The sequence below is a fragment of the Echiichthys vipera genome (genome assembly GCF_963691815.1).
Source record: "Echiichthys vipera genome assembly, chromosome: X".
Taxonomy (NCBI): Eukaryota; Metazoa; Chordata; class Actinopteri; order Perciformes; family Trachinidae; genus Echiichthys; species Echiichthys vipera.
Window position 1 is genome coordinate 12,946,991 of NC_139825.1, and position 144,179 is coordinate 13,091,169.

At 41.9% G+C, this 144,179-nt stretch overlaps 1 protein-coding gene across 1 annotated transcript; it reads right to left on the reverse strand.

Annotated features, from left to right (window-relative positions):
• Window positions 1-23,073: 23,073 nt before the first annotated feature.
• Window positions 23,074-106,294, reverse strand: ephb2b (eph receptor B2b; the record flags this gene model as incomplete). The annotated part of the gene is made up of 16 exons (XM_083939527.1): window positions 23,074-27,842; window positions 28,769-28,924; window positions 29,729-29,922; window positions 31,690-31,839; window positions 32,085-32,300; window positions 36,720-36,967; window positions 37,133-37,255; window positions 38,842-38,909; window positions 40,511-40,619; window positions 43,096-43,258; window positions 45,302-45,426; window positions 64,946-65,281; window positions 67,167-67,322; window positions 96,690-97,374; window positions 105,507-105,586; window positions 106,282-106,294. The coding sequence occupies 16 exons, from the start codon at window positions 106,292-106,294 to the stop codon at window positions 27,734-27,736; spliced, it is 2,931 nt and encodes a 976-aa protein (XP_083795653.1). The 3' UTR covers window positions 23,074-27,733.
• Between the last annotated feature and the right edge of the window lie 37,885 nt (window positions 106,295-144,179).

Genomic DNA, 144,179 nt, shown 5'->3' on the forward strand with positions numbered 1-144,179 from the left:
GGGCCAACAAGTTCCTCATCAATTTGATTATAACATGTCAGTGTTGTGTTCAAGGGGCCAAAAACATGCAACTGCAGATATGAAAAGGCAGAAAGAAATGACTAGTATTTATTTTGTAAATTACAGGTCAAATACATTTAGTAATTTATAATATATTGATATGTTTTAAAGTAAAACTGAGCCTAACTACTGTACATTAAAATTGATAGTAATAATATAATAATAATACATTTCTATATATATTTTTAGCTAAATTTAATCCAGATTTCAGAATAGCTTTTTTCTTTTCAATGAGTGGTAGCACAGTTTGAACTTAAACGTCAAGATTTACTTTGACCTACATCTTGACAGAGGTCAGCAACCTTTCCTGAAACAAAGCTCACCTCCACTAGCATCTTTTAAAACCTGAGACATTTATATAAAATCTATAAAATGAAACAGTAACTTTCAGGGGAAGCACGTTATAATGCCAAACATTTAATGATTGTTTAACTGACTCAATTAAACACAAAACAAGATGCATCATGATCAATTTGGTTTCCCATGTTGGCTAATCAGTTTGCTGGAGAAAACACTAAAATAATTTCCCACCAGGAAGTCTTCAATTGAAATGAAATGCATCACACACTCAGTGACTGTACCAGTATAACTAAGAAGTTATATATCAGAACAACAAAAGATCCAAGGTTTTCGTGGCAGTCAGTGAGTAATATCCTGGACATCATCACATGATGTCACTCATAGTCAATTAACAGTTGGGACGCTGTAACTGTCATGTTAATAATGTCCTCCAATCAATCATTAGAGGAAGTGTAGTGATAACGGCTCGTGTAATATCACATGGGAGGAGATTAAAGGTGAGCTATGACCTTTCCAGGATTGCACACGCACCCAAAAAACTGCTGAGATTGGAGGACTCACTTCACTGCGTCTTAAAATATTCCTTCAGTGTCTCAACCTGACCAGAGAGAGAAGGGCAGAGAAGACATCGCTGCTGCTGCTGACATTTATCAGCTTGCTTTCACTGATTCCTATGGGCCTCTTGTTCCTGCTTGAAGCCCAATTTCAGTTTAAATTTGTGTGTTGACAAATCGCATCAGCTCAGACAAGACAACAGCGGAAAGGCAGTGCAGTTGTCTATTTCAACTATTCAGGTAAAAATGTTCGCACAGTTTTTGCTCGCTCTCTCTAAAAGGGGGAAAATTGCAAGTTTTCCATACAGGCAGAGAGACACCTTGGAGGGGAATTGGTCCTCTGGAGCGTAACATAGGGTGACCAGTTGTCAAACACTGCCCCCCTGTGGTAAAATGAGTTGACTGTGCAGAAGGTTCTATGTTAATGCCTGTTTAAAAACCTTTAAAGCAGTTTCCCCCTTTATTACCTCTTAAGCAGCTTTACATTATCATATTACAAACGTTCCAACTCTTCACAGAAGTAAAACAAGGTTTTGTCTGAGTAAAATATTCGAATCCAAGATTAAAGGCTGCACCGTTTAACCAAATGGAAATATTCTTGATGTTTTTGGCACCTTTTTCACAGAGGTGGAATGTAACTAATCGCATTTTCTCATGTACTAATCCATTACATTGCACACAGGAATATTGTACTTTTCACTTTAGTTACCTGTTACAAATTTAGATTTTTGCACACAAAACAGGAAACCATTTTGATTGTTCAAGTCATTTTTCATGTAAAACATTTTACTGTTCCAGCTTCTCGAGTGTGATTATTTTCTAATTTTCCCTTTAATAATTGTGATAATTGTGATGTACGAGGAAAAATGTTGACAAACCACACATTGTGAGGGTGTCACTTTGGACTCTGTGTAATTGTGACACCATTTGAAGCCGTGCTAGTGGCAGCCTATCGTAGCAGCTCCAGGTACTTTGTACTTTTTACTAGGTTTTTGTCGTGTTTTTAGCGTATTTCTTATTTATTATCTGTACCCCGCGCTGTGGATACACACTGTCCACACATCAAGATGTTTATCATATGGTTTGGATATCTCTTAGTTAGCTTTTTCGTGCTTTGGTCTCTCCTGGTGACTGGAAGCCGTGCCTGCCCTACAGCCGGCATTGTTTACAGTCGCGACCAGCTGATCGCCCTGGGGCCCCAAACCCCCTTCGTCGGGGAGAGACCCACAGTACCGAAGGAACTAAGGAGGAGACGGCGAGGCTGCAGAGCAGGAGCTAAACAGAGGAGGAAGTTTAAACCCTGCATCTCGGCAGTTATTACTGGAAACGTAAGGTCCCTGGCAAATAAGATGGACGATCTGGAAGCGCTCGTCAGGACGCAGCGGGAATACAGAGAGTTTAGTATCATGTGTTTCACGGAAACGTGGCTACACGACCAGATACCGGACTCAAACGCCACCATCCCCGGCTTCCATACGGTCCGAGCCGACAGAGACTGCGAGCGGCAAGAAGAAAGGAGGAGGACTCTCCGTGCTCGTCAACAACAGGTGGTGTCACCCCGGGCACATCTCCGTGAAAGACCGGTTTTGCAGCCCGGACATCGAGCTCATTGCCATCGGACTGCGTCCTTATTATCTGCCATGGGAGTTTACCAGCGGCATTGCCATTACTGTTTACATTCCGCCGTCTGGAAATGCAGACGCAGCGTGTGACGTCATCAGCGCTGCGACCGCGGCATTACAGGTGAAACACCCCGGAGCATTAGTCATCATTACAGGTGACTTCAACCAAGTCTCTCTCTCATCCACTCTCCCAACGTTTCCCCAGTTTGTCAAATGCACAACAAGGGACAATAAAACCATAGATCTGCTGTATGCAAACGTTAAAGAGGCATACAGCTCCACTGCCCTCCCTCCCCTGGGAAGGTCAGACCACAACCTCGTCCTGCTCTCCCCATCATACACGCCTGTGGTTCAGCAGCAACCAGTGACAGTAAGAACTGTGAGGAAATGGTCTCCTGAGGCCATGGAGTCACTGCAGGGTGCTCTAGAAGCCACTGACTGGGATGCACTGTACAAACCACACGGTGAGGACATTGATGGCATTACTGATTGCGTCTCTGATTACATTGGGTTCTGCATTGACAACACCATCCCCAGTAAAGAGGTCCGCTGCTACAAACCATGGGTTACCAGCAACCTGATGGCCCTACTCAACGAGAAAAAGAGGGCCTTCAGGTCAGGGGACCGTGCAGAGCTCAAGCATGTTCAGAGAGAACTTAAACACAGTATCAGGGAGAGTAAGGAAAACTACAGGAGAAAACTGGAATGCAAACTGGAGAACAATAACACCAGGGATGTCTGGAAGGGGATGAGTGAGAACACCGGCTTCCAGAGGAGAGGAGGAGGAACAGCAGAGGGAAATGAACAACGTGCGAACGAGTTTAACCTGTTTTTTCAACAGGTTTGACCCCAGCTCCCCCAGCAGCCCCCCTGCTGTTCCTCCGAGCAACTACCTCTTCTCACAACCCCCCCACAGCTCTACACCAGCCCCACAAAACCCACCCCAACCCCCGCAGCAGACACCAGGTTCCACCACCTCCTGCCCCCCCTACCCCACCCCCCACCTCCCTGCTGGCCCCCACCACAGTCCGTCTCACACACCCCTCCCCCATGACCCTCGCACATCCCCCACTGCTATCTACAAACTTCTGCAGCAGTCACTACTCTGCACTACCTCCCACCCCCCAGTCTGGTCTCAACATCACAGCCAGCCAGGTGAGGAGAGAACTGGAGAAGCTCAGTCAGAGAAAAGCCGCCGGACCGGACCGCATCAGCCCTCGCATGCTGAAGGCCTGTGCCGGCAAGCTCTGCGAAGTTCTCCAGCACCTCTTTAACCTGAGCCTCCACCTTCAGTGAGTGCCAGTGCTCTGGAAAACATCCTGCCTTGTTCCAGTGCCCAAAAAAGGACATCCTGTGGCACTGGATGACTACAGGCCGATTGCACTGACCTCTCACATTATGAAGGTCATGGAGAGGCTGGTTATTGCACACCTCAGACCCCTAGTGTGCCCATCACAGGACCCCCTACAATTTGCATATCAGCCCCATGTTGGGGTTGATGATGCACTCATCTACCTGCTGCAGGAAGCCTACGCCTTCCTCCCTGGATAGACCCAACACAGCTGTCCGCGTCATGTTCTTCGACTTCTCCAGCGTCTTTAACACAATCCAGCCCAAGCTGCTGAAGGCCAAACTGGAGAACATGCGTGTCGATTCTGCTCTTGTCACATGAGTAAATGACTATCTGACGGGCAGGCCGCAGTATGTGAGATTACAAAACTGTGTGTCTGACCCCCTGATCAGTAACATCTGCGCCCCCCAGGGAACTGTGCTGTCGCCCTTCCTCTTCACCACCCACACTACAGATTTTAAGTACCGCACTGAGTCGTGTCATCTGCAGAAATTTTCTGATGACACGGCCATTGTGGGGCGTGTAGAGGGTGGAAGGGAGGATGAGTACAGGGACCTGGTCGGCAATTTTGTCAAGTGGTGTGAGGAGAACCACCTGCAGCTGAACGTGGCAAAGACGAAAGAGATGGTGGTGGACTTTAGGAGGAACAAGCCCCCGCCCTCTCCAGTCTGCATTGGTGGGACGGACATAAACATTGTGGACTCCTACAAGTACCTGGGTGTGGTGCTGGACAACAAACTGGAGTGGACCACAAACACACAGGCAGTCTACTAGAAGGGCCTGAGCCGGCTTTACTTCCTGAGGAGGCTCAGGTCCTTCAACATCTGCAACCGGATGTTTCAGATGTTCTATCAGTCTGTTGTCGCGAGCACCATCTTCTTCGCTGTGGTGTCCTGGGGTGCGGGCATCAAAGCAAAAGACGCGAACACACTGAATGAACTCATAAAGAAGGCAGGGTCTGTTGTTGGCTCTAAGCTTGTCACCCTGGAGGAGGTTGTGGAGCACAGGATGCTAGCAAAACTGCTGGTGATCATGGACAATGTCTCCCATCCCCTCCATAAAACCCTGGACAAGCTTCAGAGCAGCTTCAGCAGCAGACTCATCAACCCCGCTGCCTTAAGGAACGGCACAGGAAATCATTCCTACCTGCTGCCGTCAGACTTAACAATGCTGCACAACAACGCTGAGCAACGCTCAGGGAATAAACTCACACTACTCAAAGTGATCACTGACATGCACCTTATTTCACTTGCACATTAAAATCCACATAGCACATTGTAATATAGTGTTTTATCTGCGATACTGTACTTCTATCTTATTAAATTTTATTGTTGTTCATATTTTGTATTTTATATTTTATCTTATTTTTAGTACTTCTGATTGCTCTGTACCGCTGCTACGATGACCTAATTTCCCCTCGGGGATAAATAAAGTTATCTATCTATCTATCTATCTATCTATATTTCTCAATGCCATATTCTCTTTTTTTGTGTTAACTGGTGAAATAAGTAGTGGCATCTATGCATAGAAGATATGTTGTAAACAAGCTAGATTTAGTAAGAAAAAAACAGAGCAGTTGTGAAAGTATGACATGATATGATAACAGTCTGAGAGGATCATATTAGATTCAGTAGGGCATGCATGGATGGACAGTGTGTGTGTGTGTGTGTGTGTGTGTGTGTGTGTGTGTGTGTGTGTGTGTGTGTGTGTGTGTGTGTGTGTGTGTGTGTTTGTGTATGTGTGTGTGTGTGTGTGTGTGTGTGTGTGTGTGTGTGTGTGTGTCGACACACAGTGTCTCGTCATTAAACACATTTTGGACTGAAAGCCCATTCTGCAGTGACCAAACCTCTCATCAGCAGAAAGAATAAAAAGGCTAGACTTGCCTTTGCTGAGGAGCATGTTGTGTGGATAAAGGAGAACTGGTCCAAGATCCTTGGCCACACAGTAATGTCTAAATCCCAGGTCAGACCAAAGATTTCCAAAGCAACACAACTGTTTTCGAACGTCGCAGGTGAAACTTGCAGTGGTTTGAACTGACCCGTCTCGGGAATCTAGCTGGCTGATGTTGTCGCCAGCTATTCAAAAAAAATAATCCAATTTCCCCGTGTGGGATTAATAAAGTAATTCTTCTTCTTCTTCTTCTTCTTCTTCAATTGTCAAATCGCAGGCAGCTGGTTTTAGAACGTAACACACTTAGCAAAGTCCGCTGGTCAAGTCACTGACAAACTGTCAGCTGGTTGAAAATGCCACCATGGACGGAGGCTCAAAGACCGTGTGTGAGAGCGTGAGAAAAAGGGACAAAGAGGGCGAGAGAAAAAGAGAGAGAGAGAGGGTCGAGCAAGCAATACAATGAATAAGGAGAGTGAGTGCAGTAATCCAGAACAAAGCAGTGAATCAGGGAAATAAAACATTATTTTCTCTAGTGTAGCGAGTATCTCATTATCTCTGTCCTCATTTAAGTGTTCAGAAAGGTGCCCATGAATAAAATGTATTATTATTATTATTATTGAAACATTGTTTAAATCTTGTCTTCTGACGCAGTGTTTACTGTTCTCTAATTTTGCTCACTGTTTTTTTCACACAATAAAGGTTTTTGTTGAACATGCTAGGACAGCAGTGGTATAGCCACAGCGGATATTCTATCAAAGTATGGACGATAAAAAGTAACAGTATTTAAGAAAAAGATAGATATCCACTGTATATAACAAATGCTGTCACCAGGGGGTTCACTGGACAACCAGAGATAGAAATGTGTGTGACTTCCTCTCAGCTCTACTCTTACTGATCTGATGATTGTGCATTTAGAGCTTCCTCTGCAGAGAGACTTTATTCTGAGTGAACAAATATTTGTATAGATGCACAGGATGGGAAATGTAGATAAGACCCCTTAATGAAATTTATTTTAAGGTGGTGGTGAAGCTGTAAGTGGAACAGGAAACTATATGGAGTCAAGACGCAAGTGGTGATAAAATGAAGCAAATGCTGTAGACCTGGATGTGATCATTAGGGATGTTACGTTCTCAAACAATCTGGTTATTTCGAATGGCTCTTTGGTAAGAATGAAAGGAAGCTAGTTGTACTTGCCAGTTGTACTTGATAGCCGTTCTTTGTCTGTCTGACAGGGACAGCAGTAGCAGCAGCGGGCTGCAGGATGCATAGACAGCTGTTACACTGAAAACACACTAAATATTCTTCTATTGCCACTTTTTACAATCATGTGTGACAGACAGGTGTGCATGCACAAAGCCTGATCAGTATTTGCATATAATAGTAACCCCTTACCTTCAAAATAAAGTATTAACAAAAGAATGTTAAGCCACTCTTGAACGGCTCTCAGAAAGGAACCATGAAAGTCATGAATTCCATACTCATGACTCATGAGAGCCATTCTTTCCATAACAAGTGATGAATTTAGGTCAGAGAGACCTGTGACTAAAATTGACAGCCAACAGCAGCAGAGAGGAGACAGCAGCAACATAAAAATCAGATTGGTTTAACTAAAACAGTAAACACCTATAATCTGCTGATTAAGAAGAAGAGGAGGAGTAAGCGAGAGAGAACTGTAAATTAATGAAGCATAAAGGTAGTGTAGCCTGTGGAATCGGATGCAACACAGGAAAGAATTACTTCTGGGGTTCTTGTAGCCTTAGTTTTATTTGATGAACACAAATGGCTACCTTTATGACAGAGGACGTGTTCACAAAAAAGTAATTAAAGTAAAATAGCATAGAATACCATAAAATATGACAGTGGCCACGACTTCGAACAGAAAACACAATCGGTTACACACATATTCCGTAACCCCACAGGTAGTTTCAAGTCACTTAATAATTAACCAAAAACACTTACATTCAACACACTTCACTTAGCGCGATGTCGACCTTCCCGACAGATTTCACCAGTCTTCATCTCTAGACGGAATAACTTTAGTTTAAAACAACATTTCTCACAATCAAAATCACACTGCATGGCGTTACACTCGCTAGCATGTTTATGAAGTTGAACAGTATTACATCGATGACTCGCCCCCAAAATCCGTGGATATCAAAGGTATACAAAATCATCGGTTACAAATATCAACACGTACCTTTATATAAGGGTTTTATGCAGCAATATTTAACAGAATATGTCAGTTTTTTGGCTTCTTCACAAAATGGTATCATATTACCTTCTTCATGACTGAATTCTCTCCGTGGTCCACATGCAAACAACACAAAGACCATAATGCGCAGTAACAAATCCCCAGGGTAAATGCTGTCCTCTAGTGACCATATTTTAGCACTGACTGTGGCGAAACACAACCGCCTTCACAGTTTTAACATAGTTTCTAACATAAAAATGGCACTATCAAAACAGCGAATAACATATGAAATAAACTTTACATTTTTCATGTATTTAATAACCTTAGTGGAAGTAAATACATGTCTGGTTTCACCACCCAGTTACACACTCCCCTGCAGAAAGTCAACCCCCCCAGTGACTATAAAACGTGAACAGTTTCAAATACACAGGGATGTAGTGTTTGTTAAAGATCCTCCTGAGTTTCTCTGATACCCCGGCCACATACAGAATGACTATGTTGTTTCTCTTGTTTTCTTTTTCTTTTCAACCACTCTGGTTTTCTTTTTGGAAGCAGGTTCCGTTTTCACAACGGTCCAGGTCGGGTAACCACAAGTTGTGAGGGCGACTCTCAGGTGCTTGGGTTGTTCCCCTTCTGCCTGTGAGCTGGTGGGTACGTTATCAGCTCTGTGTTGCATAACTCCAAACTTGCGTTCCAGGGGGTGGTGGGAGTAAAACAGTAGATATTAATCTGTGTGAGTGGGTTTTCTGTATACCCCAATGTGGAGGCTCATGTCATTCTCCATATAGACGTCACAGTCTAAGAAAGGAAATCTGTTGTTTCTTAGACTGTGAACAAGCACACACAACACACCCACAAAATCAATCTGGGTTATGCTGTTCAATGCAATTAGGAATGCAATGATCTCTACATTGGAGAAACAAAACAAACACTGCATAAACGCATGGCCCAACAGAAGCTAACTCCTCAGGCCTGGACTCTGCTGTCCACTTACATCTCAAAGAGAAAGCCCACTCATTTGATGTCAACAATGTCCACATCCTGGACAGAGAGAGCAGATGGTTTGAAAGAGGAGTAAAGGAAGCCATCTTTGCAAAAGTAGAGAAACCATCGCTAAACAGAGGAGGAGGCCTGAGAGACCACTTATCTCCAATTTACAATGCTGCCCTTTTATCCCTTCCCAGGAGATTCAACAATCTAACCTCAAAGAACAACTGTTCACAAATGGCCTCCTGTGATTCCAACGACTGTCGATAAGACTCATTAGAGCACTAACAAAGTCGAAACCTACTTCCCACCAACGACTGTCACTCTAACGACGGTCATTGTCACAAAGCAGTCCAGTGACATCATTGGCCTTGTCTCTCATCTCATCTTCAACCGCTTATCCAGGGTCGGGTCGCGGGGGCAGCAGCTCCAGCAGGGGACCCCAAACTTCCCTTTCCCCGGCCACATTAACCAACTCTAACTGGGAGATCCCGAGGCGTTCCCAGGCCAGTGTGGAGATATTGTCTCTCCACCTAGTCTTCCCCGAGACCTCCTCCCAGCTGGACGTGCCTTGAACACCTCCCTAGGGAGGCGGCCAGAGGGCATCCTTACTAGATGCCCGAACCACCTCAACTGGCTCCTTTCAACGCAAAGGAGCAGCTGCCGGATTATTAATTAGGCCCTAATTAACACTTATTAAGGTGATTTACTAATTTAATTAATTTAATTTATTATAATACGTGTAGTTCTCCCTTCTTTCCTTACACAAACATTCATTAATAAATTAATAAATGCAACAAACAAAATACACACTAAAACCAACTAAAGCTAAACAACAAATGTGCGTGTGTGTGTGTGTGTGTGTGTGTGTGTGTGTGTGTGTGTGTGTGTGTGTGTGTGTGTGTGTGTGTGTGTGTGTGTGTGTGTGTGTGTGTGTGTGTGTGTGTGTGTGCGTGTGTGTGTGTGTGTGTGGGTCTGTGTTTTAGAGAGGGACAAGGAAAGGAAGAGGAGGGGGGCATGTGTGGGTCTGCAACCCTCTTTCAAGGTGTGAACATTTAAGTCACACAAAAGCAAGCAGGCTTAAAAAAAGTATAATCCAGGTTATGTGTGTGAGTAGTCTGTTCAGATTCAGTTATAGTTAACATAGTGTTAGTGCATGCAATAACTGTGTGGAGCATTGCCAACAAAACATCCTCAACTTAACTGAATCAACACTCACCATTAATCATCATATCAGATAAAGTCTCATAACATGCGTTAAGCCCAGTTGGTGTTTAGTTACCAGTCCATGAGATGGCAAAGATAAGTTGTGTTGCTTCGATACCAGTGTCTGGTCCTTGGGAAGGAAGCTGGTTGAAGAATGTTGGCTCTTGTCCTGGTTGTTTGCTCTTGGACGAAAGAGGGCTTGAGTCACTCTTTGTTCTACTAAGGCGATCCTTGTGACCAGCAGATGTAGGCTGGCTCAAAGACAAGACGTGATGCATTTCCTCTTCCGAGGATAGATTAGAGTTTTGATTCACTGAAGGGTTCCGAGTACTTTTCAACCATTGATCTGGCGAGTCAATACCATCAAGTGGCCATGCATGAGAGAGATAGGGCAAGGTTTCTCACAAGTTGCTGGACCACTGCATGACCTAGTCAACAAATGTTTAGGTGTAAAGAAAGCAGGAAAAGTAAGTCACAAGATTGGTGCAATCTGAACATCTGAATGTGAATCTTCTTTTCAGCAGTTAAAGGGAAAAACTTACTTCAGCTCCTATTTTGGGTTTTTCTGATTTCACACAACCCTTTGTAGTTGAGACAGATGCCAGCCAGCATGGATTAGGCGCTATGTTGTGTCAATAGCAGGGAGACGCCAAATGAGTCATAGTATATGCTAGGACTATGTTTGGTTGAGAAAAATGACCAGAATTATAGTTTAGTTAAGTTAAAGTAAAAATGGTCAGTTACTGAAAAATTCCAGGGCTACTTGCTGGTTTCAGAGTTTGTTGTCCTTGCTGACAATAACCCTCTCTGTCACCTCAAGACAGCCAAGTTAGATGCTATAGAGCAGAGGTGGGTAGCACAACTGTCTGTTTTTGAGTTTGAGGTAAAGTATCTGCCTGGTTCTAGCAACGCTGCTGCAGATGCACTCTCCATTGCGTGGCTATTTGTAACCCTGTGCGGTGTATTCTTACTAAGATGGTAAATTCCATGCTCCTGTTCAAGCCTCCCTGGCCTATCGACCACTAGAAGTAGTGTTGATTTTACAGTGTTGGAGCCAGCCCCAGATGGCTGTGAAAATGTCCTGGTTGTTACAGATGTGGAGGTTTGTGTGTCCCTGTGAACCTCCTCAACTGGCTCCTTTCAACGCAAAGGAGCAGCGGCTCTACTCTTAGTTTTTCACGGATGGCTTGACTTCTCACCCTATCTCTAAAGGAGACTCCAGCCACCCTCCTGAGAAAACCCATTTCTCAGATTTAGAGATGCTGATCCTCATCCCAGCCGTTTTACACTCAGCTGCGAACAGATCCAGTGAGTGCTGAAGGTCACTGACCGACGATGCCATCAGGACCACGTCATCTGCAAAAAGCAGAGACGAGATCCTCAGCCCACCGAACTGCATTCCCTCCCCACCACAACTACGCCTTGATATCCTGTCCATGGAAATCATAAACAGGGTTGGTGACAAAGCGCACCCCTGGCGGAGGCCAACCCCCACCGGGAACGAATCCGACTTACTGCCGAGGATCCGGACACAGCTCTCGCTTTGGGTGTACAGAGATTGAATGGCCCACAGAAGTGACCCCCTCACCCCATACTCCCGCAGCGCCTTCCGAGGGACCCGGTCATATGCCATCTCCAGATCCACAAAGCACATGTAGACTGGATGGGCATACTCCCAGGCCCCCTCCAGGATCCTTGCGAGAGTTAAGAGCTGGTCTGTTGTTCCACGTCAACAATCTGAGGTTCGACTATAGGACGAACCCTCCTTTCCAGCACCTTGGAGTAGACTTTAGCGGGGAGGCTGAGTAGTGTGATAGCCCTATAATTGGCACACATCCTCTAGTCCCCCTTTTTAAACAGGGGAACCACCACCCCAGTCTGCCACTCCCTTGGCACTGTCCCAGACTTCCAAGCAATGTTGAAGAGATGTGTCAACCAAGACAGCCCCTCCAAACCCAAAGCTTTCAGCATTTCTGGACGAATCTCATCAATCCCTGGGGCTTTGCCAATGTGGAGTTGTTTGACTACCTCAGTGACTTCCACCAGAGATACTGACAATGATTCCCTATCAGCCTCCAGCTCTGCCTCTACAAAAGAGGGCGTGTTGGTCGGATTAAGGAGTTCCTCAAAGTGCTCCTTCTACCGCCCGATTATGTCATTGTCTGAGGTCACCAGCATCCGTCCGTACTGTAAACAGCTTGGACGGTTCCCCGTTTCCCCCTCCTGAGGTGTCGAATGGTTTTCCAGAAGCACCTTGGTGCCACGCGAAAGTCCTTCTCCATGACTTCTCCAAACTCCTCCCACACCCGCTGCTATGCTTCTGACACAGCAGAGGCTGCAGCCCTTCTGGCCCGTCGGTACCTTGCAACTGCCTCAGGATTCTTCTGGCATAACATATCCCGGAAGGCCTCCTTCTTCAGTCGGACAGCTTCCCTGACCACAGGTGTCCACCACGGTGTTTCGAGGGTTACCGTCCCTTGAGGCACCTAAGACCTTGAGGCCACAGCTCACCGCTGCGGCTTCAGCAATGGAAGCTTTGAACATTGCCCACTCTGGTTCAATGCCTGCAACCTCCACAGGGATGCCAGAAAAGCTCTGTTGGAGTTGTGAGTTGTGATCTCTCGGACAGGGGCCTCCTCTAGACGTTCCAAGTTCACCTGCACTACTCGTTTGGGCTTACCTGGTCTGTCCACAATCTTCCCCCATCCTCTGACCCAACTCATCACCAGATGGTGATCAGTTGACAGCTCTGCTCCTCTCTTCACTCAAGTGTCCAAAACATACGGCCTCAGATCAGATGATACGATCACAAAATCTATCATCAACCTTTGGCCTAGGGTGCTCTGGTACCACGTACACTTATGAGCATCCTTATGTTCGAATGGTTTTAGTTATAGACAATCCGGGACTAGCACAGAAGTCTAATAACAGACGACCGCTCTGATTTAGATCAGGGAGGCCGTTCCTCCCAATCACGCCTCTCCAGGTGTTTCCATCATTGCCCACGTGGGAGTTGAAGTCTCCCAGCAGAACTATGGAGTCCCCTACTGGAGCCCCATGCAGGACTCCATTCAGGGTCTCCGAGAAGGCCGAATAGTCTGAACTTCTGTTTGGTGCATATGCACAAACAACAGTCAGAGTTTCCCCCCCTACCACCTGCAGGTGTAAGGAGGCAACCCTCTCTCCACTGGGGTGAACTCCAACACCGCGGCCCACAGCCGGGGGTTTGTGAGTATCCCCACACCCGTCTGGCGCCTCACAGCCTGGGCAACTCCAGAGAAGAATAGGGTCCAACCCCTATCCAGGAGTATGGTTTCAGAACAGAGACTGTGTGTGGAGGTTAGCCCCACCAGATCTAACTGGTAGCGCTCCACCTCCCGCACAAGCTCCTCCGCCCCTTACCTTCACTGCCACCTGTGCAGCAGCGCACCAGACCCCAGCGGTTCCTCCTGCGAGTGGTGGGCCCACAGGATGGAGAGGAGGGAGGCGCCAAGTCACTTTTTGGGGCTGTGCCCGGCCGGGCTCCGGGGCAAACCCCTCCACCAGGTGCTCGCTGGAGAGCCCTCCGTCTGGGCCTGGCTCCAGACGGGGGCCCAGGGCAGGGTCTCTCTTCCTCTTCTTCGTTTGTCTAAGAGTCTTTGTGAACCATTCTTAGTCCCGCCCCTCACCTGAGACCACTCTGCCATGGGAGACCCTACCAGGAGCACTAGGCTCCAGACAACACAGCCCTCAGATTCTCAGGGACACACAAAAGTCTCCACCACGATTAGGTGATGGTTCCCAGGGAGGTATACAAAATCATCGGTTACAAAAATTAACAGGTACCTTTATAAAAGAGTTTTATCCAGCGATATTTAACAGAATATGTCAGTGTTTTACCGTCTTTTTTACACAATGGCATCATATCACGTCTTCCTGACTGAATTATCTCCGTGGTCTACATGCAAAAAAAAAAACATAGAACCAAAGACCATAATGCACTTGCCTCAGTAACAAATCCCCAGGGTAAATGCTGCCCTCTGGTGAATACATTTTAGCACTAACTGTGGCGAAAAACACACTGTAACCGTCTTCACAGTTTTAGCATAGTTTTTAACATAGAAATGGCACTATTAAAATAAAACAACAAATAACATATCTGGAGTCCATGATACCCCTTTTCTGTATCTTTCTTTTTACCTGCCTTTTTCTTTTTAAGTTTAAGTTTTTGTTTTTCCATATGCATTTCAGTTTGGTGTCCCACTCTGCCATCATTTGTGTTATAGTTATTGTTAATGTTGTAGCTGAGATGTGCTTTTGTTTACTTGAATGTTTGTTTGTGTGTGTGTTTGTAGGTGCCATTTCTTAATTGCTATAATTAATTAATAAAATGCATTTAAGTTAACCCCTGGGTCAGTCATGATTAGCATCCTTACTTTTACATTTTTTTCTTCTTTCACAAGGTTGGCAATTTGCTAGCCATTTATTGTATTTTTACGTGAAATAAATATGAAATTTTGTTTAAGATTTATTTTTGCTATTTAACTATAACCTAGCCTGACATTGCCAGAACATATTACAAATGTGAGTTCTCATAAAATGAACCAAGAGATCTGCTGATAATGGAAAATTCTTTGAGCCTATTGAAAATCTGATTTGAAGGGGTGGACCTGTGGGCATGATTTGTAACATCGTCAATCATGGAGTTTGAGTCGCTTTCACTGTTTGATGGAGTGAAACAGAGTGGGTTGAAAATGACCAGTTTCCCTTAAGTTACCAGCTATTGTGTGCATTAACTTTGTCAGTAAGGTGCAAGTGAACGCTGATTAAGACATTCTAAGGCGACCAAAATGCCACAACTAAGTAATTAAGTCCTGAGACATTAACTCTGACAACACCCAAAAACACTGTTCACGGTTATATTAATAGTGCAGTGAACCCTCTATGTATTGCTAGGCTTCTATCCTGATCTTCATAGTTCCTCCTCATTGGGGCGGTGTCGGCATATCACGGTCTGCACCACAAGTTTTACACACACACACACACACACAAACACACACACACACACACACACACACACACACACACACACACACCCCTGTCCTGGTGGAGGGGGTGGGTTGGGCCCGTTGTGGGCCGGTGCAGGTAGGATTGTCCCGGTGGATTTTTGTGTCCCACTCCGCCCCTGTCGCGGCCTCTGCCTGACAGCGCAGCCTCTCCATGGCAATAGATGTGTTGTACCATCTGAGGGCATTGCCCCCTCTCAAATAGAGTTGGTTAGATCCATATAGCTCTAACTTTATGGTGGTGTAAAGTTTTCCAAACGTTCTTCCTGACTTCTCTCATCAAAGTCACTTCCTTTTACTGATTAGATGTGTAAATGCCCATGTACAAATATGAAATTTACCTTGTAGATTATTTCTATGTAAGTTAATTCTACTTGGACTTCAGTGGCGATCACCCAGCAGTGTCAGTAGCAGTGTCATTATTATGCTAATATCAGCCATTATAGTGTTATCAACCTGTTCGCATGTACAATAGCAAATAATATAATAATATTAAACCATTTGTATTGCCCAATATATGCCAAATCCCATCATTTTAATATATTGATTTAAAAACTCCAGTAAATCCAGTAAAATGACTCTTCATGTCTTTTATGTAGCCTCTGAGCAGCAGATAAGCCAGTCCACTGCTGAAAAGGATGATGAGGAGGCCATGACTGCACAATTAAAAAGGTAGAGAGGAGAACATGACAGAGTAAACAATATGAAGTTATTCATTTTATGTAAGATTAGATAACACCCAGCAGAAGGAAACAAGGATCTAGTTGCAGCTCTTTAGAAAATGGTCACTAAAATTAAATCACAAAATGGATCATCATTAAATTAAACCTGTGCCAGAGCCTTTTTGTGGATTACATTTAATATTTCCTCTAGCCACTCAAGCATTGAGGCTGCAGCTGGATTCACTTGCACACGTTCAGCCACGGAGGGACGTGTGACCACTGAAATCTGCTGCTGCTGTGATTGGATGGAATAAAAACCTGTTGGACCCTCAGGTCTCAGTGACACAGCGATGAATAACTGAAGTATCCTCACACACAGAGGAGGCTGACCCACTACTGCATTTCTACTTGCCTGACTTGATATTTTTGCAATATACAGTATACAGAACTTTGAGTTTTGTTTAAAATAATATGAATAAATCTCATTTGACATGTAGCTCAATGAGTGGGCCTTTAAATCTAGATACATTGACGTCTTCCTGAATCCAGATTGATTATATGTTTGAAATCTATCAACCTAATATTGTTCCTCTGTTACTCCCTACTGTAATTCAAATACTGTTATTACATCTGTGGAAGTTATTCCATATCTGAACGGAGGGTCTCAGTACATTTACTCAAGTACCATACAATTTTTATATCGTGTACTTTAGCTGAGTATTTCCATTTTTCTGCTTCTTTCTATTGACATTACTTTTATATAAAAAAAAAATAGAACTTGCTTGTATATGATTCACTATACTGTACTATACTATACTATACTATTAATCTACCTAGTTGAGTACAAAGTATATAAAATTTGCTCCACGTTGAGAAACTACAACATTAAAATGCTCCTACATGTATTTGTTAGTAATAAATGAAGAATAGTTTCATTACATTCTAGAATAGTATCATTGAAAGGAGCCATTCTGCATTGAAATTACTGTTGATAGGTTTAGTACATTTTACTGATAATACTTCTGTCCTTTTACTTCAATAACACGACAGATCGTAAAGCTTTTTGTGAATTCAAATTGAATTGCCTTGAATTGAAATTGTTGAGAGCAAAACACAAGAACCATAATGTAACAGTGTATCTCTGCCTCTAGATGGGGATCAAGATCTATTCTTTTAAAAGCATCAAGGAGACGCTCAGTTTTTGTAACGCACAACTTAAACATTGTCTGCAAAACAGAAACTTACTGAAAATTGATTTTTACACAGTGTTGGATTATTGTCATGTAGATTTTTTTTTTCAGATATACAAAGTTTTATTTCAAATAATGTTCAAAATAATACACGGATAATATAATGCCAAAATGCACTTGAGTTACATTATACTTCTACAACACTACATTTCAGAGGGAAATATTATAGTTTTTATTCCACTACATACATTTGACAGCTTACTAGTTACTTTGCAGAGTTAGAATATTAATACAAAATATAATATAACATAATAAATCATAATTTTAAAGTTTAAAGTAGCTCCATATTTACCAGCTGCAGCATTATATTCTAAATTAAATTAAAAGCCAATAATATAATTCTGAAAAGGGACCTTCTGCATGATGATTTTGTACTTCATTTTTAAATGCAGGACTGACTTAATAGTTGTTGTTTTTTTACATTATGGTAGTGCTTCTTTTACTTACACAACAAGAAACAGATTACTTCTTCAAAAACTTTAGATAAAGACAGATGCAGCCTTTTCCATTCAACTGCCTCTCGCTGAGTCTTGCCTCCATGGTTTGTACCCTCCTGCTGCTGGAGGCAGAGATGGAGCTCAGCCTAAAACCCATAAGCATTTTACTGCAAGAGGGGAAAGATATCCCCTTTGGTTCTGCCCGACACGATGTGGCATCTGTGGGTTGTGTAACTCAAGTGGAAGGGAATTAAGAAGAAAATAGGTTCAGGGACTCTAAAAGCAGTCACAGAGAGTTCATATGTCTCTCTGTATCACAGTGAAAATGTTCAATCTGCACTTTGATGTTTGTGCTCTGAGGACAGATTAGTTTGATGGTATTATAGTAGTTATCGTCTAGAAAATCTACAAATGTAACACAAATGTTACTCTTTTTATAGACAGGTTAATTGTCTTTTCACTCATGAATATTCATATTAATCAGTAATTAAAATAAGTTTCTTTGCAATTAATTGCCATTTAAATGATCCTCACATGCAGCGCAGCATGAAAGAATCAAGACACATTTCTTTGGACGTTTTTAAGGGAAAGCACTTGGCAATTATTTATCATTAACACTCATAACAAAGCTATGTTCTGTCTTTGAATAATGGCTCCTGTTTTAAAAGTTTCCTTGACAAGCCAAAACAGTATAGATCAAACATGGTTATTATTTACAACCCTGCAAAGAACAGATTAACCTCAACCTTATTTACAGTACCTGCTGGGCTGTATTGAGTCTGAGTCCAGTTAGAGTTGGAGGTAATTCTCCATACCCCAAGCCCAGATGTTCAAATTTCTTGGACGCATTAATTCATCAATCCAGTCAAAGGGTCTTTGCAGTCTGTGCTGCATTATCTACTGTCTCGTAACTCTCTTAAAATCTGGCTCCTGGGGTCGAACTTGTGAGCTTCTTGCCAATTAAGGGCAGTTGTAAGGTAAGCAGATCCATCCCTCCTGTGCCCTGCAGAATTGCTATGTCTTATTTCATTTTAATTCCTCTTTCCATCATATTTTGGGGAGCGGGACATGATGGGAAGGGCTTGTGACAGTTCTGATCCATTTGGAGGCCTTTCCACACAGCATGACCCTGCAAACTCCTCCTCAGCCATTCACTCACATTGGCTTTAATGTCCTTGTGGGTCACATACAGTTCCTCATATCACAGCCGCCATTTTGGAAACTTTGCAGTGACATCTTGTCTCCCAGACTTAAAAGTGAATTAGTACATTGCTGTAACACATTCAGACAGAACAGCAGCTACCAACCTGATGCCCGGCAAACCTGGAAATCACACACCATTCTCCACTCTAAGTATGTGCGACTATTACCAATAAGCCATACTTGTTTTTTTATAAAATGTTTAATTAGTTTTTAGAAGTTTGTATAACCGCAATAGCTTTATTGAGCTGATTAAGTCATGTTGATAATCATTTATTAATGCTTCATAAATCAAAAAAGGCCTTCGTATGGGCAGGTTTTTATTAAAAATAAACAAACCATGGTGCTAAGTGTTTATTTTTCTCCAATATAATTTTTGGGTTTTTTTGTCTTTTAGCTGCTATTTAAGGAGACCCAATCCAACAGACGATTCGACCACTTAACATATGGAAAAACAAGGGCTGCAGACCATCTGGACCATAATCCATCTATTCACAATGTATTACCGTTTCCAACTGCTCACTAGATGGTTTATTAGAAAGAAAACCCATAACTGTTCATTATTATTGAATGACTCATTTCAGGTTGTTTTGGTCCAGATGCTCAGCAGACGCTTTTCAGAAGTGTTAAAACTGATGGTAACTGAGTTATTGGTTTACCACCAATTACTGCTATTTTTAATCAAAAAGTTATATTTGATGATGTCAAAAATCATTTCCCCAGCTCTTTGTTTTAAGGATTTCTAAGTTTAATTTGCTTAAAGGGATTACACAGTTCTTCATAGGTGATGGGTGGAGATTCTTTAGTTTTTATTTAATAGATACAAAAGACATTTTGCAAATCAAGGACTGTATATGACTGTCACTGTAAAATAGCAATAATATTCAGAGTATTTTCCAGGTGGCAGTTTATCATAAATTGCGTGCTGATGATGGCACTTTTATTCAATTGTTAATAAAGCCACCCACTGTATATTGTGTGTGTATAACAAATACATCTGTGCATGACAAAATACTCATATGAGCCCTTTTTCCGTCCAGTTAGCATCAGCATAAGCTGTTTTATTCTTAAATTAATTATAAGAAATAAACAAAAAGCCATAAACCATCAGGATGCCCCTAATCACTGAGTTATCTTCATATCTATCTTCAAGAGTTTGTTCATAGCATGCTTGTTGTTGATTTTTATTCTATATTTGTTTATACTCTTCAGGCTCAAATGAGGGCTGAATGAGATGGACACAGTCAGGGGCCATAGCTAAGAATCATGGGCCGTACGCAGAGGAGATGACTGCAGGGACTGCTACGCCTCCCTCTAATCAACCATCATTCAAACCACAACAAAAAAGTCTTCGTCAAGCGGCCCACAACTAAAAGACACCTTTCATCAGATGAGATGAGTTTCTGGCTCTACCTGTAGCTGCAAAAAAAAAAACTTCCAGAAAGAACTGCTACTGTTTGACATTTAATCAGTCACATAACACTCTGTAATCTCCCCCGTACACCCTTTTCTTCCCCCTCAGAGCTCAGAGGACAAGCCTCTAGTTGGTTCCCATGCTCGGCCCCCGAGTCATCAAGGGAGGTGGGGAGGACTTAGGGGTGATCGAGACCAGAAGTAGAAAGGGTTTGGTGTGCCACCACCATCACCACCACCACTGAATACCTGATCCCCTCCTCTCCTGCTTCATGCCATAAACCTTTTAACACACGCGCCATTCTCCGTCAGGTCAGATCAAGGTCTCCAGCCTTTCACGCGTTGGCCGCTAATGAGGTTTCAAAATCTCAGCAAAAGGTGAGGGGAGTCAGACTTCCACTCAAGAAACGGAGCTGTGGAGAGACGGCAGCACTGTTTGTCAAATCACTTTTGACATAAAACCACAGAACAATGTGCAGTAGTCTGGCTCTGGGGATACACTGAGAGAAGTGATGCTCGAGGCTCACTTTTATTTAAAAAATGAGACGCTTCCATTTGCTAAGTCCAATATGTGTAATGTACACTGTGGATTAATAAAATTGAGGTATGCAATTAATTATTTACTCGAGAAATGTGTAAACTGTAGCCTGCTAAAGTACTTGTAGCATTCGTGTTCTAGCATGTGATCTAGCTGGTTGTTTTTGTGCAAAATTCAGACAGCTGTGCAGCATGTTATGTACTTACAGAGCTGCAGGAAGTATGTTTGTTTCTTCAGTAATTTTTGGGAAGCTTTAATGTGAGCTGGAAATAAAAATCCTGCTTGTCAGCTTTAAAACAAGTCCCTTTAAAAAAAATGTAATCTAAAATCTCTGAAAACATACTGTTCTGTAGGCTACACTCAATATAAAATTTGCTTTTTTGAAATTATAGGAATGCGACTAGCATATGTCACTATTCTGCGATAAAGCAACAACTACAGAAGCAGTGGAATTATTGATTTGATTATTTGCTGCCTGTACTTCATGGTTCCAGAGATGGTCACAGGTCACTTTTTGCAGTTCCAAGTCTCAAGTCTTTGAGGGCAGCAGCAAGTCCTAATCAAGTCTCTTATGGTTTTACTAAATGCTAATATAGAGTGTAACCTTATTGTATAATTACACAAGGTCCCATCTAATGACATCTTATAATCTACTGTAAATAAACAAAGTTTGCAGCTCCCTTTACTTGGAACTATTTACAGACACATCTAAAACTTCAGGATGCTTATAAAGATATTTGAAATAACTTGGACAGACCCATCTGGCTGTAGATATGCTGCATGATATATTCATAATTATGGTCGACTTTGGTAACTGCATGTTTGCTATTTTACCTTGTTCTTTGGTATATTTTTATTGTTTTATAGTCATTTATTTTGTATTGGCTGCTCATTTTGTTTGTCAGAAACGTTGTTAGTGCTGCTGCACTTGCCCAAAAGTTAACCTCTTACAAAGCTAATATTAGAAGCAAGCTAAAGTTAATAGATTATGCAGCTGAGTTTAACACAAAGACGTTGCATTCTGCGATTCTTTTCTGTAGGGTTTGAGTGTAGTTGTTAAAACCAAACAATATGACAAACCGTAATGAAACTGCAGCAGCAGACCGGGCTGAAGTTAGTTTGAAGTCAGATACTCGACGGATAGAATGGGACCATTCAGGAGTGAGTATCCGTCGAATATCCATTAAGGACTAACTTCACCCGGTCAGCAACAGCAGCAAGTGATGTGTTCGCCATGGTGTCGTCTATGGAGTGTGGCCGCTTGCGCACCAGATGCGTAAAGCTACGCATGGCGAGAGAAAATGACATTCTTCTCCTGATGTTAATGCTCCAAAAACTACATGACTAAAACTATTGTGCACAATTCCCAAATCTCGAGTCCAAGTCAAGTCTCAAGTGACATTTGTGTGCGACATAAGTGCGACTGGTGTCGGAGTTTCAATCTCGAGTCTCCATCTCTGCATGGTTCAAGGTCTCTGTCTCTGCAATTGAATGCATTAAAATATGTTATATTTAAGGCAGCTCTAACCACAGCAAATTGCATTAATTCCACTGGAGTCAAAAGCTGAGATGGCAGCTGTCACTGTCACAGTAGCATGTTTTTATCTCAGTCTGGATATGTCTCATTTAGTTTTTATCTGGAGTGATTAACTGATCTTTACCAACGTGTCAGTTACTAGGAAATGTTTATTAACAAATAATAGGGGGAAAAAAACAAGTTGGAGTAATTTAGTTTTTGAAAATTAGCATAATATCTCTTTTAACTAAGGCCAACCATGATCATCTCACCAGCAGCAGCTTTGATGCAGTATAACTCTCTTGATTAACCAAACAGAGTAAAGTTAGGCTCTAGGTTTTATTCTGTTAGCTGTTTTAGTTGCACTGCAAATTTTAAAAGATGATACATTCCTAAAGCACAATATTCTTACAGTAAAACTGTCAAAAGGGATTCCAAATAAAAGACCATAAATGTAGGCAGTTGTTACATTTAGACTATTACTAATAAAAATGTTACATTTACTTATAGTTCTGCACAAACAATAAAAAAAATCAATTACATTATCTTCAAGTAATTCAAAATGAAACTATAAAATGTATTTCAACAGCATTTCTTTTTAATAGTTGCCTTTCACATGATATCAATATGTCAGTTAGGCTCAATAACTGTAATGTACATGTTTTGTTCTATACCTATTAAAAATCTTTCAGAATACAAAACATTAGCAATGGCTACATACTGCTCATGTCTGTTAGCACAGATTACATCATCAAGACAAAAAAAAAAGTCAAAATCAATGCTGTAGAATTAAATTAAGACACTTCCTCAATACTCTTTTATAACAGATCTTATTTTTTATTGAGGAGAGTCAAGTTGGGCTTTCCATTTTTAGAAAATAAACGAATGACAATATTACAAATAATGAAATTGTTACATCATTCACAGGGTTACAGTCAATATACATTTATACAGAAATACAGGATCTCCCACATCAGTCACAGTGGTCTGAACCGGCACTGGTCTACAATGTGGGCTTTAGAGGACCAGGGAACACAAGGAGATCCCCTGCCTGTACTAGCCAAGAGCCAGATTGGTCATGGGAGGGGGTGTTCAGGGGAAGGGAGGGGACAACAGAGGGGAACACAGGGTCATGTAGGGGGAACACATGTGGCAGAGTGGTGTAGTTGTATGAAAGTTTGTCCAACAGAGAAGATACAGGCTTCTTTTGAGCAGCAGCGAGCGTTTAACCAACAGTGGCCCGCTGAAGTGTCCTAAACACTGGAGCTCTACCTGCTGCAGCATTCACAGACTATCTGCCCCTGAAAGCATCACTCCAACAAGCAACATTTGACCACCAAAGCAGTAGAGGGTGCTCTGGTGCTTCGGGCTGCATCCATTAAACAGGAGCCATTTTCCGTCTGCCACAACACAGGAGGCAGACCTCTTGCTCTGACCATGCTTTAGTTGGGCGGCATTCAAACGCAGCCCAGTTGGTATGACCTGGCACGGCCCGTGTTTATGCATACTATCATGTAACAGTAACACTCAGACTTAACGGTTTTCCTTCGTCCTTCAAGAATTGGCACATGGTGAGGGCAAGATTGAGTGGTTTTACTTTACTTCACAGATGTTTATGGGGAGAGGAGAGTATGTTTCACTGAAAGTTGCAGTCGGCAAATGTGTGAAAGCGTCACGACCACACTGAATCAATTTCCAGAGGAAAACTGTAAAGCGTTTTTTAAACTAGACCAGCTGGAGTCTGCATGTGTAGATGGCAGAATTTTGGTGTTGTGAAACTTAACAATAAAACTACATCTGAAAAGTTAAATAATACATCTTTTCTGTAAAGTGAACTGAAAAAGAAACTGCTTTGAAGAGGGAATAGGCAAGTGAATGGAACATAAAGGACTTAAATTGGACTTAAATTTCCCAGTGATCCAATATTCAATTCTGTTCTGTAAAAGCCTTTTACAATAATGGCACAGTGATTTCACTAAATATTCAGTCTGATTTCAGGGAGGCGATAAAAGAGTTAACATGTGTAACACTTACTTAAGGAATACATCCTCTGTAAAAACTGTTTTAGATCTATACATATTTTTCAACAGACATCTGGGCTTTTTTCACAACTTGGGTTTTGATGTAAAGAAAGCAGCCAGTCTGCTGTTGAACAAGAAGTCAGAACCACTTGACATATACGCACGTCAATTTATTCTCCTGCAATCGTTGCTCAGCTGGCAACTTCAACAATACGTTTCTGTTGTGCCATCAAAATCATATACATAAATACTTAGAGTGGTGCTTTCAAACACTCGACATTCAATCAAAAGGCTTTCTTAAAACTCCTTCAGATAAAATAGAAAACTACAACAACCTACCCCTCGGGAGGGTCTTAACAAAAAGTATCCTCTTAGTGGCAAAAAAAATACTAACAGTATGCAACATAAAGTCAACTTCAGCACGTTTTTATATCTAGCTATAAGCACACCTGCCGACCCTGTTAAAGGTAGTTTCTTGAAGCAAACTTCAAGGATAATTGTTTGATAAATAACTTATAGTCTTGGCAGCGTCAATGGACAAAAATCTGAATGAGCTTTAAAAGGGCTAGAGCCGAAACTCACCAGCCTTTTGTAGACTTTTAGATTAATTTCTTGAACAACATTAAACGCTTTTCCTGATGATGGAATATTTGCCGTACCACGAGAAAACGTGCAGCCACACAAATTAAAAATGATGAGCTGCTACGTATTGAGAAATGGAAAAGGAAGAAGCACGGTTAAAAAAAGCAAACTGCATGTTGGCATCAGTGGCATTTAGGTCACTTCTCATCACTTCTCACTCGCCTCTCAGCTATGAATAACAGCTCATGATTGTCCTCTTCCCAGTTTCATATTTTATAAAAGCTTCCAGGGAAATATTAATTCTGATGTGTTGCACTGCAGATGGAAATAACCAAGGGGAGGATTATGGACCAGAAAGAGAAGAAAAACCCCTTCACTCATGTCCTTGGATTTTCTGGAGAGCCAGGGATAATGGAAGGTAAAATGACAGGAGGTTTCTCACTTTCTTCACCCAGGGCTTTGGTGATAAGTCGTCTGTAGAGACGCCACACAAACTTAGGTCATGTCTGAGGATTTTCTTAAATCGAACATGGAAGCATTGTCCAGTCCCTTTTTTCCATAGAGTGGCATGCAGCATTAGGACAAGACAAAACACAACTGCCCTACTGATGAGTGTCAGTTCATCTGTTGATGCTCATAACCCGCAAAGACGAAATCAGACAACTGCTGAAAGTCGACTGTGTGGAGATCGGTGGAAGTGGCAGACAGGTGGCCGATAGGCATGTACTGCATGTGATCAAGGGGAGAGAGGGAGAATCAGTGCCTGGACAGAGCGGCTGTGATCGGGATGCGGCCACCCTGCTGTGACCAGACACATCAATTGTTCACAGCTGGACGTCCATGTCTGGCTGTCAGGTCTTGGAGCAGAGAACCTGGAGGAACTCTGCGCTGCCATATCATTAACTGGCTGTATACACAAACCCCTGTCTTCTTCACCAGCTCCAGGGAATCATCGCATGGCTAAGAACTCCATGTTTTCCCTGCATAACCCTTTACAGATGACAATGCAAACAATGATTGATAGCTCTGTACTCATGAGAGAGGCCGTACAATAAATGCATATACTTTCCATAAAATCAAATCAACACCAGTCACAGGGAAATGCTGTTTATCTACATGATTTTGTGCACCAAAATGATTAAAATTAAATTTCTAAGCCTTGATGGAAGATCCAGAGTGTTTGTTGGAGTCAAACAAAAGACTCAGTGCAGAAAAAAAACCTAAATCTAATAATAACAATTTATAATATCCATACATAAATTGCAAAAAATTAACGCATTGCATTTTTGTTTTTCAACAAATGCGTGACTGTAAAGCCTATTCAAGCCTGTCTGTGTGTGTGTGTGTGTGTGTGTGTGTGTGTGTGTGTGTGTGTGTGTGTATGTGTGTGTGTGTGTGTGTGTGACAAATAACCATGTGTGGTATCAAAATGTTCAACATAAAAGTCTTTTCAAAAAGAAAACTGGAAGAAGAAGATACACTGAATATAATGCAGCCACATAATACTCTAAAGTGTGTCAAATCCAAGCTCTTACCAAACAGAGTCCTAGTATTTGCATCAAATCAAAGCACTGTGAAATTACCCACTCACACAGCATGCGTTCAAACACAAGTACCGACAATTTAGGGATTCACTGCTTTTTTGTGCATGTGGTACGTGTGTGTGACGTGTGCACATATACACAGATAGCACTGGAGATGGAGGATGCTACTGTATGGATGTGAATGTAAAACAGTAGAACCTGTTTCTTCTTGTGTGAATCTATGAAGGTATGTTGGTTTGCTGTTATTTTTTTTCTCCACAAGCTTTTTTTTCACAAAACGAGGAAAGAAATAGATGTTGACAACAACTTAAATCCCCCCTGTGGTCAGTTCTTCTGCTCCTGAAATGATCCGTTACAACAGTTTCTGAGTCATTGTGTTATGGCAGGTCAAGTGTATCTGATATGTACAGTACAGGATCATGGTTTGGGTGCAAAAAAAGGGAAGAGTTCGATTTGGCAGGCTGTGGAAATCTCACTGTGAAAGAAAAAAAACAACAACTCTGTCTATAGTGAGAGGAAGCATGGTGAGACGGAATTCTTCATCACAAAATATCGCACACTATAGCCTTATTGAGTGTTGATTTCACTGTGTGAATTGTCTGAATGAATGTATTTTTTGACATCAGTTTATGCCAAATGTCCATTTTATGGTTTTCTTTTAATTTATTTTCTCTCCTAGGGAAACAGATGGGAGTGCACGTCTGGTCCCTCAGCTTCCACTGTGGTTTCTTTCAGAGGGCCACAGAGAACTCTGCGTTTCCTCATGATGTCCAAAATTTAGAAGAAGCAAAGACAATATCCACACCTTGTTGAGGATGTGTCCTCAACTATTTTATTATTTTTTGTTGCCCTTTTGAAGGGTAGCTTTTCTACTCAGTTCTTCTAGTGTACACACTTATATCTTCTATAAATTTCGATAAACTCCTTGCCTTTTCTCAGTTTTTCTCTTTTTTTTCTTTAAAAAATTCTTTAAAAAATTATCAGAACAAACTAACCAAAAATAAAAAAGAAAGTTCAACATCAAATTAAAATTGGTGGAAGATTGAAAAATGTGTTGCTGGTCACTTCTAACTCTTCCATGTTTCTGGCTTCCAAGATGGGTTTAGCTATGGGCCCTCTGATGCCTCATCACATGGACTTTTGTTTCCGTAACATGCCAAAGCTGATCCCAAAGATGGAGGGAGAGTCAGGGTGAGGATAAGAGGAGGAGAGAGGGAAGTGGAGAGTGGGACGGGGGATGAATGGTAGCCTGGTGGGAAGACCAGACACACTGTAACACGAAAAAACATCCACTCCATCCTCCGCACCCAGAGCCTAGCATCCCAATCGCCTTTTTTTTTACCCCTCTGCTCCGCTCAGGAGGGTCAAACCTCCACTGACTGGATCTGGTTCATCTGTGCCCGCATCATCTGGACGCTGTTGAGGATCTTCTTTTGATGGCCTGCTAACGTCACACCAACCCTCAGAATGTCACTGTGAGGATAGACAAATGTCAGGGCTACATTACTACACACACTATGAACAGTCCTGCCGAAGCAATCAATATATTTATCCATCTATACAAGGGTAGCAGAGAACAGTGGAAAAACAAACAAACAAAACAAAAAGATGACAGTTAAGTAACAGTCATGACACAGCTGCATGTTCATCCATCTTTGAGGCCAGAATGATAATATAATCACAAACAAATGTTTGGATGCCAGTTTAGTGTATTTGTCTGTTTACTGAGTCATGTGGTCAACCCCACTCATCGCATACCACCAAAACAAAAGCTAAGAATGACAAATTCACAACATTTCATTGAATCAAGAACCAATATTCATCACAGACATCATAAAAATGGAATGGAAGAAAAATGCCAAAATAAACAGCAAGTTCTTCTCTGTATCCAGGCAGTGGCATCAGCCCCAAAGAAAATAATGTTTCTTATCCCAATGAAATTCCTCTCTCCTAATTCTTAATCTTAACAGTAACCGTGCTTATTGGATTACCCATTACCATCTGTTTTGTTCAAAAACTTAAAGCTCAACATGTCTGTGGGTTAAATCTCTGTTATCCATAGACATAAATTATTTTTATCTTTTTTTTCTACGGGTGGCTAACTAACCCTAATATTAGGATGCTTCCTCTCAATCCTTCAACTAAGGTCAAAGAGAGGCCTGCTGAACACATGGTAGAGAATAAAAGTCGTTGTTATAGCTTCGAGCTATTCTACCCACTGTTCAGCCTTGCATCTGCAGTATTACGATCTGCTAATTACATGCAGCACAGCTCGCGTCTTTTATAACAGGCCAGAGGCAGAGTGCCCGCTCAGGTTTTAGGGATAAATGAGACAGTGTAAACCCGCCTCATGTGATAGTTTTCTTCATGCTAGAATGGCAGGAATCATTAGCACTTACTCCATGGTCATCTGAGACACCACATCAAATGTAGAAAAGTCAGTGCTGGCAAAATTGTCTTTGTACTGGCCCATCTTGATGGCATCCAGCCACTCATCCACAGTGCTGAAGCTGGAAAAGTCTGGGATGCTGCGGTCCAGGAGAGGGAGATGAACACTGAGGGGAACACAAGTAGGAGCCATTAAGAATTATGTATACAAAATTGCAGTTAAAATCATACACAGCCCAGACTACCTGCATGTGATTCATTTTCAAAAGGCTAGACACAACTTAAAGAATCCCACTGGTCTTATCCATGAACCAATATTTTCCAAACCGATTCCTTATAAAGTGTATTTTCCAAATGAAGTGATAGGCTTCAAGTAGCCAATATATCCTCAGTGTCTGGAAAATCTGGCCTTCGGTCCTGCATGCCACCACAAATGAAAGTACAGACGAGGATAATGGAAATCAGTAAACCCTCACTCTCAAAGGAAACTAACACCCAGAGCAGAAACGCTTCAAAATGTTTTGTTTTCAAAATTGCACAACTGCTTAAATCCAGGTTTGCCTGAAGCATTCATGGGAATGATTTGATCTATCGAACCGAAAGGCTTTAATTTACATAACCGCTTGGCGCCAGGAGAAACAAGAGACAGTGTTTGGAAAAAAAAAAGTCTACTGTGCCATGGATGGCACATTGGCAGGAGCATTCATTTCCTGTTAGGAAGAGGAAAGCCTTTACATTTAAGGAATATCAGATGCATTTTATTGTTCAAGGTGGATTGTTTCACATTTATGTGAAATGGATGCTAAAACTAAAAGCCTGTCTTGTGGGACAACTACAGAGACGAGATAAAACACACATGCAGATCCCTCACAGAGTAAAGGGCTGAGCAGGGGAATGAGAAGAACACACGTTTGACACTAGTCTGACAGACAATGTGAACAAATTTAATCAACAGCCTTCCTGCCGCTCACCCTGAAGATAATGGGGTCATGGCCTTTAACGTGTTGGGATTGCGGATCATCTTGTCGAGGTTGTTGACAATCTGACTGAACTTGGGACGGTTGTTGCGGTCCTTTTGCCAGCAGTCCAACATGAGCTGGTGCAGCGCGCTAGGACAGTCCATGGGTGGGGGCAGGCGGTAGTCCTGTTCTATGGCATTGATGACCTGCAGGGGGAGACAGAGATCTCTAAGGGTTGCTATGAGGCTCTACAAAGAGGAGATCGATTGATGCAGAGGAGAGAGTGTATGATCCAGTGGTGGAAGAAGTACTCTTTTTCTTTAGGCTACTCTAAAGTACAAAACATTCACAACTAAATGCATTCAAAGCATAAAAAGTAATCATAGTGCACAGAATAGCTCTTCTGACTGATATATTATTAATATTACATTGTTGGTAATTGTTGGTGATGTATCAATGCATTAGTGGAATTTTACTGCTGTAGCTAGGGTCACAAGAAATCAAAGGGGTCATGTAATGATTAATGTTTTAGTAAAGTAGAAAAAAACTAAGTTATGCGTTGATTTATTCAGACTTTAAGCTTTGCTTTTCTTTTGAAATATTGAACACTGTTATTCAAATGGAACCGTCTGAGAAGTTTAGAGGGTAAATGTGTCTTTGGTGGAACTGCTAACTCATTGACATCTGAAACACGACAAGACGCCCCAAATAGATTCTTTGAGATTTGACGAAAAGATGAAGGATCTTTAACAATATAGTGCTTTAATAAGTTTGTAACCTTAACCTGAAAAATATCAAGTAACTGTATCTGTCAGATAAATGTAGATGGATAAAAAAGTGCAGATTATATAAGTATTATAAGTATAAAGTAGTATAAAAAAGAAATACAAAGTAAAGAACAAGTACCTTAAATGTATATTTATGTACAGTACTTAAATATATGTACCGAGGTAGATTCCACCACCGTTACGGTCTAACTGATAAACAGTTCAGATAACAGTCATGCCTGCTGTAATGTTAATATTGGCACTGATGCGCTCTCTTCTGATGAACGTATAACAAGCTTCTGTTCCTCTCGCCATGTGGTGACATACAACTGCTGTAGTCATTACAGCAGTTGTATGCGGGTCAAAACTGTTAAATTATAGTTATTACTTAAACACATAAAAATGTATAAATACATATATTTGTGCACAAATCACCACATTAGTTCTCCATGTGAAGAGTTGTTAAACACCAGTTAGGAACATAAACCTTATTCCACTAATATTTCTGCAGGGAGTAAGCTCATCGCGGGCCAGTACAAAGTATCTAATGCTCTCTATCTCTGCAAAGCCACGTTAAAGATATATCTGGCTTGAGCCGGTGATGTTGGTCGGAGGGCACACAGAGGTGGTGCACGGGTAACGGAGTGAAACAACCCAGAGGACACTTGTGACGAGGACTCACAATCCCCTTCTCATTACCAGGGCCATTAAAGGAGCTCCATTCAGACTCAGATTAATCTCATTCATTCATGAGGACCCTGATGGAGCAGAAACACTATCTGGATGCTGCTAATAAGATAACTGTTGAGGTCCTCAGTCCCTCTTAGCACATTAGTGTTCTCACTTTCAATTTCAAACTATTTTCATTATCTCTCTCCTCATAATTTGCTCTCTCCTCTGGTACCCAGAGGGAGATAGGAAATGGAGGCTCCAGTCAAGAGCAGGAATTGTCCACCGAGCAGTGCTGTGCATTTTAAATGATGTGATTATGTCTCTGTGATGAGTGTGGGAGAATTTTCATATAAAACCCATGAGTGAAAGCCGCTGTTCAGCTGTAGGAAAGCAGGCACAATGACAAAATGTATCTCTGAGTCTGAGTCTATAATGAAACGTTTGTGTGTAGTGAGGCTTTTTTTTCAAACAATGTTTAAAGGTGAAGAATCAACAGCAATTTTAGAAATGACCATAGGCTAGTTAAATACATACATCTTGATTGGTCATGTCCCAGTAAGGCCTCTCTCCGTAGGACATGACTTCCCACATGACGATCCCGTAGCTCCACACATCACTGGCAGAGGTGAACTTCCTGTACTGGATAGCTTCAGGTGCAGTCCATCGGATAGGAATCTTCCCTCCCTGCAAACACAAAGAACACAACCTCAGCAAAGGAAGCAGCAACGAAACCCGACCGTCCCAGTTTCCTGGCTCTGGAGAGAGACACCGTTCACGGCAAACAATGCTGATGGTAATCCAAACTGGGAGGTGGATATAACAAAACCCTGGGAGTGAAGTGTGGTACAGGAATGTAACTTCTCATTCACAGTATAGGTAAAAACTGAAGAAGTGTGATGAGGGGAAGGTAAGACTTGTTTATTTCTTACCAGAGCACTAGTGTAGGTGGGGTCTGACGTATCATCCTCGAGGAAACGCGAAAGACCGAAGTCCGACACCTTACACACAAGGTTGCTGTTGACCAGGATGTTTCGGGCAGCGAGGTCGCGGTGCACATAGTTCATGTCGGCCAGGTATTTCATGCCTGAGGCAATGCCGCGTAGCATTCCAACGAGCTGGATCACAGTAAACTGCCCATCATTTTGCTGTGAAACAGACAGATATTGTGTTAGAACACATAAATGAGGAGGTGCTAGGAGGTGAAATTCTGGGTCACCTGACAATATGTGCATGCCATTTAATATTCTAAATTAAGACAAAATCACAAAAACACAGTGGACTTACTTTATTAATGTGCTGCAATAAAATCACATTTAAAACTTGATCAGAGTTAAAGGTTGATTATGTAGAATTTTTATTAAAACTATATTTTTTCAAAAAATAATACACCCACGGGGTGTTTTGAGGGGTACAGAATGAAAGCATTGCTCCATTAAATATATATATTTAGTCTGAATTAATATTTGAAAAAGATTTGACAATGACTCTGTCATATTCTGTTTCCATTGTACCAGCCAATAGCGCCCGCATTGCGGGTTGCCAGGGTTGTCTATTGTTCGGTGCAGTTACTGTAGGCTGGCACTGGGTGAAATGGAGTTTGCCAATCCTGTAGCTGCTTTGGAGCCTCAGTGTAGGGGACGTTATTTGTCCCAGCAGCTGAGTGACCCGAGACGGGCGAAAAAACAAGAGTCAATAAGGCCAAGCCATCACTCGTTGGCATGAGATTAAGGTGTTCAATGGCATTAAAATGCAATGGCTACGTTTCTTCTTGATCGGTAAGCTAACTTTCATGTTTACTTAGCTGTAACGGCTTATCAGTAAAATTCCTCGGCAATACTTCTTTTTATGGTTTGCCAGAAGGGATGGGTTCAAACAGGCTCAAACAGACTCCGGTCTCCTGTAGGCTACTGGGCTGGGTCTGACTCTATTTTTTGTTGCTGCGACTACAATCTTGAGACACTAGATGCCGATATTCGGCTCATTCTCCACCTTTAAGATAAAATATATCTAAAATGGTTGTTTCTTTTGTAAAATGTGATGATTTTCCCTCTGTTGTACAATCCATATACTGTAGGTGGCCCCCGTTAACAAAATGTGCCATTAATAATACAAAATGTTTTCAACTTCACTCCTTTCAGCCAAATCATGTTTCATTTTGACATGTTTAGTTGTAACCCAACCCATATGCTGCTAATGTAGAAAAGTATCTTTTTAGTATTAGTTTCTGTGAAGAGGCCCTGCAGGACACTAACAGCCAGGATTGTGTTGGGTTCAACTGGACTCTGCAGGGCTAAGCTAGATCTGGCTGGCTGTCTACAGCTGTTCCCCTCCATGGTTTGGTGAAGGCTTTACCCCATGCATGGGGAGCGTCTGGAGCGATTGTGCAGCTGTGCCTCCAACTGCGCATACCTGCACTCTTCCCACCACCCACCATGACGCCTGGAAAACAGAGGATTCCAGAGAATGGAGCATGGGAGCTCAGGGACGGGTGTGGACGAACGGAAAGATGATGAGAGGGGATTGGAAAGGCAGGCAAGCAGGCCTCTTAGCACAGTCATATTAACAGTCTGCATGACCGTTCCACTAGCCTATTCCACTTTCAAACACTCTGCTGCTCATTAGCCCAGCGGATGCTTCTGCTCACGTCAAGCTGCTCTTCCTTGTGTACCACAGCAATTAAGCAGAATGCATTATTCATGAAACCTTTCTCAGAAATACACATTGCAACCTTGAGTAATCTTTGTGCTGTGTTTGCATATCATTTATTGGGAAAATTCTTCCAAAGTCTTTGGGGGTCAATAACCAGGAATTTGTAGAACTGTGTCTAGTATTATTTATTTATATCAAAACAATGTTTTATATCAAGGCCAGACTTTCATTCTCTTTTTCACTGCTCATTGGTTCCAGACACTGTTCTATAGTTGTTGTTTTTTGCTTTACCCTGCAGAAAGGCAGCAGGGGGGACGATACCACAGCACACAGACTCCAGTGAGCATTTTACACAACCGCCCACCAGTCACGTCAGAGAAGACACCAACCATGTTCAGAAGCTTTGACACTGTCAGCAATTGTTGTCATAAACTGTCACCGGGAGGTGCTGTAGAGGTTCCCTGTTGTTTTGAATATAATATGCTGTCAATTATGTTTAGCAAACATCTACATACATACAAACACCCTTCACCGCAAGATCAAATTCAGAAAAGAGCTGACGCTTTGTGTCTCCGCGGTTGGAGACAGAATGCAAATAAAGACTCTGTCTGAACAGTGTGCTGACAGGAGCTTCCATTTCTTCATCTTGAGGATGGTTTTGATGTCTACTAGATGGCTTAACTAACTATCAGAGTGAGTATTGAACTGGAGGGAAATGATTAAAGAGGTACGGGCTATTTTCAGGCAATGTCATAATGAATAAAAAAATCTTCAATTACAGTAATTTACATTCAATTAAATGTTTCTTATTGACTGCATACATAATTTACTGCATATTAAACATCTAGATCCATAAAACAACAACTTTCTATGATACAGTGCTAATGCGCTATGGTGCATAACATACTTTTAACTTTAGGACACGGAATGACTTAAGTTAATTTATAATGTGGCACTCTCATCGCACTAAAGCTGGCATACTCTGTGTCACATTACATAGAGAGTTCCCATTACATCATTTGAAGTTAAACTAAAAATAAACCTTTGGCAGAGATTAAACATCCTCAATTTCCATAAATCAGAGGCCCTTTTCTGCTTGTTCCAAAAATGCAAAAGGAGAAATTAGCAAGGATGAAAGCATTCAGAAAAAGTCATATTATGGAAGAAAAAACAGTTATTATTTCACCAGCATCCAAAGACAGATGGTGAAAGGTCGTATGACATCTCATCTCATGGCCATCTTCATTTTTAAACATCTGACATCTCATTTTAAGTCTTGCAAAGTATCTGAATTATTTATGCACGTCATAAATGGGGGAGCATGGCTGGTTCTCTGCAATATCCTTCTCTGGTTATATTATGAACTTGAACTTGTGAGCTCTGCATATGTCTTGTCAAGGAGTCAGGAAAAATATGTTTGTCTCCCTTTGTATCATATACAGTGCATAATAAGCCGTGGACAAAGTGTGCAGTGAATGCAAAGCAAAAACAAGGAAAACATCAAAGAGAATCAAAAGACCTGGATTCAAACTAGCAAAGCCCTGTTATCCTGTGGTTCACGGTAATGATTGACGGATAAAATAAAAAATAAACAGAGAAAAACATTAAATAAATCAGAAATAGGGGTAAGAAGATACTCTGAGTGTTAATAGTAAAGCAGCCAAGAATACTTCTAAGGAACAAATGATTGACAAGATTCTGTGAATAATGATGTTTACTTGAAGTCAGATTACTGTGCATGAGTGTATAAACCATGCAAAATTACTTGACAAATATCTGTGTACACACAAGAGTTCCTATCTGCAAAGAGGATGTGAATCCTTGCTTGTGAGCTGTCAAGCTGGATAACTAAAGTTAAGTACTACTTTTGCTAAATGATTCAACTTTTTTTTTTTTTTATCAAAATTGCACTTTCAAAAGATTTCCATTTTTAAGTATAAATGAACATAATTATCAGTTTCTTAACAACCTGTAGCTTAAACTGAAACCTATTAATTTTACAGGCTATAATGGCAACTAACTGTCAGCTGTATTTTACTCAGCTGTATTTGATTAACGTTAATTCTGTGAGTTGGCAGAACAAAAGCAAAAAAATCTTGGCAGTTGAATAATGTGCTCTTTGCAGGGTGGAGGTGATTGTTTCTCGTCAGTCTCTGACAGCAAGCTTGTCAGTTTTCAAGTGTAAATGACAACTGACAGGCAGAGTTGTCAGAAACTCATATCAACATTTTAAAATCATCATGTAATTTTTTTTAACAATTTCATTTAAATGTATCACAATAAAAGCTCTGAATCAAGACCTCCAGGATTAAAAGCAGTGAAGCAGCTCATGTTGTCAGACTGTTAAGCTAACATTGTCGTTAGCTCAAGCAGCTATAGTGCCAAGCTGTCAACAGTATATTATTATGAATCCCACTGCTTTTTCTTTGCAAGACACACCGTGTGTAGCATTCAAGCCCTAATATTGGCCAGGCGTCCATGCTCGTCCGTTCAGGTACTATCCACGGCCTAACCAATGGCCTATCCTGACCCTAATCTGCCTATGGTACGCAGGACTCGGCTTGCTAAAAAAAAAGCAGTGGGATTCACAATAACACGTCAACAGTAGGTACAGTCAGTCTTATATTGAAACATCGTTTGAATTTGTTGAGTTTATACCACATGACCAACTATGCAACTTTTATCAGTAAATATGATGGCACTTTTTCAATATTATTAATGTCAAATAATAAAAACTAATGTAATATCATTATGCATGTGAGTCCAATCTTCCTAAGTAAGCTTGAGATTTTTCTTGGCATAAACATATCTTGTTAATATGGGAGTGACTAGGGATCGATTATCTCATTGATTCCTCTATTTTCCTCTATGAGACACAGAAATAACACAAAAAATATAAAAATGTTGTTGCTCACTCTGAGGAAGGAGTCCAGAGATCCATTCTCCATGAACTCTGTGATGATCATGACAGGACTGCTCTTGGTGACCACGCCCTCCAAGTGAATGACATTAGGATGGTCGAACTGGCCCATGATGCTGGCCTCGCTGAGGAAGTCCCGCCTTTGCTTTTCAGTGTAGCCAGACTTGAGAGTTTTTATGGCCACAAACATCTCCCTTTTACCTGGGAGCTTTAGGTTACCACTGCATACCTCTCCAAATTCTCCTGTGAAGAGGTGACATGGAAAAAAACAACGGTTCTATTAAACTCACTATGAGCGAGGAAAAGTACGCAGTTTTTGGCATCAATATATATCTCGAAATCATCTAAGACCAAATCTATTTTACAGTGTTATATTCCATTCACTTTTCAGTCAGATTTTTCCATTACCTGCACCAATGACTTGTTCAATCTTCACACAGGATATATCAATCTCCTTGGCAAATTCCCTCACAGCCTCGTTGGGGTCCTCATATGTGAACGGATCAATATAAATCTTCATTCCTGGAGTCACTTGGAAAAAAGGAAAGAGCCTCTATAATATCTGATTGTTGTGGGCAATACATTCAGGCACATTAACAATCAATTCACCTTGCATTCACACATGACTGTACAATTATGTAATTTTGTGTGGACTATTCAGGTGATGAAGCTTGAAAGATGGAGGATGGTGTGGTGTAGTTACAAATGGTGGTTATGACTAGTGCCTCATGGCTACTGTGTAAAGCTATTCAGCCAGCAAGGACAGGCTACCTCCGGTCTTCCTAGTTGTGATATGAAAGAGTAATATATATATCATCTTGTGTGAGTCATAGTACCATTAACACTCAGGAGAGAAACCTGGGCCCTATATCGGCATCGCTCAGCCCCACTCCAAGAAATAAATTGGCTCTCCTAAGCCCTGATGCCAGGTAAATTGGCTTAAGGTGGCCTTTAAGTGTTCAGGGACTTAAGTGTCCTGAGTTTTAAATCCGATTATTCAGCTCTCACCTCCACATCAGGCCTGAGGCTATTTGAATGGATACTGAACTCATGCCTGGGCTGCTGCAGAGCTAGAGGAGCATGAACACCGCCTTAAAACCTGGCACACTACGCTGAAGAAATGTGCTGCAGAGATGAACAGATGGAGAGGATCTGACCAGGCAAACCTCCCACGACTAAAACTCCACAATCTCTTCCCAAGCTGAAGCACTGTTCAACAGACCACCCTCCTGTGATGGCAAAGACCACCAAAGACAGGGGCAGAAGCCTGAAATATGACTGGTGTGAGGACAGAATGCACTCAGGACACACTGGCTTCTGCTAATGCTTGTGAAATGAAGTGAGTGTCTCACTGGCACACTTTTTACTGAATCTCAGGCTGGACTTCTTTGCACAGCATGATCGGATTAAACCGGGAAAGCTTTTACCTTTAGAGTGGAATTAACATAAAAAGATGAAGCAGGGAGGTAATTACTCAATTAAATAAACAAATTAAAATGGGATCATAAACTTGAGGTGGGAAAAGATCTTCGTTTTTCCAATCATGCGGGGGAAAGATGGATTAACTTTAATATCTTAGGCGGAGCCATGGTAAAATTACGTCTCCGCTCTTTCTCCCAGATTTATTTCTGTATTATTGTCATTTAAGCTCTCTGCTACTGTACTGTATGGAGACAGAAAATCACTGAGAAATTCCATTCATTCACAGAGTCTTTTGAATTTTTTTAACAATAGCAAATGACTCATGAGGCATTAGAATGCTAAAAGCGCGAGTTAGTTAGTTAGTTAGTTAACTATGAAATGTAATGATGCACAGAACACACACTTGAATATTGGTTTTTGATGTGGTTAAAAACAGCCTCCAAGTGAGCAGAGTCAAACAACAGGCAAGAATACTCGCAAGTGGGGGACAGGCAAGTGAAGCGGTGCTGGGGCTGTCGCCAAGGACACCGGCATGCAAGGTGGTAGCCATGGAGACAGGTGTGTGAGACTGCAGAGGCCTGAATGACAGCCATGGAGATGATTGTGTGATGTGGTAGTCATGGAGACAGGTGTGCACGGTGCTGAAGGAGGTATCAGAGGTAAATGCAGGAATATAGGAGTGGTGAATTACTCACTGTGGCCGCTGGTGTAGTGCTGCAGCTTGTCCGTATATTCTGAATCAGCCCTGTCAAAGCCCCGCCTCCTGTGGGAAAGACAAAGAACTCTAGCTCCGGTTCCAAAAGAGAGGGCACGAACACAGATCAAACAGGCCCAGGTCTACCTACACTATAGATGCACCAACTACTGTATGGAAAGCCTGTGAGAAAAGCAGCCAGCCACATTACACAAAACTGTCTTAGTTTTCCTTTCCTGTGAACTCCAGTTGGGCAGCTACATGTACTGCATTCAAGCATTTATTCAAGACTATTTTTTTGACAATATCTGTGTAAAGTTGATGCTCAAGGAAAAGGCTGAATACACACATTTACTGACAATTTCACTGTCTGTCATTGTCTGCTGGATGCTTTGAAATTTGTGGAGCAGTCAGAACTGCGTATAGACACAGTGCCGGATACGACGAGCGTGATACTGACATGAGGTCTGTGGTCAAGACACTGAGAAAGAGTTCTTAACTGGACAGGAGAATATTTAAAACAAGTACCTATTAAACAAAAACAACATAGACAAACATAGTAAACTGAAATAACATTATATAGAAGGGATGCAGTAATCCGATCGTATAGAATCAGTATTGGGGCTTATACTGACTTTAGTAAGCAGATCAGGTATTGACCAGGCATGACCAATCTGCTTTAAATGTCGTCATAAGATCGGAACGTTTTCGGCCCACTCAGTTTAGTGCCACGGCAGTCCTTTTCCTTTTTCACGCCATCTTTTTATGGTAGGAACTATTTAACACTTCACCACAGTATGTTCTTTGACTTCATTACAATTTGTCAACTACATTTTAACTGGTGAGCAGCTTGACAAGAACATATTTACTTTTTAAGTTCTGTCATAGGGCCATAACAATATATTAGAATTTTTTTTATTTCTTTGAGTGTCCAACGGTTGTCAAAAATTTCAATCACACACTCATTTTGTCCTGGCGATATTCCCAAACTATCGCACAATGCAGCGCAAAACTTGTGTCATTAAGCTGTCATTATTGAAGAAAAATATACACTGGGGGAAATCTAATAGCAGAATACATACTCAGAAATTCATCTTATGCAATTTCTTCTGTGAATCAAAACACTGAACAGGAGCTGTGCAGTTTTAATATGTGAGTGGCCCCAGTGGGAACTGAAATCTTAACCTTGGCACAGTTACAAAACCTTTGATACCCACTGAGCATGAGCACCTACAGAACTTTAACATTAATGTCAATGTTGACTTTTATATATTTTTTCTGCTCCTGAAAGACTGGAATTCATTAAGAAAATAATTTATTTGAAGCCAGATGGTTTTATCTCTATAACTCAGAGTTACAGTATGATTCGGAACCAGAATCAGGTTTGTGGGCCACGTCAGTGTGTACTGTAGAATTTGACACTGCTTTTTTGTGCTCTCAGTATATTTACACTCAGTTCTTATAGCAATTTTCAGAACATAGAAACATAATCATTCAAACTTTTATGTACATACGAGCACGTAAAAAGTTGTAAGTTGTAAACAGGAATACAGGAGTGCAAGCTAACAGACCTCATGCAACCCTTACCGTATAGAGTCCACTTACAACAGGTTTTATTATCTCACAAGCTCATTTAAAAAAAAAAAAAAACTGGAGCAGGACTGACTCACCTGTTACAGACGATGATGATGACGACCACAGCAATGAGGAAGACCAAGCCAGCAGCTGCCGAGCCAATGATGAGAGGTAGCTTCTCCTGAATACTGGTGTTGTATTCCTCTATAAAAAAAAACAAAAAAAAAAACACATACATAAACACAGTGCGCCACACACACACACACACGCACAAACACACACACACACACACACACACACACACACACACACACACACACACACACACACACACACACACACACACACACACACACACACACACACACACACACACACACACACACACACACACACACACACACACACACACACTCATACACACACACACACTCATACACACACATGCTGAAACATATGGGTAAGCATCTGAGTCCCTACACACGGAGGGAGCAATGGGTGACAGACAGACATAAGGCTGGGTGTACTGGTGAGCATCTTGGCATCTTGACTGGACCATTTTCCAAAAGCACTCTGTCTGAATGTGATCAGATGCCACGGATATGGAATCATCTGGCAGAAATCGTGTAAAATGAGGACAGATAGCATGTTTGGGTGAGACCCAGACTGATCCGGCAGCCAATAGCAGGAATCCAGCTACTGAATGGACACACAGAGGCAAAGCCATGCCCTTCTCTTGAGCACTGCAACTTAACCACAACGGACAACACAACTGTTCGGAGCTAAGCCACTGCACCTATGCCCTTCTATGTCATCAATTTACGCTTAACTTTCTGTTTCAATTCAAACAATGACCAAAACAGGTTTTCTTTGTAGCTATAGAGAACATAGTCTCAAATGAGATGATTTGAGGACTAAGAACGACAATTCCAGAACTTTCACAAGGTTTCCTTTTTTCTCTCAGTGGTTTTCCTTAAAAGCTATAGCACAACCTGAGTCTAGGTGGCGGTGATGGATCTCAACACAGGTTGCCACCCGACCAAAAAAGTGACCTCAGCACACTTAGAACAGAGTAGAACAGACAGCACAGATGGCAGAGCGTGATAGGTGGATGGATAGGGAGAACAAAAAGGTCAGAAACTGACAGATTTAATAAATAAATAAATTGCTTTGATATTCTGCTTGAAAAATGTTTTGCTAATACAAAACTAGTAGTAGTTTGCAGCAGATTGCCTCCAATTGTAAAGCCACAGAGCCTCCCTGCATAACATATATGGCTATTACTACTGTTATGTATCTCTGTATTCCTGGGGTTAGGTGTCCTTCTCCTGTGTGGTTGGGGAGGCGCTGTTTCCCTGGTGCCTTGCCCATTTTTGCTTTCCAGGTCAGGTCCCATCCAGGTGCACATGGTTTGATCTGATTACCTGGGAGAGTATTTAGGGAGAAGATTCCCTGGGCCGCGTCTCTCTCCCTCCCTGCTTGCGGTGACAACTGCCAACAGTTCTTCTTAGTTATTTCTTGTTAGTTTGCACATTCTCAATGCAACAGTCCATATCACACTCCATATAGTTAGCCACCACTTACACTGATCTTTATTTTCTTTGTAACTTAGGGCCTGCTTAATAAATATATTGAAATGGTTTAACTGTATGGTCTCCCCTTCGTTGTGGTCTGCCGTGAGCCAGGTGATCATAACACTACAGTGAGTATTAATGTGGAGTATTTGTCAACAATTGTAACTTCTATGAGGATGTATTTGATATAATTACAACTGCGTTTTACCACATTATTGTTTATTTGTTTATACACCAGCCTCCACTTATGAGTGCCCACAGTTAGAGTTCTAGTATCTAACAATAACATAAATAAACACATATATTTGCTTTTAACTACATCATAGTGTGTAACTAACAATTTATATAGTGCTATATATATATATACTAAACATTATTTATTTTAAACTAGGGCAACCAGTGTGTTCTTGCAGTAGGAAACATCTTTTTGGCACTTCCAGGTGAAAATCACTTTGAACTGGTCTACTTTTCTTAAATTATAAAACATTTTTCAGTAAATACTAAAACACTGAGCCCTAAATATCTTCAGTTAAAACAATATTTACAGTTATGGGTCAGTTCTGATATATCTTTAGTGCTGGGCTCTGTGAATGTGGCAGCATCCAGAATGTGCGCATGCATGTTCAGGCTAATGATAGCCCTGGGCACTGTTGGCTGAAGGAAATGAGATGTTCAGGTCTTAGCTCAAACATTAACCTACATGACTGATGTTTACTGAATGTTCCTTCTTCCCCCAGTTGTGTCAGTACAAAGATAAGACAGCTTCAACCGCAACCTTAAAGGGCTTATGGTGGCAAATGGCAAAAAGCTATCTTTGGCAAAAAGATAGGACATTTATGTACCATATTAAGAAAAGAAACCTTGAACACTGAAATATAAATATAAAACTATATGAAAATAATACATAGGATGTTTCCCAATTTTGAAAAAGACAAGATGAAAATTAATAATGATCTGGTTTTGAAGAACTGTTTACTCCACAACATGATTCCCTTTCATTCCCACAGCTGTCTGTATCAATGCTAGACTACATGGTGTGTTGATGAGCCATGCATGAGAGGCGATAACAGCTTTGCGTGCTTTGGGAACATTAGCTGAATTCTCACCCTCAGTCATGGTCTGGAAGTACAGTTTGCCACTGTAGCGTCCAAAGCCAGCTACGGTGCGGGCCCGGACCTGGAACACGTAGATGCTTCCTGGCTTGAGGCCACGGATGACCACTGTGTTGGTCTGGCTCCTGATAGTGGTAGCGTTATATTCCGATTGGTCCTAGGAGAAGAAAAAAAACAAGTTCAAAATGTACACGTAAGTAATTACAGTCCAATTGCAAAGGCTAACAATTATGAAATGCCACATGAATAAATTACTTTCTGGATTAAGACATAAGACTGAGGAAAAAATCGTATAACAAAGTGCTGGGCAGTGTAACCAAACATTTGTATCACATTATCTTTTAAGATTCTTGTGGTTTCATGGTATATCACTGCATTTTTTTTGTGCATTTTTTTGCATGATTATGGGTTTATAGTGGGTTATGTCTGGAGTAGCGTCTGTGTCACCACTTGTACACCGTTCGCTGTTATTGGACATATCCAGACATGTCAGGTCAGGTCTGATGCAGTTTCTGGCCTACTTGCTGCGATTTTCCTCGGCAATGTACAGCTACATGTTTAATCATTATGACTTTGATGAAAGAAAGTAGAAAAAACATTTGGGTGAACTTTAGGCTCAGCCTGAACAGCTCAGGTGGGGGTTTACATTACAACTGTATATTTAGGGGCTTTTATGGCATATTTTGGAGTTGGGAATTATGTAATTTTATTGTGAAGGACTGAAGTAGGGTCGCAGATGTGTTGACAGGAAATAGGGGAGTCTGAGTAGGGCCAAGGATAGCGCATGGCTAATTCACCGGTGTTAGCATTCTTCTACAAACTCTTGAAAGGAAAAAGTTAAATGGTTAAAACGATATCTGGTTAGAAGGGTAAAATGTTAGAAGTTAATTTTACACCATTAAATTAAACCAAAACATTACACAATCGCTTATATATGTAGGTTAAATGGAAATTTTGCCAAAAACGGCTATATAAAAACATGCAATTTGCTGATTTAATTTTGTGAATAATACAATTATTAGAATTGTACAATTATTTGTTACACATTACTGGTTCATCCAGTCCACTCAGCACTAATACAGCAGAATCAGCAAGCGTTAAATTTTAGTGTAGTTATTATTATTGTATAATTATGTATTATTGAAGCTTTAACAGGCACATTTTCAGATTAATTCTTATATGGACATCTTGTTTTGCACTATAACTGAAATATTGGTAGCAGGAATGGTACAGAAAAAAAAGTAAAACTCGTCTCAACATTTATTTTTACAAATATGCACAGTAACCACAATAGAATTAATCTGAATAATTTTCTAACACAAACAGCACCATGTTTGATAAAGCAGCAGGACTAAAAGAGGCACACATCCAGCAGCTGCAGTTAAGAAGGTAGATTTGGTGGCAGTTTCAGGTCAGGCGGCATTTCTGAGCCGTGCCTTCTGATGATCAGAGCTGTATTTCACTGCCATACTCTGCAGTCAGGTCTGAGAGCGGAGACTGAGACTCTTTTAGCTGCTCCCTTCAACCCACTGCTCTATGCACACTTCTGAGCCACAGCAGGGGCTGGGACAATTGTTTTGGCAGCTCTCTCCAGCAGTGTCAGAAAAGAGAATTAGACTAAAAAGTAGAACAGCTCAGCATGTAGACGAAAGCCCAACAAACGTTCTGTATATGTGCGTATGCACACATATACATGTGTGTGATTGTGTTTGTATGTCTGTGAATGGCTGTAAGCATTTTAAAAGATCATTGGGCACTGAATCAATGCACATTTGTGACTGACTGTTCTTTTGTGAAAGAATGCTGATTTGGTGGAGTTTGCCCCTTGAATACTATTTTTACAGCAGTCAGTGCACCATTGTTTCAACCACAAGTCTGTGCGCATCAATCCCCAGTGGCCCTACTGCAGGGCTGAGAGCGGTTTTCTTTTCCAGTGACTGACCGTGATTGTAATTGAAAGAGAATGAGCAGAAGTTCTAAGCAATGTTCAGAAGCTCTGACTATATCCCTCCTAGGATGCCCTTATGCAAATGACTGTGAGGCGATATTCTGAATTTAAATGTAGAACTAAACAAAAGGGTCCGTTTTAACCATTAGCACATAATTTATTTAGTTGGATAGGGAGAAAAGGAAATGGAACTTATGTTTATATGGATCAGTAAGGGCTTGGAGGAAGAATGTGTTGCTGCATTGCTGATACCTTTTCATAATACTGTAGCTCATAGTCCAGGATGACTCCATTAGGCTGGTCAGGCTGGGACCAGGAGAGGGTGATGCTGTTCACAGTGCGACTGACCTGGTGCATTATAGATACTGTAGATGGAGCTGTGAGGAGACAAAACAGTGTGTTAAGGATGAAGCAAATAGGTCACTACAGACTTCACAATCACGCACAGAGTGCAAGTTTTAAAGCATCTTTAATCTCACAGTCAAACAACGCGTTCTGTAAAGGTGTAGTACGTAATGCCATAAAATCTATGTAATATACTGCAGTCTCCTTTTAGAGAGTCTCACGGCTAGACATCCACTGCAGGCTGGCAAGTTACAACACTGGCTAAACCACATAAGCAGACCCACGGGACTTCCCAGTGTCAACTGTGATTTTCATGTGATTAATTTACACTTGACAAACCACTGATAACAGACCACCTTCTCCAAATAAATCACAAGACCACCATGCATTACATTCAGGAAGCCAATGTAGCCGGCCACATAAACTTAAACAAATCACAAGTCTTAAAAATCTTTTTGTGCACATTTGTCCTCCACTTTGTGATTTTGTTGGAGTTGTTTATGCATATTTACTTAGAGGACCATAGCTCTGTTTTTTAAACTTCTGTATTTTCCGCACTATAAGGAGCACCACATTATAAGGCGCACCTTCAATGAATGGCTTATTTTGAAACTTTTTTCATATATAAGGCGCACCGCATTATAAGGTGCATAGAATAGACACTACAGTCGAGGCTGGGGTTACGTTAAGGACCGCCTCTAAATTCATTGACGTTAAGTTCGCGTGCTAGCGCTGTTGCCTTCAGTCAAATAGTGATTGTACTGACACTTCTACTTGTTGCTCTCTGTTCAACAACCCACTGTTCGAGTTTGTCCTCCAACTGTAGCCATCTCGCTCTGTTCCCTCGGAAACTCTGTTTAGTTTTCTTTACTTGGTGCAGGTCATCTTGTTGCTTCTTCCACTTCTGCACTATTGATTCGTTAATGTTAAACTCTCACTCAATTCCATTCAATTCAATTTTATTTACAGTGCCAAATCATAACAAAAGTTATCTTAGGACACTTGAGGAGTAGTTGGTGACACTACTATAATGCAACTTCACAAAACAAGGTGAGAGACTGTTGACTGTGATGGTTTATCTTACAGTCAAGTTTTAAGTGTCTGCAAGTTAATTTTTAAAGCAATGAGATGAACAGAAACCAATATTCATTAGATATCTCAAACTAATGGCATGGTTCTCTAACAGTCAACAAATTACCTAAAGGTACAGTTGGACATTTAATGTAGTTTCATTAAAACTGTGGTGAATTTACTCTAAATATCCATATTACAATGCTATTTTGGGGATTAATTTAATAAGAAACCTGGCAACAATATTTTACTTATAGTTACAATATATTACCCATGTATATCCATAAGACAAGTGTTAATATCTTGAAACTCTCATTATTTAAGATCTTTTTTTTTTTTCTTTTCAAACAAACAAAACCGTTAAGATCCAATAGTGACTTGTTATGCCGTGGGTGGCCTACTTTCTTTCAAAGCCCAAAGACTTAAAACTTGCCACATTCTTTTAGTACAACCATAAGGTCAGGGGAGCTTGATCACTTCACATCCTCCAACAACCATTAGGATTAGTTCAGGGTGCCGTTGGTCAGTGTAAAGCTAAGAGAAGCAGAGGATAAAAAGCTCTGTCTGGGGAGCCTGGCAAGGCCTGCAGGCCTCCACGCCTGAGCCTGTGTGTATGTGTGAAAGGGTAGGGTGGGTTGGGAAGTCAGAGAAGGAGGGGTGCTGGGCAGGATTTATGGACACCATGGCCCACACTCATCCCCTACAGGCCGGTGCTGCAGCCCTCAGCCAGCAGCACAGTGACTCCCCTGAGTCCCAGCATTAAAGAGAGAAGTCTCTCCACCGGCACGTGTTCACTATGGAAAATCCATTGACTGGGAAATTACAACCACCACACCTGTACAATGAAGGATTCTGAGGCTGTATGTGTGTGGTTATTTATTTTATCTCATTATTTATTTATTTTTTGTTCTTGCAAATAAGTGTGTTACCAATAGTCATTCAATCTACTGTCCTAAAGCAAGGGAGGAAATTGTGTGCAAGTGACTGCAGTGAGTCAGAGCCAATGATAAAAAAGACCCTTTTATAACCTTACTCATTCTCATCAGCTAATCAGCCCTGCCTTGTGTGCCTTCTGACCCAAAGAGAAGCATCCATCTGAGACAACAAATTGTGATGTCTCATATAAACTGTGATGGTCAAGGGACTGAGCATGTCCTCATGTGCTGCTGCCAGCAAATAATTAATACATGCTCTGTATTTCATTTCAGCAAAGCACTTACTGTACCCCATGATGACCTTAGACTCTGCGGTGTACTGAACATACATCATGCCTATTTCCTGAAGCCGGAGGTAAAATAATGCATGAAGAATCCAGTCAGGACACCGGTCTCAAGAATCTCTTCCATCTCACTGTACTTAATAGTTTGTTTGCAGTCACAAGACGACAGTCTAATAAGGCAAACAGTTATTCTAAGAGGAACTCACGAGTATCCCATTACGGATGTACATATATTCAAGACTGCCACATGGCCTTTTGCTGCATAGCATTTACATTAAACACACGGCACAGCCATGCCTAGTAACCTGATACAGAGAAACAAAGGCAGCTCATGTAGTCATGTGCAGAGGATGGACACATGCCAACATGAAAAGCTGTTGGAGGAGAACACTGTGGTTTTCTTCTACTAAAGAACAACTTCCAGACAGTGGGGTCGCAGTTGCAATGTCTGTGCTCCAGAAACCTATAAGGAAAAGAGTAACAGAAAAACTGTGTTTCATTCAAATGAAGAAATTATTTTTTTGTGCAAAGTAAATACTGAGTAAAAAAAACAAAAAACATGAAGTGTTGAAACATTCGGCTTGTCGAGAAAATGGCTATCCAGCTGTGTTGTGTATTTCAAGTTAATGTAGTACATACATTTTAAGCTAAGCTGACATTCCACCAATTGACTGTGGAATGTCGTGGTACGCCAAGTCAATGTTTCACTGCAGTAAGGCCTACAGCAATGATCCACATATGAAAACCATTTTCGTACATCTAATTGATGCACTCTGAATCTACAAGTCTTCATTGTACTTCAAATCTTCAAGTGTACCTGCAATCTTTTACCCCAACCTAATCTATAATTTACAGGAATGAGAAAATACTTGGATTTCATTGTGTCAACATCATTCACTGAGTTATGCCACTAAATACAGGTTTTAGTTGTTTCAAGCCATTTTCTTTGTTGTTACAATAATTACTTTTAAATCATGTGGATTGCACCCCATTTAGGACAATTATAAATTAAAAACAAAGATGTAAGAAAGTTTCCCAGTCGTTTATATACTGGAGAACAACTAATCATAAACTATGTCAAGTCAGATACATTTCTTCAAAGTGGGGGAGCTCTACTTTCACTGCATGCCTTATTTAGAGGTTTTCTCAATGAATGCTCTATTCATGTTCTTAAAATTAATGAAGCGGTTAGAATGACAAAGACAGGGATTGTAAGCTTATGTAATTCAATTAGATGGCTGAATTGGAAAGATAAATGGAGTTGATGAATACGTCTGTAAGAGACGTTTCCCATATACCAGAGAGGAGTGAGATCGGACAGAGGAGTTGCAGCCATAATTTCTCATGTCCAAACCAAAGCTTGAGATGCATCCCTGATGATTATTAATGTTACATGCAAGGTGTTTAATTTTCCTTTCATTAGTCAGTGATCGATGCAGGATTGACTTTAACATCAGTTCAGTTATGAAAAGATTCTGTCGAAAAAGTCTGCAAGTAGCTCAGAAAGAAAAAAAAGACTTTAATGGAATGGTGGGAGTTGGTTCATTTGAAATTTTCAATGTTGTATATCACACTGCTTAATTGTTAGAGGATGGGAGGCCACAGCTGTTGTCAAAGAATTAGGTTTCAGACCTCACATCATTACCCAGCCTGGGATTTCATATGAAAGACTGTGCTTTGGAGTCTATTCCAGCATGGCGCTCTGGCCCTGGCCCAACAAACCAGAACACAAGAGCTCCGTTTCGCTCAACATCTCTAATAGATAGTTTAGTGTGATGTTTGAACACTTATTGACTTCCCTAATCACCCTAACACGAAGTTTACAGGGATATTTTCATTTCATTCAAATCCAAGCTGATTTAATGGGGCATGCTTCTGCTAACACGCAACATAAGTGGAGCTTTCATCCATCCCATTCATCTATGTCTCTTATATTTTCTTATCCTGGACTCTTTTGGTGAGCTATTCCGCTCTCTCCTTGACCATTTTCCTTGTTTAGCTGGGTTAGTTAGCTAGTTGGACTGTTAAGCCTCATCAAGTACTGCTATGGACATGATGGGCATATTCATTAAGCAAGGCTGGTGGAGTGAGACCATTGAGCATGGATGGCAGCAGAGGGGCCCCAGTCATGGGTGCCCATGTCAAAAACACCCTTATTGGACATACTTCCATGAGTAGAGGGGTCTTTAGATGTTCCAAGACCTGAAGACACAATAACCGTTAAATCAAGCCTTGCTTGAAGAAGCAGGGGTGGGAAAATTACAGCATTCAAAATAGAGGTTTTTATTTCCTGCAGCTGACTAATATTTTATGGACAGTAAAAGACAGCACTACCCCATGCTGTGATTCGTAGATGCAGCACAGAAAAAAAGGGAATAACATATGAATCATAAGCTTCTGAAAAAGTAAATGTTTACAGCCCTTTATCTGCATCTTTCTGACATCCTAATGTGTCTACAAACGTGGTTCTGATATTATTACACGTTCTGGTGCAGAGAGCAATGCTATGATTTGGGGAAGATGGGGGAGGTAACCAGAACAGGTCAGGGCTTGTAAATGCCTTTTCTTTTTTATTGTAAAAATGGTTTTCCTTACAGCGCACCCAGTCCCAAAGGGCTCAAACCAGCTGGTCCTTTACCAGGCAGCCTCCCAAACAGGCAGCCACTGCTCTGCCCTCTCTCTATGAGCGGCACATCGAGCCGTTTTAAAGGGAGAGGCCCCTATTTGCATGTACTTTTAGCATTCTGGCAGCCTGCCCTGTTTCCCCAGCTGCAAAAGATTGTGGGTTTTACCTCTATAAAGATTTTCCAGTGCAGTAAAGCTACAAAAGTGAGATTTCAGTTCATCAAACTTTAAAACATCTGCATGGGAGATGATTGGGGACTATAATACACTCATATACACACCATAAGCTAATTCTTAAATAGGCACTTCTGGGGCTTGAAGAGTTTTCAAATGCTTGCAGGGGTTAGGGTTTAAATCTATGCCAACCCGGGAAATCTGCAGACTGAGGAGATACAAACCAGATAAGTATGTATTGAGACAATACTGCAGAGGAAATAAGAGTCAATTATTTTGCAGCAACTGAGCTAACCACAACACAATCCAAAAAAGTATGGTTTCTTAAGAGGTGCTTTGGGTGGCCGGTACTGAAAACAATCATCAGTACTGGAGCCACTTTGAGCTTTGAATTATCTTTTAATAATTGAATAATACTTGTAGTTCTTTACTGAAACTGTTAACAGTTAATGATATAGGGTCTTCCATACAAAAACAAATGGTCCTTCTGTTGTTTAAGGGCTGTTAATCTGAACATCTTGGAATTTAGTAGATGGAATTTAAGCAGCCAAAGTTCTAACAAAAGACCTCCACAGTATTGAATGCTTGTTTCTTTTTTGCTTAAACTTGCACCATGATAAAAATAACACCACTACTTTATCGTTCCATCACTGACAAAGTCTGATATGGAAGAGGAGGAGGTAGGAGGTATACTTCATCCGCAGTGCTCAGGAGGCAATCAGCACTACTCCAGGTAGCAGTTCACACTCTGTACTTGGTCTTGGACCAACTGGTTGTCAAGCCAAGCCCCCATGGACTAAGCTACTGCTGCCCTATGAATAAACATCTTAGAATGTTTTCAATAATCCAAACCAAAAAACAGTTGTGATTGTCTAACATGGTGCCAAACCATGGTTCTTCAAACGTTTTTTAAAATGCAATAAACTTTGCAAATTCTAAAAAAGCCATCGTAAAGTATTAGAAAATTGACACACATATCTGCTGTGGTCCTTAAGTCTCTCGGGCGATTGGGCAAAACAGACAACGTTTGAGCTGTCTGCCACAGCAATGTGAAAGGAAGGAGCATTTTGACTGACACAGCCCTGGGGGAAACTGGATTCTGTTTAATCAGAAAGCTGCTTTTTTTTTTGCATTTAAACAACTTCCAAACCGGCATCTCCGAGGAGAAAAACTCCACAAACAACAGAATGCAATGCATGTCAATATTTTACAATGTTGGAAAGGCCAGTGTGGGCTACAGCTTTCTTTTTCTCTGATTTGGAATTAAAAGTTTTTAATAAAAACATAGAATGCTTACATTGCATCAATAATGCTGAATGGCTTTTAAAAATGGTGTTATGTGGATTGACATGATTCAGTCCATGTTATCACGACAATAGTCTTTGCAACAAAATGAACAAGTGTGGAGAATACAGTTCATGTACAAAATGATGTGTCCTGGATTCAGTAAATCTAAGTACATCTCAAATCTTCCAATGAACAGTTGGTGTGTGTTGCTCCAAAACAGACACCTAATTACATGCCCATTATTTGAGTGTTATATTAAGCATTTTAAAAATGTAGACGATAAAACATTGACAGTACCTTACATTTTTCAACATTCCCCAATGAGGAGTTCTTCAGAACAATACAGTTTCTTCTTGATCACTCGGATCTATGGATTTATGCTCATTCATAACAAACAAAACAGGAAAATGCTAGGTATCAGTCAAACCACCCCCTACTGTTGCTATGGAACAGTTTCGAACTAACAATTTCCCCAACATAAACAAGATGTGGAAGTTGCATGTAGCACGTCTGCTCCAGTTCAATTTTAATGCACTGATATGACTGAAGGCTTAATGTCTAAGTCATGCTTGAGTGGCACACAATAGGAAGGATTATAAAATATCATATCCGCTTATAAAGTTCCTGACCCCAATTTACACATGAAACCTTCGAGAGGATGATGCTGGATGCAGATCGCATGATCAGCAGTATCTATGCAAGTGAATCAAGGCTACATTAAAAAATGAGAGGCATTAGTGACATCTGAGCAGGAGCAGAGGGAAGCAGCTCGTGTTCAAACCAGAAACTCCAGACAATGACACCCCTGTTCTGCATCTGCCTTAAAAGGAATGTTTAATCTATATGTCACCACATGAACTTCAACTTCAGACTGGAGAGTTAGAACAAGAAAAAGAAAGGGAGGAGAAATGCAGATCCATTATGTTAACTGGTGAAGTTAACATTAAAGTTGATATAAAAATCAATAAAATTAAAAACCACAGTGGTGATTAGATCATGACCGCTTTTCATCACTGTCATATTATAATATATATATATTTAACTATCATTATCATCATCATGCTCTTGTAAAGAGTAAATAAATGACTGCATTAAAACACAGTCAATTATTCAGGCACTTCAGTCTACATAAAACTAATGCACTCAACAATAATTAATTGTATATTCACATTATGTTCCCTTTTACAGCCCACTGGGCCAAAAGATCGTGGCCTTTTAACCTAGATTCGTATGCAGGCTATGTGCATACTCTATTCCACTCCTCTCTGCACAGGCTTGAACCTGCAGTCACATCCTCAAGGAGGGAAGAGATTCATGTAATGTACCCAGAGAAAAAAAACACATGGCTATTGAATGATTTATGAACACGATCAATTAGTTAACTAATTCTGACAATCCATGTGCTAATTCTCTTCTGGGGAGTCATAATTAAATTCATATTGCATGCTAGGTTATTTAAAGTCATCTGAGGAACTGCATTGTGAACCCTGCAGGCTGCTTACCACACACTTTATCGCTAAGCTGATCTCACTCTGCTGCAGTGCTCATCTGAGTCTTTCTTTGAAAACAGGTTGCTCTGTATCAACAGTATGAATGCAACGTATGTATGACTGGCTGGCTGACTACCAGAGCAGCCTTGTCTCAAGGCTCTGTCAGTACTGAGCTCCAGGTGCACGCTGAGGCCTCCTGTCTGTCTGCCTGGCTGACCTACTGGCATACACCATATGCGCTCTTTTTTACACCTTCTGTCACTGTCACACAGCACGCCATGTAAAGTGGTGGTCCCTGTCTGACTCTCTGTCTCTCAAGCGTTTTAGCTTTCAGTCTCATGTATTGCTGTGACTTCATGAAAAAAGATAATAAACTTGTTGTTGATTTCCTTATCAATTTACTGGAACTGCACATACATAAGGATGTATAATAGCTACATAAAAAATAAAGCACATATGATTGCTTTTGTGCATGAACTAGCTCTATTTTTGTTCTGTTACATAGAAAGTTGTAAAGACTAAAATTACCCTGCATGTTATAAAGGCAGATAATCAACCATGTATTGCCATGAATGTGCCATTGCACTACATATTATACAGTATGTACTTTTTTTAATGGGTGACACAGTCCTAAAGTCAACAGCGTAGTAGCCACATTTGGCTGGCTGGTGCATTGACACATTCTGGCAGTCCCACCTGGCTCTGAACCATGACTTTTCACACCACAGCCCGGTGGAGCAGCAAAGACCCTGGTAGCCTGGTTACAATGGACCTGGGCAATTTGGACAGTAATTAAGTCATAAATCTTCCCCAGACCATATGAAAAGGCTACACCCGATTACGACGCACATACTCTGACTAATGTGGATCACTTCCACAACCACCCAGTTTACCTGATAAGAAACCAATTCAGTCCCTCTGCTTCTCGATAGCATTAGGAGAAGACGCTGTAGCTCACCTTCAGTTAATGAAATGCCTACACAAATATGTCCTCAGGAATATATTTTACCTGACCACTATAGAAAGCAATGGCATACACAGAGGGTATATGGAGATCTAATTAATCTGTCAAGCACTGCTGAATTATCTCACATAATACTGAAAGTTTGCATTTAGGTAGGGGATAATCTGTTTTATATGTACTGAAATTGATGATACGGCAGCTCAGCAAAAGGATAGCAAATAATAGCTAACTAATAATGTGACTGCCAGTTGAGTGTTTGTGTCTTCAGTTCCAGATTTGTCTGTATACAGTAAATGCACATTAGTTATTTTTTAATACATAAAATAACTAAAAGAGATTTAAATAGATTCTGCTGCTTTCAAACAAAAAACACGAAATAGACTGTAGCACTAACCATAATTTCCACTCCATAAACACAGGCATGGGCATGCTGATCTCGAGCTGTTTCGTCAGTTCAAACTTAGCCTTGTTCAGACTTTAGTGTTTACTAAATGTTTCACGTATGACTAAATTAAAACAGGTGACACAACCCAGACCAATAAATATTTACACTCGGAACTGGAAGGTGGGTAGAAGGTGTAACTGTTACATAAAATTACGTTAGAATACATTATCTGAACCAACTGTCAAAACTAATGTTAGCTTGCCAATAATACTTCAAACACATATTTCTCCATGTATGCAGACATAAAAATACAGGAATTGCTTTTGACCGGATGTTTTCTAGCAACCGATTTACACATTACTAAAGTATTTACTAGCTAACACATCTCCTAAGTTTTAATGATGATACCTGAACTTGGGAAGGACTTTACATTCAAATGCAGTAATGGATATAAGAATAGCTGGTGCAATGCTATCCTGAATTCAAACACCTGCTGACACGTGTGCAATATGTGTTCATAAGAATATTTACTGTTTGTGTTATGTGTTTGTCGTCCCTCTATCCAGCCATGTGTGTCAGAATGTGTGAAGAGGAAATGGCAGGATGTAGTACTGTGAAGTATATTAGGAATCATAGACTGCCACCGAGGTATAAAAAACATTTGATTAAACTTCATGGTGGTTATGTGGTTTCAGCAACAATTTTCACTTCATACAAAAATAATGAACTAAGGTCAACTAAAAGGATGTAGAGAACATGAGAAAAAGAGGACTGAAAGTGCCGGTGGTACGCTTTGGGGACCAACTCATAGGCTTTCAAGACAGCAGTTTTCACTATCACACAACTCAAACTGTCAGCTGCACTCATCACAGCATAAGCGGCCTTAACATGCACTGGAGCGACAAAGTGCGCTCCAGATTTGGCCAACCCTCAGATCAGCCACCCCAAGTACACTCCCTTTTACCAAATCCTTTTTTTTTGAAAATCTAGTTTCAACTTTTCCTTCCCATGTCTCATTCTTTCCCTTTCAGTGTAATGGGGCATTCACACCAAACGTGATATAAGCGAATTGAGCGACAACTCTACATTACAAATCACCGGCGAAATGACACGCGATTCAGGCGGAGGCGGCACAAATGTAGTGTCTAATGCGACAAGACGTGACGCAAATGAAGCATCTAGAGCAGGGGTGTCGAACTGATCTAGTAAAGGGCCGATGTGGCTGCAGGTTTTCATTCCAACCAAGCAAAAACACATCCTTTACTGGATCAGTTTGACACATGGTCTAGAGTGTCTGAAGCAACATCGCGTAGCGACAGCCAATCAGCATTGAGATTGCGGTAAGCGTCATCAAAGTTCTCCTGAGACATCCAGGGGATCACCGGGCTTACCAAAGCCACTATTGTTGCAGTCCTGTGGGGAAACCAGTCTGTTCATGTGGATATAATATAATGGATATAACTATGAACTGTGGATGACAGCGACGTGCCTTTAGGCATCTATTCTGCCGTAAATCCAGAAGAAGAAGAATAAATCCATCAGTGCAGAGTGAAGCTGAGGAGGAGACCGGGCAGCCCCTGTATAGCTACAGAGGTTAAATCACTGACAGCCTGATCTCACTACAACACGGCGGCTCTTTTAAGAGCCACACACTTCATCTGAGAGCTCATTTCTGTTCTTTTAAAAGCATTCAGACCCCTGGTTAGCACTAGCATCACTTTCCATTGTAGCACAACAGCAGAGTAGGCTGAGCCGGGGGTTAGCTTCTGTTAGCTAGCTCGGCTGCCATAGATGCAAAATAAGATCAAAAATGTGACAAATGTGACCAAGCGGCGCGTTACAAGCATCTGAAGCGATTGTATTTGAGTTATTCACGTTTGGTGTGAACGCAACATAATACACTTGTCAACCTTTCCAAAGCAAGCTTACCTTTTTTACTCTTATTGCAATTCCTCCTGCTGCTCAAAAGTAAGACCTGCATTCATCCGAGAAAGCCGAATTAAGCTCCTCAATCAAAACCACTTTAATCACCAAACATGTTTCTGAAACATCCTAAATGTCAAATAAATACACCAAAGAAAGGCCTTAAAGCTAAGTATCCCCATGATGGAGCGTCAACAAAATCTTAGATTGAGGCAATAATTATAACAACTGGGTTACACAAAGAAACCCTGGAGAGCACGGTGTCAAACATGCAGGCACATACCAAGTGGGACAAACAGTGAATCCAACAAAAAGTACAGTTTAACCATCTAACAATTCACACATGAGGCTAAACTAGCCACAAGGAGTTTTTTCCCACTAACTGCCGAGCCAAGTCTAATAAACAACTCACCCCTGGTCTTCATGCGGCTTGCAGCGAAAATGAATGCACTGTAAATCAGCAGGCTTGTTAAGCCACCTGCAAGCAGGTAACCTCAAAATCTCCTGGATTTGCTCCTGTAGAGATACTACCAAAAAGGCAAACAGATGAAACACCACTTAAACCTAACATGAAAACTCCAAACACTGTGCCTTGATGTGGCAACACTCCCTTTCTCTTCGGACCAAAACAGATAACATCCCTGAGGAGAAAACAAATTATTCTACTAATCTTTGCATGTTGCGTCTCCTAACATCTAAGCGCAGAACAAACAGACCCAACTCGCCCAAACGTGCACTAAGACCAAATCAAGTAATCAGCTGTAACAAACAAATACAAGACATACAAGGATGAAGTTGTTCATCCCTGTATGTCTTGTGCCTTGTATGAAATCTCTGATTAAACCAAATCAAACTAAATTAGGGGAACCCCTTTAACAGTTTAACAACTAAACAACTTACATAAAACCTTCTTGTTATCTTACTTCTATAACCTTACTTATAATTTAACAGATTAACTGAAACCCTGGAGTTATGTATTTTTTTTTAAGAAATGTGATCAGTATATATTTCTTTCACTGAAAACACATTCATGAACTAAATGCAGCTTTACTAAAGTGACAATTACTCCTATAATCCAGTAAATCTTTAAAATCTTATATTGTTTTTAAGACATTTTAAGGCCTTAAATTCAGATTATTGGATTTCACACATCGTAGCCTATATGGTTCTCTACGGGTGCCTCTTGCTCAGGTTGTCAGTCACTGGTGCACGTGTAAAACAAGAATGGAGCAATAGAATAAAGGAGAAAACAGTGTGCAAAGGAAGTGCTCATGGGAGTTGTAGAATCACAGTGTCACATTGCAATGAGTTCATTATTTTATGTTTATGCATTCTGGAATAACTACAATTAATAGTCTATATTCACCACCCACCAAAGTGGCTATAAAAGTGACTGTTACTGCCAAGTTCTACCCACATTTGGCGGCGCTGTTGTCAAGCCCAGCTGACATGTTTGTGTAATATGTGGATTCATTTGAATATATACCATGTGGGCTCTTTTCTTATATCTATGGTTTCTAGCCTTTTCGACCCAGCCATGGGTCTTAGACTGTGTGAAGACAAAATGGGAGGAAGTAGTACTTTGAAGTCTAAGAGGACAAAATCACATACTGCTACTCAGCAGTCAGAAACATCTGATTAAACTTCAGGGTGGGAATGTGGTTTCAGCAACAATTTTCACTTCATACAATACTAATGGATGCAGGCCAACTAAGGGGATGGAGAGAACTTGGGAAAGGAGGAGTCTGAATTGTAAAACGGTTTCAAAAGGCAAACGTGTTTACCTGCTCTCAGATATTAAAATAATATTTATAGAATATTTAGGTATGTTTCTAAGTATGCCATAAAATAAAATGTATAATGAGGTCTGTGGCCATGTGTTTCGTTTATAAGGAGGCTGCACTACTGAGAGTTCCACTTGCCAAAGAAACATAAGTTTGTTATAGTCAGACATGTTTTCCGTTTACGGAAAACATGGCTGGCGGCAGTTAGAAATCTCAACTGGGAAATTACGACCTCTGACTTGAACTGGAATACAGTGTATGTCATTTTGCCAGAAGTTTCTAAGCTGCCAAGTAATGTAGGGACTCAACGTCATATAATACCAGAGGGCCTGACAATGCACACCTGTTTATACTCAATATGACAATAATGATGACAATAAACAATATGACTGTGCCGATGATCGGCATTACCATTACAGGCAGGAAATGCATACATGATACATACTGTACATCGCCCAAAGGGGGGCGACCCCTTTAACAGTTTCTCACAAAACTAAACAACTTAAACAATCTGGCACCCGGTTACTATATTTTTATAGAGTCCAATCCTCACCCCCTGCACGCTGTGGCAAGAGGCTGACACCCAGAAATGTCCTTAAGAGAAAACACAGGCAGAGGACAGGGTCTCTGCAGATATAGGCACCATGTACTTCTAGTGGGTCATAAGTGATGACTGATTTTGCATGAGTCAATTAATATATATTTTTTTTTTAGAAATAATCCTACTCATTCTGCCGTTACCTCTCCGGGAACCATCACCTTATCGTGGTGGAGAGGTTTGTGTGTCCCTGTGAACCTGAGGGCTGTGTTGTCTGGAACCTAGTGCTCCTGGTAGGGTCTCCCATGGCAAAGTGGTCTCAGGCGAGGGGCCGGACTAAGAATGGTTCACAAAGACTCAATGGACAAACAACGAAGAGGAAGAGAGACCCTGCCCGGAGGATGCCCGGGGCCCCCGTCTGGAGCCAGGCCCAGAAGGAGGGCTCGCCGGCGAGCGACTGGTGGCCGGGTTTGCCATGGAGCCCGGCCGGGCACAGCCCGAAAAAGTGACGTGGCACCTCCCTCCTCCCCATCCTGTGGGCCCACCACTCGCAGGAGGAACCACTTGGGTCAGGTGCGCTGCTGCACGGGGGGCAGTGAAGGTGAGGGGCCTCGACGGACCAGACACGGGCAGCAGAAGCTGGCTCTTGGGACGTGGAATGTCACCTCTCTGTCGGGGAAGGAGCCGGAGCTTGTGCGGGAGGTGGAGCGCTACCAGTTAGATCTGGTGGGGCTTACCTCCACACACAGTCTCGGTTCTGGAACTGTACTCCTGGATAGGGGTTGGACACTATTCTTCTCTAGAGTTGCCCAGGTTGTGAGGCGCCGGGCGGGTGTGGGGATACTCACAAACCCCCGGCTGAGCGCCGCAGTGTTGGAGCTCACCCCGGTGGACGAGAGGGTCGCCTCCTTACGCCTGCGGGTGGTAGGGGGGAAAACTCTGACTATTGTTTGTGCATATGCACCAAACAGCAGTTCAGAGTATTCGGCCTTCTTGGAGACCCTGAATAAAGTCCTGCATGGGGCTCCGGTAGGGGACTCCATAGTTCTGCTGGGAGACATCAACGCCCACGTGGGCAATGATGGAGACACCGGGAGAGGCGTGATTGGGAGGAACGGCCTCCCTGATCTAAATCTGAGTGGTTGTCAGTTATTAGACTTCTGTGCTAGTCACGGATTATCTATAACCAACACCATGTTCGAACATAAGGATGCTCATAAGTGTACGTGGTACCAGAGCACCCTAGGCCAAAGGTCGATGATCGATTTTGTGATCGTGTCATCTGATCTGAGGCCGTATGTTTTGGACACTCGGGTGAAGAGAGGGGCAGAGCTGTCAACTGATCACCATCTGGTGATGAGTTGGATCAGAGGATGGGGGAAGATTCTGGACAGACCAGGTAAACCCAAACGAGTAGTGCGGGTGAACTGGGATCGTCTGGAGGAGGCCCCTGTCCGAGAGATCTTCAACTCACACCTCCGGCGGAGCTTTTCTGGCATCCCTGTGGAGGTTGGGGGCATTGAACCGGAGTGGGCAATGTTCAAAGCTTCCATTGCTGAAGCTGCAGCGGTGAGCTGTGGCCTCAAGGTCTTAGGTGCCTCAAGGGGTGGTAACCCTCGAACACCGTGGTGGACACCGGTGGTCAGGGAAGCTGTCCGACTGAAGAAGGAGGCCTTCCGGGATATGCTATCCCAGAAGACTCCGGAGGCAGTTGCAAGGTACCGACAGGCCAGAAGGGCGGCAGCCTCTGCTTTGTCAGAGGCGAAGCAGCGGGTGTGGGAGGAGTTCGGAGAAGCCATTGAGAAGGACTTTCGGGCGGCACCAAGGTGCTTCTGGAAAACCATTCGACATCTCAGGAGGGGGAAACGGGGAACCGTCCAAGCTGTTTACAGTAAAGACGGGACGCTGGTGACCTCAGCCGATGAGGTAATTGGGCGGTGGACGGAGCACTTTGAGGAACTCCTTCATCCAACTAACACGCCCTCTTTTGTAGAGGCAGAGCTGGAGGCTGATAGGGAATCATTGTCAATATTCCTGGCGGAAGTCACCGAGGTAGTCAAACAACTCCACAGTGGCAAAGCCCCAGGGGTTGATGAGATTCGTCCAGAAATGCTGAAAGCTTTGGGTTGGGAGGGGCTGTCTTGGTTGACACGCCTCTTCAACATTGCGTGGAAGTCTGGGACAGTGCCAAGGGAGTGGCAGACCGGGGTGGTGGTTCCTCTTTTTAAAAAGGGGGACCAGAGGGTGTGTGCCAATTACAGGGGTATCACACTACTCAGCCTCCCTGGTAAAGTCTACTCCAAGGTGCTGGAAAGGAGGGTTCGTCCTATAGTCGAACCTCAGATTGAAGAGGAACAATGCGGATTCCGTCCTGGACGTGGAACAACGGACCAGCTCTTCATTCTCGCAAGGATCCTGGAGGGGGCCTGGGAGTATGCTCATCCAGTCTACATGTGTTTTGTGGATCTGGAGAAGGCATATGATCGGGTTCCTCGGGAGATACTGTGGGAGGTGCTGCGGGAGTATGGGGTGAGGGGGTCACTTCTGTGGGCCATCCAATCTCTGTACACCCAAAGCGAGAGCTGTGTCCGGATCCTCAGGAGTAAGTCGGATTCGTTTCCGGTGGGGGTTGGCCTCCGCCAGGGGTGCGCTTTGTCACCAATCCTGTTCGTGATTTTCATGGACAGGATATCAAGGCGTAGTCGTGGTGGGGATGGGTTGCAGTTCGGTGGGCTGAGGATCTCGTCTCTGCTTTTCGCAGATGATGTGGTCCTGATGGCATCGTCGGTCAGTGACCTTCAGCACTCACTGGATCGGTTCGCAGCCGAGTGTGAAACGGCTGGGATGAGGATCAGCATCTCTAAATCTGAGGCCATGGCTCTTAGCAGGAAACCGGTGGATTGCTTACTCCAGGTAGGGAATGAGTCCTTACCCCAAGTGAAGGAGTTCAAGTACCTCGGGATCATGTTCACGAGTGAGGGGAAGATGGAGCGTGAGTTTGGCCGGAGAATCGGAGCAGCGGGGGCGGTGTTGCAGTCGCTCTTCCGCCCCGTTGTGACGAAAAGAGAGCTGAGCCGGAAGGCAAAGCTCTCGATCTACCGGTCAATCTTCGTTCCTACCCTCACCTATGGTCATGAAAGATGGGTCATGACCGAAAGAACGAGGTCGCAGGTACAAGCGGCCGAAATGGGTTTTCTCAGGAGGGTGGCTGGAGTCTCCCTTAGAGATAGGGTGAGAAGTTCAGCCATCCGTGAGGAAATCGGAGTAGAGCCGCTGCTCCTTAGCGTTGAAAGGAGCCAGTTGAGGTGGTTCGGGCATCTAGTAAGGATGCCCCCTGGGGCGTCCAGCTGGGAGGAGGCCTCGGGGAAGACCCAGGACTAGGTGGAGAGATTATATCTCCACACTGGCCTGGGAACGCCTCGGGATCCCCCAGTCAGAGCTGGTTAATGTGGCCCGGGAAAAGGAAGTTTGGGGTCCCCTGCTAAAGCTGCTGCCCCCGCGACCCGACCCCGGATAAGCGGATGAAGATGAGATGAGATGAGATGAGATTCTGCCGTTAAGCCTGCAGAGTGAGATCATTTCATCCATTTCCAAAGAAAGTTGAACTTTTCAATCAGATTTTAGTTGCAATATTCTTAAATACTGAGTTCAACATTTTCTAGATACATGTTTTAAATGCATCAATACAATAACACATTTAAATCCGCTTCTCTCTCCCCTGTAGTGTTATCATATGCCCACTGTTTGGGACACTAGTCTAAGGTCACCACCCTCTCACCTGTCAGACCTAGTTAGAGCAGTGTAACACCTATACACACATTGCCCCTTGACGAAAAGTGCCAGATTAGTCTGTCTCATTCCCTCTGCTCATTTAATGTCAAAGAGCAAAATTATTTTTAAAGACAGCTCAAAGCCAAAGTAGATGGCTTACTTGTGACTCAGTATTATAAAAAAGGGACTGGAGAGCATTTCAAAGCTTCTTCGTATTTAAGTTTTAGGGAATTAGTCATATGCTTATAAAACAGACTCAAGTACCATTCAGCATGGCATATCCTTTTGTGTGGCATTACAGTGTGTAATCAAGCGCTGCACTTTTTCAGGGCAATCACCTCCTTTATCACAGAGGATCTGTCGCCAACCACCTACAGAGTGGGAGGATAAGCCTTGTGGGTAATAGAGTGCGGTGGGTGCTTGATTGGGTATGGTGAGTCAGAGGTTTTGCTCACATCTTACACCACTCTCCTCCCCTGCTCCCACCCTTCACACCAACAAGTCATAGCTGAGGACAGTCATCCACACAAGATATGGGACACACTTGCACGCCACTTACTTTCAATTTACTGATTTATTCGTTGCTTTCGTTTAAAGCTTCAGCCTCTGGCCCAATGTGAGCTTACTAAGGGACTGATTAACATGCATACTAAATTTCAAACATTCGTTTTTTTTGTTTTTCTTCATTCAACTCATTGTCAGTATAAGAGGGAGGCACAGAACTGCCTGAGGTAATTAGGGGTGACATGATGTTTATGTAACCTCCAAGCCTCACAAACCAGGCGCAATTATGGGCTCCTGGTCCCTGTGACCCTGACCCTGTAGCGTAGCACCACAAAACTGCAATCCCGTGTCCCAGGGGTGAGCCTGGTTTTGCAGGGTGATGGGGGACGGCGGGCGGGTGGAGTGGGAGCAAGCAAGAGTTGAGTTCTTTTCACAGCTCCCTCTGACAGGAGCTCTTGCTGCCTAATCCAAAGTGACGGGTACTTCAGTGGAGAGGGCGCAGAGCCCCCCAATTTCCGCCAGGACCCCACGGCAGGGGAAGCAGAGAAGCCAAGGGTTGGGGTGGCAGACTTATTGTGGCCCACTGAGAAAGAGTGGGGCAGGGGCCTCATTACAACGCTTAACTGCACTCACAGGCCCTCATTAACCCACCACACCAGTGACTCAAATCAAAACAGACAATAAAAAGAGGTCGCCGTTTGAATAAAGACCTCCATTTTAGTGTGACTGAGTACTTTATGGAGCTCTTATACAAAAAGCTTTCCGTAAACATTGAAGTTTGCTACAGGGGGTCAATTTAAGTGTAGAAATCTCCTTAAATGTGGTCATCCAACTTGTGTGTGAGAGTATAGTTAAACAAAACCCAATATGTCAGTTGTAATAAAAGCACTGTAACACAGTGCTTTAGGTAGCTCAGTCATAGAAGACTGCCCTCAGTACAGGGGAATGGATGATGAGAGATGATAGGCATTTACGTATGTTGCTAATGGGATGCAAAGCCATGCAAAGATAAAGCCCGGCCTGTATCCCCTGCTCATCAGCGATTGGGAGAGAAAAACTTGGCATGCCAAATGATTCATTTCATAGAGACAATTAAAGAGCAAATCAATGCTGCTGCCTCTGTGAAACCAATAGAGATGTGGCCGACATCAACCGCAAGCACACAGTGGAAAACATACAAAGCTCCAATAGTTACAGAAGAGATACTGAAGGAGATTCTGAGGTATATTTCTAGGAGATCCTGCATATTAAAAAGTTACCTACCAACAAAACCTGTTTTTCATTAGAATATACTGGAATACTGTCTTCTTTAGGGGTAGCTCATACATAGTCTGCATATACCTTTATACTATGCTTAAAGTTATGTACTGTGTATATGTACGTATGTATGTTTTTTTAAATATATAACACTAGAATCAAGTAGGTGGATGAAAGTAGAGCATTGTACAGTAGATGAAGTGGAGAGATAGCACCTAGCCTGCTTGCACCTCCACAGACTGAAAAATATGGTGATGATGTCACAGTGTTAAGACCAGCGGGTCGTCACATTCTGTCACTCACATCATCAACGGCACTCTCCTTCCCATTTTAGAGCCCTTAATCTGCATACATCACCATACAGGAGAGGAAATAAAATGACTTAGTGGAGGTCTTTGCACTGTATGAAGAGGGAAAAGTGTGATGAAGAGGTACTGTACAGGGCTTAAGCGACAAAGGAGCAAAACCGAAATAGACATGGGAAAAAAATGAACGAAAAGAAAAGAGAAGAGTACATGGGGAATATAAAGTGTAGAAAAAGACAGATGGGTCCACTTACCAGCCTGGTTAGTGGTAATGTTGACTGAGGCGTACTGAGGGGAGTAGGGGCTCTGATCTGACACCCCGTTGACAGCCTGCACCTCAAACGTGTACTGTGTGTGGGCCAACAGGTCACTGATGTAGACCCGGGGTTCTGTCAGGCCCAGCTGACGGGGCAAAAACTGAACGTTGTCCCCACAGCGAGTGCAGCCTCCCCGGCCACCTCCACAACTCTTGCAGATGATGTTGAAGACTACGTCCTCGCGGCCCCCTGAATCCCGCGGCGACAGCCACTCCAGCATTACAGAAGTTTCATTCACACTGGAGATAACAGTCTGTGGAGCTGACGGGACAGCTGCAAAATACAAGAGATATTCTGTAGTTAACATGTGAGTGATTTAAACAGTACACAGAGACTTGGAAGTAAACTCTCTAATTTTGTGTGTCAATTGGTTCACTCCAAAGTTTGGTGATAATTCACTGTGGGCTCGTCAATACAAGTGTATACATACTCATAGTCACATTCTGTAGTTTTGCATTTTTTGTGAAATGTTTTGGGGGATTTTTTTTTTTTTATTTAGGAAAGAGACATGATAACAATGGTTGTTACTTGTTACTATGAGCCACGATTTCAAGGGCTCTGTACTTTTGCATGAACTACATTCCACTGCATTGTTCTAATTTTATGATGGAAGCTGTGATGTGTACTTGATGGCGTAGAGAGCATAATTACCAACTCTACTTAAATTACACAGGAGAAGAGAAAGTCCACAAGCTCACTGAGATACTATAGCTTCTTATAGATGTCTGAGCCGACTGCGTTCCAAGCTGACAGTGCCTCTTCCCCCGGGATGTCCATTTACACTCTATCATTTTCCAAGCTGGTGTCCACTTTGTCAAGTGTTTTCTTAACATCTATTCCTGACAATTTCCTCATGGAGCATTGTATAGAGTTACTGCAGTGGAGAGAAACCTTCTACTGAGACATTCTTAGCAGCTAGGCATTACAGGGTGGAAACATTCCAAATGGTGCTACATGTTGAGTGACAGGCCAAACAAACAAACAAACGAGAACTGTTTATCTTTTAAAGCCATGTGCACCTAATTATGGAAGCCGTACCTTCCAGGACTAATGAGATGAACAGCTTCACTCCGCCCACAACATCCTAAATCTGAATCGATCTCTTCTTATTTAACCTCCTTTTAATTGGCAGTAATTAACAGATCTCCAGCTCTGGAAGGAAGCCCGTTGGAGTGCCCTTCTTGGTGTCTCTCCTACATGGAAACATAACTCCTCCTTGGCATCTCCTTCCTGGGGAGGGGGACTAATATCCCCACTATTAACTGGCAGGCCGCTCTGATGGGCCCATTCTCTTGCTTTAATCAGGCCGGGCCCTGCTGCGCTTAATACGAGTGACGTGACGCTGGTTCTTTCTCATTCACAACAGCTGCTCAACTCCCACAGCCAGGCTTATGCAAATCTCCTTTGTTGGAGACCATCAAATCTTTTCCCTCCTCTCTCCCTTTCAACAGGCAGAGAGGGAGAGTGAGGAAAAAACACTACCAAAACGTTGAAAGGAGCTTTTTTTTCTCACTCACTCACGTTTTGTTTCAGTGAGACCACATTCTCTGCACTGATTCTCGGTCTTTCTCACATACACATAACCCCTCTCCATCCCTCTCAAATCGCCTTCGTTTACTTCACGCTTTATACCTCCCTCCCTCACTTTTGCTTTGGTCTATCCTTTCGTCTCTCCCACTCTCACTCAACCTCTGTGTCAGCCTCAAATTCAAATTCAAATTCAAACAGCTTCATTGGCATGACAAGAGAGAGTCTCGCCTAGGCTCATTCTCTGTGCCTGCCCCTTCACAAAGCTACCCGCCCTGGCCCAGTAACCTCTGGTCGGGCTTGGTGTACAGGCTGTGTGATATTGAGGAGGGGCAGCCGAGCCTTGTGTATTGGGTCAGATCTGGACAGCCACACTATGGGCATGTCAGCGCCGTGTTCGTGTGAAGGACAGCCATGACAGGGTTTCTCTGTTTGGAGTTACACAAACTACCACTGTCCTTTGATCCCTGGGCTCTTCTGCTTGCGTGTGTGAAATGTGTATGTGTCAAAGACTTCATATTTATGATCAAAGACTTTGTGGGTACGTATTCATGATATTTTACTTTGTGTGTTTGTGTGGAGTGCAAGTTTATGTTCACATATAGTAACATCAGTACTATACAGTACGTACTTGTGCATGGCATCTGGAGAGGATCTGAGTCGGTGCGGTAGTATCCGTTGCGGCAAACACAGTTGATGGCACCTTCACTGGTGGTACGGCTGTTTATGGGACACTGCATACAGGGTTCATCTTTTTGAGTCGGCTTGAAAAACCCAGATGGACAGGCTGAAAGAAAGAGGAGTATGCATGTCAGAATTTAGAATAAATAAAAAAAGAAAGCACATAGAATGTAAATTCATTTTATTTGTTTCAAAAACATTCACAATGTGACAACAACAGGACAATTGAGCCTATAATACAACTAATACAACTTTTATCAACTATCTAGAAAAGAAAAGAAACAATATTCTTTCCATTATTTATTATTCCTGCCATATTGCTTTACTTCAGATATTTGATTACAACTTGCATTACAAGAGAAGAATCGAGTGACCATTATTCAAAACAACCCTAAAAGCATGGACCATGAGTCAAACATACAATACACATCAGCATAAACTGACATATAAATACACACAGTGAAGCCCTGCATGTGAGGCAATTCTCTGCAGATATGAAAACATGGCAACATGTTGTACGTTTCGTTTGAATTATTCACCATGCTCTAGTTGCCTGAGAATCTTGGAAGTGCCCTGCTTTCTGTTAAGAGCCCTTTTAAGGGCCTCTTGGTGGAAACCTGAGAGGAAACTTACATTCATGATAGAGATGATGGCAAACTCACACACAATTCTGTATTTGTGCATCTTCCTGTGTGTGGGTGAATGTGGTGACTGTTTGTATGTTCCCCGTCATAGCAGTATTAAACAAACTTAGCTGTCTGTGAAATACCTTTATCCTCTCCTAAGTCACATACCGCCCAAACCTCCGCTGCTAAAAAAAAAAGCCTGTTTTTCAGCACCTACGCCATGTTAAGAGCTTTTTATTCTATCTTACGCCAAAGCAGCTACGGTTTTGCTTGAGGTAATCCAGCTCCCACCTGCCCCACCGATAAAGGAGAAAATACAGAGGTGTTGAGAAAGATGTGTTGGAAAACAGTTACATGAAAAATTCACACACGGGTATCTGGAGTTAAAACACCTCAGGTCTGGCAGTGCTGTTGTTTTGTTGAGTAACAGTATAAAAATCATAATAATGCATTGAGTCAGATGAAAGAAAACAAAATAAATCTTCTTTTCCTTCAGTTTACATATGATTGTTTTTCTTAAACTTTTCTATTATTTCTAAGTTAAAGCTGGGAGGTTCATATGAATATTTTAAGGCTACAAGCCCCCTCTCACTTCCTCCCATACACACATTTTCTGTATATTTCTAAAAACATACTAAAACATGACTGCAGTTTTCTACAAGTAATAAAAATACAGACACCATTTAATTATGAGGCTGTACAGGCAATTACAACTCAACTGTAGCATCTGGAATATGGAAACATCTGCAGCTGCAACTCTCATTTAAAAGCAAATCGGTAGAATTAGTCTGTGTCCAATCCCAATGTTTATATTAGACAGACACATCACTGTACTCAGAGAACCTATAGGCCAGGGATTAATGTTCTATTTCCCCCTTGTAACTCAATGTATATTACTCAATGCCATCACCCTCTAAATCTGGCTTTTACAGTGAATAAAAAAAAGATTGCAGACACATGTTAAGAACAAAACGCAATGCACCGATATGATTCTGCAGGTCTGTTTGTCATACAGACATGTTTAAAGTTGTTCAGTAAGATGGACTGAACCATATTGCTTGAAGGTGGGCATGGTAAAAACTGCTTTTATTAAATGGACATTATGTAAAGATCCGTTGACTCCAGCACACTAAAAAGATGAGCATTTTAGTAAATGTGTGATTTGAAAAGCGTACACGTTTTAAATGTTCCGTCTATTCATGCAAAACACAGAAGTATACCTTAAATATATAAATAATTGTTTTATCTTTACTACATTATCACAAATGTCAGTGGCAGAAAAAGTTATTCCAAAAAAAAAAGTTATGTTAAAGTAATGTTAAAGATCTCCTCATGGAGTATTAGCTTTACATGTTTCTCTTCTTCCATGATGGGAAAAAGGTTGTGGCTATAGAGCGAAACATGATGCCTGGACATTGACACTGCCATTCAACAGGGTCTGAGAAGGAGGCCCAGGCAACCACTAAGCAGGGGATTGGGATCGTACCTCTGCAGCACAGTGAGGTCTATGGGAGTGCAGAGCACCCAGGGGTAACACCAAAGGAAACAGAATAAAGAGGTAGTGCAGCGGGGAAGGAGAGAGGAGAAGTGTAGAGATAGGAACAAAGAGAGGGGAGTGGAGAGGTGGGGAATGGCTGTGTTTTGAATTTTTTCAGCCAAGGAATCTAGCATGTTAGTTTGCCTACAGCAAATGTATTTTCTGCAACAGTGTGCAGACTGTGCATAACAATCAGAACAATGACTTTAAAATCTGCATGGGGAAGAAAATGAATGAATGAAATTGATTAGCGCTTATAAAGCCCCATGATGCCTTGCTACCACAATGGCTGTATTTAAATATGCTGTGATAATTGCTGGATGGCACACTGGTGGGTAATGCAAATTTTTCACTAAACCACACCTACTGCAAGTGTGTTCCATTCTGTGTTAAAGTTATTCAAGGAATTCTTATATGTATGTTTTTATATGCATTATGTATGTTTTAGAAAACCTTACCTATACCTTCTGAAAAATCCAAGTAATATACTGTTATATACTAAGTTAAAAAAAAGAAAAAATGGCATTGTGTGATTGTGTGACAAAGCTCTCTCATCTGATTCTTCAGATAGTTTAAACAATCCATGAGCAAGTATTTGTTGAAACCATCCTATCCAGTTCAGGAGGACTCAGTATTATATGTCTTGGCATGCCTCTGTCGCCCTGCCACGGTCATTATTTTGGGGAAATATTTAGGGAATTTCCACTTTCTGCCCAGATGACAGATTTTAAGAGTTGCAAAGTTGTCTGGTGTCGGATGTAGAGAAGCAGAGACATGGAGAGCAGTGATTAAAAAACAGATCAGAGCTTTAATTCCCTACCTCCCTGTCTGCCCAGATTGCTGCTGTTGAGCTGTTTGATCACCATCCTGGCAGTCTTGCTCAACATGTGAGAGCTAAAGGCTGTTTTTTTGGATGTTTCCTCTAACTTCAGATATCCTTCTGGCAAGAAGAGGTAATTACTGCAAGAATATTCATTGACAACAGCTTCTCTGTCGTTCCTGCTTCCTATACTTAAAAAAGAATACACATGCCGCTATTAATATAATTAATATGATCAAGCAAACATGCCAAGTTTTGCTACTTTCTAGAACTGGGACAAAAACTGAAATGTGGCAATAACTCAAGAACAAAGGCCATACAGAAAAGATTTAAAAGAATGTATAAACACATCAGACTCAATTTAATGGTAGTCGTGTCAAAAGGTCCAGATCACCTCAAATTGGTTCCAGAGACATTGCTGTCATATTAACTCTTAAATCTTATATTTGACAAACAAATTGAAACTTCTGCCAGAGGGGGTGAGATAGTTTTGTGTCCAATGTTGCCTGATCATTTAAAAAGTATTACATTACTTTAATCCAACACTTTAACCTCAATCTGAATAATACATCCCCCACACACAACCCAAACCCCCAGCTGCTTGTGTCTGTCTCTGTTTATGACTTTTAATAATATATATTGACATAAAGGCTTTAATTAGAGCTTTCACTGAATAAAAATAGTACTGCAAGAGTTGCGAGAGGCAAGTAGCTGTGCAAGGGTGCTAGTCAGGTTTTACAGCAGGTAATTTGCTGGTTGGTTCAAAGGTTTCCTGAATACTACAGTCAGAGAGATTTATAGCACATTGAAGACCTGCAGCTATAACCATCTGTTACTGCAACGCATTTGCGATTGTGTGTGACTTTTTATGTGTGTGAGAGGAGAAGTGGAACGCACAAAGTGGGAGACGAAAGACAACAGCAGACAGGAAGAAAGAGAGAGAGGCTGGGAGTGTTGTTTTCGGTGGCGATGCCGATGTGACTGGAAACAGTGCCTCTTATTTTGGCTCCTCCGACCAAATCAGCAGTCTCACACACATAAACACATCACATAATGAGAGGTCAAACAAAGACTAGGCATTTGACATTTTCATAATGGCCGTCTGGGCAGTGCTGGATGCTGCGTGATCACAACCAGACAATCAGATGGCTGATACCAGGTAATCCAGCCTGAAGCCACACCTATTGAGGCAAAAAAATAATAATAAAAAAATAATCCCACACCCATCCAGTCTCTTTCACCTACCATCTCTCATCTACACCACCCTACAGGGAGACTCTTTGTCCAGCAGCGTTGGGCATCACAGCAACAACGGTACACCCCTCCAGCCCCCTCTTCCCTGTTCACGATTGAATCCGCCCTCCCCCAAAACGGTTTTATTTAATGAAAACACCGTTAAAGAAGGGAGACAAAGAAAGGCGAGAGGCAAGGTGTGTGTGTGTGTGCGTGCGTGTTGTTCAGGGTGTGAGAGAGAAAAGGCTGGAGGGATAAAAAAAAAAAAAAATCAGATGTCCTAGGTTTTGTGAGCACGGCAGGAAAAACTGCTGAAAGCGGTGAAAATTGCCAGCGTCAGAGGGATTGTGTGTGTACGGGCATGCTGGGTATTTGCCTGTATTCCATTGTGACCAAAGAGGCCACTACAGTGTACAGGTTTGGGCTTCTATTTGCTTTGGTACCGCCTGTAAAAACTATTTATACAAACCACTGCAGGGATAGATCAGAGGGTATCGTAAAGAGATGTGTTTCTTTTACAAGATAGACCACTGCTCCTCTGCGGAGAAAATTAGATCAAGTCAACCTGTTAGCTTTTGCAGTTGCTTTCTCATTACCTCCGCCATCCTGCAACCACGACTACGGAGCATCAGCCTTTGAACTGGTCACATCTAAGTAGAGTGTAATCTTGTGAAACAATAGTCAGAGCAGCCACGAGTTGTGTCTGTTCCTTTGACAAGCCAGCTTTCCCCCCGCCTCAGCACTTCCATGGGGAACACAAGCTTGCACTGTTTGCAACACAGGGTCTCCGCAATTCAATTAGGACCGCAGTCCTCCTTGCCGTCTAATTCGATCAGGCTTGTGTGAAAGCTATTAGACAACTGGCATTTGTTTCACCCCACACACACTGGCACACAAATGAGATATTAATTTCTCCCTCTAGGTTTCCATGTCTGGTGCAATTAACAGGTCTGGGGCTCTGCATGGCTCCTCACACTATAAGCCAGGACAGTGCGGGTGAGGGTGACCAGTGATGACCTACAAGGTGTAAATCAGGCTACTCTCAAAATCAAGGAGAGCACAGGGTCATTTAAATGGGTTGTTTTCTAGGAAATGTTCAACATTTATTACTAAGACGCGTTAAAGTTTGAGGGAAGCACCACTGCATTACCAAATCACTGTAAAAAGTAACTAAAAAGGACACAGAAAATATGTTGGCTTTACCAAATGAAAGGAAAAAAAATGCAACCACTTATTTTAATGATTAGATTCCATGTTTTACATCATTACGATCAACCCTGAAAGAAAATGATTTTTTTTTTTTTTTTTTTTACAAGAAAAGGGATCTGTTTAAGTACCTTGAACACTTAGAACATGCTTATTGGTCCAGACATCTTTTAAACAAGCATTCATGCAAAAAAGTGTGTGTTTGTGTGTACAGTAAAGGTCTTATGTGTCATGGGGTATGGGAGGACGGGGAGATGATTGGGAAGTGACTTTTCCCACTGTGTCCCTCAGCATTTGTGCTCTAAGCTGCAACTCCTCTGCAGTTGTCACAAAGCTCACATCCTCAATCCCTCCCCAGCAGGCTCATCTGAGACAGATTAGGAGCCAAAGTGAGCAGCAGATTAGCTGGAAATGTGGGACACCTTGGAAATGAGCTCTGAGGGTACAGGGTCCTCGGGAGGGCTCTTGCTCAAAGCACACACACAAACACACAGGACCAGCACCACACACCTAGAGCTCTTTTAATTTTACCTTCTTCCAAAACATATACATGAACACATAAATAAGCAGAGACTATAGAGAATGAAAGTACTAAATAATCATATCTGGCCACTAGCCAGAGGACAATTTCAGCTCATACAGCAGGGGCTTAACCCTTATATATGTTGCACATAGGCTAACCATCAGACGGTTTGGTATTTACAAGGACAAAAAGATCTGGAGCACTGTTCAGAATGTCAGTTGCAGCTAAAAATACTCTGTAAGAGAAATATTAGTCATGTAACAACTGGTGTAAATTAATTTCCCACTAACTGACCCTCTTTCTCATAATCTCCTTAACGTTAGCCATAAAAAAAAACAGCAAGCCACATGGCATAGACATACTGCAGAATTGTAGCCCACTTTTGCTAAATTTTGTACACAGTCATGTATGCAACTAAGGCTGCAATTATTATTAGTATAAGTATTAGTATTTTCCTATTATCAATTAATCTGACAATTATTATTCAATTAATCTTTAGTCTTTAGAAGGTGTCAGAAAAAAAATGAAAAATGCCCATTAGTTTCCATTAGTAAATAATTTCTTCAAACTGCTTGTTTTGTCCAGTTCAGTCGCTACAAATTTTTTGGGGCATTTTACATTTATGCAAACCACAGAAATCTAATATCTATGAACAGATTGCATTGTAAACAATGTTTGACTGGCACTCTAAAGGTTTGGCCAGGATATCTGTTGCCCAAACCGAAAAGCACAAAATATTAACTGTTGCCCCCAGAGGCTGAATCATCATCAGACTAATGAGTAGCAGAAACGTTGATCTGAAACGTTCTAAGTTATAGTTTTTGTTTGATTTCAGAAAGTTTAGGCTGCCACGTGCTTAAAACTGCAACCGTGGAGAATTAAAAAGTGAGTTGTGACGACTAGGGAATCAAAAAGGATTGCAGCAGCTCAGAAACTTCCAGACTCAACATATTAGTGGTTTGCAGAAACATACAAAGCCAACATTTTATTCCGGTGACATGGTTGGTTTTGTCAGTCCAGGACAGTCCAAAACCCCAAGAAATTAAACTAATAATGATTTTAAACAGAGAAAAGCAGCAAACCTTCCTGTTTGAAAAGCTGGAAGTGATGTTTTTGCTTGATATATGCCTTTAACAATTGATAATTTAATGAATATGTTATGAATATGAATAACCAATGAATCATTTCAGTCATATATCCTCACTGTCGCGTGTTACAGTACATTGAAGTACACACACGCAGAGCACCACCCCATTTCCCGAAGACTCATGCTGCCTGAAGATAGTGCGTCATTCCCATATGGCAAATGTTAGTTTCTTGATTCAAACAACGCTGGCAGAGTGGTCCTCTTTTCAAGACCACAACGCTCTCATGATGAACATCAGGTCATAAATACCAAAGGAAAAAAAATCAGTGAAAACTATCTTAACCACAGTATTTCCATACTGTCTGATAACTACCATCTGTCAATAGAGGAGGAAACAGAGATGAAAGGAGAGTATCACTGGAGCCATGCATGCAGCACAGTAATAACGTCTGGAATTTTCACTGCACTCCCTTTTTTTCTCCTCCTTTACAACTTTTTTTCAGCACAGGGGAAAAAAGAAGCACAAATGTGGAATGGTGAAATTACAGGCATCTGAGCCAACACATACACACACAGGATAGGAATATGAACAAGGCTGGAGGGTGGGTGGTTGTGGGGAATAAAGCGGAAAGGGTCATTTCATGCCGGCAGATCACTTGACAGCTTGCTCTCCAGAGGATGTAGGGGCCCAATCAGGTTGCTGGTGGACCCCTTCGGTACACTGGGCTGCAGATGGCTGGGGTGTGGCAGGAGGCAGTTCTCTTTGTCGGCATTAATCACCATTTAAGATGGCTTGTCAACCTTCAGGAGCCACATCACATGGGGACTAGCTACATTGTATACCATTATTTGTAATGACCTATCATGGCCAGAGATGGGAAAATGTCACTTAGTGGAGATAATGGTTCAAAATTTGAAATTATGGCATGGTCCCCTATAACCTGGCCACCAAATGAGCCACTGTGCTCAGAAGGGGTAATTAATTCAGTCAAATATGCATGGTGATCAGTGGTTGCAAAATAGCCTAATTCAAATTAATTCAGCTCAATAGTTTTGTGTAATGATTAAAAATGAATTGCCTTTTGGGCATAATTTAGGATGGCTTGATTAAACCACATTACATTGCAAAATCTGTTTACACAATAACAGCCTTCGCTTCTGTGTTCTGTTTAACCACCAGCCCGGTGATGTCTGCTATCTTTCTGAGAGCTCATCGATTACATAAAGTTTCTCTCCACCAAACAAAGGTAGTTTAGCCTTATTGCATGCAAGCTGAAAGCTGAGACACTGGACTTTCACTGTCATGTGACACGTGTCAGTTATTGTGCTTGGAGCACTACAGTGTTCATCATGGTGGGAATGGAGGGAAAATACACCCGTCTCTTGTACAGCAGCATCTGAATGGGTGTACACTGTTTTGAATTTGATACAGGTAGGAAATGAGCAGACTTAGGATTGATCAGATGTCAGAGTGTTAATCTGTCATTGTTGAGGCAAACAAAAGAATGTGGCCAGCCTTCACCCACCCTCACACTCATGGGAACAGATCACCTGCTGCACTACAGGATGCAATGAATAGCACAGCATCTAGTGAAACACCCACCCAACTATGACAAGATTGTACAGAGGGTGCAATCGATGAGTTCTTTCTTTGAAAAACATCCTATTCCTTCTTCTCTAAGCCTATGATTCATACATTTGTTTTAAGGCGATTTCACAGAGTACTGTGTATACATTATGATCTCTCTTAGACACCTAGATCGATGTGTTTGTCTGAACTCTTTAGGAGTTTTGACTGGGGCTGTCAGTGCCTCGGCCTCCCAAACTCCCAAAACGTGCCCTTTTCTCAAGGACGGCTAGTTGCTAGGGCAACAGGATCCATTGCCATGTAAGGCAGCTTCCCCACTCTGTTCCGCAGGCTGCACCCACCCCTTACAGCCCTGATCACTGCCTTAGACTGCTGATGACAGTGGGACCTGGTGGAGGCAGGATGAGTGGAGAGGGTAAGGGGTGTAAAAGGCAGAGGAAGGAGAGCAGTGGGACGAATGGAGAGTAAATAACCTCAGTGACCTGCTGAAGACACACAGTGGATTGGTCTTGAATTCACATTCTTGGCAGAGATAAGGTGTGACACGGGATGAATAACCCTGCCCAGTCCGTGAAACAAACAACCCGTGAAAGTTGCCTCACTGTATTGGAGCTTGCCGGAATTTGTAAAATATTATCAGCTCCATGCTGATCATGTGTGTGTGTGTGTGTGTGTGTGTGTGTTGGGATGGTCCTCCTTTGTGCTTGAAGGTGTCACGGACCAGACAGATGAGGACCACAAGTGCGTCACGTTTTAGGAGTTTTATTGAGGGTTCCAGAGAGGGAAAGGGAGTGCGATGTCGTGAGCCTGTGTGTGTGTGTTCCCCAGAGACGTCTCGTGCAGGTGGTGGTGGAGCGTCCAAGCTGGCCTGCAGAGGAGCTGGAATTCCGGGGCAGAAGATCATACAGGTCCAGAGGAGAAGGCAGGTCGGGTTTTCCAGGGCAGACGATCAGGCAAGTTCAGGGGCGAAGACAGGTCGGGTTTACCAGGGCAGAAGATCAGGCAGGTTCAGGGGCGAAGGCAGGTCGGGTTTACCAGGGCAGAAGATCAGGCAGGTTTACAGGCAGGTCCGGGTTGTACAGGAGTCAGGGAGTAAAGCCAGTGAAGCACGATACAGAAGCAACTTCGCAGACGGTCTGACAAGGCCGAGCTGAAAAGCAGGACTCTTTATGCTGGAGGTGGTGAGTGGGAAATGCACTGCAGCTGGCAGGTAAACGGGAGCAGAGCAGAGACAGGTGAAGCTGATGAGTACAATTAGTGAGTTGCCAGGCAGAGAAAGAGAGCTCATGACAGAAGGCAGATGTAGGAAATAGCTGACAGAGGCAATCACTAATGTGTGTGTCTTTCTGTGTGTCTGTATTTGTAAAAGACAGCATAGAGAGCAAAAGAGAGCACGACTGAGAGAGAAAGAGGGAAGTGAGGGGGAAGAAGGGGGGGGATTTACCAGAGTCCAAACAAAGGCAGCAAGCGGCAGCTCCAAGCTTGGTGACAGAGGCTCCCTAAGGTGCAGTCTAGCTGATGGACAGGTGGCATAAAGGGGCTGCGTGTTGTCCAGTCAGTAGGGACAAGAGGGGTGTCGGAGGGGAAAAAGGAAAGGAGATTTGGTGGTGGCAAGGCAAGGAGCAGCTGGTGTTGAATCCTGTCACTGTCCCTGAGTAACCCTCCAATGCACATATACAAACACAGAAGACACACACACACACACACACACACACACACACACACACACACACACACACACACACACACACACACACACACACACACACACACACAGACAAAGTACAAAAGATAAATAGTACCCTGAGCTGGTCTGTGCGTATCATGTTCATGGTTGGATTGTATATCTCCATCCATCTCTCCCTGGTATGTTTTTATTGACGATTATATCTATCCTTCTGACCACAAGCTTTTAATGAGACAGCAGGGAGTCTGAGTGAATTCTATTGTCCATCTGATCTACAAGAAGAAGAAAAACAACAGCTGTAATGTGCCTATTTTGCACGCATATTTGCATCCAAGAAACACACGCACACACATAAGCACGCACATATGCACGCGCACAAACACACACACACACACATACACACACACACACACACACACACACACACACACACACACACACACACACACACACACACACACACACACACACACAAACACACACACACTTCATCTATCTAATTGTCTTTTAAGGTACTATCTATCAAGGTGTGAGTTAAAACAATAGTGACTGATCATATGACCCACAAATGAAAGCACTTCTACTTGAGTATTCCAATATCTGTGTCTGTCATTCCCTCCCTAGATGTAAATAACCCTCTATGTTAGTGACGCTGCTGTCAGCGGTTGGTCTGTTGGACCAGATTGTACGGGCATGCTGCGTTCACTTGTAATTGGAAATTGGCATCTTCCAACTTCTGGGTCAGGCTTGTAGTAAGAATTGTAATAGGACCGTGTGTGTGTGTGTGTGTGTGTGTGTGTGTGTGTGTGTGTGTGTGTGTGTGTGTGTGTGTGTGTGTGTGTGTGTGTGTGTGTGTGTGTGTGTGTGTGTGTGTGTGTATTTAAGAGGATAAATGGACTGGAAGTAGAGAGGTGAATATGTTTCAATAAAGTTTACAAACGAGAAACAAAAAAAAAGTCAACACAGTGACCATGAACGTGACAAGATGAAGGGCTCTGAAAGAATTCAATTACATCTTATCAACAAAAAGGCCACTACAAGGTATCTCAATTCAACTTTGAAAAGGCTTTTTTTAGGAGGGGGGCTTAAAGAGACAGGCACTTAAACAGAGCATTTCAGACAGAGGGTGAATACAGGTATATTTAGACAGTTTGAGGAAAATAATGTGTTTTTTGAACATTCAAGCATATGAATATGTTATAGTAGAAACCCAAAATACAGGCCTGAAAATTACCATAATATGTCCCCTTTAAGTATCAAACAAAGAGCTCAACAACCAGTTTTATTGTGTCATGTTCTCTCAATAGTCAGAGTATGAATTTTATTATCTTCTCCTGACAGCATACTTGAGCTTTTTGTAAAACATCAAGCGTCATTACCTGTCTAAAAACTGTGACAAATTGTGTGAGGACTTGCAAAATGCTCAAAATAAAACTAGGTGAAAGTGTACCCCGCAGGCAGTGATAAATTCTCACATCATGTGACCTGAATCAGGCTTAGTTTTCAGTTAGATAATACGTTTATTCAAGCCATGACATGCCACGGAAGACTTAAACCACCAAAACAGAGTTTCACTTGATATCAAGATTTAAAAATGCAACCAAGGGATTAAATCACACATTTGCACGCACGCACGCACGCACGCACAAACACACACACACACACACACACACACACACACACACACACACACACACACACACACACACACACACACACACACACACACACACACACACACACACAAAATTGCTTCCCTGCACCAATACTCCTGTCCATGAAAAGGCTGGTATTGTTGGGAGGAGATTCATTTGCAGGCTTTAATGGTTGCTATTTAGAGGTGGAAAGCATTAAATATCCCACTCATGGCTGCAGAGTGAGGTTGTAGCGCCAGAAAATGTATAGTGAGTGAATAGATCGACTAATCACACTTTAAATATGTCATTGATTTATCTAAGACAAGGGATCCCTTAGCTATTCATGTGCCTGCTCTGCGTCTTCTCCTCCTCTATGACTACATCCTTAACCCTGATAAAGGAGGGGCTTGGCTGGCTGATCTCCTTTCCATTTGTCCTAATCAATGTAGGCTGTTCAGCCCAGACCTAAGGGGTCAGTGAAATTAAGTACCCAGCTCACACGGAGAGGGAAAGGGCCAATGCTGGTGCAAGGGAGGACATAAGCAAACCCCTCAGTCTCCTTGACAACTCTGCCGTTGCTGAGTTTTGCTCAATATATTCCTTCGGCCCAACTCTTTTCCCCTTGTTAGGATTGTTTGCATCAAAATGGCTGCTCTATAAGAATATTGCTTTGTGTGCAGTGCAGTAATTTCTCTCCATGCAAACAAACTCCAAGTATTGATTTAGACATACAAAGCCCTGACGCAAGTAATAAATTATTCTCTACTGCTGAAGACACTTCATCGGCATGATAAAGTTTATAGAATCGCAATAGCCTACGTGTTTATTCAGGTCCTATTGCACAGAATAATAGAATTAGACAGGAGGGTCATTTTTTTAGTGTTAATACTTTTTTTGCCTTGGTCTGGACTTTAGAATCAGCAAGTATTTAGTGTAGAGGTGATTAAGAAAATTAGTGGCAACTGGACAGTAATTAAAGATGTTTCCTTGTCCCTTCACACAGTTTCTACCTATAGCAAGATATGTAAGTGAGCTACAGGTAAAACCCAATGTTCAATATGTCCTTTTTTCTATTTGCATTGATTAACAATATTTAGTTTCTCTGATTTCCACTCAGTTCCACTTTTTTCTTCGGAAAATTTGCTTCATGCGCTGTTGGCAATCTGGACCTCGCCAACCGGGATTTGATGGAGGGAGCCTGTGAATGTTCTCATTTGTCCAGGTCATCATTATCCTCAAAGCAATTTCAGTCAAAAGCAACTGGACTTGGTTATTTGTCTAGGAAGACGTTTCACCTCTCATCCAAGAGGCTTCATCACTTTATGTACGCATCTGACCAGGCTGAGACTGGTCCAACTAACTCTCACAAGGCCGATGATGTCACTGGAACCCGTGCTCCAAGTGTCAACGACCGTCGTTAGAGTGGCAGTCGTTGGAGGGAAGTTGGTTTCGACTTAGTGCTCTATTGAGTCTTAACAACAGGAAGCATGGATGGAGGGAGGAAGCACTGGTTTATTTCTTTTGTATATTTTGGATTTTCTTCTTTTCCTGCCAGGCCTACAAGATGATTACCTTCAGCCTCAATGTGATGTTGAAAAGTTATTCGACAGTCAAAGCCTTAATACATTTTTTGTTTTGTCACACCCAGGCTAATAGCTTGGTGTATTGGTATATTAAACTTGTTGTTACATCTGCTGGCTTGTTAGAAAACTGCTCTTTGTTTAATTTGCTGGCTATTATCCTGTTGCATGGATTTTTGGATCTATGGTTGATATGTGGTGGTGAGTCTTGAGGTGGTGAGATCTACATGTCAATCATCTCAGTTAGACAGGATTACTGCTATGAGTAAAATTCAAAATAAATACATCTCATGCACATATCCATACAACCTTAATACACCCCACCTTGTCTGGAGGCATAGCTTTCTCCTTGGCATGCCTCGGCACATTCCAGTACTGCATATCTGACATATCCATACAAGCTGGCACATATTATCTTTGATGTTAATACTGAGGTGCTGAAAAGGTCATTTAAAAAAAATAATGGTTCAATAGATGCCTCTACCTTCTGAAGATAGCTACTGTATTTACTCATAAGATGACATCAAGTGAGTCATCACAACTACGTATATCTGTATATCTCTTCTATGGACCAGACAAAGGCACATAGGAACCAGTCAATACACAAACAAACCAGGGCCCGTTTATAGGCCATTTCAGAAGTTGGGCAGCTTGGAATGAGTGAGGACTTGGAAAAAGGGAGACTGACAGATTAGTCTTGAGTTCCTAGAGGCATCAGGATTATCCCAGAGAAGCTAGTGGGGGTCACGTCAGTTGCACTCAGTGTTTTAACCTGGTTATAATACCATTTAGGTGTGGTTTTCAAGAAAAAAGCCAGGACTGACTTAAGTGAATTTGTCTAACATGCGTGTCTTAATGGTTTGGGTTTCCTGATCATCTCCTGCTCCAAACAGATTATAACAAATGGGGGAAAATTATGTGCGAAAAGTATTTCAGCAGGCCTGGCACTGACAATGAGAAAATAGGAGGGGCACAGACATGGTTAGTCTTGCTTTGCTGCATGGAAGTTTGATGATGAAATGGGAAGGGCATCCATCCAAGACCTTCAATTTGTGGACCTCTGCCAACTCCCTTAAGAAGAGACATAAGCAATTGATTAAAGAATAAGGAAAGCTTTACTTGCAGTCCCTGGTGGTGATTGACTTAGACTGCATGAGCCTTTAATAAGTGTATCAGACTTTAAATATTAAATATAACTGGCATAATAAGAATCTTCCCCACCCCTTGCTCACATTTACGGTCAATAGAGCCTCTGTATACGTATTAGCATTAACATGTCCAATTCACTGTTCCAGTGTCAACAGACAAAGTGTTGGATTGGAGGCAATAAAAAAAATCAAGTATAGACAGAGATGTTATTTTAAGGATGTACCCTTAGGCTGCTTTGTTTTCCTGTATAAAGGATCTAAGAAAAATATGGTCCACAAGGACCCGCTAGGGTCCTCCGAAGAGGTCAAATACCTTCTTATCAGCACACTAACAGGTTCTGGCCTGACAAGCTCAATTAGCTAGCGCTTGGTGCAGTGTATGAGGAGACCACACTCTCAGCACAAGGCCCATATCAACAGAACCAGGGAGATGACAGACAAGCCAGATCCACAAAGACCTGATTGTGGTGGTGCCTGGAAGGTCGGTGAATGGGTAAAGAGAGAGGAAGGACTTATGTTCTCAAGGGTTTTGTGATGTGGCCGATAAGAATCTCCCAGCTGAATGACAATGAAACTGTAGAAAGTCTTCTGGATTAATTACTTCCATTGAGGTCAAAATCCTTAAATTAGTGTAATAGAAGAGATAAATGAGTTTTAAATAAAAGATTGTTCTATTGAAGTTGAGGATATAAACTCAACAAAAATATAAACGCAACACTTTTGTTTTTGCTCCCATTTTTCACGAGATGGACTTAAAATTCATACCAGATACACAGTTTTACCATTTCTCTCAAACATTGTTCACAAATCTGTCTAAATGTGTGATAGTGAGCACTTCTGCTTTGCTGAGATAATCCATCCCACCTCACAGGTGTGCCACATCCAGATGCTGATCTGCCATCATGATTAGTGCACAGGTGTGCCTTAGACTGTCCACAATAAAAGGCTACCCTAAAATGTACAGTACATTTTTTTGCTTTATTGGGGGTCTGGGGACTCAGAACCAGTCAGTATCGGGTGTGAGCACCATTTGCCTCATGCAGTGCAACAGATTTCCTTCGCATAGAGTTTATCAGATTGTCAATTGTGGCCTGTGGAATATTGGTCCGCTCCTCTTCAATGGCTGTGCGAAGTTGCTGGATATTATTGGGAACTGGTACACGCTGTCGTATACGCCGGTCAAGAGCATCCCAAACATGCTCAATGGGTGACATGTCCGGTGAGTATGCTGGCCATGCAAGAACTGGGACATTTTCAGCTTCCAAGAATTGTGTACAGATCCTTGCAACATGGGGCCGTGCATTATCTTGCTGAAACATGAGGTGATGTTCATGGATGTATGGCACAACAATGGGCCTCAGGATCTCATCACGGTATCTCTGTGCATTCAGAATGCCATCAATAAAATGCACCTGTGTTCTTCGTCCGTAACAGATGCCTGCCCATACCTTAACCCCACCACCACCATGGGCCACTCGATCCACAACATTGACATCAGCAAAGCGCTCACCCACACAACGCCACACACGCTGTCTGCCATCTGCCCTGAACAATGTAAACCGAGATTCATCCGTGAAGAGAACACCTCTCCAACGTGCCAGACGCCATCGAATGTGACCATTTGCCCACTCAAGTCTGTAACAGCGACGAGCTGGAGTCAGGTCAAGACCCCCATGAGGACGACGAGCATGCAGTTGAGCTTCCCTGAGACGGTTTCTGACAGTTTGTGCAGAAATTGTTTGGTTATGCAAACCAATTGTTTCAGCAGCTGTCTCAGTGGCTGGTCTCAGACGATCTTGGAGGTGAACCTGCTGGATGTGGAGGTCCTGGGCTGGTGTGGTTACACGTGGTCTGCGGTTGTGAGGCCGGTTTGATGTACTGCCATATTCTCTGAAACGCCTTTGGAGACGGCTTATGGTGGAGAAATGAACATTCAATGCACGAGCAACAGATCTGGTTGACATTCCTGCTGTCAGCATGCCAATTGCACGCTCCCTCAATGCTTGTGGCATCTGTGGCATTTTGCTGTGAGACAAAACTGCACATTTCAGGGTGGCCTTTTATTGTGGACAGTCTAAGGCACACCTGTGCACTAATCATGATGTCAGATCAGCATCTGGATGTGGCACACCTGTGAGGTGGAATGGATTATCTCAGCAAAGCAGAAGTGCTCACTATCACACATTTACACAGATTTGTGAACAATGTTTGAGAGAAATGGTTATATTGTGTATCTGGAATGAATTTTAGATCTTCAAGTCCATCTCATGAAAAATGGGAGCAAACACAAAAGTGCTGCGTTTATATTTTTGTTGAGTGTATGAATACATTGTTTCCTTTTGCATACTCAAGCACTGACTGACAAGGCTAGACAACTCGCAGCACGCCTTTGTCAGGGCAGCTGTATTTTTCAGAAAGGGAAAAAAGATAAACGTTGAGGTGTTTAGGCATGTCACCTGACTGTTTTCATAAAACAGTGGCAGTATTTCTGGATCTCAGCTCCCTTGAATAGGACAACAGTGATCCTGTTTATGCCCATACCTGTTGCAACACTAATCTGACGGATAACGAAGCACATTAGAGCTATGACTTCAATCATAGCCAGTCATTCCATAATGGGAAGATTGCCTGCTGGCATGGTGTGCACACAGATGGAATTCAAACCATCTTTTGCCAAGCTTTAATTGGCCCTTTTCCCCATAGCTGCACTTTAATAGCAGTGAGGTACAACACTTTGAATAATCCATCCATAATTATGTAGTTTTCAGGCCCAGTTGATTCTCGTAATCTCACAATTTAGCAATGTGTTGAGATAAAAACTCTCCTGACAGCCTTGAGAGCATACACAAACATTTAATGGTATGAAAAAAGAATATATACTCATGAGGCCAAGATGAATACAAGATGGTTTCTTGGCCTATGCAACACACCCAAGATAAATTCTGTCTAGTTTACCTCCACTCAGAACATGTGGATGTCTTCTGCCTCCTGCAGCCTCGAGACAAAGAGCACACAAAGAATGAAACTACTCGAGCAATCTGTTGAAATAGGTCATTATGGTGGAGGCATGCTGTGAATGCACCATGTCCCCAAATCAATACGTGAATTGCTATATTTAGTAAGAAGGTCGCAAGGAGGAGTTATCAAGGCTGTACAAGTAATGAGGGAAATCGACAAATCAGCTCTGTGCTTGAGTCTGGGCCTGCTTATTTTAGATGCAGATGGCTCCAAAATGTCTTCTCTAGTGAGAGAGTGGAGATATCCCTTGTGGCGGCTGAAAATGGCATATTCTGCTCAGTGTCAATGTCATAACATTACCCTTCAAAGTGCTGCATTGATATGATGTATTTGTTAAGGGGAAACAGTTATTCTAATAATTCAATGGTATGGTATTGGGGCAGTGGAGAATATGTCTACTATATAGATAAACAGTCACCGGATAAATCTAAGTATGTATTTACCTACCTACCCCCCCCCCCCCCCAACGCCACCACCACATTCTCACAAGTATGATCCCCAGTAATGAACAACTATTACATCTGCCTTATCTCTTAAAAGTAAAATCCTGCAGTTTTAAAAAAACTATCTCTGGTGTACATAGGTCTAAACTGTACTGTGATCTCTTCCTCCCAGAATCTTTCTCTCCTTTCTGTCTTGTTTTAACTATATCTGTCTCCCTGTGAGCTGACAAGGTCTGTCTTTTTGTTTCAGCCAAAATCTTCAACATTGTAATGAATTTGCGCGGTGGAAAGAAAGCCAAAACAAGGGGAGAGCAGAATCAAAACAACCTCATTAATAACTGTGACTAATGTATTCCAGACGGTTCTTTAAGCCTGTTACTTCACAGAGCAGAGATGCCCGCACTGGGAGGGGAGGCAGCAGTGGCCCTGGTGTGCGCCGAGACGGTGCCATACTGAGTGGGAAGGTGGGGTGGAATGAAAACACCCCGCACATGAAAATGTGCTGGTCTCTCCCCCACCTAATCCGCCAAAATAGCTCTGTGGAGACCACACAGCCTTGAGGTGACCACAATAAACCAGAACATTGGTCCCAGCACGAAGTGAACATTTCCCAGGCATCCCACTGGCGAGTGGTAAATGTCCGGTCTGCAGGAGTTGGTTATGTGTACAGTTCCACTGCATGTTAACTCAGTCTCTCTTTGAGTCCTATACATTTCATCTTCAATGTTTTGCATGGCAGTGAATCCATGTTTTCAGTGAGTAGGAAATCATATCCTCAACTAAAGTACTTCATACTTCTATCTTTTACACGTCAATACTTAAAACACCTGAATGAAAAAACGGTGATAGATCTTCAACAAACTATATAACCAGTTCTGCCTTGTAATGAACTATAGTTAGAGATAGTAGTCTCCTGGAAATAATTCTATTTTTGCAAGTGACAACTTTCAAATGCGCAGACACTGTGTCGAATTAGACAGTGTCTAGAATTACAGAACTTGTGGGATCTACAATTACATAGAATTGAAAGAATCTACCTAACCTATTAAAAAGTAATTTCACAGCAGTAATTGTCTTATTTCCAAACATGATGAGGACATAAAATCATTATGATATTCCAGCACTGTATTTTAACTCATGCTGTGAGGTGCTGAGGGAGTGATTTTTAGGTTTCCATTGAAGGCCAAACAGAGCAGCCTTCTCATTAGTTGTTGTTTACAATCTCACCTCCTCCTCCTCCGCCTTCTCCTTCTCCTTCCCCTTCTCGTCCACATAAATCCAGTATAAACAGGAGAATCCCCAAACGGGTTTGCAGTATAAACTGTGGGAAAATATCCCTAATCACGACACAAAGACCTAGAGGTGGAAGAGAAGAACAGGGTGTAATGTGGTGAGATTATTCTCACCCGTAAACCACTGGTACATATTATACTGGTGGGAATATTCTAACTGACTAGATAAGAATTAGCCTGGCAGATTGGGCTATGCCTTTCATCTTTTCACAGCGTGGGTAAAAAAAAAACTGTATCCTTTAGATGAACCCAGTTCTTTACAAGAGTTATAAGAATGAGAAAAAGCATGTCGAACCGTACCTTTCAGCATGGGAATTCCACAGGAGAGTGGAACAGCTCATTATATTGACTAATTTATTTGCTTAGCAGCGGCCCAAGGGGAAGTAGAAAGTTTTAACATCCAGAAAATTCTGTAAGTAGTCCATTTACAAAGCCGAGCTGTCCCCCACAGCAAATGAGCACCATCCCCCCTGAACCAGGCTTCAACAATTAAACCAGGCCGCTGGAGCCAAGATTGTTTTCCTGCCCAGCATCAAGTACGCTAATCCTGCACAATTACAGTGTTAGAGTATTGTGATAAACAAGCAGAAGTAGGGAGGGAGAATACTGAATACTGCTGGCAATATGACAGTGTCTGATGGGAAACAAAAAAAAATCTTCTTGGAAAAAAATTAACAACATTTGGAAATATGAACATTCTGTGAAGTGTTTTGGTCAATCAAAGACATATATACATTATATGGTGTGTCTTTATTTTGTAATGATTTTGTACGATAAGGCTAAAACTCTATGGTCATCATCATGGGACTAAAAATATCTCAACAACTGAACACTGGATGGATTGACATTAAATGTGGTACAGACATTCATGGTGCCCAAATTATGGATCCTACTTTGCAGATTTTTGCAGATTCACTAACTTTGCCCCCTAACCAACAGGTCAAAGTTTTCACCTGTGAAATATCTCAACATATACTAAATTGATTGGCACAAAATGTGGTATATATTCATAGTTCCCAGACAATGAATCCTAATAACTGTGCTGATCCAGTGATGTTTCCTCTAGTGAAATATTGCAACAACTATTGGATGGATTGTCCTGAAATTAGGTTTCACATACCCCATCCACAGGATGAGCTGTACTCAGTTCGGTAAACCTCTTCACTTCTCTTCTAGCTCCATCATCAGATAAAATAATTAATGGTTTATTATTCTCAGCTGTACTTTAATAAGATGTAAGCATGTAGGAAACTAATTCGTGAACAAGGTGAAAATGATACATACTTAACATCAGCATGTTAGCATTGGTCATTGTGAGCATGTTTGTATAAGTAGCTGAGCATCACAGAGCTGCTAGCATGGTTGTATGCTTTGTACACTCTGATTCATTCGTGGTTAAAGTCAGTGACTCAGTGTGCAGGTGTTAGACTTTCATCAATATTCCCAGGGTCTTAGAAATCAGAAAGGTGAATGACATAAGCAATATGTCTATTGGACAAAACTTATTTACCTAGATTCTGTCAGGAAACAGGAACTTACAGGTAAGTAACCTGGCAAATAAAAGAAAGTGCAATCCTGCAGCAGTAGCTCCCAGCTGAGAAGAGCTTAGCTTTATATTGATGGGGTTTTAGAGGCATGTGTTCAATTTCAAACTCGAACACCACTCGGAAACCTCCCAGGGAGCATGATGATAGAAACCTTTGCAATGCCAGTCCAACTTTTGAGTTGACATTAGCTGGTGGATTTTTAAACAGTTCTGAATTAAATCCCAAAGTAAAATATAACTCAACATAAACTGCTTCATCTGGTTGTTGATTTTGCTCAAACACCGCAGAGGCCCCTGTGAGTAGATAAAGCTTGTGTGGACACGATTACCTCAGAGGGATTCACTAAGGTTAAAGGAGATGTTAGTCTTGAATCCAAGGATACTTTCTGTTTGTTGGTTCTTTTTATTTGGTCTCAGGCATTGGAATTAGTTTAATTTATTTTAATTAATTTAACTCAGCCTTTTTGTTTTCCTTTGAGAACAGCAGGGCTAAATCATTTTGATGCCAAGTAATTAAATGCAAGGAATTTATCTTAATGACACTGAGGGAGAGATATATCGACAACTGAGAGATTTACAGTGCATGCTGACTCATGGCACAAAGCAAAGTGAACCTTGCAGTGACCAGCCAATCAGAGACGTTTAATTTACTCTCTTAACTGTGGATACACTCTATGTTTTAAGCATTATATGCCGTTTTTTGACCCTCTCACAGAATTGAATCAAAATATAAGAATGTCGTTTTGGGGTTGTCAACCGCACTTTTTCGAAAATAAATAATGTGTTTTGAAAGGAGTTGTATCAGGAAATATTAATTTTGTCAAAACATCAGAATCACAGACTACCAAAGTTAGGAAGTTCACAGAATTAATATTGTGCAAAGTCTTCCTTTTAGACTGCTCAAAGAAGATGATCTCTCATGGTTGTAAGTGTTTTATGTTGAGGGACAGTGAGGCATATAACACTGAGAAGGAAAGGAAGAAGACAAAGCTCTTTTTGTGCCTTTGTTAATATTTCTTTCCCTGTTGCCTTTCCATTCTGATCTTTCTCTACCATCCCATCTCTCTGCCTCACCAATGCAGCGGTTTAATCTTTCATCACAAGAAGTTTAACATGCGAGAGATCTTTGTTGGTGGGTGATGTTACTTATTTTAGGATCTATTATACTTCGTCTTCTCCGTACACGATGAAATTACTTTTCTCCGGTTACTGTACTAGTACTAAGTCAAAGTGAGGGCCTTTGTAGGTTGCAGTCATGTAGTAACATAAGTTGCTGTCGTCAAAGTTCTTCTCAAAATAACCAACCATAAAATAATTCAACTGAGCAGCAACACAGTGAATAGCTACTGAATGATAACTAACAGATGTTTTTGTCATTTCTAGGTGCACATATTCCAAATGCATGTCGTTACAGTAAGCACCTCTATATGTGAAGTATCTTATGCTGCATACTATGATGTTGTATGAGATTGAATGACCATCCGGTGTGAAGCAGAGTATAGACTGAATAACCAAGGGGTTAACTATGTGTGAACAACTGTACTCATCTCTTGGACACAATGTCCGCCAATGTGAGGAATGGATAAGCTTTTTCTCCGCTCTCGCTTTCAGAATAGCTCTAATGTAGGTCAACGCTATACAACACAAGACACAGTAATTTTCTCTCAATGTTGACCGAGTTCTAATACATCATTGGAAAACAAGGTCACTGATACTCAAGAGAGATTCTTGTCTTCAACAGTGAGCCTGATTGTTTCTCATCTTTTATCCAGACAGATGCTTGATCCATCAGTCTCCTTTAGCCGGGAGAGCTCTAACAGGACATGAGTCGAGGACATCTGAGAGCGAGCACACGGGGATGTTTTGACAAAGCCCCGGCCTTGTCCCTGATGAGAAAAAAGAGGCACATATGGAAGGATCTCTATATATTGTATAGCTCTCATTTCCTCACCCGGGACAGCTTGTCCAAGGGGAATTTATCAGTAACAAAAATTTAAAATCTCAGGGTTCTCACCAAAAGGGTTCACCAAGGTTCTCATGGAAAATCACCAGAAAACTGTGGTAATCAGGCTTTCTGGTATCCCACAGTGAGACATGGATAGGTGTTACAAGCAAGAACCAGACCTGCCGAAAGCCTCTTCAGTAAACGAGATGACCAATGAGGTAAAAAGAAGTACTGGGAGGATTAGAAGTCATACCGTATGAATTTGAGATTCAAAAGATGGTGTGGGATAATGAGGAGTGTGACAGGGGGGCATATGGAGCAGAGGCCCAGATGTGAAAAAACATTTGGAAAACGTTTGCAGGCTTAACTGGCCGTGATCTTTGAGTTCAGGGAGATTTGCAGGGATCGCGGTTAACGTTATCACATCCACATATGATGGATGTGCTGTGTAAATGAGGATGAAAAAGTGTATGTGGGTATACAGGGTTGTGTGCACGTGATTGCAATGTAATGTGATTGTTGCACTTACTATACTGTAATGAATACTAGCAGGGCTGTATGTGTAGTTTTTCCTATCATTAGATGTTTCCCTTCCTCTCATTAGAGGCTACCTAAATCTTTTTATTTTTTCTCTCCTGCTGTAAATATGTGTCCTGGGTGCAAAAAAGACAGAGAAGGAGCAGACTGGTGGACTGAGGAAAAAAGCACCTGGCCATACTGAAATCATATCACAGTGGGGAGGAGGGAATAAAGGCTGCTGAATGTTCCCTGGGGCCTCTGTGGACAGAATGACATGTTTTAGAGCTCATGTGTTTGCCTCCTGCTGTTACAACATCCACTGTGTACAGATCAAAGATGCCATGTCATCTACACATCACAGAAGTTTTATTGGATCTAACTGAAAAGATCAGCAATGGAAATTAAGTGATATTGCCTATGGTTGAGCAATAAAGTCATGTTGTTGATGATGCCATTTAACAGAGAAATCTTGCAATGATGAACATCTGCTCAGATGCTAATTTGTATTCCTTATGCTTAACTAAACGGCACCAAAGCAGACATTAATCTAACAGAATAAGTGTGACTTTTACTTTAACATACTATTGTGTGAATGCCTATTGTGTAGGCTGACTGTTGACATTTTGGTCTGCCTCTCTCTTTTTCTTATTTTTACCCACTCTCTCTCTCGCTCCCCCTCGCTCTGTCACTGCAGCCCAATGCAAACCTTTCCTCATCTTTGTTTGCTCAAAGCACAATGCAGCAAAGGCCTTGAGGGGTGTATTTTGTTTTGCTTCATATCTTGTTCCAGCGCAGAGGACATCCAGTCATCAGCGTGGCTTTTTCTCCACGTGCACTGTTAGTCAATTAGAGCTGCCATCAAAGACAGAGGCACCTAGGGAAATAAAGGCAGTGGCGTGGATTTGTCTGTGCTACGCTGATTTCCACCCTTAAACCCTCTCCAGACGAAGAGACTGCAATAATTGGGATTCTGACAGAGGGTTAGCGGGACTCCTTTCCCTGCCTTCTCCTCCTCCCCTCCTCTTTTCCATGCAATCGTGTCTATCCAATCATGTCTGGCCAGGACCTACCTTTGCACTTGATCCCCCTAACTCTCTTTATCTACAACCACATTTGGCTGAAGAATTACTGAAGCTTTTCCTCCTTAATCTCATTGCTCTGGGTGGGACTGCAGTAGCCTCACTTCCAAGCAGCTACTGATGAGGACCTCAGAGAGACTGACATTAAAGGAGGCACTAGGCACTTTTCAATGTTTATCATTCATGTGACTTACTGACTTGCTGTGGGGGCTGTTGTACATGTTCAGCAGAATTTGCTATGTCCAATAGACAGTCTTTACAGCCTGTGACTGTGGACGCATGTTGGTCTATAATGGTGAATCACCATTATAGACCAACATGCCTCAGCACTCTATAGACTGAGATTTTTTCTAGCAATGCAAATAATAAAGGTAAAATACTGTATGCAAAATGCAGAATTTATGTATGTGATATTATTAAATGTGGTCTAACTTCTCTTTATTCTACAACACTAAGACTTCCTCTTTCTCAGACAACAGAATTGGTTTCACAGTCAAGATCATTTCTCAAATCATTATTTCCACTGCGCATAGTGAAAGATTGTGCCGAATATGCTGTCATGATGTGTGATGTCATGCTGACAGTTCTTCCTACAAATCTGGGCCAAAGGGCCACACAAACTGTGCTGCTTGTTTTACGCCATCATTTCTTTTTCTCACCAAATAGGCATTAACAAAAACACAACAAAAAGTTGAATCAAGCTGTGACAGATTATCTCCATCTGAATCTTCACTGGTCTATAACACGAGCCACGCTCCCACAGTCCAGTCCCTTGAACTCCCAATAGCATGGGGTTAGATGATCAGATTACAGTGAAAAAACACACATGGGTATGGTTAAAGGAGTTTGCAATTCCACCCGTGAACGTGGCTGTCATTGTGCCCAACTGAAGAGAATGCTTTTCATTTTGGAGGGAACAGCAAGAGCAAACAGGACCTTGTGTGTCTCTGTGTTACACCATCTCCTCAAGGCTCTGAGGGAAAGCAGGATCTCTCTTTTCAGAGCCGTCTGTGCCCTGTTGTGGTTCCTTCACTCCCAGCACTTCTAAGAGAGGAAACTCAATCTCACTTGTAAGAATTGCAGAGAAAAAGGCCTCAGCAAATTGATGTAAGCAACCCTTTCCACTGTCAATATTGTGACAGATTTTATGACAGGATAATTATTTGCCGGGATCCCTGCCAAGGATTTAATTGTTACATGAGTAATTACATGTTTAGTTGCGGAGATGTTGGAACAAAGCATTGGTTGCGTCCTTGATATTACTGTACAAATAGCCTCTTTCATCTTGGCAGTTTTTCGCTGTCTCTGTGACTCCATAATCCAGCTATGAAAGTGGATATCTTACAAACCCTCTGAGGGCACCTCTCACAAATCAATTCATTACCCCCATAATATCGGCAGGCGAAGGCGCATCTTTCATAGATCAATTCATTATCCAACTTCTGGCAGTTGAAAGGCGGTGGTGAATGACCACAGTTCCAAGCACAGATATCAGCTTTCAGTGTTTAGGAGGATGACTGAAGAGGAGACAAACTGGTGGCAGCCTTTCATCAAAAAAGGGCTTCTGAACAACCATAGAATAATATCCTTATAAACTGTAATTATTTTATTTTCCTTCTTGGTTTAATAGACACTTCCCCATTATTTGCGCTGAGGCTCATAACTAATGTATAGAACCATGAAATCCATCTCTGCATTGCCTTTTCCAGCATTCCACAGCTGCACTTTCTCTTTTAATGATGTTCTAAAGGTTCTCTGCGTAACTTTCAGAAAACCCTTGTTATTAATGACATTGGTGGCCGTAGTCAGCACCCTGTTGCACTCTGTAGGTGTGAGTGAGTAGCCGGCAAAACAGTGAGACTGAGACTGAGATTGACCTGGCATCATAAAAGGGTGTCAAAAGAATTAAAATCATATTTAAAATCAGGGGCATTTCTAGGTTTAGAGTTTTAGGGTTTCTGAGCACCTAAGCCAAAGACAGTCCTATTTTTAACCCCCAAACTGTATTTTAACGCACTTTTTGAATATCATTCTTGCTTTTCTCCCTGCTCTTGCACTCTCCTTCTCCATCCTTCTCTCACCCCCTTCGCACTGACAACTAGGTTTTGTTTAACCATTGGGGTTGACACATTGTAAGTGGGGGTCTGGGGGTCTTCCCCGAGAAAATTCTGAGCTTCAAACACTTCATTTCCTTCATTCTGGTGAATCTTTATGCAACAATTTGTGACTTCTCCTCATCAATTTATGGTGCAAATGTCTATGTAAATTATTTATGTAGTTATTATTATTATTATGAGGATTTTGATTGTTATTATTAATTATTTTCCTATGTTGTACAAAACTTTCTGTGTATTCAAAACATCACACGTTTGGGGATGTTTTTTTAACGAATCATGTGAACAACAAATCTTGACCCTGACCCCAAAAAATAATGCTGTGAAGAAAGTAGCCCGGTCCTGGATTTATCAGGACATCTAGTCACCCTTCTGTGGGCAATGATGTCAGATCATTTTTTTTTTTCTTTTAAAGATTATTTGTTTGGCTGATTTTGCCTTTTATTATAGTACAGGAGAGATAGGTAATGGGGCAGAAAGAGAGGAGGCAACATGCAGCAAAGGGCCGCAGGTCGAGCCTGTGGCCGCTGCATCAAAGACTTTTTAGCCTCTGTATATGGGGCTCCTACTCCAACCACTGAGCCACCGGCCGCCCTGATGATGTCATATCATTTTTACCTTAAACACACTCAGGTGAGCGGGGCAGGTAGGAGAGAGACAGTGGGTCGTACCATGACAGGGTGGGGTTGTCTGTTATAGTTTGGCGGTTAATATATTGGGTTTCAGCCATATGGTGTCTATGGTTTTGACCATTTTTAAGCTGGTCAAATATAGGCTTGCGTTTAAAATAAATAAATAAATATTGCTCTTATTTTTGAGGGGTTCTGGAACTCAATTTAGGCTGTGGCTCGCAAAACTGAGCCACAGCCAGCTGGCCAACCTTGGGTCCGTCTCAGGGCGGCCGCTGCAAAATGTGTGTGGACTCTGCTGCTTTATTTGTTGATGTTACCCGACTCAATCTCTAACCAAACGTTAGCTAATATTGCACATTATTGGTTGTAGGGGAGCGGAAGGCAAGGGACTCAGGAGCGCGCAAAATGTTTCCTGAAAACGTCCCAAGTCCTTTACATAGATGTCAGTCCACAACAGTTAAGCACAGTTGTACGTTTTTCTAATATGCGTTATAACCCATTCACGTATGATGTTAAAGGCTACACAAAGAACCTTTAAATATTTTAGTGAGTGCGTCACATGATCAAGGAAGTGAAAGAGAAAATGGTGAGATTATCTTACGTTCTTCTGTGAGCTTCCCTACAGTTTGTCTATGAGCCCTGCTGTGTTCAGATCTATAACTGTCACTGCTGGAGTGAGGGTAATGAAAAAGAAAGCATGCAGTCAGTGAGGCTTCTCCTTCTGGTGGACCTTGGCTAACAAAGCCAGTTTACAGAAGGTAAGGAGGAATAAACAGGAGGGTGGTCAGAAATGGAAGGTAAAATGCTAAATTTTTTCAGACAAAAAGTTTCATGCCCAGCTGTGCGAGGATATAAATGAATCAACATGCTTTCCCTGACAGCATTTAATTGCATAATCCCATTTAGCACAAAAACCCATGACTGAGGACACCCCTGAGATGTTCCAATCCACCGCATGCAGTGAATTACATGTAGGTCAAAAAAACAAGCAGAATGTGTCATAATGTGGGGATGTGGACCCAGAGTAGCTTGCCACTGCACATCAGTCGCTGTCTTCACATGCCTCTTATTAGCCTCTGTATTCCTGAAAGAGGAGCTAGTGCCTGTCCTCATTAGTAGTCATTGAACGGGCCAGGCAGTATTTGGGAGGCAGCACCCATCACGTTTCCCTTCCCAGAGCAAAGACACTGGGGGATGTGTTGTAATTACAGGCGCACATAAGAGATGCAGCAACACCGATCTAAAACGCAGGTGGGTGGTTTGTTGTGCTGGGCTGGAGCAGCATGGCTCCAGTCTGAAGGCTACATGCTGTCTTGCTGTTTCAAGTGATCAACATCCCAAAGCACGTTGACCAAATACCACCTGCCAGACTGTGGATAGGGCATTGCACAGGTAAACGTTTGGCACATGGATGTTTTGAAAAGCCACATCGATTTGCCTGTGAGGGATTTCAATTGATAGGAAAACGCAGGCAATTTTGAAAAATATCCTCTTTGTCTTCATGGATGGAAGGAGACATTCTACCAACAAAAGATCAGCGCAGAAATCTTACAGATTTAAAAATGCTGTTCTTATTTTCTTTCAGTTTATGTTAAAAATTTGTTCTGTTAAATACACACAGAGGAGCTTCACTGTAGGCTGAAACATGTGTCTCATTTTTATTCTGAAAATAAATTTAAAAAAAACATTCAACAGTGGGAGGAATACCCTGTCCTGTTAACAAAATTACACCATGAAAATCAATTTAATTCACCTACAGATATTACATTTAAGAATATTTATGTAATAGATGGAGATTTACTTGTAGATGTGCTATAAAGGTCCACATGAATAAAAGCAAAATTTAATTTGTTCCCTGATAAGCCATTATGGCAACTCAGAAAAAAATGAACTAGATATGTAGTCACAACTTCAAAAACAGTACAAACCCTAGCCACAATAATTAAGTGAATTGCCATATTCAACAGTGTTTTTCTGCTGGAAAATGAACTGCTGATCATTTTTAAGGAAATATGATGGATTCAGTTAAATAATTTATGAACATCATGTTTCTTTTTTTGTATACATGACCATACTTCACCAGCCTGGAACAGCTTGCAGTGAGGAATAAACACTGTATGCATTGTACCCTTTAGTGTTTGGATTACTCTGTTATGACAGCAGATTGGACTGTTTCATAAGGCTTAGCAGATGTAAGGGAGAACAAAACATACCTCGACAAACAGTCCCATTCTCCACAGCCTCGTTCCCAGCCTTGCACATACAGCGTCCGATGGGTACCATCCATTCTCCATCTCCATTGCAGTACAACTTAATGGGCACATCCACCTCCTCTGCGTTGGGGATGCAAACACCTCTGGCAGCCACCAGGGAGGTGCTCTCTGCTCCTGAGAGTGTCTCCTGGAACGCAGCCCCGTTAGTGATGATACGGGGGCACTTCCGGTAAAAGACGCGAACTGCAATGAGCGACATACAGCCGCCGTAGTCCTGAAAGGCCAGGTAGAAGCCATTTCGTGACACAGGGCCAAAGCTCCGAACCTCAGTGTTGATCTTCATCACCCTGCCCCCTAGGTCCACCTGGGAGAAGCTCTCATCTGCTGCGATGGTGTCAACTTTGATCCAGGGGTTCTCCATCCAAGCCGGTGAGGTTCTTGTGGCTGTGTCAGCATCAGATTCATAGTAATAGAGGTTAAATGTCTCTTTACAGGAGCCTGGCACGTTGGGAATGCTACTGCAGTCCCTCACCGAGAACTTCATCTCCACGTGGATTCGCTGAGCACCCCGACGCCGGATGTACTTTGTCCGTACCCAGTTGTTCTGATTGTTGTCAAAAACATTGCACACCTGGTACGTCCGGATAGTGTTCATGTTTTCATCATACCCGCTCACCTCCTCCCACTGTTGACCAAGGAAATAAAGGAAAAAATAGTGAGTTAATATGTTTACGTTAGACTGCGTGAAAAGAGTCTGTCTTAAATACAGGATTTCAATAAAGAACAAAGTTGGGGCATAGTTAACCCAATTAATTCATTAAGTGCAATTCAGTTGTAACGCAGTAAATGGTCCGCTTGTTTCCGATTAATATAAACTCATAAAGCCCCGCTGATACCTATTTTGCAGGAATAATGAGAATGTTTTCATGCATACTTTATAATACTTTGCTTGCTGGGAGTAATCAGCTTAAATAATGTTTTGATTACATTGATTACATGGTGCAAAGAAACAAAATATATCCAACCAGTGTACATGGATGCATTAGACAAGTCAAAAGGAACAAATGAGAGCTTGTCTTTACAGCATATCCTCCTATTTCTTGAGGTAGTAATGATGTAATGACAAAGTTACTCATAGGTTACTTACTCTGACCCTTACTCCAGCTTGTTCAGATAATAGTCAGAGGATCGATTTATTTTAATGAGATATAACACAGTAGAGTTTACTATCCAGGTATTATGAGTTAAATAACTTCAAAGAGGGGGATTTTTTTTTTTAAATCTATGAACAGCTGCTCTGGGATATTAAAATAAGTTCCAATTTTAAGACTAGGTATATGAACTGTGTGTCATCTGTTACCTGGCACTTCGTACCATGTCTTACTCACACAAAGGGAGGTTGGCATTATGACGTTGTGATTTGAGACCTTACTTGGCCATTAGCATCAACAAGTTTGCTTTTTCTCCATCCTCTAAATTGTGTAGCTGCAAATAACGTTAACACATAATCTTCACATGAGTAATGCAATTTGGGATGTTAAAAAATATAAACCCAGCTTTGTAGAGGCAGAAAGCTTTGAGGTTCACTCTTTTCCAGTCCTCTACTTGAGGGAACCATTAACATTTGTAATGCTTTAAGAGGAAGTGGAGACATGACATTAAGTCACAAGAACAGAGCACAGAGGTTTCTGGTTTATATGATAGTGTGTCCTTATTTTTATTGTGTTTTAATAGGACGCATTCAAATCACATACTGTAATGGGTTATCGACATTCTAGTGAAAGCTCCTTTCACGACAGTGAAGCACTAAGGAAACATGCCATGCATTTTCCAAAATGTCACACTGAACTGACTTAATCATATTACACGGATAATCATATGAAGAACAATCAAGGGGCAAATTTCACACCAGATTTTCTGAGTATGCTTCAACTTCGAAGTCCAGATATTGCACACCAATTTGAGAACTCACTCTGTCTGTACAGACTTCAAGTGCAGCCTCTGTGGTTTTCCTGTCCCTTGGCCATGGATCAAACCAGCTTTAAACACCAAGCACTCTAGCTACCAAGCAGGTCATGAACTTGACCTCAGCATCTCAGCCAAGGAAAGAGCCTGTTCTCAATCCCCAAGAGCCACTTTGCATCAACTGCAACCTCTGCTGCTTCTACAGCTCTACCTCCCCCTTCACTCTTCACTTCACAGCTGATATAATTTCTGAAATTAGTGCCCACTTAGTGAGGATTTTGACAGATTTTGACGAGTTCAGAGGAAAAAGTCACCCCTCTTGCTACAAACAGGCGTTGTATCAAACACTTTCTGACTAATTAGAACAGCTTTAGTTTTTAATTTCCATGTCCTAATTAATCATTGCTAGGGTGATGCTTGGCTTGACCCACACCCAAGAGCCAACTAAAACAGAAAAGACTGATGTGCAGCCAAAAATAATAATTATAATGAAAGTAAACAAGATACAGCTTAACAAAAAAACAAAATGTGAACTTATTTTAGCTGTATCTTACATATCAAAACTGGCCCTTTCTTCCAAAGGTGACTAATGGGCAAATGTTTGAACAAAATGTTTTAACAATTATGTGTTATGCTCTGAATTAAAGTGTTCAAAAAGTGTTTTTTTAATTAGTAGGACTTCACATTATTTATAATTTACTTTCAAAAACACTGTAAAGAAAGTATGTTTTTGATGTTAAAACAGTAACAACTGAGCTAAAGATGATCAGACTACTTGTGGATGAAAGTTTCTAAATTCTACCATTCTATCACACTGAAATGATACAGCATGGTCAAATTTACTGTTTAGTAGCTTTAAAATCATACAAATAAAGCAAATATGACTGCATCATTGTTTAAGCATTTGGTTCTTGGTGGTGTGATTTGAAGATAAATCTGTCTTTTGGCCTATACTGGTAGACGTCATCATTCCAGGTCATGAGCAGCCATTGACCTTCCCACTTGTTGGGGAGCAGTGAGGGGGGGTCGTGGGCCAATTAAACAAGTGCAGGCAGTCCGCTTCTACTGAGCACAGAGCGTTGGACAATTGCAGTTTAATAAAATGAATGTGGAGACAGGTGGGGGTTGCTGCTAATGAGGGATGCAGACAGGGGAAACTGCAGGGGAAAAGTGTTGGCAATGATGTGGGGGAAGGGTTGATCCTGGCTATAAAAGACCCCAAACAAAATGTGTTTTGATGGAGGGCCCCTTTTTGTCCTGTCACAGCCTCTTTGCCCCGCTTTCATCACAGCCAGTGGAGGGAAGCAAATGGAGCATAATAAGAGCCTAACGATCAAGCACAGAGTGTGAAATTAGAAGAAACGTCTTAATTTTCACAGCTCTTTCCCCTGGCTCTTTACTGAGAGTGCTGTAAAAGGGTGGTCATGTGTTTTAGGTATAGAAGGTGGAGGTAACCCTGGTTGTGGATGTCTAGATGGATTAGTTAGAGGTGATGAGTTACCCTCAGATGATAATGGAAACAAAAAATCCAGAGCTCCCGGTACATTTGGCAGATTGTTGTTTTCCTATGGAGTATGGAAATCAACAGCCATAGGCTGAGAGCATCGAATTGTGCCGTACTATAACATAAAATAAATAGATGTTTAAGGCCTGAATGATCAAAGGCATTTTCTTAATAACCAAAAGCAATTGCATTTGTGAAATATTTCGGGTGTTTTTAAAAGTTATGAGATGTAAGACTGTAAGACTCAAAAGTAAATAACAAGCGATGTTCTTCATGGTACACTGAATGAGCTGCCTTCCTCCGAGAAACACAGAGGCATACAATGAAAAGCTACTGGTGTGAAACGGAATGTGTGACTGGATCTATACAAAAAGACACTCATTTAAGTTTTAATTGCTCTCATTTGGGGTCCAAAAGCCCTCGGTCGAATAGTGTTGGCAAATAATGTTGTGTAATGTTCCAAGGAGACTGAAACAGACACTAGAAACCCCCCATGCATGGGATATTTGAATCTGCAAGCATACAAGCCATTTTGAATAAGTTATCATTGGATCCTCATTCTGATATATTAGAAAAACACGACAGTATCTAAAGGTTATTTGCTTGGCCTATGCGATTTTTCCCATATATAACAAAACTAGCATTTAACCTTGCCTTTGATTTCTATTATTCTAGAGCAGTAACACTGATGGACAAATGCCATGCATTTGCCATGCATCTCAGCTGCTCCTCTTCCTCTGAAGTTATATGAGGTGCTACTGAGAATGAGGTTCAGAATCAATATCTCTTCAGCTACTCCAGGAGAGAGAGAGAAAAGTTCAGCTGACCTGCAATTCATACGTCTCCATGACAGTAGGTCTCTGCTTTATCTGTAAAGCCAGGCGTAACGTACTGTTGAGCTTCAATTACAGACTGGAGTTTCCTCTGCAGCTGAAACCATTCACCAGACAAATACGGAAAATAAGTAGTCCTCCTTGACCTCTTTGTAGCAACTCATAACCAAACTTCTCTATAAGCACGCATTATGCAGGAGAGAGCTATGCCCTGTTTAACATTTACATCTTGTTCATTTTACCATTGTTTTAATCTAAATTGGTTTATCGTAAGTGAGCACAAAAGGGTCCAGTGCAAGGACATGCATTTGTACATATACTGTAATTACAGTTAGCTTAAGGTGATTTACAACAATCAAATTGACCCATAAAATAAAAACAACTACTAACCATTACTCTAACTAAAAACAACACAAAATTCAAACAAAAACTTCATCTAACACAATATAAGCAACCTTGAGATCAGCCTCACATGGATAGTCAAGCACACTTCTGCAGCCAAGAGCCCACCAACAGATACTTTTGATATGTCATCAGCTATATTCACTCCATTCACTGTGATCAACTGTAATTTATTTCAAGCATTTCTAAATATTCATAGACACTGGCAAAGCAGCATTAAACACAACTTGCATAAATGCACGGGTCTACGACTACAGGAGGAAACAGCCTGTTCTACAACCTACAACTGGTCAGAACAGAGTGACACATCAGTCATGTAGCGCTGTGAATGCAGAACACTCCGAGATTTCATTGTTTTCACATGAGCTGTGTATTTATCACGTCCTGTCATTACAGTGTTTGAATTAACCTGAACTATCCAGAGCCACATTACATATCACCGCTCAATCACTGACAGAAGTAAATAAATTATTCACACAAAAGCAGTGAGAGAGAGACCCAGTGGAAAACTCCCCGGGCACAGTCGCCCCATTTGCAGTTGTGGGAAATCTGTCAGAGCAAGAGTGCCTTCCCCAGAGGGACAGAGGACAAATGACACACACTCTCTGCATTCAATTACTACAAGAGAGGCCATGAGAGCCAAATCCTGCAGGAGACTGTGCTTCATAGAGGACTCACACACACAGCCTTAAGTAGAACTGTCTGCTGCTGTCAGCTCCAACTACCACTGTCCACTACTAATGCATAACATGTGAAAGAAGAAGAACAATTTCATCTCTACCCCCATGTCACAAAGTTATATGTGAATTATGTTTGTATGTTTGCATTTTTCCTTGCATAATTCCTAAAATATAATTTTACAGACTTTAATATGAGTCACAGTCACAAATTAGTTCAATACAATTAAATATGTTCAACAAATTATTTGTAAAGCAAAAGACTATAAGTTACTTGCAAAAAGTATGCCATGTTTGTCTGCCACACATGCCCAAAATTATCTGTAAACAACCTCAACCTAATTCCAAAGGAATTTAAATACAATATGCAGTATCTTAAATAAAACACAATGAACTGGTTTTCTTTCAAATCATTTTTCAACATGTGCTGCATATTGCCTTCCTACAAAACTCTGCTGTGCAGTGTGTCCCTGAGTGACACGAAATATATACTGGTACAGCACATTATCACACATCAATAATGATAACCCAACCCCCCAACACACTACCTTATTATGTTTTCCTATATGCAGGAGACCTCAGTTTTCCCTCTACAGTAGCTCTGTGTGCTTCTCACGGCCGTAAGTCTATTTCTAAATGGTTGCTGTTGTCAGTACTTGAGCGTAGGAGTGAGTGGGTCAGGAAGTCTAACCTGATGTTCACATGTCTCTCAGCTCCACTTGAAAAAAACATTGACCACTTAACCCTGCTCAGCTAGCCAGCTATATATCAGCTCCATGTCACATGGTAGATTGTCAATGGGTGAGGATCTCTATGTTTCTTTATATGGAGTGATGTTAAAGGAAATGCACAATTTTATTTGCAAATGTCTTTATCCTTAAATTACTTTTTCAGTGTATTCTGCTGGTCAATATATGTAAAATATCAATACATATTTACATTGTTATGTCCTTCTTGTGTGTATATGTGTGTGCATGAGGTTAAGTCTTCAAAAGTTGCCCTGAGACACACGTCTACATGATATTTCAACTATACTAACTGCACCGGTTTCCCTTTGTGTGCGTGGAGTGAGGCAGTGTGTTTTTTATTGCAGAATCTGAAAACATTCAGTCAGAAAACTTCCTAATTTGCCCCAAGATAAAATTCTGTTTTTTTTTAAATATTACAAAGATTGTCAGACTTTTCTGCGTCTTATCAAGAAAAAATTAAGATGTCTGGCTCTGGCACAACATAGGTCTGGCTGTCATTTCTGTATAATTAAAAGGAGGGACTTCCTTGCTATACACAGCTGGTTATAAAACCTGATTTACAGAAGTGCAACTGTGTTACACAAATCACATCCAAAAATCTACTATAGCAAGCTGATTTTACAGCCGTGCTTGAAGAGATTCCTTAGAATAATAGTTTGAGAGGTGATATTCCAATATGCTGTACAATAAAAGAGTGGAATAACCCCAACTGCCATTTCATTTCTGACGTAATATCACACTGTTACTTGACTGCATTTCAATTGTGTCTCAAAGTATCATATGTCAAGTTAGGATATATTTCATGAAGTTGTACAGAGTAGTGAAAGCCAACTGCTGGTGTGGCGCTCTGCTGGATGTTACTGATCCACCAGCTAAGCCCACGAAGCCATGCAAAATGTGTGTAAGACAATAGCTTCTGTAAAGCACCTCTTGCTGTTATACAGAGAGTGAGCGGGAGCTCTGTTTCCACACCTGTTGCCCTGGGCCATATGGGATAAGCTATCTCCATCACTCTCACTCTTCACTTTCCAATGGACTGTGCTTTTGACAAGCTCAGCCAGATCATCATAAAAGTTCAGTGCCCACGCTGATAAGACCAAAGCTATACCTGACTAAATCCAGGAGATTAGGGAGTTGTTTGCATTTCATTGTACTCGTAGAGCGTAATATATCATAACTACATATGGAGGTCAGAAAGGAGCATGGAATTATCTGAAGTCAAAGCAGAAAATAAGAAAGTCCTTATGGATAAGCCTTTCTGTCAAACTTACTCTGAAGATATTTGATTTGGAAGCATTAGGCGGTACACCACATGGAACAAAGATGATTCTTGAGGAGATCTTCAGTTTGATGTTTGGACCTTAATTTCAACTCATCTTGACCAGAGTGGGGATTTTCACTGCACATAGTTTGCAAGTGGGGTAGGATTTCTGCACGTTTTCAACTTTTTATTCTGAAGTTTCCACTTATTATTAAGATCTGATTATGAAATGAGTGAATGTTTTGCTGAATCTAACATTTTGCAAAGATGAAAGTATGATGTGATGTAAACTATCTTTGGAATTGGTATGTGTGTTAGCTTTCTCCATGTATATTAGATCCAGAGCTGGAGAGGGAAAAGAAAAGCAGTCGGCTATTTGCTTTGGAATTGATTGTAGGAATTAGCAGGGAGGAGACAACATGCCCTAAGGTTTGGAGGGATGAAGTTATTCTAAATTGTTGTTGAACAACTTTGAAGTTGTATCATGAAACTGTTGAAGGTCAGCTCTTTATGTTGCATTTTTTTAATGTAATAAAGACACAGCATGATAAAGTAAAATTCAAACCGTCTTTAATACTAACCCCAGAAGCATAAATAATTTAATAATCGGCAGTGGTTGATTAAATGCACCACAACATTACAACATTATTTTCTCTTTTGGACTCCCTCAAAGTCTAAATCTTGCGGTGGGGAAAGAAGTGAAGGAGACTCAGACTCTGGTTTTGGCTAACTTTAAGGGGGCCTGGCTTGCATGTGGCTAAGAGGAACCAATGGCCTGGCAAACTTTGTGGAAATACTGTGAATCAAACACCAACATGCTCCACATAACACATAGCTTCTAGCCTGGCAAATGAACACACGTATTTAGCTTCAAGTTTATGATTGTTCATTCTTACTGTGTTTGTAGGGAAGCAGAAAGTTCAGATCAGATTAAAATATACAAAACCTGGACAATTTAAGGAAGAATAACAAAAAGAAAATGAGGCCAATGCATAATTAAAATATGGGGTAAAAATGTATTTGTACAACTAATATCCAAAAAGAAAAAAAGGTAGAATCTTTCAATTCTACACAAAACAAAATGTTTTCTCCTTAAAACATTTACTAATGTAGTTGGACTTTGATTCCCTTGGTTTGAGAAATGGTTAAGCTCACTGTGGGGATCAGGCCGGCTCGTTGGTTGATCTTTAAATTTAAAATGAGAAACCAAAACACTATAGCTACTAACAGAAATACATTTATCATGGTGGACTGAGCTGCATTTTTACATCTTATGAAAAGAGAGGGCCACCACGCACCTCATTTGTCACAGTGAAGATATCCTACAATTGCTTGCAGTTACACTATTACTTAAATAATAATTGAATTAAATCTTCAATATCATTGTATCAAGCAGATCATTGTAAAAGCAGATGACGTCACTTACACTATTGTCACTCGACCCTGACACGGGGTAGACCGTCCAGCCGAGCTCTGCTGTGGCTGTAGTGGAGTCCATAAGTGTCTCTGTGGGAAGAAGTAAGGAGAAACGGTGGTTAGATAATCTCCTGAAGACGTGAAAACGTTGCTGCAGGCCAATGGAAACCATTTGAGTCATAGAAATATTCTGACAATATTTCAACAGTTTTCTTCTTTTGCACCAGCAATTTCAAATCAACACATTTTAATAATAAATATTGTCTTTGTTTAGGCGTCATACAGAGTCAAACATACTACTGGGCATTGGGCCGCGTTTTGGACTATCGCTGTTGCGGATTTATGTCGTTAAAGAGACGGCAAGGTGTAGAGGCCGATTCAGTGAGTTTCTTAGTTTTCATTGATTTTGCTCGTGAAAGTGATAGCCTTAGCTCACAGTGGTGTGGTAGTGGAAAGACAGCCATTGATACAATCTGTGTGTTGAGGTAGATATTGCAAACAGTTTCATAAGAGGTCAGTCATATCCTGGTCCACAAAACAATGTCATCATCCATATGACTTGTAGGGAAAACAACCGGCTGGAAAAGCAAATCTCCACGGCACAGAGGAGGGGCACCCTATATGCCACGGATTATCTGGTGGAAAGAAACACCTCTGGTAATTGGGGTCAAAGAGAATGTGCCTCCTGTCTGTCATGAGGTCCTCTGTGGTACACATTCCACCATTCTGACCCAAATGTCTGTCATACACTTACTGAACCATTCATACTGTCACCTTCTTCTTACCCTCTGTACCCATGCCCTCATTTCCATTCCTGACTTCATCTCAGCTCTGCTTCTCTCTGAGCGTACCAGAGGGCAGGTTGAATGAATTTCCCCTGCTGATTAGGCCAGTGTCAGTCTTCTGCTCCAGTGTTCAGCTTCAGCAGATGGAGAGAGCCTTCATCAGGTTTGAGGCATCAGCTGCAACTCCAAAATGCCACAGAGGGATTTAGAAACCCCCTCGACAAACACGTCTACTAAGCTTAGCATAAGTCACAGCCAGTGATTGTAAGACAGGCCTCACAACAATTGCAAGCTGCTGTGGGATGATTATTAATTTTGTGGTATAAACTGAATGACTTGGTGCTAATAATGTGGGACAGAGCCCCCTGAGATCAAATTACATGTGAAGTAAAAGTTGAAGAAAAGTTTTACATGCAATGAGTGAAGGAATTTGTGTTTGTTTCCCTGCGTACGTAGCTCTGTACCAGTTTGGAGGATATTTTTTAGAGACTTACAGTTGTTTCATAACCCTGGATTTCCTCTAATTTGTATTACAGCAAAAGCCAGAGCATTTAATTAACAGGCTCCACACGCATCGATTTATTTCAGGGCCTTATGCTGACTTTCTTCGACTCACTAGTTCTCACAAAGAATAATACTAGATTCCATAACCTTTTCAGTGATCACAAAGCCCAAATCTTATAATTAGGCAGATGAGACTGCAATTGAGCAGCTATTGAGAACTTTGTGTGTGACTCAGAGCCAAGCAGCCTACATGGGTGTTAAGCAGTGAAACAGTAATTATCCCCCATAATGATAACGATAATAAGTGGAGGAGTAAAGTAAGAATAATGAACCCCCTCTGTGGTGGTTTGAGGAGTGCTGCGGGTGAACAGGGAAGGAACATTAACACAGACTGGGTAATACATACCTCTTTATTAGGCATACCTGGTGCTTAATAAAGTGTCAGTGTGGTCTTCTGCTGCTGTTCTCTATCTCCTAGAAAGTAGGTGGTGTTGTGTGTTCACAGATGCTCTCCTGCATTCCTCTGTAGGAACCAGTGGATATTTGAGTTACTGTTGCATTTCTATCAGCTCCAACCAGTCTGGCCATTCTCCTCTGACCTCTGGCATCAACAAGGCATTTGCTCCCACAGAACTGCCGCTCACTGGATCTTTTCTCTTTTTGGGACCATTCTCTGTAAACTCTAGAGATGGTTGTGTGTGAAAATCCCAGTAGATCAGCAGTTTCTGAAATACTCAGACCAGCCCGTCTGGCACCAACAACCATGCCCCGTTCAAAGTCACTTAAATCACCTTTCTTCCCCATTCTGATGCTCAGTTTGAACTGCAGCAGATCGTCTCGACCATGTCTACTAAATGCCTAAATGCATTGAGTCGCTGCCATGGGATTGGCTGAATAGAAATTTGCATTAACGAGCAGTTGGACAGGTGTACCTAATAAAGTGGCTGGTGAGTTTATATCCTCCTCTTAGGGCGCACTCACACTGTCGTTCTGTACCGGGCCAGAACCGGTTTTTCAGCTAAAGCCTAGTACGTTTAAGCAGTGTGAGTGCACCCGTTCCGCGCATAACGGCCGCCCACGGCCCGCTTGAAAGAGGTGGGCTTTAGCAGAGCCGTTTCACATGTACAAGCACGAGCGTGCGCACGTGTACGAGCACGAGCACGAGCCCTACGGCGGTAGCGGTATGTGCGCCCGCTCGGACATAGAAAATAGAAGGAGGGACCATGCGCGGACATTTAACAGCAGCAACAATGGCGGTGAAAGGTTCACGTTGGTGTGATGCGGAGGTGGAGTGTTTACTGCAGATTTGGTCGGATGAAAATATTAAAAAACAGTCGACAAGACGCACAAAAACTCTGAGGTCTGTGGAAAGATTTGTAAACAAAGCCACACACACGTGATCAATGCGTGTGACGTGTTACGGCGTGATGTCGTGATGTCGTATGGAAAGCAAGAAGCATTGGCCGAGGCCCAGGCAGTGTGAGTACAAACGGGGCTGGGGCGCGGGGGGAGAGGGAGGGGGGACAAGTACCCTAAAGCCCGGGTCGCGGTGCGGAAGGACAGTGTGAGTGCGCCCTTACTCTTTTCCTGCTGTAGGAACATATTCCCTCTGTTTTTACCTGCTGTCTCGTCCCATCCACGGCACCACTCTCTTTCTTTCTTTGCACTTTTCTATCAGTAACTCTCCCTCCACAGATTCTCCTGTTTTACCTCTTCTCTCCATTCCTTCCCCTCTCTCTGTACCTCTCCTGCTATCAGTTGCCCACATGCTGGAAAAATAGTCCCTCAACCCGAAAGACTGATCACTGTTCTTCCTCCTGCTGTCTACACTTCAGTCCTGGCAGCCAAACCAATTCATTACCTCCCGTGGAGTAGAGCAGCACATAACTCACCACTGTCAACCACCAGCTCGTTCACAGTCTGAACCCCCCATGGCTGCTCAGCAAGGCTGCTCAGCTAGACATGTTGGCTATTAATCAGCAGGAGGAAAGGGTGCAGAGCTTCTCACCCGGATCACTTTGTTTTGTTTTTTCTTGTGGGCACAGCATTTGAATTTTGCAACTCATGGGACTAGCAGTGATATTATCGGAGACACAAGTTTGTGCATACAGACACACTTGCAACACCTACTGTGTTTGTGGGTTGGTCACAATCAGCATTACATACTGTACCGTGTACAGTAGACAATACATCATAAGTTGATACAGAGCACCAGCTGTAGTCGATCTGTATTCTCTACTGTTCTGAGGTTATGTTTGGTATTTTAATATGGGGGTCTATGGGGATTGCTTATGGGGCCAGGTCTCAAGTGGCCACTTGAGGAACTGCCTTTTTTGGCACTTCTGCATTTGCTTAATTTTTCAGCACCGGAGGTTGACGCTTGAGTATATCCCATTAACAACTAAGGACTCTGGATGATTTTCTCCATGATTTATTAAAACATTTTTTCAGTCGCTTACAGAGTAGGACATATAATATACAGACGATAAACAACAGGAGACAAGGATGACAAGGATGACAGGGAAGCAAGGCGAAGGGGGCATGGGGTAATGGTGATACAGACAAATAGCCAGAAACAGGTACAACAATAGAGGTGGGGGGATGGATTGAAGAGCAATGGGGGGGGGGGGGTCAAGGGGAGGGGCTGAATGGGTGAGGAGAGCGGAAGGAGGGTGGGGGGGGGGGAGTCGGGGGGAGAGGCCGGGAGTGAATGTAGTTATGGGTAGGGGAGGTTGTAGGCTTGTGAGAAAAGGAAGGTTTTTAGACGGGATTTAAATGTTGTGAGTGATGGAGAGTCGCGGATGGGCTGGGGGAGAGAGTTCCAGAGTCGGGGTGCAGTTCTAGAGAAAGCTCTGTGTCCGAAGGTTTTGAGTTTGGAAGGTGGCATGGTCAGAGTTAGGGAGGAGGAGGATCGGAGGGCTCGGGAGGGGCGGTGGGGGGTAAGGAGGTCAGAGAGGTAGGGTGGTGCCAGATGGTGGAGAGCTTTGAAGGTGAGGAGGAGTATTTTGAAGTCGATGCGTTGTTTGATCGGGAACAGTGGAGGGTGTAGAGAATGGGGGTGATGTGTTCGCGGGAGCGGGTGTGAGTGAGGAGGCGAGCAGCAGAGTTCTGGACCATTTGGAGTCTATGGAGGGAATGGGAGGTGATGCCAGTGAGGAGGGAATTGCAGTAGTCGAGACGTGAGGAGATGAAGGCGTGGATGAGGGATTCAGCGGCAGGGGGGGAGAGGCAGTGTCTGATTTTGGCGATGCGGCGGAGGTGGAAGTAGGAGGTCTTGACGATGGAGCGGACGTGGTGATCAAAGGAGAGCGTGGGGTCCAGGATAACACCAAGGTTGCGTGCAAGGGGGGAGGGAGAAATGATTGAGCTGTCAATGGTAAGTGAGATGGGTCCGGTTTTGTTTAAAGTGGATTTGGTGCCAATGAGGAGGAGTTCTGTTTTGTCGCTGTTGAGTTTGAGGAAGTTCTGGGACAGCCATGTTTTTATTGCAGAAATGCAGGTTTCAATGTGGTTGAGTGGAAGATTTTGGGTGGGTTTGGTGCGGATGTAGATCTGGGTGTCGTCAGCATAGCAGTGGAAATCGAGGTTGAGTGAGCGGATGAGGTGACCAAGGGGGAATAGGTAGCAGATGAAGAGAAGGGGGCCAAGGACTGAGCCTTGAGGGACCCCCTGCGAAACAGGAGAGAGGGTGGATGTGTAGCCGGAGAGGGAGACGAACTGTTGCCTGTTGGTGAGGTAGGAGGTGAGCCAGTCGAGGGCAGTGCCCTCAACACCCTGCTGGCGCAGCCTTTCGAGGAGGATGGAATGATTGATAGTATCAAAGGCTGCGCTGAGGTCGAGTAGTAGCAGGATGTTGAGGGCACCGGAGTCAGCAGAGGTGAGGAGGTCATTGAGAACTTTAACAAGGGCAGTTTCGGTGCTGTGAAGTGGGCGGAAACCGGATTGGAGGGGTTCGTAGAGGTTGTTTGACTGGAGGTGGGAGTGAAGTTGGGCGGCAACAATGCGTTCCAGAGTTTTGGAGAAGAACGGCAGGTTGGAGATAGGACGGTAGTTGGAGAGGTTAGCTGGATCAAGGGTGGGCTTTTTAAGGATGGGGGTGATGGAGGCAAGTTTGTAGGTGGAGGGAACGAGACCAAGGGACAGAGACTGGTTGAAGAGGGTGGTGAGGTGGGGGATGAGGACGGGGAGGCAGGCCTTGGTTAGAGCTGTTGGTAGGGGGTCGAGGGAGCAGGTGGTTGTTTTGGACGCAGAGATGATGTCCAAGATGTAGGAGGGGTCGATGGGGGAGAAGGCAGTGAGAGAAGGGGGGGGCGGGTGGTCAGGGAGGGGGGAGGGGACTGGGATGGAGTTGGTGGAGGAGTTGCCAACAGTGGCAGTCAGGGAGCTGTTGATTTGGGAGATTTTATTGTTAAAGGCGAGGAGGAAAGAGTTGCAGATGTCGGGTGACGAGGGAGGGTTGTGGTCTGGGGGTTGAAGCAGTTTGTTGACGGTGGAGAACAGGATGTGGGGGTTCCTGTTGGTGCTGTTGATGAGGGTGGAGAAGTGGGCGGATTTGGCAGCGTGGAGAGCATCACAGTAGGAGGAGATGTGGTGTTTGTAGGCTTCAGCGTGAACGGTGAGGTGGGTTCGTTTGAGGAGTCGTTCGATTTGTCAAGTGTTTTAAGATCTCATGGCAAATTGCAGCCTCTTAATTTCCCACTCCCTGCGGTTAATTGTCTTTGCATTATTTGTGTGGCAATGGAGAGTGATGCATAAAAGTGTTTTAACTGTTTCGACTCATGGGAAAATGGCCTGCCTGCTAGCGCTCAAAGGCAGCAGCACTTCATTGCTTCACTGTCTACACCAACAAAGAATGTTTTTTAAATATGAAAAATGAATGTGCAAAAATATTTTTAAGATTAAAATATTATCTAAAATGACAGAGAATATAAACAATAGTACAGTAAATAATTAAAGCATGGGTGTCTATTTTTTCTTTTTTTAAACTTGATACCCTCAACTATGAAGGTGGCTATGAATATGCAATGAGACCTAGGAGTCTAAGAAAAGCTGCGACAGAGTGCTTCCTCCAACACTTTCTGAGACTAAGGAGAGAGTTTATTGCTGATCTGAGAGAGAGCTCTCCAGTGAGAGGCTTCATGTCTGAAGTGACAGTGGGGGAGAAGAGGGGGCTGTGGTACTACAACAACACTCTTCTCTAAGAGGGGTCAGTGCTGCATCTCAGCTTTCCAAAGAAAGCAACAGCATTTTCAATGAGGGATACAGAGAAGAGCTGTTGACAGAAGAGGCATTTCAGCTCCAACAACAGCAGCGAGTAAGAAAATAAACACTTTAAGCAGACAGATACAAAGGAAGTTATCTACAAGCCATCATATTGCTTAATTAAAAAAAGAAAGCAACACAGGATATGGAGAGCGCATCTCTTAAGAGAAACTATATCGAGATATGTTTTTCATTAATTTCTGCTCATGCTGCCAAACTGTCCTCTCTCTGTCTGTTTCAGAATTTCAATCACACACACTGCCCTAACAATATATAACAATATATAGATAACAATATTAATTAGTGATAACGTTGTGAACAGAGCAGTACACTCTTCAAGACCAAAGCCAAGTCCCTGTGTTTCTGCTTGCTACCTGCTGACTGAAGTAAACGCCGTTATTTTCTAAGCTAAAATTTCAGCTCAGACTCCCTAAGGTGGACCAGCTATTCTCTTTGTAGTGACGAGCCGCTCCTCTGAGTTTTGCTTCCCCCTCTCTTTTTCTCAGCATGAATAAAGGAAAACCCTGCATGTAAATGACTTTGACATGGCAGTTCAAACCATAATCAAAGAGAATAGACCAATTTTCTAACAAACCAGCCTATATTTAGGACCCAAGTTTAACGAGGGTGTTTTGAAGAAGCAATTGACCTCCAAAACAGCGTGAAGAAGCTTGGAGTCATTATTTCTTTTTTATCTTTCTCACCGGCGTAAATGTAGCCTCTGCTCTTTATGGAACAAATCCTTGAACAGTCAATTTAACATCAACATAAACCACGTATGAGGCTATCCATGGCTGTGATAATGTCAGCTAACAGGGCTGAGAAGCAGCTAAACATTCTCCCCATAGAAGCCATGCTGTGTAAAGTTCAGTTTAACCAATACATGCTGAAGGGCACATGTACAATACTTGCCCTTCACTAAACACCTGAAACCATATTATTTGACAGAAAATGTGGGAAGATTGTGGTCTGCAGTGCAGTCGCAGAGTAACATGAGCAAGCTGTTCATTGTGCTAAAAACAGAACCCTATATAGTGGACCTGCCGCGGAAATCTCCCCAGATTAAGGGGCAAGGCAATGATATACCCCTGAGAGAGCCAGTGCAAGTGTAGAGACATGATTCATAGCTTTAATGATGGACAGGGCTACTGTATGGCCTGTTTGAAAGAATAACAGCCTTTTTTGCATTTAGAGGGAAGAAGTGGATGGAACCACTGGTCCATAGAAACTCAGCTCAACGTATCTGTCAGCACAAGCTGGGCCCATTAAGGTACAGCAGAGCTCCCACCACTGTCACATAACAGCATATCCCTGTGTTAAATGAATTCTTAATCCCACTTTTACAATGAATCAGGGGCTTTGTGGTCCATGTGGCACTGGCCCAAACACCAGAAGCATGACTTTTTTGTTGTTGTTTTCTAGAGTCGAAGGCAGGCTTGCATGTGGCTCCAGGTACCCATGGCGCTACAGGGTGTGTCACTAGTGAGACATCACTCTGTCAGAGAGATTTATGGCATGAATAAGGAAAAGGGTAGGTCCGGAGTTGGAATGGTGATGTAGGTGTTTCAGGGGAAAAATGAGGAAGGGCTCAGAGTTCAGCCCCACCTCATCAGGGCTGCAGACTGGTGTTTTTTCCAAGGCAAGGAAAGATGAGGGAGGAAGCTGGATATTTGATTTTGGCAGAGGATGGTGCAGTGTGAAATATGGTACCACACACACAAACACTAATGCGCAGAGAACAGCACTCTCAGAGCACTAACTGTTGACAGAATGATACAGCATGGCGTTCCCAGGGGCCACCAGCAGGATGTACGACAGTAATCCCTACACAGCCGGGCTGTGTTATCAGTCAGTGTAACTTAACTTTTCAGCAAGGCCAAGGGGGCAAAATCTAAGAAAGCAAAAAACTACTATTTGACTTATGATTAGAAATATAGTCTGGTTGTCCTTTTTGGATGATGAAATAACAGGGAATATTTGCTGTGAACAATGTTCAATAACCAGATATTCAGTTGCTGTATCTTCCTCCATATATTCCCTTCGTTTAGTGTTCTATTGCAGAGCCATTTGTATTTATTACTAGTCAAGGTGAGCAGGTACAATTACATGGATATTACCCCAAATTTATGCAGACACATATATACGACTATTTTTTTTTCTGGATGACTGAAAAAGGGTTGCATTACAGTATAGTCAAGGGCTTGAAATGCCGTGTATTCACAACAGCAGGTGATGCAGCAATGTAGAGAGTGCCAGGGTAGTACCAGCTTATACGGTAATTGGTGTTACTAAATCCCGAAAATCTAGAGTTATAAAACACACTCACTCAGAGATCATAGTTTTTGTAATCAGAGGGCTCCACTAAAACAATAACAAACAGCTCTAAATACATTTTAGGCCACAAGCAGGAACAATCAAAAATCCACTATTAAATGAAAGGCTGTAAATCATGTCACTGTCTTATCTCACCTATGATTACAACACCCCATTGTCATGCCAAGCATCAGAAAGAAAGGTTTTTCTTTCCATTTGTGAAGATGTGTTTTTTCTATTAGCAGCACCTGTAGGTGTATCATTAGTGTAGTTTCACCATTAAAATGTAGTTAGTTCAGAGTGACACCATATTTCATGGCAGAGAGACATCAATGTGAGCAATAAATTGCGAGTGGGAACAGTCACCTGCCAAATCATAAGCTGTGTGAAAGAAACCTGGCTAATAACACAGGCTAGAGGATTTATAAGTATGCTTTCCATATTTCTCAAATCCCTGACAACCCACTGAGACCTGTTTAACAGATCAGTACATTTTAAATTCTGCTGAGGAAAATTCTGTAAAAGTGGGTCCCACATTTTTATAAGCAGCAGCTGAAGAGAACATGTATATTCAAAAAGAGGCTGCAAAACTGACATTCACCCATTCATCAATTCATTTTAAGTGCTGTGTGAGCACTGTGATGTTCATCTACGAGTGCAGTGGAAATACCTGCAGCAAAGTTAGACAGGGACTTGCAAATCATCAAAGTGACAGCTTTTCAGATACCACTGCTAATTGACTTGATGGAAGTAATCATTGCAGGCCTCCCACGCCTTGCCTACAAGCCATTAGTTAAAAGTGGATGATTAAAAAACGTACACAGCTCATGCAAGGACATGAAGGAATCCTTTATTTCAAGGGTGTGTGGTCCCCTGCTCCAGATGAGGAATTTTGCTATCTCTCTCTGACACACCCACACACACACACATACATACCTGATTTTCTTAGTCTCTTTCTCACATCCTCCATGGACATTGATTAGGTTGTAATAACAGAGCTACATGCCCTGTGGTTCAGTGATAGAGTGGGTCATCCTCCATTGGGGAGATTGGCGGTTCGATCCCCCCATACATGTCGAAGTGTCCTTGGGGAACTCTGAATTGCTCACAGGGTGTGTGAATGTGGTGTGAATGGTTAGATAAGATGGTATGTAGATGTCTGTGTGAATGGGTGAATGTGACAAGTAGTGTGAATGCGCCTTGAGTAGTCAGAAGAGGCTCTATATAAGTACAAGTCCATAAAAGTACAAGTCGCTGTAGGAGCAGTATGACCATGATATGCTTGTATTAGCCGAAAAGACAAGATGTTACCTCCAGCTTAAAATACAGTCAACTGGAACTGTGGAAGCAAAGGGACCCATTTCCGCTCCTAATTTGTCCTACATGAGAGCAGCTATTTCCATGCCAACAGTGTTGATTGGGTACTTTGGCAAATTGTGGGTAAGTTGAGGAGATATCTCATGGTAAATATGTGAGGGAGATATATGATGCAAGAAAAAGCATTTTGGGGATGAATAAAGTGAGAACAGTTTGACTTTGATTTGAAAAGTGCGTGTATAGGTTTGTTTGTGTGTGTTCATGCTTTTGTGTCTATGCAAATTTATGTGAAATATAGGTACCTCTTTTTATTGTGACAGCCTATCCCTGTTTGGCCGATAAAAGGATTCACCCTCTATTTGATATCTTGCTGAACTGCCTCCTCCTCCTCCATATCGTGTGCCAAGTCAAGTCATTAAAGTCTGGCGAACAAATCTAGTTTATGACTTATTCTACATCCTTTTAAAAAGCCTTTCATCCTCTGCGAGATCCTTTAAAACCTGCTGTAAATTCCTGTGCAGGGGCCCTGGGTTCTTGTAATTTAAAGTGTGGTGATAAGGTTGAACTTTTGACCTGCAAGCACTGCAGCCCTCTAGTCAGAGACTAAAAAACATCAATGACTGATATGTGTCTATCAGTGTTTAAGTGGGAACACATTTTAAGTCTCTGTACCTGAGACAGTGAACCAGTCTTGTAAATTTAGAGCTGTATTTCATCCCTTTAAATCTCAACTCTCATACAATGTGAACCACACTTATACATTTAGAAGTATTTAAGCCATTTAAACTTTGATTTGCAGTTTCTTGATACCCATCAAGACTGTTCAAAGATTAACACCAATGCTAAAGGCAACTCAAGACCACTGCATTATCTTATACCAAACAAATCTGTCTCAAAAAACCTCACACATGCTTTCTTTTTTCTCCCTAAGATTTGGTTTCTGGGTCAAGTACTAGGGGAGAGAGTAGCAAGATCCTAAGACTTTCTTTGTGTTTAATGATAAATGTTATGCGAGTCATCTGGAGCTGTAAATGTTTCACAGAATCTAAATAAATGACTAGCTTTTCCTTGCCTCAAAACTGTGTGTGTATTTGTCTCAGGCTTAGTTAAGATTACAAGGAATCAATGATGCAAACACCGTACTCGTGAAGAAATTTTGCTCTGAAATAATCAGCTTTTGGATATAACGATGTAATAGAATTGGCAGCAAATTCACTTGAGCAGTCAGGAAACACTTTTCATTTTCAGCAATACATCAGGTTTCTTCTGATAGATCACCTACTGTATGCTAATGAATCAACAAAAACTAGTTGCTTGTTGACCGTGCCACACACACACACACACACACACACACACACACACACACACACACACACCGCTCATGGGATATTTATGACAAATGTCAAATGACATGACTTAACACGAGCCCCCACCTCAGCTCTAAATACAGTGAAAATCAGCATTTGCTATCATGTCTTTTTCCATATGTGTTCAAGCACATCTGCAATGTGAACTGGCAGCAACTGTGTTCATCTAATTTGGAGGGTTTCACCAGTGCTGTTGGAATGCATTCTGTTAAATTAAACTGCCAATATAGTTCCACAAAAAGACACCTTGGAGTCAACAAATGAATCAAATGCACTCTGTGTTAAACTGACATCCCTGAATAATTCAAATCAGTCATCCAACCATTCAATCTTAAGCTTATGAGCCACTAATGACTAGTTTCTGTTCTGTTTCCAGGTGCAGCACTGCACTCCTTATGTGTCATGCACAGGAATTTGAAGAGTGATATTGATGTGTGAGAGCATCACAGGGTCAAACTAGGAGAGCTGATCTTCTGCCAGTCAATGCCGCCCGTCTGCCAAGAAAGTCATCAGATTTGAGTTGTTTCTCTGTTTGGTCTGATATCGCAGCCCCCTACCCACACCCACACACACACCACCAAATCCACCTTGCATACATTCTGCTTGTTAATCAATGACATGATGTACTTGGCCAACATATTTTCTCACTTCTATGTCACTTTATTTTAGGGGCAGAATAATACTTAAGACATGAGCCCATAAATTATGCAAGCACATTAAAAAGCTAGGAAAGGTAGGTGCAGAAAAGGGAAGGTGATGCGTGCAGTTGAGCAACTTGCAATAAAATAGTGCCGTTTCAGATGATATAGTATTATGTGAAAGAGGGAGGCTAGATGAAGGGGTGCAATAATATGTATTAATGGGTGTCTTTATGTGTGTTTTACAATGCCTGCAGTCATGTAGGAATGGTAAAAGAGGGGTAATGATTTATTCTCACTTAGCACACCATAGACACCATGTCTGGCCTCTTCTCTTCCTAATATATCCCTCCCTCTGCTCTCACCCCCACATACCTCCTCTGTTCTGTCTCTCCCATTTCATCCTTCCTTTTTTTCTTCTTTACACCCCACCTCTGCTCACCCCCTTCATCTTATCTCCGCTTCGGCTCATACATATATTTTCCTCCCTGCCACCCCCTGACATTGCTTTATTTCGCTGACAAGACGCCCCATTTTCAGCTCTCGGCCCCTATACTCCCTGACCCGAGGAGGAGGCGAGTCTACCTCCTACCAGGCGTGACTTTTTAACCATCCCCACCACTGTCCGTCTCATCTACCATACATTTAACAGAGTCACTCAGAGGAGGAATCACACAGGAGGTGAGGCACATTGGTGGAATCCAGGCTCATGAGCTAGCTCCTCTCCCTCTGTGGATTGAGAAGAGTTAAGGGGGAGGTCATGACCCCCTGGAGGTCTATAAAGCAGAGAAAGGGAGGCAGTGGAAGGCAGTACCTCGGCCACATGCCTGCCTGCTGCACTGCTTGGACCATTACTGCATCCAATCACGCAACAACAACAGGCCTCGGAATAACCCAAATATCACTTACAGTACAGGCACCCCTAAAGCCCCTGCAATCAAAATCCTCTTAATCAACTAATACACGGCACAATGGAAATTGTGTTGGCCAACCATTAAGGCACCTTAAGGACCCTCTGTGAGTCAAACTTACATAAACTGGGAGATATTGGATACCAGTAGAGTGTAAACAGAGAGCTAATGGTTTCATGGTGGTCAGCTGTGAAAGAGTAGAAGACAGAAACCAAATGAGAGTGGGGAGAGAAAAGGGTGAAGAAAAAGAAATGATGGAGGAGGCTTAAGTGAAGGAGGACAGTACTGCCTTAAAGACTGTGAGGAAGAAAAATAAGAAGACTCATTTCCATGACCTGTGTCTGTCCTCACACTATTACAGCATGTAGCCTTTATCTCAAATGAGGGCCAGTCAGAGTAAATTAAATAGTTTTAAGTGTATTTCCAAAGAAATTTAAAGTCGTCAGGGACAAAATTAGGTCGTCTACCAATTCATTAAAGTGACAACAACTTGAATTACTAAGTGCACAACAAGAACACAATGATACCTTTTATGAGCCATTTTAAATTATAATAATTAACTTGAGTCCTTGTTTAACTAAATCATAACACATTTACAAGCAGACTCGTCAATATATTTATAGGTAGAGCACTCTGCAGCAAAACGGTACTCTAATATTTTCTACGGGGAGGAAATATAGCCATGTTTGGGGTTGGAGGCGGCAATCAAAAAAGTTCCCTGCTTGTGGTGCTCAAGAGTACTTTGGGGGAGACAAAGTGTGAGAATGTATTAGTGTGGGGCATTCTGTCTTAATGTAAGTTAAAAATGATCAAGAAAATATTACCAGAGATTGGGAAGAAAGTGAACAAGAACAATAATAAAAAGGGCTGTAGTACTTGAGTCCTGAAGCACTTGAGCACTAGAGTCCACTTTTTTTAAGTCTTGCACTTGTCTTGTGCTTGTACTTTGTTGGACTCGGAATGGTCTAAGCCTTGGCTATTGAGAACTGGTACAATTATTCCTGGATGCTGATTCGGGATGAGTTGTACAGAACATTGCCGAGGTTCTATGCATTGATTGGTTTGAGGTTAGAAGATCAATTGTGTTTGTAGATCCACCCGGACTCCTTAATCATTTTACTAGCATTTGAAAGACATTATTGAGTGTCAAAATATTCTCATCAACAGGTTTATATAATATCTTGTGAAAAAATATGCATAACCCACTTTCAAATATCTAACTAAATATTTTATTTAATGCTGTGAAACGGTGACCAGAGGTGGACCACGACTTGGTTAGGATAAGAAAAAATATTTTGGTTTGGCTTAGTACTCCAGGGATGCAAACAAGTCTTTGGGCTTTTGGGACCCGTCCACTACCCCGACCCGCCTCACTATGCGAAATTTAGTGGTCCTATACTACGTCGTCTGAATTCCTTCTTTGTTCTCGATGTAATTTCTACAGTAATAAATATGTGGATTATACACAAATTACAGGGCATTACTTTTCATAGTTGTACATACTAATAGTGAATAAGAATTGACTGTGCCTGTCTTGAACTTGATTGAGTTGGTTTGACTACAGCCCTGGACAAACTAAACTTGAGTTTATTGGCTTATAAAATATGAATTTCCTGTATTAGTCTAGTACTGTAGCCACAGTAAGTTTATGTGGCATTATGTCGGGAACAGGAAGGCTTAGACCAGTCCTAACCCATAAACTTAGATAAATGTTTGAATTACAACCTGCAAGGTAAACAAACAGTGTCTGGCTCAAGTTAAGTACAGAGATGCTTTGTGGTTCTCTGTGGAATGCAAAAGTCTTTCTTTGCTCTAAAGTAGCCAGCACTGTGTCTGTTTGTTTTGTGGCCATTACAGCCACTTAGCCTGACAGAGCACTTTGTTTCCCTTATCTCCCGAACAGCTAAAACGTATAAGTGTTTTCAGCGTCTGTTCAACCTTGGGTTTAACTCCTATCACCCTGTTTACTCGTGACGCAGATCAAAGACAGATTGATTTTCAGAGAGCAGTTGTAAAAGGCATGGCAAATTTGTGTCTGCAAGTGACTTTATGGTTTCATTCCAAAAGGGAAAAAACAAAAGGCATATTTCAGCACCTCTGACAGGTGAACACAGGAGGCACATATCCAAACAGAACTAGTGGAGAGTAATGGTGGCAGATAGTGCAGTCCAGAGGAGGGACAGGGCAGAGAAATATCTGTCTGTCTGAGTGACTTCCTTGGTGTGGCTCAAAGTCAGGACTCAGTAAGCAAAAGACTTGTCAACATACTAGAGTAAACGCTTGTTGCTATGGTAACTGGTCAGCGGGGAGCTAAGCTGTGATGGACAGCATGTCATTAACAGTAAGAGATGACTCCATTCCCCGTAGTCAAGATAGTGTTGCCTTGTAGGAGCAAAGAGTGAGTCCTTAAGGAAGCTGGTTATCAGAAGAGAGATAAACCTGTTGAGCTACATGGTCACAGACAGTGTTGTCTTACCTTCCAGGTATTCAAGGCTCTGGGACACCACAGAAAAGTTTAAGTTTAATTTCCTTTCTAAACAATGGCTTCTGGGTTGGCACTGCAGTCAACAGCACACTCTAAGGTTGTTCCACCTGATTTAGATTTGGCTGGTCGTGTTAAAACTAAAATAAAAATCTCATTCTGTATAGTTCAAAACAAAATAATTCCCAACTCTATTCTTTCATTAAAACATGATAAACCACATCTGAAAAGCATGTTTTGCTCTTGGTCACCAGCAAAAAATCTTTGAATTGAGTCACAATTGCCATTTGTGTGTTTTTGGGTGAAAGACCAGGAGACAGGATGTGTGTATGTGTCCGTGTCTTTTCAGTTTGAAAACTTTTATAAGGGATCTTACAAAGCCTGACAGAAAGGCATCAACAGGTGGCAAAGAGGGACACTGAAGACAGGCACAAAAGTGAAACATTCTTTGCTTTGAAAACCAAAAGAACAAGTACAGACATGGGAACCGACAGGGACAAAATGATAGATGGATAGAAAAACAGATAGATGGATAGATAGAGGGAAGGACTGAGGCAGCTGAAGCACAGAGGGATTGATTCACAGGCATGGTGCGCGGTTGGCATGCTAATCAACGCTGTATGTAGTTGCAGGCAGGGTGAGAAGCGGGAGTTTGAGTTGGCTTCACAGTCATTTGCCAGCATTCAGCTCCCATCAATATCAGGGCCGATTAATGAGGGACTAGAGGGAAGAGCAGGGAGAGGGCAGAGAGAACGAGGGGGGGGGGGGGGGGGGTTCGGAGGCGCAACGGCCAGGTGTCGAAGAGGCAGAATGGGAATAAAGAGGGCGCGGGCAGTGATCCGCAAGGAATTCCAGCCGAGCGGCAACAGGAGTGTGTGTGTGTGTGTGTGTGTGTGTGGGGGGTGGGGGGGGGGCTGGGCTACTAGTCATGCACTGCAAGAATTGCCCATTAAAAAGCTGCACTTGGTTCTGTTTAACACTCATTATAATTATTACTCTTACAAGCCCAGATGACAAAATGAAGTTATAACACAAAAGAGCGCACAAGGCCTTAATAGAAACAAAGAATTGTTTTACCTAGATTAAATCTTGATGTTGTGCTTGTATAAAACTATACTTTCTTCTAAAAAGTGGAGAGAAGTCTTTCAAGTAATCATTGAAGCCTAGAAGTTTTATACTATGACATGTTACACGTTTTCTGGGTATTGTAAGGTCAGATTTTGGAAAACCATGAGCCTGTGAAATTTAACATCAATTGATAAAGTATTTTAACATCTTTTTGGCCACAATCCTAAAAGAATTCTAACTTTTTACTTTGTTACTTGTTTCTCTGTATTTTTCTTAACAATTGTATCAAATCAAATATTTTTAAGTAAGGACTCAGTATTGGATTACATGACTTTTCACATTTTTTTTGCAATGTGGAAGATAAAAAGACACAAGGGGGATGAAAGAAGGGGAAGTATGCATGGATGTGCATTTGTCATGTTTTGACATTGAATAGTGCTCCTCCCCCTGAGGAAAAGGTCCCAGTATGGATGACAAAGGGTCGTGTTCTTAGCGCACCCCGAGGTTGTGTTTTATTGTCGGGCGTGTGCATGTGGGTGGCCATGTGGATATGTGTAGGCATATAGGTGTATGCATGAGTGAGTGTGTATGCGGGTTAAGAGCATGTGTCTGTGTTTTGAGATGATGTCTGTGTGTGTGTGTGTGTGCGTGTATGTGTGTGTGTGTGTGTGTGTGTGTGTGTGTGTGTGCATGTATGTGTGTTGGCAAAACAAAAAGGCATTAGCACATAGTGGTTTAGCATGTTTGTGAGTGAGAACAGTGGGCTCAGGGGAGCAGGGATTTTTTGGGGGGGCGGGGAGCCAGAGCCCCCCTCATTTCATGCAGTGGCTTGCCATGTCATGTGACCAATGGTTCTCACAGGGGCACTGGGCAGTCGGAAACAAGAGGACAGCGTGTTAGGGCCGCATGCCTGTTTCGTTGTTTGTACGGGGTGCCTCACTGCTGAATGCAGACAAATCAATCCTGAAACATCAGCATCAGCCCACAAGCAAAAACTGCACTAGCCGGGGCAGGACAGAGGCAGCACTGTGTCGGCTCGTCTCTGGGAACTGACTCAACAGCAGCAGAGAGTATAGTTTCTCCTCATTTATCTGTCTGTGTATGCCTCCTCTGTCTCTGGCTCTTCATTTCTCCGTTTCTGTTTCTCATGGCAGGGAGAGAAAGGAAAGTATGTCTACTTTCTTCTCTTTGTCTTGCTTAAGGGTTCTCCATTTGCTCAGTCCTGGTTGTAAATCCAACAACAACTGAATTGTACTACATATAAAAATGCAGAATGTATGGGCTGTAGGAGTACTAAGTGCTAATTTGAAATCCTCCGATTACAACTCTGGTCTAACGCCCAACAGTTGCATTCCTTCTGTGACAAAGTGCAAGAGAGCAGTATATCAAGACAGTATTACCAAGGGTAGCATAAAAACCATGTGATATGTGTTATTAAAAGTAAATGTTAACCAAGCAGGCTGACTGGTAAAACCTTCTGATTTAAAACCCACCAGCTAGGATCACAGTTGGGCAAGGGATGTCCACATAGGCGTCAGAGTTTGCCCGTCCACTGGAATCAGTAGATCAGTGTCTTGCTCTATAGAGCAATGAAGTGATATTTGTTAAAGATCAATGTCACTTGTTAACTCTCAAAGTCAAACAGCCATCAAGTATCTAAACTAGAGATATACTGATAGCAAGGCCACATCTCTAGCCAAATTGGCTTGACTGAATGAAGCATGTATTCTGTGGTTTTACAACATTTCAGAAGCCACAGAATAATTTGAAACCCTTGCTCTGAAACACACTCAGTCAGCCAAACCAATAACAGCAAAGTGTATCATATTTCCAATCATCATAAGCTAAAGATATCACAGATGCGTCTACATAGCCTTATAAGCCCCCAGCACAGGCTCCTGATTTCTCCACAGAGTTGTCGGGTCGTGTTAGTTGTTATCGCAAGGTCAGCTTCAACCACCAGCTAAATTAAACTAAATAAATAGGGGCATTCTGGCATAACTCCTGTGGAAATAAATGCCACCGCAGCTGTGAGAAAACCGCAAGACACAAAGGTCGCCTTGATTTCCAGATAGCTCAATGATTCCCAAGGGTGGGGACTGGGCCTGGCCTGGGCCTGGCGAGGACAGTGTTGGGATGCAAAGGGAGGGAGGGACTTGCTGCACGACTCTGACAAGTCCTCTGTGGCACCCGGTTCCTCTCTCTCCCTGGTGACCTGAGAGAGCGTTAGGGTCTTCACTGAATAACCAGCCCCATCCGCCACATTCAGACGAGGGTTAAAAGGTTAATTGAACGTCTGTGCTGCGCCTTCCTCTGTGTAATTTACTGTGATTAATGCATGGAGGTTACTGTCAGACTCATTCACTAATTGTCCAAAGCAGTACGTAATTAACCACATCTGCAAAAATGTGTCTGGAACTGTAGACCCAGTATAACACTAGGGCTGTGTCCCAACAACTATGTGCCACTTAGTCAGAATACAACAATTTCAAAACATCAGCTCTCTTGTTAGACTGTCAGCCTGACTCAAAGGACTTCATGCACTACAACTGCTGATGAGCTCTTCTGTAAAAAAACTGCTGTTGTTATTTTAATTTTTTCACACTTTGTTTTGATTTTTGGAGGAAAAAGGCTCTCCACCAACAAGCATCAGGACTGTGCATTGTGAAGAGGACTTCAGAGAATTAACACCTCATTAATCAAAAGCTCCCTCAAAAAAGTTTACTACTGTTTGAAACTACAGACTGGTCTGACACACAAAACTTAACATCAAGAGAAGAGCTAAAGTCAAAGGGATCACAGTGTACTCTCTTATTATGTGTCCCTGACTAATGTGATATCTAGGGTAAACTTTTTAAGTTCTCTTTTTTTTCTACTGTCAGCTTTAGCCTGTCTATGTTCCCTATGTCAATTATTTCTGGAGATACTTTTTGCCAGACAGTCAGACAGCTATGCATGCAAAGCATAAAGCACTCTTCACTGATTGTGCGTTGTAGCTAAAGCACCAACTGTGCTATCTTTGTTTTGCAAAAGCTTAAAAAGTTACAGGGATTTTTTTTTTGATTTCTTTCCTTGAGATATCTGCAAATAAATACCATAAATTACAAATGTGTAATAGTCTTTAAGCCCCAGTTCTTGAGGAGCTTAAATTTTAATGGAGCCTTCTTTTTTGATGATATGGATGGCCAAATTCCCCTGACGAAGTGCTGCCACAGCTTATCTCTGAGAGAGAGTGTGTGTGTGCATTAATTTCTCTGTGTATTCTCTCTGCTGAGTTGTGTGCCTGCATACGTTGAGCACATTCTGCCAGCCTAGTGTGGTGACCTTGTGTCCCTCCATGTGTGACTGTCTGTGTACTCAGCGCTCAGGGTGCCTGGCCTATTCTCTCGCTCTTTTTTTGATAATGGGTGTATATACATTTTAATCTTGGATTACTTGGCTGACTCAGAGGAGGGCTTTCTGGCAGCTTGGTGCATGCAGACAGCCATTACAATACCCTAAAGCTGAGTAAAAAAAACATTACTGGATGCTTTCTCCCATTTTAGTACTGGTAACTTGAGCCAATTTACAAGTACAAAACATTAAGACTGAACCGAGACTAATCTGTGTAACAGATTTATTTTATCCTTTCTGTGCACAAAATGATACAGGAAATAACTATTTAAGTCAACGTTGTTCCCTTCGATAATGAAGGATAATTCTTTAATACGATTTCCAATGTCATGTTTAAACAATTGTGTCCATATTTTCTAAGGGCATCATTGAGAACTAATTACAGCAAAGTCAAACCTGCCATTAATTGTTATTTATGAGGGTGAATTCATTTTCAGAAAGTTGTTGGCTGCTTTGAAATATATGCTGACCTTGGCAATAGGACACAACACGTTAATGCATTCACACCTTTGGCAGATTTTATGCAAACTAAACTGAATATTTGATCAGGTTTTTCCTCACAAAGGTTACATGGTTGGAGTTTTTTAGTGACGCTTTGATTCTGTATGTATTGTAGATGTTTCTATCGCATTATTACTACTACAGAGACATGTATCCTATACAATTTAAATGTCCACACACTTAAAAATAAGTCTTAACATATGAGCCATTTTTGATGGTGTAGCGTTGTCACTGACATCCAGCCTGATGAATGGAAATGCAGCTGCGGTCATCTCGTGAGGGAATGCAGAGGGGAATGAGGGATTGTGGGTTGTAATTAATTTACTGCTAGATTACACTGGATAACGCCTGTATCATTACAAAATAAGGTTGACAGTAGTCTTAGTGTAGATAGTGGGGGGCATGTGTCAATACACACATGAAATGTGCATTTGTATGTTTGTGGAGGCTATTATGGCCCTTAAAACAGTGGGAATAGTGTTTAATTATGCACAGATGCATAATAATGCATCAGATGTACAGACAGGTATTAAGCCTGCATAACTCACTGAAATAAAACAGCAATGCTGAAGCCTCATTATTTGTCCTTAGGGCATGTGAGGCACATTGACAAATTAAAAATTAAGAGGCTCCACTCCGCTACTATCAAAATAAGGACCATTAAGTGGATTTTTAATTTATTACTTAGCCTTGCCAAAATATTATATTTTTTTGTATCAATCATTCACTCATTGTAACCTGAAATTTCACGCAAATATGTTGCAGCTCTTTTCAAGGAATAGAGGTTCAGAAAATGTTAGCCATTGTGGATATAGAGAAAAGGATTGAAACCCTCCTTTTACAGTAATTCTGGTTTTAGATCTGTTTTCCCAATGTATCAGAAACACTTTGTTGATGTATGATAGGATTATGCACCGAGGACCTGGACCCTAAAAGTTTTTTCAATTACATTTTAGGTTTGATGTTTTGAATTGGTACAGCATAACCATTTATTCCTACGAGGGATACGACGGTTCAACAAACCCTCAGTTCTGTTTGCACAGCATTTTTTGGTCAGAGTTTTGGTTCATTTTGTATATTTGAAAATAATTTCCATTTTTCTCTCTGTATTTAACGTATGCAACCATAGATTTGATAATATATCAATTCCAGGCTTAAAAGATTATGGTGCATACTTAAAAATTACATTTTTGCTTCAATATGCCATCTCTAACGATCTCCACATTGTATTCTTGCTTCTTAGCTTCAGTTAGGGGAAAGGAAAGGGAGAATCCTGCACACACACACACACACACACACACAAAATAAATCCTGATTCTACTTGATTTACCTACGGAGTTGAGAGGGAAAGAGTCACCAAACTATCCACATTATGGAAACCGTTTCTTCTTTTAAGGATCAGTGAAGCAAAAAACTGAAAGATTCATCCAAAAAATTTGCACATTGCTTGCTTTGCAACACCACAGCCTGTCCCTGCTGCTCTAACATAGACAAAAACTTTTTAGTAGGGGAACCTTCGGAAAACTTGAAAGCATCCCTGCATTCTGTCCTTTCTCTCACTCTTTTCCTGTCTTTTGATTTGCACTTGCACAAAAGCAGTCAAAATGCAAAAATGCTTGACCATTCAACAGGCGCTCTCCGCTCTGCATAAACTTCTCGGTTGCCTCTTTGTCCGATTAATACCTTCAGGTCTTTCAGACTCGCCTCGCCTCACCCCAAGCCCCAACCCCACATCCCCATCCTAGACAAGCCATAGTCCTCATTATACAGAGCTTCCACTCTAGTTCCCAAGATTAGGCAAATGAGCTCCCAAACGCAGTATATAGACAGAAAGTGGGACCCCGCTTCCTTTTCAAAATCAATCCTGACATTCACCAAAAACTAAAACATACTTAAGTACAATTTTACTTCCTTATATAATCTCATATTGTAGTCGTATTTGATGTGAACCACCATCATGGCAAGTTGCTATTAAGATATGCACGTGTTAGGTTAATTGATGAAATTGCCCGTAGGTGTGAATGGTTGTCTGTCTCTGTTTGTCTCTATGTGCCCTGTGATAGACTGGCGTCCTGTCCAGGGTGTACCCCTCCTCACGCCCAATGTCAGCTGGGATCGGCTCCAGCCCCCCGCGACCCTGATAGGGACAAGTGGTTGAAGATGAATGAATGAATGAATGTTTTTTCTCTCAAATTCACCATGATACATTGACAATGAGCATGCCCACAGTATCAATAACAATAGGACATTCTTGGCCAAAGGGGCAAAACCCTTTACAGAGCACATGCAACGCATCATTTAGCATTAATTGAATCACTTCCTGTCATTTCTAGAGCAGAATGCAGTATTTCATTTTTGCTCACTTATTCTTCAATGAACTCCGGCACTTACTGTAGGAAAAATGCAGTAGAAAGCAAGACGATTACAGAGACAGAAAAAGAGACGACAAAAAGTTTTTTTCACTGCTGAACTAACAGCAATTTCATGCTAAGAAGTAGGCTGTATGAAAGAGAGTGTAATCTATGTATGAAAATGCCTATGTAACAAAAACACGATGGGACAAACTAAAGTGGACACTTGGATCACATTTTTGTGGCATTTTTCTAAGACTATCATTTTCTGCCACTATTTGTATTATTACCTGTTTGGATGCAAATACAGGTTTTTTTTATACTGTCATATTTTCTAATGGAAGATATGAATATCACACTGTAAACAAATTTAAACTAGATAAAAGATTACACTTTGAATGACAGCAGCAGTCAAAAGCTAAATACTGTATGATGTGATTGGCCATATTGAAGTTGTGAGTTCATTCAGCCTGGTGTAGGTGGTACGCATCCCATTTCCAATTTACTTCCTGAGTACAATAAATACATTTGCTGAGGGAGTCCCATCTTTGCTTATCAGATAATGAAATCTCATATTCGGGAGTCCCATATCCCAGCTACGTGCATTTTCCATCAAACAACTACACCGCATAGTAACAGAAGTACACAGAAATGCATTGAGCCTCAGACAGACATGAATCTGATTAAAGCTTCCCATCTCCTGCATTTCTCTGGGGTCATGCAACAGTCTCAAAGTCCCTCCACCTTTCATTACCACCAGCCACTACAAAAGCAGTCAGCTGAGAGAGGGTTAAATGTCAGGACCCAAACCAATGTCGGTGACTAGGAGTGGGAATCTTCGGGAATCGGCTTTTCAAAATCAATAAAATAAGCTGCTACCCCTTTTTATTTATGCAAGTGTGTTTATTGTTTTGACAACATGTTTCCATTCGTCTCCGGGTTGCATTGTTCAGATTAGTGTACAGGACTGCTAGTCATTTGTTTTGAATGAGTAGAGTTATGTTAGCTTTGTTTTAATGCAAATATTTGCATGCTAAATCATTAGTGTACTAGCATGCAGAACCCTGCAAAAGAGCCTAAGCACAACATCCCTAAAAGCTCTTTTATCCTGTCGAGTCCTGTCAAACTCTTTCTTTGTGAGATGGTCAAATCTCAAATGCCTCTAAATGCTTGCCTTCGTTGAAGATGAATATATTATTTTTCCATAGCATAAAACATGACAGCATGTAAAATCATTTTTCCATGTGTAGTCTAGTGATATGTCGATACATCGGCCGATATTTGCATTTTTTAGGTGTGTTGTATCAGCCGATGTGAACTGCTGCTTTTGTCGATAGTTTTTTACCAACATCATTTACAGAAAGGCGTGCATAGGCAGCCAACACTCCCACAATACATAATTTACACATTGCCTCATCAGTCTCGACACTAAGAGGAACTTGGATAATGTGGGTTAATGTTAATGTTCTTCATTCAGTCCCAAAGAAAATATTGATCATGCTTTAGGACAGAATACATATCACTCATTGACAGATATGAACTGCAAATATCAAAGCCAGCAGCAACTAACTAAAAAAGTAGTCCTGAAGTTGATAAAACAACTCTCTCCATCTTCTTGGCATTAACCTTGATGTACATTCCTTCCCTTTCTACTACACATGAGAAGGACCAGCAAAAAATGTTGTTAACCCAGAGAGTACTCACTCCTTGACACTTGCTCCCAATTTATTCTGCTTGTGTGAGCTAATCTGGGAAAAAAGGGAGGAAATCTCACTATCTAATGGCTTCATGAACATTAGTTCTCTGAACAGTCCTAGAATTCAAGAGGCGTGCATAAAGGAGACATGGAGCTGAGGCTTGGGCAAGGTAAGGATGGGATGTGTGTGAGCTGTCCAATAAATCCTTCGCTCTAGCTGTATTTGTTTGGTTTATTTTTGTCTTGTTTCATCCTTGTAGAGTAAGACGTGACATATAGTTGGCAGGTAAAACTTTGCTTAAATCCGCTTCACTGCTGCTTAATGCAGAAGGATCTTGAAGCTCTTTCAAACTTGGAGAGAAGTGTGAATCCTAAGCAGGCGGCCAAGATAATAACAATTCATCATACACAGCTATTGGGCCGATCCAAGCTGGACGACAGCCAAAACAGCACTTTCAAGAGAGAAAAGACACCTTTGCCTTTTAAAGGAGCCATTAATCCCATTGATTGGAGTTAAATGCTTTCATTCTGTGGATACTGGCTATTACAGCAAGCAGCATGTAAAAGGGGGGAGAGATCATTCGGAAACAGCAAGGTACTCAACTAATGTTCATTTTAGATGAAGTCAATATTAGACTAAATGTGTAGAATAGTACAGCAGATCAGAGGCTTTTGAAACTCCTGGAAACATGACTGCGCATATTTTTAATGAGCCGCAAGTATCATGCGGAAACTGTAAATTGGAGCCAATACATGTTGTTACCTTTGTTCTCATGGAACGGTTAGTTCGGTGTATAGTACATATTGCACATTTTTGCAGTGAGAGAAAGTACAATTTATATATGCTGGCTATAATGGCATGTGGCAACATCAGCACCAGCCTTTCCCCTGCAAATGCTATCCTCTCCATTTCCAAAGGAGGAAAGAAAGAACAAAGAAAGAGACATAGCATGTTGCAACCAAGGTTCTTTCACTGGAGGGAGAGATAATTTCTTGGCTGGACTACTGAAGCTATTTTTAGCATCTGCTTATTGCAGCAGGGCTCCACCAAGATGGCTTTTTTAGAAACCTTCTTGACACCAAAGTACACATCACAGAAAAAGACAAAATTATGCTTATCTTTCTGTTCTTTAAATATGTATCTAAATTATCCAGTGTGTAGGTAGCCATAGCCTATCTGACCTGTGTGTCCAGTATGCTATTAATCCAAATAAGCAGAATAATGCTCTGAAGAATTATTTTATTTATTTAGTGGTTTACTTTGCATTTGTGTAACAATCAGACTTGAGTGGGATTAGGGCTCCGTTTTCCAGCAGTCTCTTTTTACTGTCTGTGTTTACTTCACAATAAATCACAAAATACAATTAAGGGCCTTGAATTTATCAATCGATGAAACTGGGTTGAATGAGCAATTATTATTAGGGCATGATCGCTTTTACAAATCCACATTCATTTGACATCAGTAGGTAGAGCTAAAGCGAGGGAGTGATTCAGCAAAGTGTGATAGGAAGGGATATAATCAACAGTGTTGATAATCTCCACATGACAAACATCACAGCTTATTGTAATCATAATGTAAATGACTTCATTTGCTATTAAATATCAATATGAATGCATCGTACTTGCTACACAGTGAGAGCTTGTCTATGGTCATGTAATATGAAATTGTAAAATTACAAAAAGGTAACAAGAAATCCCACAGGAAACAAGTTAATTCACCTTGCTATAAAATTGGTTAAGACAACAAGTTGAGACCTATTTTCTCAGGTAGATGGCTGAATTACTAGCTGGCTGAAATACTTGTTGATTAGCTGTCTGGAACAACAATTATCTCTTGAGTGAAGCCCCTAAAGATTGTTTCTCCCATCCCTGAAAAGTGTGGAAATCAGTACAGCAAAGCCACTCACAGCTCTCACTAGGAAAGATATTGAGCCCATTGACTGATACTGTGACTTACAGATCAAATCTCTGCAGTAATCTGTATATTTCTTTTAGAGAATCATAAACGTGCCATTCTAAGTGTGCATCTGTGTTTCAAGAAGTACATAATGTGAGGCAATGATTAAGCAAAGCTGCCAAAATCCCTCTGCTGATCTGCTCGAAGTTGACATGAAAGCAGCTCTGCACTGAAAAACAAGGGCGGACAAGATTGAACTCAAGCAGACATTTCACTTACTGTATTAAAAAAAGAACAAAGGGAAAAGCAAGAACACACTGAGAAGAAATTATAGGGTTATATCTTCCCTTGTTGTTTCCATTGCCGAGGGATATTACACTCCTTTAAATGCTTATCCACCCTTTTGTCTCTCCCACTCATATCTATCCATCCAGCTATCCATCTACCTATCTGTCCAAAGAGCAGTGAAAAGTGAAGCAATTAAAACAATTATTGCACATTAAGTATTACTGCATCAGTAGATTACCTGCTTACTTCTCCAGAGTAATTGCAGACAGGTGGAGTTGATGTGTTGATCATGACCGAGTGTGATGAACCTAAATCCCTCCAACAAATGCTAACCCTAACCCACATCTGCTTCTAGTGTCTAAAAATGACCTACCCCAGCTGAGACCTTTTCCTGATGCTGTCTGCCATTAGGTAATAAAGGAAGCGCACACAAAACGACAAAAAATGACATGCTGTCTTGTGCATTTTAAATGACAAGATTAGGTATGATTTTCGCTCCCCGCAGGTTTTGTAGCAAACGTCATCATGTGCCTTTGTTATGTACTGCTCAGACTCGATCCCGCCAAGCATTGCTTGAATAATCAGCACTTTGAATACTGCTGCTGAGAAGGAAAGGGCAGTTGGTTGTAGTCAATTCAAGAACTTGCTCTCCAACAAAAATATACCATTATTTTTTGCAATAATTCCCTCAGAAATCCCAGACCTCTTGAGTATATGCAATGTCTGAGCCCACTGGCCAGGGAGCTAAAGGGAACTAATGACTCATGCTCTACTGATGGATCTGCTATGTGTGTATGTGACAGTGTGTGTTTTATGGTGAACGGAGGGGGGGTTGGGGTTTAAGATTTAACCCCTCACTGTCACATAGTTTCTGACCAAGATGGAGGACAACAGGGTGCGTGTCATGGCAGGTTAATTCACTCAGAGAACAAGCGTGTTTACCAGCCCTGTTATCTGCATACTGAAGCATATGCTGCTCGCACGAGCGAAAGATCCGCTGCTGTGCAGATGGTCTTCCTTGAAAATCACATCCGACTCCTACTCAGCCGTGTAAACTCCTGTTGGCATTGGCTGAGGGGCTTTAAAGCCACTCATAAGTAGGGGACAGAAATGAGCAACGGCATTGCTGCTAGTTGCATTGACTGTATTAAACAATTCAGAGAATCACCAGAAAAAGATTTGTATGTTCTAGGTTTTTCTGTACCTCAATCTAGCTATTAAATTAAAAGTGGGAGCAATAGAGTGGTTCTAGAGATATAATTAATCATAAATTAACTAGTATTATGTGCACCAGCGATTGTATAGTTAAAGGTTTTTTTCCACTTAACTAAAATACTCTAAATTTTATACTTTCTTTCAAACGTGGGCTTGGCAATAAAGAAAAAAAGTAGCAGATGAATGCTTAAAAATGAACATATTTCCCAGTGCAAGTTGAATAATGAACCTTGCTTCTAAATTGGTCTTTGAAAAAATAAACAGGAGGCACGCCAATCAGAATTAAGGAGATGAAAAGTGAGGGGAGTGGAAGCTGGAAAACAACTACATGGTGGGGGTGGTATTTTCTATTTGATTGGTGATCAAACATGCAAGCCTTGCTGTGTCAAAAAATCGCAAAAAGTCACATTCTTTACTGCAGCTCCTCCTGTGTGATAGCTTTGCTGACAACAGAAAATTATGTGCAGACTTTTTGCTGTGATCACAATGTGCTGCTTTTAGAGTTCAAGATAATTAATGGAACAAAAAGAGAAGCTGAGAATTTAAACTCATCTACTGCATTGTAGCTCTTGCTGTTGAGATTGTATGAATCCACTCTCGCTTACTTTTCATCCACTTCGCAAGACGCTTTCTGGCTGAATCAAACCCCCGCCGTAAGAAGTCTTGCCAAAGGCCCGGCTCTCATTTGAAACTGATTATAGAGCAAAAAAAAACAATGGAAAAAAGCCGGTTATCTCTCATCGAGATCTCAAATCCTCTGCAGCATCATCAGAGAGCTGGACACTTAGGTTAAACACTGTCGAGCCAGAGTGAGTATGAGTTTTAATTGTAACTGGGTGATTATGGTTCAATGCAAAACTTGATTAATGCCTCTTAGTGATTAATCTAAATTTGCACCTTCCACTTATTGTGCATGGTCTCTGTTAAAGATTCTCCTGACATTTAGACAAGTGCTTTTAGGGCAATTATAATTATGAATTTCACAATTTCTACATAAACTGCTTTTTATTTTGTTTTTTATTGATTGTGTTTTTAACATACTGCTTGTCTGTCTCAACACAGGTTGTTTGCCTGTAACTCAAGTACATAACAAATACAAAACATAATTACTCTATCTTACACAAATGAACTGAAATGAATATATCCAACTGCAGTGTAGTTCACATATCTCTACTTGTTATATATCTAGCATGATTTGCACAGAGCCAATTCCCCAATGAGCCTCCATGATGGCGCCAGACACAGTTACTGGGAAATATGTGATGCAGCTGCAAAGCTTTGATATAATGAATGTCTGTTCACTAAACCCAACCACACTTTGCTTCTGACACAACCTTGCACCTTCTCCAGAGTACATCCCAGAGGAGCAATTCACTGTGTCAACGATGCTGAATACCCCCTCCCACCAACCCACTTATTTCTACAGCTCCCCCAACCTCTGCTACCCTACCACTCCTACACTCAAGTGTAGGGGCAGCCATATTGCTAGAAAAAGCAGTTGGGTAAAATCCACAGGAGTGCTTTCTCTTCACTTCATGCCCTTGAGTAAAACACATCTCCATCTGCTCCAGTACGAGCTGCTTAATGGCCATCAGTCCGACATCTTAGTAAAACAACATGTAACTAAAATGTTTAAGTGTCCACAGTGCATAAAACCTTCCAACCAAGCATGTTTTTGGTTGGAACTGGGAGCTGGGCAGTGATATGGGCTGTGGCTGCAGTGGTAGGAACAGAGATAGAGCTGGGGAGGAAGGTCAGGACTTAGCCGGGACAAAATCCAGGCAGAGAGGAATGGTGCTTGGACTTGGAAGGGAGGAATGTGGTTAAGACAGCGCTGTGGCCAATTTAGACTGGGGAAACAGAAAAGAAAATGCTTAAGTTATTTATCTATGTACTTAGCAGTCTTTAGTGAAAAACACATGAAGACATCTCCCAATGTGACAGAGATTATTACTTCTTCAATGCAGTTTCCAATGCAGTTTTGCCCCTGTTGGGAATTCCACTGAAATACTCAACAAGAAAAAATCTTTTGCTAAGATAATACCACTAGATTTCCAAATCTATAAACAAGGCTTCACTGGGAGCTAATTTAATTATGTCGATTGGTCGATTTTTCGACATTTAGGTTTTAAGATAAAATGGTTAGTTAAACTGGACATTTTTGCCTGGAAAAAATATTGCTTCAATAGAGATGAATAGCAACAAAGGAGTTTTGAGGAGAAAAACAAAACAAAGACGGATTGTGGTAGCCTATACAGAGAAATCCATAACAACACTCCACATCTGCTCCATGACATTATTAATCAAGCCATGTTTACATCTTTAAAAGTTCCCCTGTCTTGGCCAATAGCGTGTCTTTGAATAAGAGCTGTTTATCAGATTCGATTCTGTGATGAAGAGCTTCTCCACGTGCTACGTCGGGTACAATGATGGCTCCAGACATCCCATTAACCACCTCAATTAGACCTGCTGGTTCTCACCTCCTCCTCACTCCCTGTGAAACGGACTTAACTCTTCCTCTGAGCAGCTGTACATGGCGTCTGACACACGCTCAAGTGAGAGAAAAAAACACCATTCACCGCATACATCTGGTATTGCCTGCCTGACGCCTTCCAAAAAAAAAAAAAAGCAGCACATATGTTTCTTTATGACCACAGGCACAATCCTGTCTCTCTTGACAACCTAGCAAAGGGCCCTTAAATCATTTGGCAATGGTTAAGTCCTAATCCCAGAGACAGAATGACAGGTAATGCATTTCTACGAAGCGGTGCGTTTCTATTGAGGCTCTTGGGCTGTTAATGGTTCACATTAGCATGGGGATGACAGGTGGCGGATGGTCCACGAAAGGAAAGCTGGTGAAGCCATTTTCATGGGACAGGCCTGGAGAGGGACAAAGGAGGTAAAAATGGCAGCAAATGTGTGCTTTGAAATTGGGCCTGTGAGGCTATAAGAGTGAGCTCTTGAGAAGTGCCCTCCAGCTATCTAACATGTGTAAGTGACAAGGAGTGAGAGTTTAGCACACTTCTTTGGTGAGATGAAGGATTTAGGGCGCACTCACACTGTCCGTCCGTACCGTGCCCCGTGCTTTAGGGTACTTGTCCCCCCCTCCCTCTCCCCCCGTGGCCCAGGCCCGTTTGTACTCACACTGCCTGGGCCTCGCGCGAATGCTTCTTGCGTGTATACGTCATCACGCTGTAACACATCACACACATTGATTGACGTCATCGCGAAGCGTCACTTTGTTTACAAATCTTTCCATAGACCTCTGAGTTTTTGTGCGTCTTGTCGACTGTTTTTGAATATTTTCATCTGACCAAATCTGCAGTAAACACTCCACCTCCGCATCACACCAACGTGAACCTTTCGCCGCCATTGTTTTAAATGGCAGCGCATGGTCCGTCTTTTTTTTTTTTGGTCTTTTTTTCTATTTCCGAACAGGCGCACAAAAAATGACGTCAGAACCGGTGCAGGCCTCCAGCTCGTGCTCATGCTCAGACACGTGCGCATGCTCGTACATGTGCAAACATGCTTTAAAAAAGCCCACCTCTCCCAAACGGTCTTTGGCCGGCAAGCGTGTCGCAGCTAGGCGCGGTACGCTTGCACTCACACTGGTCAAATGAACTAGACTTTACCCGTAAAACCTCTTTGGGCACGGTACGGATGGACAGTGTAATAATATATATATTATATATACATACATACATACACATATACTGTATATATATATATATGTGTGTGTGTGTATATATATATATATATATATATATATATATATATATATATATATATATATATATATATATATACTTTATTAGGTACACCTGTCCAACTGCTCATTAACGCAAATTTCTAATCAGCCAATCACATGGCAGCAACTCAAGGCATTTAGGCATTTAGTAGACATGGTCGAGAAGATCTGCTGCAGTTCAAACTGAGCATCAGAATGGGAAAAAAAGATTTAGTGATTTAAGTGACTTTGAACGGGGCATGGTTGTTGGTGCCAGGCGGGCTGGTCTGAGTATTTCAGAAACTGCTGATCTACTGGGATTTTCACAGACAACCATCTCTAGGGTTTACAGAGAACGGTCCGAAAAAGAGAAAATATCCAGTGAGCGACAGTTCTGTGGGAGCAAATGCTTTGTTGATGCCAGAGGTCAGAGGAGAATGGCCAGACTAGTGTGAGCTGATATAAAGGCAACAGTAACTCAAATAACTGCTCGTTACAACCGGGGTATGCAAAAGAGCATCTCTGAACTGCACAACATGTCAAACCTTCAGGCGGATGGGCTACAGCAGCAGAAGACCACACCGGGTGCCACTCCTGTCAGCTAAGAACAGGAAACTGAGGCTACAATTTGCACAGGCTCACCAAAATTGGACAATAGAAGACTGTAAAAATGTTGCCTGGTCTGATGAGTCTTGAATTCTGCTGCAACATTTGGATAGTAGGGTCAGAATTTTGCGTCAACATTTAAGCATGGATCCATTCTGCCTTGCTAATGGTTCAGGCTGTAAGGGTGTGGGGGATATTTTCTTGGCACACTTTGGGCCCATTAGCACCAATTGAGTATCGTGTCAATGCATCAGCCTACCGGAGTATTGTTGCTGACCATGTCCATCCCTTTATGACCACAGTGTACCCATCTTCTAATGGCTACTTCCAGCAGGATAATGTGACATATCCTAAAGCACGAATTATCTCAGACTTGTTTCTTGAACATGACAATTCACTGTACTCAAATGGCATCCACAGTCACCAGATCTCAATCCAATAAAGCACTTTTGGGATGTGGTGGAACGGGAGATTTGCATCATTAATGTGCAGCTGACAAATCTGCAGCAACTGTGTGATGCTATCATGTCAATATGGACCAAACTCTCTGAGGAATGCTTCCAGTGACTTGTTGAATCTATGCCACGGAGGATTAAAGCAGCTCTGAAGGCAAAAGGGGGTCCAACCCCATACTAGCAATGTATGTAATGTACCTAATAAAGTGGCCGGTATATATATATATATATATATATATACCAGCCACTGTATATATACATATATTCATCCGTGCATACAGGGAGGGTGCATTTCTGGCATCCCTTTGGAGGTTGGGGGCATTGAACCAGAGTTGGCAATGTTCAAAGCTTCCATGACTGAAGCTGTGGCGATGAGCTGTGGCCTCAAGGCCATAGGTGCCTCAAGGGGCAGTAACTCTCAACACAGTGGTGGACACCGGTGATCAGGGAAGCTGTCCGACTGAAGAAGCAGTCCTTCCGGGATATGTGGCAAGGTACCGACAGGCCCGAAGGGCTGCAGCCTCTGCTGTGTCAGAGGCAAAGCAGCGGGTGTGTGAGAAGTTTGAGGAACTCCTTAATCCGAAGAGTGGTGACCCGGGTGGTGGTTCCCGTGTTTAAAAAGGGGGACCACAGATAGTGAGCCAATTACAGGGGTATCACACTACTCAGCCTCCATGGTAAAGTCTACTCCAAGGTGCTGAAAAGGATGGTTCGTCCTATAGTCAAACCTCAGATTAAAGAGGAACAATGCGGATTCCATCCTGGACGTGGAACAGAATTTGGCATCAACAACATGATAGCATGGATCCTGTAGGGGGCCTGGTAGTATGCCCATCCAGTCTACATGTGCTTTGTGGATCTGGAGAAGGCAAATGACCGGGTGACCCGGGAGATACTGTGGGAGGTGCTGCGGGAGTAAGCGAGAGCTGTGTCCTAATTCTCGGCAGTAAGTCGGACTTGTTCCCGTGGGGGTCGGCCTCCGCCAGGGGTGCGCTTTGTCACTAATCCTGTTTCTGATTTTCATAGACAGGATATCGAGGCATAGTCGTGATGGAAAGGGGTGGCAGTTTGGTGGGCTGAGGATTTCGTCTCTGCTTTTTGTAGATGACATGGTCCGGATGGCATCGTCGGTCAGTGACCTTCAGCACTCACTGGATCGGTTCGCAGCCGAGTGTGAAACGGCTGGGATGAGGATCAGCTCCTCTAAATCTGAGGCCATGGCTCTCAGCAGAAAACTGGTGGATTGCTTACTCCGGATAAGGAATGAGTACTTACCCCAAGTGAAGGAGTTCAAGTACCTCGGGATCTTGTTCACCAGTGACGGGACGATGGAGCGTGAGTTTGGCTGGAGAATCAGAGCAGCGGGGGCGGTATTGCAGTCGCTCTACCGCACCATTGTGATAAAAAGAGAGCTGAGCCGGAAAGAAAAGCTTTCAATCTACCGGTCAATCTTCGCTCCTACCCTCACCTATGGTCATGAAAGCTGGGTCATGACCGAAAGAACGAGGTCGCAGGTACAAGCGGCCGAAATGATTTTTTTTCAGGAGGGTAGCTGGAGTCTCCCTTAGAGATAGGGTGAGACGTTCGGCCATCCGTGAGGAACTCGGAGTAGAGCCGCTGATCCTTTGCGTTGAAAGGAGCCAGTTGAGGTGGTTCGGGCATCTGGTAAGGATGCTCCCTCGGCGCCTCCCTAGGGAGGTGTTACAGGCACGTGTAGCTGGAAGGAGGCCTCAGGGAAGACCCAGCTCTGTTATGCTAATGAAATATCCGCACTTGCACCATGACTTGCAGTACAGCCTGCTATCTATGGCACATACACTAGATGCTAATCTAGGGCACTTGGAGGATTCGTGCCATGAGGGTCTGTGTTTTACAGTCTATGGGCATGGTACTGTGTTAAATATCAGTTTAGATCATAGATTATAAATGTTGGCTGCCTGCACTTCACTCCCAGAGCCGGTGTGTTTTCCACTAGACTGACACGGGAGTGCCTGCACTCGACTCGAGCAGCCGGTGTAATCTCCACTCGAGACAGGGAGTGCCGTGTCTCTCTACCCCCTTTTTCAGTTGCTGTTTTTTAATTTTAAAAAATGACTCCCAGTCCCGGAAAATAATCTCAACACTGACTCCAACTCCCGTTTATCAAGTAACGTGTTTGTTAGCCTAGTTCCCGGGCGGTAAAGCTAATGTGGCTAATTCAGTATACATCACCCAGACAGACATATCTCCTTCCCCCCAACGTCACATCGATGCCCTTTTTTGGTAAGAGGAAATTAGTGTATTGTCAAAGTCCAACAAGATGGCGGCTCCCAGAGGCGAGTACGATTGGATCAAGTTGAGAGATCTGGCCCAGACAGAGAGACTACGTCCATTTTTTATACAGTCTATGATTGTTACTCTGGGTGGCATGTGAAGCTGAATGTTTGTTTTTAAAGTAACAAATAATTATATCCATCTGTATGGTGGCTGAAGTGCAGTAAAACTTTAAAAAGCTCCATGCCTCTGGTTTCCATGTTAATGCCATAACTCCAAAAAAGACTGACAGCCCAACCCTCCAGGTGGGTTTAAAATAGTGTGAGTGAGAGAGAGAGAGAGTGAGAACTGAAGAGACAGAAAATGAGCAGGCTAGTATCTGTGAAATAGTGATTAGTGTGTGTTCATGCCAAAAATCATAAGGAGTAAGTCTGTAAGGTGGAAAATGACTTAACACTATTATGTCTCTCAATTTCCATTTCTGAAAAATAGGACTGCGGCAGTGGTTTGTGGTTAAGGTGTCATCTGCTGGAGGAGAGGGATGGTTGGAATGAAAACGACGGCTGGAAAGAATCAGGTAAACGGTCAATCAGTCAATCAGTCAGCTATATAAGCATGTGTGTAACCTGGTTCTTGTCTCTTGGCAGTAGGCTGGGTCCAGGAACAGGGCTGGAGCAGAGACTTGTAGCACAGGCAAGACATCCTTTGAACACTCAGCTGTCAGAGTAACGGCTGTTCTTTTGTGTTTGGTTATGTGCAACTTTAATTTAAGCTGTGGCCGCCGTGTGTTTAATAAAAAGGACAATGTTGTGAAAAAGCACTTCCCTTCCATCTTTTTGTCACAAGCTATGAGCGGTGAAGCTCACAGGCACATATTACTGTAGCCACTAAGATCAGAGGAAAATTATTTTTTCACGTAATGTGCTTTTTTACTGGTTCTCATGGTGTGTCAGCAGAGCGTGCAAACTGAGATCCAGCTCTACCTATTCCATGGCAGGCCCAGAGAGCAGTGCAGCCCCCTGAGATACACACTCCTACCAGGGTGTCTCACAGGTGAGGACAGACGGCTAATCCCAAACATACATACTTTTCAAATCACTCCAACAGGCAGGCTTCCTGTCAGCAGCCCCATTGACTCACATAAGCAGTAGCCACAATACATGCTCATAGTGGGCCTGCCTGCCTGACCACTGCACTAGTGTCAAACCATTTGTAAAGGAAAGCAGGTTGAAAAGTGCTCAGAAAAGGTGTAATCAGGCTGGGACGGTACAGCAGTGAGCACAGCCTGAGTAACTGTACCCAGTTTCTTCCTTGCCACCCAGGCGCAAATGTATTTTTACCCTGATGTCAGTGTAAGGCACTTTGGATAGGAAGAACCCACAAAATAGCATGTTTGCAATGTAGGTTAATTTACAAAAGTTGTGTTTTTGCACAGCCAAATAACTATTATTGTATAAACTGACAATAAAGTGGCAAAAACACAGCTAAAGTATATCCAAGCCACTCTCCTAGACAGTTGAACTGGAACTCAGTAACTGGTTAATGGTTAATGATCCGGTAACAAGGGTCGGCTATGGGACGCAAAAAAGTACAAATTAGCCTCAGTACTATAGACACAATTCATCAATTGAGAAAATCATGGAAGATTAATCAGTAATGAAAGTACATTCAGATTTCTTTGAACAAGCCTACTATTAGGGCTGTACGGTATGGTTTAAATTTAAATTTTTATCACAGTATAATTTGAAGCATAGATGGTAACGGTATATCATTGATTTATCTTTTAATTCCAGATAAATGCTTCTGAGTTACTGTACAATTACAGTTCTGAAGTACAAGTTTAGGGCAATATTTTATTTTCATGTTAACATTTCAAGGAAAATGTTGCAGATTTATGAGATGAAAAACTAGCAAATCTACGAGAAGATAAAGTTGCAGATTTACAAGTTTAAAAACTAGCCAATCTACGAGAAAAACCTCACAAATTTACAAGTTTAAAAACTAGCAAATCTACGAGAAAAACTTGCAGATTTAAAAATTAAAAAACAACTTTTTTCATGTTCTTTGACCGGAAGTTTACATTTCCACAGCAAAGCAGCTGTGAGGACGGTGCTGTGTCAGAGAGAGATTTATGCTTCTTATTTGATATTTTAACTTGTGACAACACATCGTTAAGGTCCTGAGGGCTTTAACTGTTGGGAGTTGTGACTGGTTTTGTTCACAAGTGCCAAATTCTATCTTTATGGATTATTATTGTTGAAACGCTAGCTGGTTGTTGTTGTTGTCATAGCTACGGTAAACATTCAGGTGACGTCAGTGAGTACCATTATTATTTTATGGATAAAATACAGAACGACAACCTACAATACTTAACTGATATACTAAGAGCTATAATTAATGTTAGATAAAAGGCCACAGAAGCTTTATCGTTGCCTTAGCTTATATCAATTTAGCCATAATCCTCCAAACAACAATAAGCCATGAAATCCGGCATTTCAAAACAAAACCTATTACAAATAGCAATAGTCAGACCCATTACAAGAACTTTAACCGATGTGTTATGAGAAGTTATTTTGTCAAAGTTGGACGGCTGTTTCCACTAATCTACAGTATGTCACTGTATCACCAGTGGCCGTTTGCTGGTATGGCCCTATCCGGACACATCATGTCTGGTGCAGTTTTCGTTTTTTTCTTGGAGCTTTTAGAATTCATTTACACACTTCTACGAATCTACAAGTGATATTTCATATTTGTACATGGACATTTATATGTCTGATTAATAAAGAAAGTGATTTTGATGAGAGCAGTAAGAACGCTGTGTGACACTCAGCCACAGCCTGAGTGGCTCAGGTGGTGTTTTATATTAAAAATGGAAATTAAGAAGACGTTTACCATTTTAGTTTAGAGCTGTTAAAGCATGTTATTTATTATGAAGGACTGAAGTGTGGTCCTGAATGTGTTGATGGACCTGTTTGGAGCTCCCAGTGTTTACGGCAAGTAGATTGGGGCGTCCAAGTAGGGCCAAGGGTAGCACACGGCTAATGTTAATTCCCTGGTATCAAGCTTAATTGGGCCATTAAAACAATATATGGTTACAAAAGTAAGAAGTTATACTTTAGCTTAACACCATTAAATAGTTGTAAAAACATTAAACGATTATATTTGCAGGTTAAACAGAAGGCTGAATTTAAAAATTGTCCAACTGGTGAAATAAATCTGTTACATAGTTTTGTTATAAGAAACTCAAGCAATCTAACGTTAATAAATAAACTGAACACAACCATGAAGACACACTACTATAATAGCAAATGTAATGCTTAGGTGACATTTACCCACACAGGTAAAATAATATCAGGACTTGGTGGCTAATTTACATTTCTCTAACTTTGACAAAAAAAATTATCACAACACATCGATTATTGTAACGGACTGTAGCTATTTGTAATAGGTTTTGTTCAGAAATGCCGGCTTTCATGGCCTTATTGTTGTTTGGAAGATTATAGCTAAGCTAATATAAACTAAGGCAACAATACAGCTTCTGTGGCCTTATATCTAACATTAATTTTAGCTCTTAGTATATCAGTGTTTCCCCTGTGTTATACCCCCCCCCCCCCCCCCAAGTTGTTGTTGTTTTTTCTATGTAGCGCCTGTTGT